Consider the following 144,179-nt stretch of genomic DNA (forward strand, 5'->3'; position numbering starts at 1 on the left):
TACAACTAGAAGTTCTTCTTAACCTTAATTATTAATTAAGGTATATATATATATATATATATATATATATATATATTTTAAAAGAGTAATTACTAATTAGCGTATAATTTAGTACTCCGTACTCCGTAGTAGTTTATTCTTAATCAACAAGTAATTCTTTGTGTCTTTGTGATCCTTCTTGATTGGAATGTGGGGGAAAGGATCTATTAAATTCAATAATTTAACTATATTGTCTTAGATGGATGAATCTATTGTTGAATTTCAATTGTATAAATAAAACGAGTTGATTGTATAAAGAAACTTAAGGCATAAAACTTAATGTAATTATATATAGTTAAGTTTAATTTATCTCATTTCATTCTCATAATCTAAATTTATTTCTTCATCTCAAAGTAAGATGAACTAATTAAATAGGATGATCTTCAATGTATAATTTAACAAAGAATTTTTGTTACTAGGAATCAAAGTATCATTTTTTAGATTGACAACTTTCAATCTTTCATATGAATCTTACCTAGTACTATCATAAAATATGGAATTATTCTATATTTACTCATACTAAATTAACTTTTAGAGACAAGAGGAGTACATTAAATAATTTTATTTTCAACTTAACCAAAACCAAAACCAAAACCAAAAATAAAAAAATATATAAATAAATTATGGTGATGAAACACATTCACATATGACTTTGTAAATTTTTATTCTCAAATTTAGGGATGTTTTAAGTTTGTAGACTTGAAAGTTTATGAAATTTAATTTAAATTCAGGGATGTTTAAAAATTTTAGACTTGTAAGTTTATCAATTTTAACTTTAATTTCCAACTTTAAGTCTTTAAGCATATAAATTCAAATCAAATTGAAAGTTCAATTTCTTATATTATAAGGTCAGAATCGACATAATTGATTCATTTTTTTTCAATTAAAACAAAAATAAAAAATTTCAACTTTGGTTTATTTTTAATAGTAGAATCCATAAATCTTATCTTTAAAATGATTAATTCCACCGCCCAATTTCATGCAAATAATAATTAACAATAATTAAATGTGCCGCGTTTAGAGCTAGTGCTTTAACCTACCCAACATCAACTGTACAACTTGCCTTTGATTCAGGGGAACACTCTACGAAAGCAGAATAACTAACAAAATAATTTTCCAAAATGAAAAACGAATAATTAATTAATAAACTAATTAATTAATTAATTAGTTAATTGATTAATCAAGCAGAAAGTAGTTATATCGCGTTGATTAAGATCTATGTTCATTATTCCCAAACAGCCGTGATTATTAAAGTACTGCCTTATGGACTAAAAGTATAACATTATGATTAAAAAAAACCATTTATTCAACAACCTAAAGCATATATGTTTGTACAGCTAGAAAATTCTGTTTATTGAGTAGTTCTTACCATTGCATAGGTAATCTTTTATAATCTTTAGCGACAAATTTTCATGTTAGACAGACTATAAACAACTGTAAGAATCGTACCTTATTATTTAGGGATCATGTACAAAAATTGATTTATGTCTTACAAGACATTAGCATGAGAAAATCTCTTATAAGTTACTCACTTTATTAAGGATTATCTCCGCCTTTAGAGCTCTCTAAACTCTAAATTATTCGTTTGATATGAATTTGTAGTCGCAAAGGATTATCATGGAACTACCATTAAGTTTACTCCTAAAACTGCATATGTTATAGTACACATGTTCATCAAAATACTTCTTCGCATGTGAGGAAATTTAGGGTCTGTTCACATTTAATGAACTGATTTGAACTGAACAAAACTGAACAAAATTGCACTGGACTGAATAATTTATGAGAGAAGGAAATTAGAAACCGAATTGAATTGAACTGAAATTAAGCTGAATGAACAGGCCCTAGTGAGACAACTAAGTAACACAGTACATACTCCTACTCCTCTAATTTTTAAAATTTATAACATTTTAAATAGAAGATAGAACATAAAACGAGCAAGTATTGAATCGACAATTACAAATATCCCGCCAAATACTACCATACGAATTACAAATTCAAATTTTACTATTAACGTGACTAATAATTTGGTGAATTTAATTGTTTTGATTCATAATCAAGGAATTATAAACTGGCCATAATGGAAGGTGTGATAGACAATTGAGGGACAAGGCCCAACTAAGAATACAACGGATATGGTAAAGGATGTGGGCTGGCAAAAAGTGCCAAGCGCGAAGCATCCTCTGCCAGGCTTGAATTTGTCCATTTAATGTACCAAATAAACAACAACAACAAAACAGCAAATGTGTGAGCAATATATTGTGTTACAACGGCAATCAACCCTCAGCTGTCTCACACCCCTACAAATCTAAAAGCCCCACCATTACTCCCGCCATCTCTTAAAGTTAGTCCTTTCCTTTTAGTACGTCCTTAAAAGATTGCTTATACCATCATACGGAATATTATTAGTTACGATCTTGCTAACGAGCGCCCCGGGGCGTTAGATAAGGATAATTTATATTGGTTGAAATGGTATTAAGTTAGGAATTCATGACAAAATCACGCATCGTTCGGTGTAATTAATGTTAATTTTACTCTAATATTTGCACTTTAATTCTCTTATCTAACGCCCCGGGGACGCTCATTAGCTTTTGCCTATTAATTAAGGGTACAATTTTTAGACCAGATAGGTATATGTATAGTATAAGTTTATGTGACAAGGGTCCGAATTTACTTTAACCATAAACCAATCTAATTAGTTGTAATTCATGTATTAAGTATTAGCCATAGAAAAATATACGATTTTAGAAGTTGAAATAGATTAGGTTAAGAATGACCCATATCATATTTTAGTGAACTAGCGATTAAACAGTAAGATTAAATGAAACTTGATTTTGTGATTTGTCAAAAAAATGAGTTAATAGACGGATAGAGTATAAAAATATTAATTCAAATTGTTATCTCTATTTTTTTTTTTCTTACATATTTATATGTAGTACTCAAAACATATTTTTTTTTTTTTTTTTTTTTGAAAAAAACTCAAAACATATATTTGGTAAACTTTTATTATTATTATTATTATTATTATTATTATTATTATTATTATTATTATTATTATTATTATTATTATTATTATTATTATTATTATTATTATTTTGGGTAGTATATATTTAAAGGCATATTTAAATGAATAAATAAAAATATTTCGAGTCATGTCTAAGATTAGTATTAATTAGATGATGAGACGTGAACGAAAGGTGGGGATAAGATGGGTATGGGTATCCATGTGGGTGGTAAGTGGGGCATGAATGGTTTTATACTTGCACTCGTTGGGCCAAAGATGAGGATGGGCTTTGGACCCATCTCAAGGATAATGATGAAAATATCAACTAAAGGTGAGGATGGGTAGGTCAACATCAGTGTTGCATCGCCTCATTGATATCCCTAAATAATTCCTTTTAATTGCATCGTCTAAGTGAGTTTCGTCCTTGACTTAATTAATTGGTTATGTAGTCCACGGTCTAGCTTGTGCCAACTTTGACTAATAATGAATCTCACTTTGGGCTTATTAGGGATCTGAGCACCCAAACATAAGTGATAAAATTACTAAAAGATTATTCAAAAGCTAAGTTGATAGTATACATTACACAACAATACATAAGAATTAAGGCAAGATGATAATTTGATCATATATTCTCAACTCTCTACTTTTTTTTTCAATTGTAAATAAATGAAATTACAGGCGAAAATTTGTTCACTACTTATCGTGCCTCCTCATTTAATGACGATGATAGCTTAACCTTAATATCAAAGAATCAAATTCGTGTGTCACAAGTCAAATATTTCATGCATGCTAACATCAATTGACTCACGATCTCTTAATAGTTAATATTCAAACAAGTCTAAAACTAAGCCAATACAAGATAAGCCATCAACCAACTAGTATGACCCACACAATACTACATAGTCTAGTGCATACTACAAAGTTTAATGCATTCTATTAAAGAATTGTGCAATGCGCTATTTATTTAGACTATATTTGGAGAAATACAGATTAAATTCTCACAATAAGAATCAAAGCGTTATGTTAACGTTCGCCCTATTTGGAGACATTTGGAGACAAATATGTCCTTTGACCTTTTATTTTTTTATTTTTTATGTTTCCATATGAATATGGGGCATCCAACCAATTGAATTACATAGTTTGACAACCACTAAACCTATTTTTTTCGCTCCATAAACCCTAATTCTCTCTCAAATAATCCTTCCAACACCCTATAATACCTTCACATACATTCAAAGCACCATCAAAACTCCGCCGTAAAACTCCCTCATTATTCATCAAAACCTTCAACCATTACTTTAGATCCACTAGATTGGATCCTTAAGGTGGTATTGGTAAAACCCAAGGGCCATGGTTCATTAATTTTAAATCATATCTTTCTTTTTTTTTTTTTTTTTTTTTAATTTTTAATTTTTTCTAAATCTTTTTTGAATTTTCTTTTGTCATACTTTGTGTGTATTTGTGATGTAGATCCATATTCTTGTATTTTTGTATTTATTATATACTGAGTGACATTATTGTACGTATTTTGTTATTTATAATGTTATTATGTCAATAATATTATTGAGTTTTTTTTTTTTTTTTTTTTGACCGGGAATATTATTGGTTTTTTTTTTTTTTCTCAATTAATGTTTTAATTATTTCCTAACATGTTAGGCCTAAATTTTGTTTATTTCTCTATTATTACTGTATTTATAATATTTTTCTCTTATTGTTTGTAACCACCAATTGTCATTGTTAATCAAGACCTATTAAATGCAATTGCACCTATAAAGATATTTGGACAATGGATAAGATTATTTTCAACCGTAATAATTTCAAGTGGTCACCAAAAATAATGTCTACCTCTTGTTTAATATCTCGTCATTGAGCAAAGCTTTGATTGATGAATAAATTATTAACTTCTTTCAAAATATAAATAATAAAAAATTATATAACTTATTCCAACCATACGTATGTAGCTCTTGCCTCTTGGATAATAATAAAAATATTTATTATGATTATAAGAGATTTCTTTTTTTTAATTTTTTTTTATCAAGATTATAAGATAACTTTGCAATTTTTATAACATGAATAAAGTTGAGATGAGTATTCATTTACACCTTGGTAAAAAAAAAGATGATCTTACATAAAAATTGATCAAACTAAACCAAGTATATGGTATTATATAGAGTGTTACATAATTTTGTGATTTGCAAATCATTCTTCACAAAATTATACTAAGTATTTACGATGTATTTGTCACAAAAAGTTGATTATTAATTAGATTTTTTAGGCCAACCCTTTAACTTCAGATCCTTTTATCAATCTAAGTCGTTTACAAGAACCAATAAACATTTCCCATGGAACATCTCCAACCAACATCCAATCTCCATCTTTGTCTTCATAAGTTGGTTCATCCTTTCCAGCTTTAAATTTGAACAACTCTTCTAAGGCCTTTAAGAGTTCCTTGTAATCGTTGTATTGTTTTAGATCAACCTTTCTTAGGTAAGGAGCTCCGTCCATGCTAACTTTTACGTACATTCTTGTGCCTTCTTCGTGTGATTTCGTAGCTTGAAGGCAATTTTTTCGGTATGATCTAATAGGAGGCCATCCGACTGCTTGAACCCTATATAAGTAGAAAAAAATCAATTAGTAACATGATAAATATATGTATAAAGGGAATTTCAGATAAAATCAGGTGAAGCGAATATGATTTAAATCAAAGTTTGATTAACTTACTTTCTTTGTGAGATTTGGTGGTCGTCATGGCAATCTTCAACACCAGAAGTAGATTCCTCACTAATTTTTGAAAATGATCTTTTCTTTTCAGATCCATTAGTTCCTGGTAAGCCTAATCTCAACTCGGTATCATTATGATAACTTGAGATTTCGTTGCTCTTTTCCATTGCTAGATTTAAGGCAAAAACTAAGGTGATAAGCACGGTTTTGAAAGCTTTGAACTAGTAATCAAAGGGAGAATTGAAGTTTTAATCTTGTGTAGGTTAGAAAGCAAATTATTTGTTGATGTATGTTTTGATGAGAAGATGCTTAAACTATGGGTTATATATATAGACATGGAATTATATAAAAGTGGGTCTACTTTGAGCACGTGTGGTGTACTTAGCAGTTTGATTAGAAGACAGGACTTATCAACTCATTAGTTACTTGTCGCTCAACTGCACATGCCCTTGTTTGATCCTTTTGGTCTGTTGAGAAACTTGGCTTTTAAGGCCATGATTCTAGGACAACGTTCTATTACTTTCTCTCAAAAAATTAGTGTTTGATTTTTATCAACGTTAGTTACTACAATACTACGTATAACGTAATAAAAATATTTTTACTATATTATGGTATGTTAATACCTTAAATTAATCAAAAAATTCAATTATTCAATTCTATTTTATTACCTCCTTATAATTTTTACATTATCTCTGATATTTTATCCACTTTATTACTACAAAATCTTAAATGGACCTGGTTCACACTAATTTTTTGTGGACCACTAACATTAGAGAAAGTATGGTTGTTTTATTAATAAAAAAAAGGGTCACTATAATTAAAAAAAGTCACTATATTGAAATAAAAATCATTTTGGTAATATATAGGCCTAAGTGGTTATTTTTTGTAATGAAATATTTTATATACTGATCAATATGAATAATAAAGGCCACTATGTTAAAATTAGGGTAATAGCATCGTATTTCAAGTTCAAAATATTATTAAACGTTGTAGTAGTTTTAATAAAGGTTATTAGGTTAAAAATAAGGTTACTATGTTAAAAATAATGGTCACTATGTTCAATATAAAGTCAGTTGCGTGTGTATAGACCTCGGGTCCACAATAATATTATTAGAAACAAAAATCTTAAACTGATGGTTGAGGCCCAGGAATATGTTATATACTCTATCACTCCCCCTCACACGAGAGTCCGTTTGGGCTAGAAGTGTGAATGCAGCATGGGCCCTCCTCATACCCAGCGCTTAATATTCTACTTGAAAGTGGGGGGTGGATGAGATTCGAACCCGTGACCTTTATGTCACGCTGGCTCTAATACCATGTTAGAGGACCAACTCAACCAAAAGCTTAAACTGATGGTTGAGGCCCAGGAATATGTTATATACTCTATCAAAATAGATCACTTTGTTGGTTACATTGCATCATATTATCAAGTGTGTTTTACATTAATGTATTACTAGATTAGTCTCGTCCGTGCGATGCACGTTCTTTGAAATATAGAGTATATATTTTATGTATTCTTACGTATCAAAAAAATTATTTAGACATAAACATTAGTTGTAAATGCTAATTTTATAAAATTAATTTTGAAGAAGAACAAACCAAATATGAAAATTTAAGCATATACATAAAATTTAGATTTTTAATATACGATTTTAATTAAGCAAATAAAAAATGATTTTAAACTTGTAATATATAAAGAAAAATAGAAAAAAATATATACATCAAAGTATTTGGTTCGATGAAGCATAAGGGAAAGATGTATTAGATACCAATAGTTGGTGATAGAAGAAAAATAAATAAATTAAAGAGAAAAGATAAATTGAGATGAGGAGAAATTAAATTTGAAATTTAAAACCAAAGAAAATATAATGACATCAAATTTTTATTTAGGCGGGAAAATTTTTCTTATAAAGCTGTCATGTGGACAATATGATGTCAGCGGTTGTTCCTTTAATTTATCTATGGATTAAGCTTTGAATCCTATAAGTTTATTAAAGATTTACAATATATTATGTTTAAACTTGGTTGTACCTAATAAATCATAATAATTTAACCTGTTTAATCCTAACACCTTTTTTTTTTTTTTTTTTTTTTTCTTCTGATCTGAACTTATTTTTTCTGATCTAAATTTATTAATTCAAACTATTTAATTCTAACACTTTTTTTTTTTAATTAACGTAACAGTAATGCACTCTTACTTTTTGTACCTCACAATATCTACACCTTTTCTATTGTTTTCTTTCTCTAACTTTGGCCTTGTTTGGCAAATGGCTGTTGGCGGTTGGCTGTTGGCTGGTTCACTTGGCTTGTTTGACCAGCTGGAATGTTTGACTGTTTATAATGGCTTTTGAAATTGGTTGTGTTAAGCTGGCTGTTTATAAAAGTGTTTGGTAAATTAATTGTTGGTTGTTGGCTGTTTATTAGATGATTTGTGGGCCAACAAGCCAAAAGCCAACAAAAAAGCTACTCAAAGCAGCTTTTTCATTTTGGCTTAAAAGCCAGCTTTTTCGGTGACTAAAAAGCCAATTACCAAACACATTTTTTGACTGTTTGACCACCTAAAAAAGCCGAAAGCCAAAAGCTAACCAAAAAGCCATTGAAAAGCCAATTACCAAATATGGCCTTTAGCTATGTTTTTTTTTCCCTTACACCCACTTGCATCCCACTCCTAGAAAGTAACAACAAATACCATACAAGTACGAATACGCAATGACTAATACCTTGAGATTGAAAACATTAGATTCTACTAAGAATCTAAGATGATATAGAAGTAAAACACTCCTAGAAAGTAACAACAAATACCATACAAGTACGAATACGCAATGACTAATACCTTGAGATTGAAAACATTAGATTCTACTAAGAATCTAAGATGATATAGAAGTAAAAGAATATTTGATGTAGCTTAAAGTTTGAACAACACCAATTTCCAAAGATTTAACTTTGTCACCCCTAGTAATTCTTATTACTATCTATTAAACCTTTGTCTCTTTGATTCTAATCAAGAACCATAATAACTTGTAACAAATGGTTGCGTATGCAATCAGCTTATAGAAAGTTAGCTAATGATGTCCCGAGTTGTTAGTTTGTGTACTTCTTACTTTAATTCAACAATTATGTTCGATTATTTGTATAATTAGTGTGTGCAGTGGTTTGGGCGTTGTCTAGGATGTCAATTTTTTTTTAATTTTTTTTTTAACATCATATGTATTTATATTAGAAAAACTTTTGTATACACCCGCCTTACACTAATATCTATTAGTGTACATATAAAGGTACCTTTTAGCTAATTTAGGATAACTTTTTGCCTTTTTTGGATAACTTTAAACATAATACAATTTTTATATAAATAGATAATAAGAAAAATTTTATAAAGGTAATTTAATTACATTCAATCACTAATAATTGAATTTTAATCATTTAAAATGTGATTCTTTACCAATAAAGCGTAGATAATTTTTATTTATATTGGGTTACTTGCTTTTATGCATATTGGGGTAACTTTTATTCATTTCAGGGGTAACTTTTGATCACTTTAGGCTATCTTTATAATGGATGTACAATAATTATTGTACACCCATTTTTTTAAAAAGTTTGTGTTTAAATTATAATATTGTGGAAAATAAATGAATTATATTACCTCTAATTTACTTAATAAATGAAAGGAATATAGGTAGCATAATTAATATTATGTAAAACTTGAAACATTAATAATACTCCCTCTGTTACATATTACTCGCAACAAAGAAATATTTTATGTCTCACAAATAATATCCCTTTGTTGCGAGTAACACGTAACTGGAGGAAGTAGTTGGTTGAAATGGTAAATGTATTACCTATATGTATTGGAGGTTATGGGTTCAAAGCATATTTTATTTTGATTTAAGTGTGTAAGCTTGTATGTACTACGTAGTTCAAAAGACCTAAATTAAGGGCTTTAAATATAAAGTTGATCATATCTATATACGTGTTCAATTAAATATGATCTTAATTATAATTATGGTCTAGCAAATAACTACGTAAAATATAACCCATTTTATAGTGTTATAAAAAAAACATACATCATATCATAGGTTATATAAAATTAAATAAAGTCATAATCATAATTATGAGATATATAATGACTTTTATTACTTTACCGACAATTCGAAAGCAAGAAATCTGAAATGCATGTAGTTGGATAAGGATAGTAGTTGTAACGTAGACGTGTAGGTCACACTAGCTCTAATTTTAGGGACAAGCTTAGGACATACGTTAATGCAAACCCTATTTTTTTAATAAATAAGAACCCTAATTTGGGTGGTTATGATTGAATTTAGAAAGTAATGTGGACCGTTGGATGAGAGTAGATGGTGGTGGTTGAGAGAACTATCCCACATGAAAATGCCCTGCACAATCTTGCAAACAACAGCTTGAAGATCTGGACCATTTAATTGACACCCATGACTTTGGGTCGGAGGACGCGGTCATGCGGATACATATATGATCGAATTAATTATTTGATATGTGGTGTGGATACAAATCAACATTCTTATTATTCTTGTCAAAATAATGAGTACATTATATGTATAATGTGTGTATATACTTTGGTATCTTGGGTGGATTTGCGATTTTCATTATACGGAGTGGTAATCTATATCAAATCGGGTGTATTGCGCGTGTATTTATGAGCGACGTTTAATCTCTGATTTATTTTTTAATTTGTATTCCATCTTGGGGGTGATATAATCACTAATTAGTTTGATGTATAACTAACGTGGTGCATGTTTTGGTTAGAAATGTCATATTTTATGTTTCTGTACGTGCTTTATGAAATAATCTGTAATTTTACTCTATATGGAACAGTTGACTATATATATCATATCAAATTTCAAAATCTAACCACTATAATAATATTGAATGATTAAGTGTAACTTGGTAAAAGAAATGCAATTAATAACGAAAAGTGAGAGATTAAGAGTTTGACACAAGAGATGACACATACATACATGAGTGTATATGAGATAATAGGTTGGGGGTGAATTCATTCATCACAAAAGAAACTAAAGAAACAAAACAAAAGAATACACTATACTATACACAAAGGTACACAAAAGTGATGAGGTGTGTTATTTGTTACTTGTATTTCACGTGACATGTGTATGGTAGCGTGTATCATGAATATCGCAGATTTAGATTTATCATATATATCTGCTGTAATAAAAAGAGTAGTGAGTAATTGAAATTGATGGCATACTAATTGACTATATTTAGAGCTATGATCAGATTGATCACAAATAAATTGAGTAGTGAGTAATTGAAATTGATAATAGAGTTATGATCATATACAAATAAACTTAGTTAATTTTACTAAATAATTATGCATAAGTATCAAATTTATTTTTAAAGGTTGTATCCATATTTTTTAGTCATGATATATCGTGACAAATAAACAAAATTTTATATAACATTAGTAGAGAAATAGAGAGGAAATACAGTCGTAGAAGACAGTAAATAAAAGTTATATTTTGTCCAAAATAATAATTGTCTTTAAAGCTAGGAAGTAATATACACTCTACAGACCAAAAGTAGTGATAAACAAGGGCATGTGCTGTTAAGAGACAACTAACTAATGACTTGCTAATTCTGTCTTCCAATCACAATGCCAACTACACCAAACGTGCTCTAACTATAACCACTTTTATACAATTCTATGTGTGTATATATAGCACATAGTTTTGTGCTTCATCTCATCATCAATACAACTTTAACTTTCATTTCATTATTTTTAAAGCATCTACAACTTGTTTCTAACGTGCACAAGATTATTGCAAGCTTCGATTACTGATTCAAAGACTCAAAGTTGTTAAAGGATCCAAATCGAGCTTTGTTTTTGCTTTCGTGGTCGTGTATCATTAACAATGGAAAAGAGCAACGATAATTTGGGTTTTCATGAAGACACCGAGTTGAGATTAGGGTTACCAGGAACTAATGGATCTAATAAGAAGAAAAGATCATTTTTGGAAACTAATGATGATGAGTCATCTACCACTTCGTGTGTTGAAGATTGCCATGATGACCACCCAACTCCACCACCAAAGTAAGTAGATTGATCGCATATATTTAGATTTAAATGTGTTTTTTATTCACTTGATTTTTCTTTTCACTATTTTATTTTTATTTCATGTAATTTTTTTCCATGATACTTATTGTATTTTGCAACTTCTTATCTATAGGGTACAAGCAATTGGATGGCCTCCGATCAGATCTTATAGAAAAAATAGCCTCCAAATCACAAAATCAAAAGAAGAATCCACAAGGATGTACGTCAAGGTTAGCATGGATGGAACTCCTTATCTAAGAAAGGTTGATCTAAAACAATACAAAGATTACAAGGAACTCTTAAAGGCACTAGAAGAGTTGTTCACCTTTAAAGCTGGAAAGGATGAACCAACTTATGAAGACAAAGATGGAGATTGGATGTTGGTTGGAGATGTTCCTTGGGAAATGTTTCTTGATTCTTGCAAACGGCTTAGGTTAATGAAAGGATCTGAAGCAAATTAAGGCTTGGCTTGCTTATAAGCTAGCTAGCTTGCATTGGTCTAAATTTGTCATTATATCATGGTACTATACAATGTACTCGGCCTAGTAGCCAGACTTGTTTTGGATCTATGATAGAAATTACACAATTGATCATATCATAAAATTTTTGAGAGACTGGTTGAAAATCACAAATTTATGTATATGATCTTAGTTTAGTTTATTTAGCCATAAATATTAGTTAGATCGATTTTTTTGATCAAGTTCGTTATAGTCTTATAGATATATATATATAATATATGTATAAACTCATCTCAAAAGTTTTATACCATGAAATTGATATTATTGCAGTGTATGTGTTTGTCGCATAATCATTATCCTTTGTTACAATATATCTTAGTATGAGTTTCAAGTTTTGAACGGATGATATTGTTCAAAAAGATCATTTATAGGCGCAAAATCAGATTTAATAAGACAAGCGAAGATGACAATAAATAATTACAAGTATGATAATTATACCGGCCTTTACCTTTTTTTTTTTTTTTTTTTTTTTTAAATTTTATTTAATAGATACAGCTTGTTAGGTTAAACATACATTAATTTTATTTTTATTTTCAAATAGAAACATACATTAATTTACAAATGCTTCAATCATATTGTTATAAGTTTAAATCGTAATCTCTCTTTAACTTTTACAATACTTTTTTTTGTAGTGCAAAATCTTACTTCATATGTGCTCCATAGTAAGTTACTAAGTTGTATATTAATTGACTAATTGTATCATTCGGCTCATAAACACTTCACAAGCATCACAAATTCGACTTTATGAATGAATTTTTGTAAAAATTACTTCATTTAAAAAATATATATATAAAAAAAAAGAGTCCCTACTATAGAGTACGTACTAAGAATCTAAAAATATGAAGTAAAACGTATGTCAAAGCCTACACGTAACATACCCATGCAATTTTAAGCAACATATTCACCATAAACTCTTAATTAAATTAGCTTCGTAGTATTTTCCAACCCATTAATTAATTTGGATGCATGTTTAGTGTTCTATACCATCATTCTTCCTCCATCAATGGCCTACGTGCCCTTCTTGTCATCGAGCTTCAACATCGGCGTAGCTAATAATCAGGTGGCCACTACGACGTATGTACCCGTAAGGCTATAAGCCAAGCAAGCATAGCTGGCCAAAGCACAACACAGTCTCAAGTTCCGTCCCTGTAATGTCTAAGAAAATGAAGCACCATGACAACGACTCTACGTACGTAATGGTATATGTCTACGTCTAACGTCTTTGTTACTTCTGCATTATTTTTGGACATTAATTTAACAAGTTAGCTTAGACATGTTCATCAAACCAAACATTTGAACAATGTTTAAGCTGTAGGAATGTACGGAGTAGCTTAGATTCCATTCAAAAAAAAAAAAAAAAAAAAAAAAGGAAGAAAAGTTGCTCTAATTTGGTTTTCATTCAATTTTAAAAATTATAAAGTTTGTTATTTATTTATTTATTTATGAGTTATTATTATAAATGAAACTACACCATGCATAAGTATAAGTGTAATGCATAAGCATGGGTCAGACACATGAGGGTTGGTTAATTAATAGGCACAACACAAACGTAGTGTAGGCAGCCAAGCTTATTGACGTAAGGCCAATAAGACACTAGAAGCACGTCGATGGACCATTGGCTGTGCTCAGTGTTTAATTTGGATGTTATTTTCAAAATGATGTCAGCAGCTTATGAGTTGTTTAGTTGACGATAAAAAGTGTGAATGTGAGAATTGTAAATTCATGGAAATTATGACTTCTCACAAAAATATGGGAAGTTAATTACCTTACTTCCCTTAGGTAAGACAAAGTTCCCATGATTTACAACTTCCTTCATCTCAACCAAACAAGTTTAATTTTAGATAATTCCTAGGAATTGGATGTAGGTATTTAATTAAGGGAATACCCAGTCAATCAGCCTGATCAACAAACATTGTAAATCAGGTGGTAATTGAGTAATTTTTTGCAACTTTTTTTTTAAAAAAATAAATAAATAAAACCCAGATTTTAGGATTTCAAATCCACTCAATAGTCAGTATCACGATCGCAAGTTCGTAACAACCACCACCGCTTGAAGTCCATCACGAGATTCACGACCACCACAATCCATCTTCCCATCGATCAACCATGGAGGCTTCCTCTTCTTGTTCATCCTTTCTCAACCGCAATGACCCAATGCCGCTTCGCGATAGTAATAAAACGACACCCTAGTAGCAAAGAGTGTAAATTTAGGGTCATACTAACCCTTTAGGGAAATCATCTTCCTCGTGGCGACATCTTTATCTCAACGACAATGGTATTGCTCATGGGGAGAAAGGAGGAGAACAATTTAAACAGTCATTGATGTAATGATGTGAAAAGAGAAGAAGATTTCAATTACTTATTTGTCCCCATTTTATTGCTGAAATTACCAATATACCCCCTGATTTACAAAGTTGGTAAATCAGCCTGATTGACTTGTATTTCCTCATTTAATTCCCATAAAATACAAATTCCCATAGGAAGTAAATTTCTATATCAAACAAGCAACACCTTATTTTTGACCAATTTATTAAAAATATAAAATCTATAAGGGCACCCAACGACCTCGCACTGCACGACACATGGTCAAGCAATATAAGTCCATTTTCATGCTCACTTGCCTTGTGCTTAAATCGTTTGTGCTTTGAATGAGCCAAGCTAAAGCCATGCTATATTGGGTTAGTACATGTCGATTTTTCATTGGAAAATTGTACCTAAATGGCTACTACAAACATAAATAAAAAAACTTGTTATATTATTTAAGTACGTTGTGTTATGAGTCTTATGACGTTTTAATGCACAATTAAATAGGGGGGTGTTAAATACCGCCAACATTATTTATCAAAACCGCCAACATTTGATGTAAAGAGACAATAGTACCCTTACTATTTCTTTTTTTTTTCCTCCCTTTGAGCACATCCACGACCAACATTACTGTCACCAACTACCCACACAACCACATTGGGCAGAGGTGAAGGACAACGGCAGCATAACAATGTAGGGAGACGACGGCGGTGGTTAAAGTTTTGTGACAGTGAATGGCTTGACGAGTACAAGACAGCGACGACCGCGAATACGATGGTGAATGTATTGACATGATGGTGGGAAAGGGGATACTTTTTTTTAATTATTCCGGCGTCATCAATCGACAGTCAAAACTGGTGGACCTCGCCGGTAACCGGCGTCCAAAACCGGTTACCGTGTAGGTTGACCGGTTTTGGCCTCCGGTTGACCACGGTTACCGGCGTCCAAAACTAGTCAACCGGTACGGTAACTGGTTTTGAACGCCGATTACCATGCCGTTTGATCGGTTTTGCGCGCCGGTTGTGTTGGTCGCCGGATTTTAAAAAAACACCACCTTCCTGCCGACAAAGGAAGGTGGTGGATCGTCGTTTTATTGACGGATGTTGACTGCTTCTGTTGGACAATATAAAAAATATAAGACAATACCTCTTTGTGGTTGTGGACCTTGATGGTGGGTGCTGGTGGTGGACTTGTGGTAGTGTGGGAGGTGGCGGTGGTGTGGGTTGTGGCATGCAATGGTGGTTGCTCTAATTTTGATGGTGGTTGATGGTTGAATTTGAGTGTTGAATCTTGATGGACTTAGGAGAGAGAGAGCCAAATTGGGATAATAAGGGTAATCTTGTCTCTTCATTACTTTTGTTGGCGGTTTGATAAAAAACGTTGGCGGTATTTAGCAATTCACTTAAATAGCTATACAATAAATTATTAGATCATACCATATCAAAATACACTTCTTGCCTTGTCAATCACTTAAATCACCAAGAGCTTGATTAAAATTACATGTACAATATTCTTGTAAAATCCTTCAAATTATTAGCGAGCCATATTTCATAATTTATTGTAGGGAAATCGAAAATAAAAAGGAACAAAAGTAATGTCTTTTTATTATAATTTTATTTTAATAAGAAAACCAAATGGACTTCTTTATACTAATCTGTGTATGAAGTAGTATAATACTTCGTACTATGTAGTTAATATCTGTTTTTTTTTTTTTTTGAAATAAACTTATTTTATCTAAAGAATATACCAAGTAAACATATTTTCAACTAGCTATGTAACACTTACATATGATCTAGATGTAAACTTCCTTTTTTTCTTATGATCTAGATTGTGTAATTATTGGTGTAAAAAACTTCCCTTTCTTATGATCTAGATTGTCTGATTGTGTAATTATTCTTGTAAAAAATTTCCTTAACAATTTGTCAATTTATACAACTATAGAAAAGTTATAAAAAAAATAAAATAAAATAATAATTCAACCTCTCAAACGGTCAGTCTAATTTCTCAGCCTCCTCTCTCTCTCTCTCCAATCCCCGCTACACGCTTCAGCCAATCTCAAGATCACAACGGCGGAGACTCAGACGCGAGAGAGAGAGGCGGAGAGAGAAACTCACCTTCGCGCTACTTCTCCACTTTCCATTTTTTCTCTCTCTTCAATTCTTCTTCATTTTCCCCAATTCAATTTCCCCAATTCTCAAACCCTAATTTACTCCTTCAATCCACTTCCCACGCTACTACGCTCTTCGTAATGCATAATTAGATTCATTCACTTGAATCCAAGGTTGTAGATTGTCAAATTGGGGGTAATAATGGCGGAATTAGGGCAACAAACGGTGGAGTTTTCGACACTGGTGAGCCGTGCGGCGGAAGATTCGTTTATTTCTCTTAAGGAATTGGTTGAGAAATCTAAGTCTTCTGATATGTCTGATTCTGAGAAGAAGATTAATCTTCTTAAGTTTATTGTTAAGACTCAGCAGCGTATGTTGCGGCTTAATGTTCTTGCTAAATGGTGTCAACAGGTTAGTTAGTTAGTTTGTTTGTTCTTCTTCTTCTTTTTTTTTTTACTCTTTTGTTGTTGATTATGATCAATTTGATTTCAAGATTGTGGAGTAGAGGTGAATTTCTGGGTTTTAGACTGTTGCTCGCGACTCGAATGTTAGTTTAATATTGGAAATGATATGGGATTGGATTGCAATGCGGCTGTAAACTATATTAGGATGAGTTAATTGTTGGGGAGTTGGATGTTAGTTTGATTTTGGATTTTAAGGTTGTAGAGTAGAGGTTAATTTTTGGGTTTTAGACTGTTGCTTGCGACTCAAATGTTAGTTGATTTTTGGGATTGATATGGGATTGGATTGCAATGCTGCTGTAATCTATATTAGGATGAGTTAATTGTTGGGGAGTTGGATGTTAGTTTGATTTTGGATTATAAGATTGTAGAGTAAAGGTGAATTTTTGGGTTGTAGTTTGATTTTGGAATTTAGTGATTTGAGAAAGTTCGGTATTTTTACGGACTTTGGTAGATGGGTAATGAATATGCGATTTATTTCCAATGTTTTTTCTAAATGTAATGTTGCATCTTAATGTTCTTGCTAAGTGGTTTTAAATGGTTAGTTTCTTATTTGTTGTTTGTTATGGTAAATATGATTTCAAGATTGTAGAGTAGAGATGGATTTTTGGGTTTTAGACTGTTGCTCGGGACTCGAATGTTAATTAAAGTTTTGGAATTGAAATATAATGCTGCTTTAATTTAGATTAGGGTGAATTTATTGTTGGGGAGTTGAATGAATCTTATTTTAAATTTGGAATTTAGTGATTTGAGAAGTTCGGTTTTTTTATGGAATTTAGCTATTATGAGGTTTATTTCCAAGGTTTTGAAAGTTCCCATTAATGTTTTTCTACATTGTTAGGTTGCTCCATAACGTTCTGGCTAAGTGGTGTCAGCAGGTTAGTTTATTAGTTTTTGGTTGTTGAGTATGATCAATTTGATTCCAAGATTGTGGAGTAGAGGCGACTTGTTGGGGTTTAGACTGTTGCTTGTGACTCGAATGTTAGTTGAATTTTGAAATTGTTATGGGATTGAGTTGCAATGCTGATTTAATCTATATTAGGGTGCTTAATTGTTGGGGAGTTGAATGTTAGAATGATTTCGAAATTTAGTGATTTGAGAAAGTTTGGTTCTTTTTCGGGTTTTGTAGATGGTTGGCAAATATGAGATTACTTTTCAAGGTCAAGGTGTCAAAAGTACCAATGTTTTCCTGCTGTGTATAGGCGTATATCACCCTCATCCTGTAACATACATGGATGAAATGATTTGAGAAAGCTTGGATCATTTTGGCTTGTTTGATGATTATTATCTAGGTTGCATTTGGTAATTTCGAATTGATTTTGATGTGCCGAACATAGTTTTAGAAAGTAAAATTGCAAGATTCAATTTTACGAATAAAATGTATCTTGAAAATTTGAAATTGAAGACCTGACCTTGAGAGTGTGGTACAATATCACATGTTTTCTGGAAGGATAGTACAATATTACATTGGAGGCAACATTTTGTTATCTTTTTTTAATATTGTTAATAATGAGCTTAGCTGAAGACAAGGGGAAAGGGGCTTAATATTGATGTAATGGGTAAGAGATCTGAAGTACTCCAGTGGGCAAAATCTCAACCTAATGGGAGTTTTTTTTTTTTTTTTTTTTTTTTTTTTTTTTTTTTTTTTTTTTTTTCTTTTCTTTTAATCATTTTTTAAATTTTTTTTATTAAAAAAACTTGAACAAGGTAGCTGAAGTTACCATGCTTTTATGAGGCCTATATAGAATCAAACTAGGATTTACCATGATCTAAAGCTGGAAAGAAACCTGAAATATGAGTTGCATTGATGTCTCAAGTAGCCATTCTCTTATAATCAGCACCTTCTTCTAAGATAGCAGAAGAATTTACGCCAAGTTGTAAAACAATTCTGGACTTAGCTCAGTCCTTATAGAAGCTTTTATGAAATTATGTAATGCCTATAGGTTTTATTAGGGTATTTTATAAAAGCCATTTTGGTTTTGAGTGGAATTGTGAATTCATGGCAACTGTTATTGGATGCCGTATTTTAATGATCTGAATCTTTCAAGCTCAGATCCAATTCAATATTTGAGTTTGAATGTCTACGTTTTTGTTTTCGTCTTTCTTATCATCGTTAAGATTTTAGAATATTAGTCACTTGTTTGTACCTCAAATTTAAACTAATGTCGCTTCCTTCTTTTTTTTTTAATAAAAATTTTACTTTTGACTTTCATACTCCCTTCATGTACATTTTTTTTAACCTTTCCATTAAGATAATTTTTTAATTTTTAATTTAATTTAATTTTATTTTTGTTTTGTTTTGTTTTTATTTATTTTATCTTCCTACTTTGCTCTATTCCTTTTATGGTACAGAAAATTTTCACCTTTATCATTCCTTTTCCCACTAAAACCATATAGTAATACCAATGTTTCTAAACAACTTTTTCTTTCATTACAAAATAAAACAACTCTCTCTCCTACCTAAAAAGTAAAAAAGGGACCCACTTTCCATGTACTACTTCATAATATAAACAGTAAGTAGTAAGTAGGAATATATGAAAAGTAAGTAGAAAGATAAAAAAAGAACAGTGGGAGTATGCTAATGCACAACTTTGACCAATAATGTTACTGTATTGTTGTAATTATATAATTATATTTTGTAACAAATCAAATTATTTTTTACATAGTAATAGTTGTTTATATACATATATTAGCAGAAAAATATAGTTAAAGCAAGAAATGTCATAGTGCAAAGGTCAATATGGAACTTTAAAAAAATGACAGTAAGAAATAAGACATATAAAAGCTCAGTTTTTATTACGGAGTATTAATTATATTTTCGGTTGCTTTACTTGCTTATTTTAATTTAATATCATCACTAACGTTCAATCCTGTTTGCTTCATTTTTTTAGGTTCCGTTGATACAATATTGTCAACAACTTGCATCCACTTTATCTAGCCATGATACATGTTTCTCACAGACAGCGGATTCACTATTTTTTATGCATGAAGGGCTCCAGCAAGCACGTGCACCTATATATGATGTGCCATCAGCAATTGAAGTCCTTCTTACTGGATCGTATGAGCGTTTGCCTAAATGTATAGAAGATGTGGGCATGCAAAGTTCCTTGAATGAGATCCAACAAAAGCCAGCTTTAAAAAAGCTAGACATTCTTGTGCGGTCGAAATTGGTTGAGACTTCACTTCCGAAGGAGATATCTGAGGTTAAAGTTTCAGACGGTACAGCACTTTTACGTGTAGATGGGGAATTTCAGGTGCTAGTTACTCTTGGTTACAGAGGTCACTTGAATTTATGGAGGATATTACATATGGAGCTTCTTGTTGGTGAGAGAAATGGGGCCATAAAGCTTGAAGAGTTGAGACGATTTGCTCTGGGGGATGATTTAGAGCGAAGAATGGCTGCAGCAGATGAACAACAAAATCCATTTATGATATTGTACTCAGTTCTGCATGAGTTTTGTGTGGCGCTGATCATGGATACTGTTATAAGACAGGTCCATGCTCTTCGTCAGGGAAGATGGAAAGATGCAATTAAGTTTGAACTTATCTCTGACGGTAGCACAACGCAAGGAGGGAGTGCTTCAGCCACACAAATAAGTCAGGATGGAGAATATGAGACATCTGGTCAACGCACTCCAGGGGTGAAGATTGTTTATTGGTTGGATTTAGATAAGAACTCTGGTACGTCTGATGGTGGAATATGCCCATTCATCAAGATTGAATCAGGTCCTGATCTGCAGATCAAATGTATACATAGTACATTTGTAATAGATCCATTAACAGGCAAGGAGGCCGAGTTTTATCTAGATCAGAGCTGCATTGACGTGGAACAGTTGTTGCTTAAAGCTATACGATGCAACAGATATACACGTTTACTTGAAATTAATAAAGAGCTTACTAAGAATGGTCAAATTTTTCGAGGCACTGGTGATGTTCTCCTACAGGGTATCATGGATGAAATTGGTGTGGACCATAAGAAGGTTAGTAAAACATGTTTTATGTCTTTACTGGGTGTGTTGGTAGTGTTTACATTGTATGATGTCAATACCTGTTCAATTGGAAGACCCTGTTCTTGATATCGGCTGAACTAAAATCATTTGTACTGAACTAAAAGTATTTTTTTTTTTTTTTTGAACTTGTATTATTTTAACAGATTAAAACTTATTGTTTTTAATTATATACTATGTTGTTCTTTGAAGTAACTGCTTTCTACTAATTTAAACTTATTTTTGCAAAATTTAACTTACTTTTCCACCAAACTTATATATGCTGATTTTTTTTATTTGTTTATTTTTAAAGTTGAGGAGAACAGGGCCCAATAGTGTCAGGTTGGGGTGGGTTTTAAGTTGGGCATAGGCGGATGTTTGATGATTCCAAAGGAAAAAAAACTTGGATGGTCAATCTTCATGTGCTGACCTAGGAAACTATTGGACCTTCTATAACCTTGGGTTTAAGCTCACTTGATGACTTTGCTGCAATATATTCAATGCAATATGAAATTATGGGGAAAAAAATCGTAACAATATTGTTTACATGAATTAGAGGTGGAAAATCTGACTACAACACTTATAGGTTGGCTTTTGATTCCTCTGGACAAGTTTTTTCAATGTAGAGAGGAGACAAGGAGAGTGATTGGAAAAACGATAATTGAGGGCTGTAGGTTCTATTCTTTTAACTGAAAATCTCAATTCTCCCAAGGCTGGGTCACTTGACCCTTCATCCTCCCAGTCTGTCACTCAGTTGCACAAATGTGCCATTGCCCATTGCAGAGGCCATTGTTGCAAAATTGCTTTGGATACAGCTTTCAAGCATATTTATTAACTTGTGTAGCTGACTTTAATGAAATGACTTGCTGGATTGATTGTGACCTGTTATTTTCCTGGACACTAGATTATTTGTTATTATTCTTGCTTGTAAATGAAGACTTTCAATAGTTAATTCTCTTTTGGTTTAATCTTTGTAAAACTTACATTCTTCAAAGATCCATTGTACAGGGTAATCTTGGGCTGAATCATGTCCTGAAATTGAGTTGAATCTATTATGAGGATAACTTCTTTTATGATATCCTGTACACTGAATGGTTTGTATCAATGTAAATGAGATTTTGCACTGACTTTTGTTTCTTCCCGTACTCTGAAAAAGAGTGTATTTGTTGTTGATTAATGGTGAAGCTTTTGTTATTGGTTTGTGCTTCCTATATAATGATTGTTTTCAACTTGAAGCTTTAGTGATCAATTATTTGAACCTTAGGCTCCTATGGAACTTGGAGCATGTTAAGTGTTGTATGTTCATACCTTGTCTCTTTGTGGTGCTTAGTATGGTAAGGGGGTATTTTGTAAGAGGTATTAATAGACAGAAAAATACTTTCTTTTTGAGTGTTTCTGTACATCTCATTTGATAGGTTCACCCCAATTCAGGGCTTCCTTATTTCTTTCATCCCTCCTAGGCTTTTTATTAATCTCTTAGGCTTTATAATTAAAGCTATACTAATCCATCAAGTGACGCTATGCTCCGTCACAATCAATCCTTTCCTGCCTCCATCTCTTGTCTGCTTCCACAAGGTCTCTACATATCACTACCATTGAGACCACCCTCATAGCCACCTGCTCATAAATTGCTGTCATCCATTCATCACTCTCTATATCCTTATACATACATCCTTACCAACCACCTCCCTTAAATTGGCCTTAAACAGGAATATCCTGGTCACCACAGCTATAGATTCACATACCTTTTGACTTCAAATTTCTTGTTAATGATGGGAAAGTATGACACTTTGTTAAGAGCTTTGATGGTCCAATCAGACCATGTAATGGTCAACTGCAGCCTATTGTAGGAGGGGAGGATGGCTTAATTTTAATCGCAAAGTGAGTGGTTTGTTGAGTGGTGGTGAGAGGAAAGTGAAGAAGAGGATGGTGGTCTAATTGCAAAGGACAATGCTGAGCATTGGTCATGGAGGAGAATGAGTACTTGGTTTTCGTTGGGAGGAGACAGAGGATGGGATAGCATGTCTATCTGTAGGAGGAGAAGGAAGGAGGCACTGAAAGGTTTGTAACATTTTTTGGGATGGGGAGAGGATTAGGGTTTTAAAGATTCTTTATACTTACTTAACATGATAGGAGGAAATGATTGTATTTCCCTTTTAAATATGGTGATTCAAGCTCTCTTTCTTGAATATTAATTGCTTTCCTTACAGACTTTTTTTTTTTTTTTGGTTGCCTAAGTACCTTTAAACACACCAAACTGACACTGATTTATTTTCTGCTTATGCTTTTTTTTTTTTGTTTTTTTTTTGGGTATTGGTATAATAGCTTTAGGGTCCTGTCTCAAGTATTTCTATTTTATTATGCTGTTTGGTGTAATACTTTGGGTTGTATGGTTTGAGTGGTTTCTTGTCCATTGTGGTCAACATGTTATGGTCACATACTTTACTTAGTGATTGATTATTGTTTTGTAGAAAGATGCAGCGTCTGTTGCTAGGGAATCTGATGGACAAGAAGTACTATATGTGCGTGCTTACGGTTCATCATTTTTTATTCTTGGAATAAACATAAGGTATTCTCCCTGTCTCTCCCTTTTATTAAGAGTACAAATTATGTTATTATAATGGATTTTCCGTTTTTTAGCTTCTAGTTTCCATCCTTTTAACCATGTTGGTGTTGCTTTATCTGGTAGATTAAACAAAATTGAACTCTTGCGACAGTTTGGTAAAAAAAAATGACTGCGGTCGCAATTTTTTTTTTTTATAAAAAAATCAATTTAGGCGACATTTGGATCAAAAAAATCTATTTATTTCCAGCAAACTCCGCAAAATGCCAAATTTAATTCATTTTTGTGTTTTTCTAATTTATTTTTCCCATTTTAAATTTTCCATTTATACATCATCCCTTTTTATTTCGCTAGATCTCTAATTACCCAATTTTTTTTCCGACCCCACTTTTTATTTCCTTAATAAGGGGTTTGAAAATAAAGTGGAAATTGATATTTAAACCCGTTTTTTCTCCAACTTTTTATTTCCCTGAAAAGGGTTGGAAATTAAGATGCAAAAGTAATTGGGAGAATTAACATAAAATTACGAAGACAAAATTAAATTAGATATTTATGAGTAGTTTGTTCGAAAGTTTTGAATTTGTAGTTTTGAAAAGGGTTTTAGGGTTCAATTATGGATGAAATTTCTGTGAATTTTTGAATTTTATTGTTCAGCCCACTTGGGAAGTAGGGATGTCGGACTTGTTGCAAGATGGTTGTTTTTTTTAGGTTGATTCAATTTATCTTAGAATACTACTTTTGTGTGATCCTTTTTTAAGTTGAAGTTTATTTATTTATTTATTTTAAATCTTCTAACTGCTTCTTTGAATGGTACCATTTTGTTACTTCTTGGTAGGAATGGACGTTATCAGCTACAGTCGTCCAGAAATATCATAACTCCGTCAGTATTGTCAGATTCCGAAGATTCTTTAAACCAGGGATCTCTCAGTGCTGCTGAAATTTTTATTAATTTGCGGAGCAAATCCATTCTTCACTTGTTTTCATCGATCGGCAAGTTCTTGGGCCTTGAGGTAAATTTTTTTTTTTTTAATTTTTTTTATGTGCAGTTAGATTTATGAATTGAGTGGACTATATCTTATGTAAGGATTTTTGCTGATATATATAATTGAGCTTTTTGTTCCTTAAAATTAAATCTTAAAATTGACTGTAAGATTATTTTCTTTTGGGGTGTGTGTGACAAGTGCTTGCTGACCTTATAATATACTCTCTCCGTCCCTAAAAGAATGACCCTTTTGGCCAAATTTTAATCCCAAAATATTTATCCCATTTCCATCAAAACACCCTCCAATTTACCATAATATTTGAGCAAAATTAGCTTCCCCATGTAAAATTTGTCTTTTCTTATTACGTTCTCTCTCATGTAATTTTACCTTTTCAATGTACTTTTATTAGTTTTCCCATACACTTGTACTTCCAACTTAAGTTTCTAAATACCCGTGAAAAATGCCCAAAAGGGTCATTCTTTTAGGGACGGAGGAAGGACTTATATTTCCTTATTACCAAAGGATACCTTGATTTATTCTCCAATCCAAATGGCAGTTTAAACCATTGTATATTGGATAGATGCTTCTGAGCTAGACCAGGGCATACGTAGCTAGAGGGCTCTAAGTCTTCCTGGAAATAGATTCAGTGAGTCTTATCAATAAATGGCCAACTTGTAAACCCTATGGCTCTCAGAATTAGGGGACAATTACCTCAATAAAAGAAGTGTTTTACCTGTATGAAATAAATATTTTCTTTTTTGGTTGTGATTTAAGTTTGGCAGAATCTTTAACCTAGAATTTTGAATGTGTTCTGATGTGCTAGATGAGAAGTTAAAAATTTAGTGATGTTGATTAAAGATCTTTATTGTTTTGGTTCTTCATATGCATGTTAGAAACGAGTTTGTATAGTACTATCTTTGCGTGCATTTGAAATTTTGTGGAAATCCCTTTTTGGGTATTAATAGTAGGGGTTATGCGAGTTTGTCTAAATCAAAAGTGGCTTTTGTCCATTTTGGACATAAGCCACCTTGGGTGGTACCAATAAGTATGCTGTTGGCACTAAAGTTGTCTTTATCAATTAGAAGATGATCTGAATTGGTACCATTAGACATTTGTCTTGGTAGTCATGTTTATCAACAACACACTATTTAGTACCAGTAAGGGTCACTTGTGTCCTTTTCGCCTTTTTGGTAATAAGTGACTTTTGATTTAGAATTCCATGGGGTTATGCAATCTTTGTTCTTCTGTAATTGTGGTGGATCTTTTTTTTTTTCTTCTTTTGAATTCATAGATTGCACCTTTTGCTGTTGCAGGTGTATGAAAATGGTTTTTGTTCGGTGAAGGTTCCAAAAGATATCTTAATTGGTGCAGGCTTTTTGTTGATGGGATTTCCTGACTGTGGCAGTTCATACTTTTTGCTTATTCAATTGGATAAGGATTTTAAAATTGTCTTTGAATTGGTTGGAACACAGCCAGAACAACCTGGTAAATCGAACAACCTTGTTGCTGGGCGTGTTAAAAGAATTGATGTAGGTCAGATGCAGATGCTTGAAGATGAATTGAATTTGAGCATTCTTGATTTAAGAAAAGTGGGAGCTGGAAGCCCCAATCAGCCTTCTAATTTTGGTCTGGTGTCTAATTATAGTCACGAGGGGTTGATGCCAGTTACTCTTTGTCCGCCGCCATCAAGTTTTTCCTCTATCGTCGATGAAATCTTTGAGCTTGAGAAAGGAACATCTGCTCCTCATTCTGTTTCTAATGTTTCCTCATCAATTAGTACATCTGCTGCTTCTCATTTGGGCTCTGTACCTATGAATCTCCACTCTTCTAGAGTTGGAATTGGTTCATCAACACAGGAGGAAAATGCCCAAATGTCACAGATCAATCCTGCTATCAAATTTTCACCCCACTATAGTGGTTCCTTATATTCAGCAGCCAATGTCAAAGGATTAAGTCAGTCAACTTCTGTTAGTTCACTAACTTTTGCTCAGCAGAGAAATCGTGCAACACAGAAACTCTCAGTTTCCAAGTCCGAGCAGGACCTTGCTTCTCTTAGGTCACCGCAATCAGTGGAAGTTAGTTCTTTTAGGTCAATGGATGAAGATCATTTGAGGTCTGTTAATGGAAAATCACAAGATGTAAACTCTAGTAGGTCATTGCGAATTTCGTCTCTACAATCCACTGGCGTCCGTGCATCAGCGTCTGATGCTAATGGAATTGCACTTAAATCCTGGGCTGCTACTCCCATATGTAAGATTATCTACCATTATCCTCCTGTTTGATTTTGTTTAGAGTTGTGTTATATCTTCTTTCTTTCATTTTTTTTTTTTGCTAGATTAATGTTAATACGTAGTTAGATCAACATGTACAGATGCAGGTTGCAGAACTGCTTCAGAACATGATAAGGATTCTAGAAAAAGGAAAGTTTCAGATATGCTGAATTCGTTACCATCACTTCGGGGTCTTGTTGATGGAGTTTCTAAGCGGAGAAAATTATTGAATGACCAGCATTCAGTTAACTCTGATATCCCATTGAATACAATTTGTAATCCTGAAGGATACACTTATGGTGATCTCTTAGCTGAAGCAAACAAGGGAAATGCACCTTCAGGTGTATATGTATCAGCACTGCTCCACGTGGTTAGGCATTGCTCTCTTTGTATCAAGCATGCCATGCTAACTAGTCAGATGGAGGCTCTAGACATTCCATATGTTGAAGAAATAGGTCTTAGAAATGCAACTGTAAACATTTGGTTTAAGCTACCATCTGCTAGGGGAGGTTCATGGCCACACATCTGCTTGCGTCTTGGAAAACCAGGAAGCTTGTGTTGGGATGTGAAGATTAATGATCAACATTTTCGAGACCTGTGGGAACTTCAGAAAGGAAGCAGTAATACACCGTGGGGAAATGGTGTTCGCATAGCTAATACATCTGATGTAGACTCTCATATCCGTTATGATTCTGAAGGAGTTGTTCTTATCTATCATTCTGTTGAAATGGATAGCATTAAGAAGCTTGTAGCAGACATTCATCGGCTCTCCAATGCAAGAATGTTTGCCCTTGGAATGAGAAAATTGCTAGGTGTGAAGACAGAAGAGAAGCTAGAGGAAGGTGCCAATTCTGATTGCAAATCAGTAGTTGGAGCTAAGGGTTCTATTGATGGAGTGGACAAGTTCTCTGAACAGATGAGGAGGGCATTCAGAATCGAAGCAGTTGGGCTCTTGAGTCTCTGGTTTAGTTTTGGTTCTGGGGTCCTGGCTCGTTTTGTTGTTGAGTGGGAATCTGGTACAGAAGGATGCACAATGCATGTTTCACCAGATCAGCTTTGGCCTCATACCAAGGTAGGAATATTTATTCATTGTGTTTGTGGTTTTTCTTCTTCTGCTCTGGCCTTTTGTCTTGACTAGTTGAAGTAACATTTTAAAATTATCAACTTCTCATTTTATTTCTAGGCTTAATCTGTTAAGATATATTCCTTTTTTTTTTTTTTCTGCATTGATTTTGTTGAAATTTCCTGAAGTTGTAAGTTATTTTTTTTGTTGTTTGGAAGTTTCTACATTTTGCTCTTGGGTGTTGAAGGGGATGATAATGAATTTAGACAATTTGCTATAACTGAGTTTTGACTAAAATTTATACAATTTGCTATAACTAAGTTTGACTTGGTGAAAACTTAGAAAACACCTTTAATTGACCTCATATAGTGTCATGAAGCTCTCTTAAACACTTTAAAGAATGAATTTTTAGAAAGTAGTAATATCATAATAGAATTTGCAGTTCAGACTATAGATTGTTGAAGTACTGTGATGCACGGGTACGGCAGTCTTCTGGCAGTTTTTAAATTTTACCATAAGATAGCTATAGATACAAATGTCCAAATTTATGTAATTGGTAAGTGTGAATTACCAAATGGTGCAGTTAAAGAATAATGGGAGGAAAAACTGTTTTTTTAGGAAGATCTTAATTTCCACTAAATTCCACCTGGAATGAAGTAGTGGGATTTATTTGATAAAAAAAGGGCTTTTAATTGCTATGAAGATTGGCATCTTCAAATTCAGATTTCATAAAATAAAGTTTACTGAATGAAAGTTGCATTACTTACATTATAAACATGGTCTGAACAGCTCTGGTTTAATGTATAAGAAGGATGGATTGAAGTTTGATGCGTTTTCTAGATGGTATATCCTCTACTTAAGGTAGATGTTATATTTGACGTAAGCTAGGAGAAATTTGGTAAAATATATTGCAAGAAATAATTTTATCGAGCTTTTACTTTAAAGTTACTCTCTCCATCTCCTTAATTTTTGCTTCACTTCCCTTTTTGGGGTGTCCCTTTTTTCTGCTCCGTACCATATATAGTTATAGGGACCACAATTTTCCTCTCCCGAACAATATTTTGGACCCACCATTATTCTCTCTCATCAAATTTTCTCAACCAAAAATTAATAATGTGAACATACACCTATGTGGAAAAAATTGGTGGACGGAGGGAGTATATTATAAACTTATACCTGTATGAGGTTGGATAAGCAGTGCGGTACACACATGGATTGGGGGACTGTATGGTGACAGTCTGAATTAATTGGTGTCAGCCTGGGGAAGAGATAGTGAATAATGGTGTGGTTCTTTTAATCAAATTCTTGTGGATAGTGTCTCTGGTGGCACACCTACAAGGAGTTATTTAAGTATATTTATTAGATTTTCTTGCATCTGAGTGAAAATCATTTAAGACTTTCATGTTATGAAGCATTTAAAATAATGTGTATGATTTGATTTATGCAGTTTCTTGAGGATTTTATAAATGGAGGTGAAGTAGCATCCTTGTTGGATTGCATTCGCCTCACTGCTGGACCTTTACATGCACTTGCTGCAGCAACAAGACCTGCTCGAGCTGGTCAAGCTGCCATTATTCAGGGAGTTGGCTCTACCGTGTCGGCTTCATCCAGACTAGGGACTTATGCTTCAGCTCTAGGAGCTCCTCCTAGTGGCCTGTCACCCAGTGTGGGTGGTCAAGGAATTGCCGGTTCTGCAGGAAATTCTGTTGCATCTGCAGCAGCAGCTGCTGCTGCTCTTGGAAATCATGCAGGTGTCATGTTGGCTGCTGCTGGCAGGGGTGGTTCAGGCATTGTTCCCAGCTCATTGTTGCCTATTGATGTTTCTGTTGTGCTACGGGGACCTTATTGGATAAGAATAATATACCGGAAACATTTTGCAGTTGATATGCGATGCTTTGCAGGAGACCAGGTTTGGCTTCAACCTGCCACTCCACCAAAGGGGGGCCCTTCTGTTGGAGGATCATTGCCCTGCCCTCAGTTCAGACCTTTCATCATGGAACATGTTGCTCAGGAATTGAATGGTTTGGAACCAAATTTTGTTGGTGGACAACAGACTGTTGGACTTTCAAATTCCAGCAATCTTACTTCAGGTTTAAGTCCGCCACTAACTTCTGTGAATGGAAGCAGAGTTAATCTACCAAGTACTTCTGGGCTTTCTAGGCCAGGAAACCAAGTTTCTGCTATGAATCGTGCTGGAAATCCTCTAACCGCACCATCAAACATGCCTGCAGCTGGTCCAGGATTGTCTTTACGGAGATATCCTGCTGCAGGTGGCGCTGCTCATGTTAGAGGAGAACTGAATACTGCTATTATTGGCTTAGGCGATGATGGTGGATATGGTGGTGGTTGGGTTCCACTTGTTGCTCTTAAAAAGGTTCTAAGAGGAATTTTGAAATACCTTGGGGTTTTGTGGCTCTTTGCACAGTTACCTGATCTTTTAAAGGAGATCCTTGGTTCAATATTAAAAGAAAATGAAGGGGCGTTGTTGAATTTGGATCAAGAGCAGCCAGCCTTGCGCTTTTTTGTGGGGTAAGATGTTCACAGTTTCTCTCTTATCCATACTTAATTAGTTTCTTCCTATGAAATTGTTGTACTCCCTTTGTTTTTAATTGATTGTGTGGATATATATGTTTGAAAACTAAAACTCAAGATTAATTTAACAAGATTCCACATGACTATGTTTTGAAGTATATCTACCTAGATTCCAAATAGGACAATCAATAAGAAACGGAGGGGAGTACTTGAATACATGTCGGCAAACTTTAACTGATAGTAGGTGCTATTGAAAATGAATTTAGAGATCAAATATAACATTTTTCCTCTTTATTCTTTAATTATATACTTGTATGTATTTAATCAAGGAATGTAAATAAGATGTTAGGAAGTTTTATGGATCCTTTCAGTAAATAATTTGTCTATTTAAAATAGGAAACAAAATTGGGGCCACGTTTAGTACTTCCCATAACAACATTTCAAAACATGTCACTATCTGATAGCTTTCAAACTATGTATTGCGTAGTAGTAATTCCCTTGTTTTGCATGTTCTTCATTTTTAGTGAATGTGGTTGAAGTTAAACCTTAACTATAATTAGTTGTTTAGGTATTAGGAAAAACATAATCTTGTGGGATAATATGAAATACTTTTTAATGTAAAGTTTCTAAATATCAAAATTTTATAGTTTTTACTAATATATGATTGAAGAATTTAATGGTCGAAGTTTGCATCGGAGACTGCAAATTGCTAAAGTGAAGAACGTTATGGATGGTATACGATTTAATCAATTTATGAAATGTATGGTAATAGGTATATATTTTCTAGGTATGTAGTATTTTTGTATGTCAGTATGTAGTGACAGCCCAAAATTGATTAAATTGCCTTGATATGACTTGTACTGTTGTCATCACCAAATCAAATGATAAAGAAAAGCTTTTTTTTTTCCCCATTTCTCTTCAGTATCTCATTATTTGCTTACTATAAATAAAATTGGTTTCCTTTTTGTTGGTGGATTTTTACCCTATCAGCCAAATTATACAATTTCCTTTTTCTCATCATATATTTCAAAGGAAAATAGGAAAACTAAAGTTGGAAATAGGTGGAGTGTATTGGTTATCATTGGTAACCTGACACTTGTTATTTTATTGTACTTTTGGCATAAGATACATGAAAATGTTCAACAACAAAAATTCTGATGAATACTACTTTGTATTTGGTTTGGAAAATTGGAAGAGTGTGTTTTAACTTTCCCTGGAATCTCTCTCTCTCTCTCTCTCTCTCTCTATACACACACACACACACACACACACACACACTCTAAAAGCTTACACAGTTCTTGGAAAAAATTAAGCCTTTTGAATTCTTGGATTTCGTCTTATTATGAATGTGCATGCAACAGGGGCTATGTGTTTGCTGTTAGTGTCCATAGAGTTCAGCTTCTTCTGCAAGTTTTGAGCGTGAAGCGCTTCTCTCATCAACAGCAGCAGCAGCAGAACTCGGCTTCTGCCCAAGAGGAGTTAACACAATCTGAAATTAGTGAGATATGTGACTACTTTAGCCGTCGTGTTGCATCAGAGCCATATGATGCGTCACGTGTAGCATCATTTATCACCCTTCTTACATTGCCAATCTCTGTTTTAAGAGAGTTTTTGAAACTTATTACATGGAAAAAAGTTATGTCCCAATCTCAAGGTGGAGATGTGGCACCTGCTCAAAAGCCTCGTATAGAATTGTGTCTTGAAAACCATGCTGGTTTGAATATGGATGGGATTTCGGGAAATTTATCTGCTACTAAAAGTAATATCCATTATGATCGGCCCAACAACTCAGTTGATTTTGCTCTAACTGTTGTTCTTGATCCAGCTCACATACCTCACATTAATGCTGCTGGTGGTGCTGCTTGGTTACCATATTGTGTGTCAGTGAGGTTAAGATACTCTTTTGGAGATAACACGGCTGTTTCCTTTCTTGGTATGGAAGGAAGCCATGGAGGTCGTGCCTGTTGGTTGAGAGTTGATGAATGGGAAAAATGTAAACAGAGAGTGGCTCGTGCCATAGAAGTTCCTGGATCTTCACCTGCAGATATTGCTCAAGGGAGGCTAAGGCTAGTTGCCGATAATGTCCAAAGGGCATTACATTTGTGTTTGCAGGGACTAAGGGATAGTGGTGCTGGAGTTCCTGGAACTTCTGGAGCCTCATGATTTCTAAATTTTTTTTCTTATCATGATAATTCTTGCATGCCTTTTTCTCTTTTATATTTTTATTTTTTTTTGGGAATCTATAGTTTTGGTTTAAGATATTAGACAGAGCAAAGGTTGGTGCACAACTTATGGTGTTTAACAAATCAAGCTAGCAGATTCTTTGATCCTCGGTCGAAGCAGAATTGATATGCTGGTGGCTGAGTTTCCTGGATCTGCTTGCAAAGTGTAGTTTATTACAATGCCTTGCTTCAGTAGCAGTTAACCTGAAGATGCATGAAGATCTATGATTTGTCATAGGATGTAATGATGTATCATAATTTTGAGATTACCATATGTAATCTGACAAAGCTTAAATTAGGAATTAGTTCATCTTGTACAGAATAGTCACAGGGCTAGAATTTATGTAAAGGAATAGTTGGAATTGCTTGGTGTATTTGTTATAAGTACATACCTAAATTTAATCTAATGGCCACAAATAGTGCTTACTTTGTGTGTTGGGTTGAATTGTGGCCTAAGCGTCCGCCTTCAGATTTTAGGTTCTCCAGTGGGAATATGGGTCTAAATTTCACCTCGTTATATTGTATTGTGATTGTCCCCCAAATACAAAGAAGTTAAATTAACCAACAGATCTGAAACGATGCAAGTATTGCAGACACAACATATCTTGAGGTTCCACGTGAACGGGTCTAAGGAATACATGTTTATGCACCAGCTCCAGTGACTATTAGCACCAGCTCCAGTGAGTATTAGCACCATCTAGCGCATGTGTGCATGTGGCTCATATGGACTAGAGTCTTAAGTTTGGTCACACAGATAAGTGAGCGCCCAATTTCATATCACTGGCCAACTTGGTTCGAGAACTCTTTCGGTTTTACAGCCTTAGGCTACATTTCTTGGCTGACTCCATCTTTAAGTCGATAAATTTTGTTATAGTTAGACTAGCGTGGATCAACTCAATTCTACTTGTTGCATGTTGGGCTAATGTGAATAGCTTGCTTCCGAGCGTTAAGGCTTAGGTTAGCGTCTATAATTAACATATGAAAATAGCGATAGGGTTTGTTTTTTTTGACAAGGAAAGGGCTTTTATTAATAAAATGTATTCATACGATATTTACAGATTCTTAAGAAATCAAGAATTCCAACACAAGTACATACTCCCTCCGTGTTTGAATAAATGAAATGTTCCCCTGTAGCAAAAATTATAACAATTGAATATTAATAAATTATTAATTGAGACAATTTTAACAAGTACTCACATTACTATATTTATTATTTTTAGGTATAAAGAACACCAGTGAAAGCCCCTACATAGATTCACAACTGAGAGCAATTCAAAGAAAAAGAGAATAAGAGATGGAGAGAAAAAAAAAAAAGAAAAGAGAAGGAAAGCCTAATTTTTTTTTTTTTTTTTTTTTTTTTTTTTTTGGAAAAAAACACCCTAGCAATGGAGTATAGTATAGGAAAACTTCATAATTGAAAAACCTTAGAGGGAACAAAGAAAAACCCACTCAAGGAGAAAATCTAGAGGGAATGTAATGTTAGCGATGACTTTTTGTTCACCATATAAGAGTTTGTTTTTTTTTTTTTTTTTTTTTTTTTTTTTTTTTTTTTTTTTTTGAGGAGATAAGAGTTGGTTCCTTTGAAAGTGTAATTCTTTTTTTTTTTTTTTTTTTTGTTTTTTTTGGGTGTTGTTGTCTTTGATGGTTGCACTTGCACATGGTTGTAAATTACGGAAATATTTCAATAAAAGAGTGAAACAAAGTAAGTAGGAAACCTATTTTAAAATATGAGATAATTTTAGTGGAACGGATGGAGCAGTCGAGACAATGACGCACCACTATGATATCAAAATTACTTTGACTTCAGTATTGGAGTCCAAGTCCACGCAAATTCTATGCTACTCTTGGAGTACCGTGTGCATGGTACTCCAGGTTTATAAAATTTATGTTATTTTAATATGAACTTCTTGTTATTTCAATTTATATACATGTTATTTTACAATAAGTCTATGTTATTTTATATTTACAAGTTGTTTTTTTTTCAACATTGATCCTTTCGCTGAACCTCTTATTATTTCAATTTATATATATGTTATTTTTTAAAATAGTACATGTTATTTTAATAGATGCATGTTTTTTTTTTTTTTTTTTTTTTTTTTACATGATGTTAAAGTAAATAAGTGAGTAACATATTATTTTAGCAAAAATAACACGAAGTTTTAAGCAAAATAACTCAAGTATATTGGGTATGAAGTAGTGGAGTACCGTGATCCAGGAGTATATAATACTAAACTAAACTTTTTGCAAGTCGGGTAAAAAGAAGTTATTTTAATTCCCAAACTTAATTTATGCCAAGCTAGTAGTAGTTGTTATTTTTTGATGTTCTGAATTGTTAAATTTATTATTTTTGTGAATGAGCCGTTAATAAAGTCCATACACCCTAAACTGCAACTTAAACTCATTATTATTCATTACACCAGTAAAGGAGGATGTATATTCACAGCTCATTTTTTGAACTCCTTTGATGATCAATGAGAATGAACATTTTTTTGTAACTTTCGGAACTCTTAACTCCTATAAATACATTTGTCATCAAGTCTGATGTAACTAAATATATTATTATCATCACTGTTAATTTGCTGATTTGCTCATCCTCTTGCTAATTGTATCCCTCAAAACTAAAGACTAACTCTTAAGACTGCGGCGAGTGTGAGTTTATGGCACACGATTGTGAATTTGACCTTAACTATTAAGCTTCAATGCTTCATAGTTTTGCAGTTTGTCTTCAAAGATGCGTAACTATGGAAGATGATCTATTCAACTGATGGCAAGCTAAAAAATATACTCGTCAACCATCTTCGCTTTAAAAATGATAAACTAAATGAAGAATCCCTTGATTATCTTCCAAAGAGGGAAATACTAGCTCATGGACATAGCTAACCTAAGTCTTCATCACAAATTCACAATCATCTATTTGTATCTGATTAGACTAATGTTCACTTACGCTTTGTTTGGATAGCAAAGAAGGAAGGAAAAGAAGGGGTGGGAAAATGGAGGAAGGGAAGGGAAAAGAAAGGGAGGGGGAGATGATCTCCATTTTCCCTCCAAATCTCTCCAATTTTGGAGAGATTATGGTTATTAAAGAGAGAGGAAAAATGAATCCCTCCCTCTCCTTCCCCTTCCTTCCCCCAATCTTTTACCCAAACAAGAGATTTTGTCCCCCTCCATTTCTCTTCTCTTCTTTTCCTTCCATTTCTTCCTATCCAAACAAAGTGTTAGTGATGCTAGGACATCTTTGAATTATTATGAAGTGTTGAAGGACGGTTAATGAATTGGACAAGCTCCCCTAGCCAACACAAATCGATTACGGGAACAAGGACAAAAATGGAGTTTGAGAAAATTGAAGGTTAGGAGCAAGTCATGAAGAAGTAAGCTAGCTAAAGCACCAGGAATCCTTGGACAATACATCGGGTACTCCTAGCTTAGAGCCTCTCATTAGACGCACGCAAGGAAAATCTTCAGAAGCCAAGAAGGTTGCAATGATAGCCAATTAAGCTCATGCATAATAGGCACTCTGCATTCATGTTCTCCAGCCAATGAATCAGGCGTCCAAGGCCAGAGGAAAATCGAAACTTGACTCTGCCTCGAGTCCAAAGCGCTAACATACACTGCATCAATCTCCTCACCAAACTTTAAACTACAAATTACTCCGCAGTGGCATAGGAATGGTGATACACTGATAGTGATACATAAAAAATCCTATATATCTTGAAGTCTAGAAGATCACCTAATAATTTATGAAGTACCAGCTAAACTAGTCATCATCCCAAAAATCTTGCAAATCCAGTAGTGACTCGTCATAATCTTCACGGAATTTATTGTGAAGAATTTATTATAGTACACATATTAACAATCATTGAATAGCTTTCTTTTTCTCTCAAAATCAATCAGGATTCAAGGATATAAGAAGAAAAATAAATTATATCACCAAATCGATCCAAAAGCTCCTCACTTTCCAAAAGAAAACAGCAGAACCAATTGCTCTTTTATTTTTTAATCTTGTAAATTAAAATTAAATAAATATCCTACAAAAAGAAGCTTCCAACATTGCTTTCTCAAACAACTAACCATTAATCAATTTATTTCAACGTCCAATACATTTCAATTCTACTTAAACATCATACTATAAATTATGCTACAAACATTTTCCAAAAGCTTGGGTCCCACATTTTTGTCCACTATACAGGAAAAACAAAAGAGCATTGGTCACAAATGTCTGGGTCATACCCCACTAATTCCCCCACCTTTGATTACTAGAAGATTAATAATTTTTTCAAATTTATATTTGACAAACTTTATACTTTATAGACTTGACCACCATAACATAGCATAGGAAAAACATGTTAGTGCCCACCATTTGCTTTTTCTCCTCCTAAACATTGCCAATCATCCTCTTCTTTGACAAAAACTGGGAAAATGACTTCATCTAAATTGTACCTCATCTTCATTTAGCAATGCCCTTGATATCCTTATCCTTAGAGGGTGTTAATCATGGAGGCGGGTTTGCCTCGGGCTTGATGATTGCTGGAGGATCAGGAGGTGGTGGTTGTGACCGAAAAATAGCAGATGCCAGTGATACAGGCATGATGCAGAGTGCCTTAGACTGAAGGAATTGCATAGCAGCTCCTATGTCTTGTTCCATTAGTTTAGCTACTTGCTGCTCTGTGCCATCACTTGACCACTTCTCCCATGCCGCCTGTGCCCCATCAACGCCTTCCCCCTATATATGATCATCATAGATTTGTTTCAGTTTATTGGAATGCATATAAAATCGAAACAAACACAAGTGTGCGCGACAATATTATGTTACCTCAGCGGATGATGGGGGTACATCAGCTACAAGTTGTGCCACAGCACCCGCTCCACCCAATCTGCTCATGCTTAACACCTGATTGATTTCAATTACACTGAAAAAATTTAGATAACTACATATTTGCAAGACAGACTCCCCACCCTGAAAGAAAATTAAAACAACATAAGGAAAGCATATGATCTATGTTGGTCTCAGAATCTTCATTTCATCCGAAGTACTCGTGTCAGCTCCTTACACTCCAACATGGATATGGTCGCTTGAATTTTAAACTAAAAGGGTTTATAGATTTCACAAGTAGCTTAGTATGACACTTGGACAAGTACTTGTATTCAACATGGGTATCCAATTCCGAGGAACAGAGCATATGATAAACATAAAAATAAAAGATCTTTGCTAATTGCCATTGTTCAAATAAAATGCTGGCATCTGGATTTTGAACAGTAGAAGAGTATAATATAAAGCTCGATGAAGTTTCCATTAATAGGGACACAACTTTTGAATAGATTAAAATATCCCTCAAATGTGGTGGAACCATGATGAATCCCAAAGAGGATACCTTGACTTGTAGCCTCAGAAATTTCACGTAATCAACGATTTCATCAAGCATAGCCGCCCTGTCTGTCTGTGCAAGCAATAATATAATATTAGAGCAATAATAGCATCATTTAACTGTTCTTTATTGATAAAGAAGCAGAGATAGCAGAAACTGACAAGCCAAATTAGTTGAGGACAAATAAAAGGTCCTGACCTTGTTGCAGCTAGGAACCAGTTCTTGCAAAGCCTTCATTCTTTCAGCTATTCTTTCCCTACGTAACTACACATGTAAACTTTGTCAAAAAAAAAAAAAAATACTACACATGTAAAGGACATAAATACTATTAGTTCAGCAGTTGTAAACTTGTAATCAGTTATGATCAGTTAATGTCAGTTACGAAGCAAAAATCAGTAAATGTTTTGAGTAGAGACTAGCAGCTAAAAGGTTTTAGTGATCTCATAATAGGAAATGCAAGCCTAGATTAGAGAAATGAGGCTTACCCGTTCAGCAATACTGTGGGGATCAGTGGCCTGACCACGCCTTGCTCGCACTCTAGGCCTGATTGCAGGTGGATGTGACATCGGTGGAGCTGGTCCTGGTGCTGTATGACCCTGGAAAGTCTGCATACCCAAACAGTAACCGAAATGAGTTTTATCATCTTGCAAGAGGCATATATAAGTAATGTTTTTTAAGAAGGGGAAAAAAAAATTATTTCACCTACAAGTTTTACAGTTAATATTCTGTATGCAGAAATTATCTACGGAAGGATGGACAAAAATAGCTAGCTTCTCAAAGGTTACCAAGTAATTATAGAGATATATGGGGGTTGTTTCAAACGCTTTCATTAATTGTTCCAAATATTCCAAATATATATGAACACGAATTAAAATGCAATTCCAAAGAAAAAACTTATCATGAAGCATACAAAATTATGTTAGCCAAATACAGGACCAACGAAGATGTTAGCTTTCAAATATTGCCTAAATTCATAATAAATATATTTCTAATACATTCAAGCTATAGAAAGAATTCCATATATTCAAATCCTAGAGGTCAAAGCATGGATTTTTCTTCATTCCTAACTAGCAAATTGAAAAAAAGGGTAGCAAGTTTCTAATCTAAAAAAATTGTATTACTAACAGCTTTACTTGTATTATTGTATATAATAGAATGGCACTTAACTTGATGTGATGTTTAAGTGGATAACATTAGTTTAGGTATTTATAAAATTTATGAAACAGACTTAGACAAAGAAAGAAAAAAGTTAAACTACTTACAACTCTAAGTAAAGCTCCATCTCAAAACACAAATTGCAAATATAAGCAATTCGGTAAGCAAGTTGGTTGGAAATGTTCTCCACCATTAACAATTCACCTAAACACAACAAATAAGAATAGGTCTCAACAGACCACTTTACCTAAGCGAACTTATTTCTAATGAAAGAATGGACAGTAAAAGAAATAAAGAAATCCTATACATATCTGAGTAGATTTTAGTCTGCTCATGCATTTGAAGTACTTTCTGGTATTATTACTGATGATTTTGGGTACAACCAGACTAAATATTTTGTCTATGAAAAAGCACACGAGTCAAAACAGAAGAATTTTTTCACTCAAGACACAAGTGTTGTTTTCACATAGATTTCACAATCCAGTCTTTCTAGATCATTGACAAGAAACGAGAAACCTTACTATTGGGCCAAATTAAGATATAAGAATATGCTTCTTTGATATTTTATTTCATGACTTCATGTACACACCCATTCGTTTTAACTTATGCCGCTAATCATGGATATAAAGTTAAGCATCTTGAAATTTCACATAAACAGTAAAAAATATGTCAAAAGAATAAGTATATAGATACATGAAACAACAATAAATGTATTCTCAAAAGGAATAAAGGGATCCTCCCAATTCAAATTTCTTTTTCTTAGCAACTTGTTATTTAATAGTGTGATTGATATCCAGGAAAAAGCATGAACTTTCTGTTGAAAAAGCCATGGCTGTGAATTTGATATTCTTCAGATATTCCCAGTTTTTTACTAACCCCAAAGCTTTCAATGTCAACTCTTAGGATACTACTAAACATAAATTAAAAATTATAAAAAAATAAAAAACAAAAATCCATCACGCGTGGGACCCACGCGCTCCTTTTGATGTTTGGCCAGCGCGTCAAAGGAGGGACAGTGGGATGAGTAGGATGCTTTTAAGTTTTACCCCCTTCTTAGGTGACATCATTAGCCCTGAAAAACTTTGGAAAGGACAATTGGGTCCCCACAATTTGTAAGGAAGTGTTCTGCACGTGTGAAGGCCCAACACCTATGTAGTGGTGCAAACATAGACCAATCCAACTCTCTCACTTCACACGTGCAACACAGTCTCACAAATCTCAACTATTTTCTTCATTATTATGCTAAAACATTTGAGTGTTTGATGATTTGATGTCTTAATCATCTCAGGTTTTATACTAGTGGCCTACTTGGCCATCTATCAAGATTTAGTGAACACTCAATCATAGTTTGTTTACCAATTGGATGAAATGCCCTATCCATAAATTAATATGCAGCCCATAAGTGGAAATCAAGTCTTAGATGAAATCGACTTGGCGTGGAATGGTAAAAGTATGTTACTCTCTAACAAAATTAATAAGTCGCCTCTAGAATTAAACAAAGATGCCCTTGTGGCTTTCACTACATTTTAATAACATTAAAGACGATTTTATACAAAATTTTGGCATAAAGAAAGAGTAAAGAGTGTTAGGAGATACTAATAGATATAGTAAGGCTATAATGTCAACAAAATAATGAAAAGCGAACAAAATTGACAAAATCATATAGCTTAAGAAAAACATACGTGTTGGAGTAAAGCTATAGGACTTGATATAAATGGGAAAGTAACAACTAACAAGGTGATAACTGACATTTAACCAATCTCTATAACTTCCATACATTTTCTAGACATAAAATGAAGAAGTATCTAGTTTGTTTATTTTAATTTGGTGTTAGTTATTACTTCTAAATGAAACTTCATAATGTGTAATTTTCATTCAACCCTTGGTATACCTACAAACAAAACATAGTTGAGCAATAGAAAGAAGAAGAAAATGAAGACATAAGGATGCTGGAAAATGTTACCTGATGAACTTGAATAGATGGAGGTGCAGGACGAAGTGACTGATGTTGCAGCTGACCAAATGCTGGAAACAAGTTTGATAAATGCATTGAGTCACTCTCCTATAACAAGCAAATCAAACATCCCGTCAAAACAATAATACGAAGTTATAATAATTAATTTCAACATCTTAAAATCTCCTTCAATCATCAAATAAAGCCTCCCTTACTTAGGCTCCGTTTGTTTTGACGTAAAAAATGGAAAATAATTTTCCTAAAGGTGGAAAATAGTTCTCCTAAGAGTGCAAAATGTTTTCCTTCGAAAAGAAGGTATGCCACGTTTTCCTCCCTACTCCTCACATCCCTTACCTCTCCTCTCATTCATCTTCTCTCTTCCACTCCTATTTTCATTTTCCTAATAAGGTACAAAGGAAAACTATTTTGACAATTGTGATTTCCCTTAATAATTATTTTCCATGGAGGATCATATTACCAAAATATTGTTTTCCGCTAAAACAAACATAGCCTTATTGATTTATTAGGAAGAAAAAGATGAGTTAAACATTGACCACTTACTATCAGCAAAAAGGAAAACTGACCCAAAAAAAGCATCACCTATTACTTTTTATTCACTTTGTGAAGTAAAAAGATAAAGAAGAAAAGAATACTTATAGTATCGTTGCGATTTCAGTTTTTACAAGATACCTTTGAATTATAGTTTAACTGGTAAAATATCCTTAGCCTTAACTCTTCCATTAGCCTCTAGTGCCTCTACCATCTGCTTTATGCTTGACACACTTAAAATTAAATTCTCTAAAAATAAACACGACATAAAGTTTTTACAAGATACCTTTGAATAATAGTTTAACTGGTAAAATATCCTTAGACTTAACTCTTCCATTGGCCTCTACAAACTGTTTTATGCTCGACACACTTAAAATTAATTCTCTAAAACAAAACATGACTTAAAAATAACAAGGGAATCTATTTTATCTATTGATACTATATAACTATGTAAGTAAAACATTAGTTTTGAAGGGTACGTTGTGAATATTTGAAATTCTAGGAGCACGTTGTGAAATACCTAAAGATAAAGGGATAATTACAAAAAATAATTCAAGAAAAAGGACATAGAAAGAGTACTGTTTAGATCATAATTGAAGAGTGAATATTGATGAAAAATTGATGTATTCCTGATTGTCTACTGTAAGTAGACATTACTGTACTGTATATGACAAAAAGTAGCACACAAAAGATACCCTGGGAAAAGAATGTAATTGTCAATGACCACTAACTATCCAACCAATGACAAAGTTTTATTACCTCCTTGACTAATTAATCTTCATCAAGTACAACTAGTGACCAAGTTGAGACTAATATTTCCTTATCTCCACTAATATAAAAATTAACCACTTTTAAACTTTTGTTACCATGAACCATTCATATCTCTTATCACTTTTGTGATGTACGAGTACAGTATATAAAGTTGCGAACCTTTGACCCCCTTCCTCAATTCCTCATTCGTATGTACATAACGAGGATTATAACATAGTTTGAACCAAATATACTTAAGGCTTGAACACCCAAATTAAAATCGAATGATGACAGTGGAATCATTAACCGAGGGTAGATAATTTCTTTGTCCAAAACTAACTATGTATGATTTAGGTGTTAGGAAACAAAGTTGGACCCCCCTTTAAGAGTTAAGACCACCCCTAATGCTAGCCATCCCTTCAGGCTTCAGTTCAATAACTTGTCAATTAAACAAATCAAATTCAAAGATCATACATTTTTTTTTTTTTTTTTTTTTTGAATAGTTCAAAGATCATACATTATTATATTGAAAAATTGTCCAACTTGGTTACTCTATAAGTTTAGGAAATGATTCTCAAGGACAGAATAATTCCCAACGCAAGCTGACAAAATTTACCCACCTTTTATCAGATCCTGAATTACACATGCAATAAATAAATCAATAGTTAGGATTAATTTAATTGACTCCATCTTATAGATAAAGGGTACATAAGTATATATGCGTCATTTAATAAGGTTAAGCGAGAGTATTTTGAATGTATATGGATATCAAATCTTAATTATTCTTAATGTCAATATGCTCTTTAAAAGCTTGTCAAAAAAAATGCTCTTTAAATTTTGAGGTAAAATAAGCTAGTAAAACAAGTTGTAGAATATATTTTGATAAACAAAAATAACCTGAAATTTTTATATACACTCGAGTGAACCGAAGTACCTAACTAACCCGGTTAATTTTTTACTCTTCATGTGTATAACAATCTCTCTTCAAAAGCAAAGTATTCATTAATGCATATGTCATACTTCCTCCGTTTTTATTTTATTGCACCATTTGGACTTTGACGCTATTCATTTAATGTTCTTTGACCATAATTTGTGATTTATCCATTAGGAAAAATATAGTCATGAGAAATCTAGTTAGATTCGTCTCGAAATCTTCTTTTCAAATATCATATTTTTATAATTTTTTTATAATTTTTACAAAAGTATAATAGAAGATATTAACGGCTAAAGTAATGCATTGGCAAGCGTGAAATGCCTTATAGTGCAATAAAAAAAGAACGGAGGAAATATGTCATATGTCATATGTGGAGACTCTAGACTTCAACATGGCAATTGTTTCCTGAACATTGTTTACTCCAAACTTAATTACAAAGATTAATATAAACCCTCCACCCTAAACTTTAAAAGTCATATTATCTAAACCAATAACAATTAAGTATAATACACTTACATGGACCATAGATATGATAATTTAACACTACATATCCTTTACGACCTTAGTATAACGTTAAAACCGGACTTAAACCATTACTACCAAGTCTACCATCGATCTACAATATAAGAGAAATTTTTTCTAGGCATCTTAAAATATAACTTTGTATACGTAGTATATTATATGAATACACCTCTATTTTGTTCGAACTTATTTTGTATTCCATACGAAATTATATTATCTTAACTTGAAGTACAAAATAAATTTACGCGAAATATAATTTTCTACTTCGTATCATCTAAACTTATTTTCTTAGTAGCAGAACTTGTGTTTTTGACCTTAATAACATATCTAAACTTATTTTAACTTCTACTAAAATTTAACATAAATTAGCTAATATTTTGCAAACAAGAAATTTATTTATACAAAAACAAATACGAGTACAAAATAACATTAGAAGACCCTCCTCGTAAAAGAAATAACCCGATAAAACGTAAATATATATTTTTTTATTAATTTCATTTAAGAACTTGGAACATTTTATACCTAGTACAAGTGTACAACATATACTTCGTATTGAATAATTTTCCACGGAAAAAGACAAATAAAAAATTAAAAATAAAATAAAAATAAAAACATGAACCAAATTCACACTAGAAAACAGAGAAGGAAAGAAAGAAAAACTTACGTTAATTCTAGAAGATGAAGAAGCATTACCACCATCACCGCCACCATGAGTGGAAGAACTACCATGATCCAAATTCAGGCCCAAAGGCAAGCCCAAGCCCATTCCACCTCTAAACCCACCAATACCAAGCCCAACATTCACACCTCCATGACCCGACCCGTCTCCTGGGCCCAAACCCAACAAAATTGACGACCCATCACCTCCACCCGACCCGCCACCTACAAACCCACCACCATCACTTCCACCACCCGTATTATAACCCGGAACTGATAATATTTGCTCAAAGAATTCATCTCCTAACCCTTCATGGTGATGATGATGTGGTTGATTATTCGCCATTTTTAGAGCTTTTAATTATTCACCCAGAAAAATTAAATTTCTGGGTATTTGTAATTTTGATGAAAATTTGATTTATATTAAGTAATTTGTTGAGTGGCAAAAACAGGGGGTTTTTGGTGGGGTTTAAATGTTGGAAATTTTGAATTTTTTTGATGATTTTATACAAGATTTTTGGTGGGTTTATGGTTTATGAAGAGAAAAAATAAATGCCCAAATGATGTAATTGATGAATGATAGATATAATGTAAAATATAGTGTGAAGAAGGAGAAAAAGTAGAGAGAAAAAGGGGGAGAATTATGGGAGTGTTTTCTGGATTATTTTTATTTATTTTTTGTTAAATAATTTTGTAGTTTATTAAAAAAAATGGTCTGACTTGTTCTAGTGAGTGGTATTTTTGGTGATTAGTAATATAATTAGTAGTACAAGTAGTGTAAAGTATGAGAGAGACCAAAAAGGAATAATACTAAAAAAGGATTAATTTTTAAAATTGAATTGAGTGTTTGTGTGTGTGGGTGGTTGAAGGAATTTTTAGGGGTACAAACAAACTGCCTCTTGGAAGGTGTGACACACTTCCCAATCATTCTTCCTTTGCTACCATATTTTTTGTAGTTAGCTAATGCTTAATTGCTTACACCTTATGTTAAGTTTAGTTATTGGGATTTGTTTGAGCTATTAAGTGAAGTTTAGTTGAGGAAGTACAAGATTGCATTGGAAAGGGAGGGGAGCTATTTCTCACAATAGTGTTACACATAGACACACTCCCATCATCGATTTAGATAGTGTGGGAATATCTTGTCTACAAGGAAAAGAAACTGCTTTAGGACGGGGTAATCATATATATAAATTAGATACATAGCGTTGTTTTGGGACATGCTCTGTTCAGCTTAATTTCAGTTCAGTTTAGTTCAGCTCAGCTCCAATCATTTCAGTTCCTAATTTCCTTCTCTCATAAATAATTCATTTCATTTCATTTCATTTCGATTTAGTTCAGTTCAGTAAATCGAAACAGGCCCCCAGCGGTAGTAAAAAAAATTAGTAAGGAACGTTTATAGATCAACTTAGAAAATTAAACCTAGATGTAAAAACTTTGTGCCAACAAATTAATTAATCAAACAATGGAAGGACTACAAATTGCCCTTGTTTGAATTTGGCCATGGTATGGTAGTACGGTTAATTTGGCCAGTATAGAGAGAAAGCAAAGCATGAAGTTGAATAATTGAGTGAGAGTGGAAAGAGAGTAATCAAAGTAGAGAGCTGAGTGAGAATGACAAGAGGAACATGAACAAGGTAGTAGCTAGACTTAATTGTTAATGGAGGTTAGACGATTAAAGAAAAAGGACTGAGAAGGTGGAAAATAGAAAAGTAAAGAAATGTTAAATCATCAAGAATATCAACTTTTTTTTTCTTCGGTTAATTAGGATGAACCTATACTATGTACAAGATATATCACGCACATGTCAAGGTAAACGGTGTTAGAACTTAAAAGTTATAGAAATTATGCAAACTTATCCTTCTTTTTTCGTAAATAAAACGAAGAGTACAAAAAAATCAAGTTGTAGGACTTGAGGGTTTGTTGTTGAAAGTTAGCAAAATGACAATTTTGTTATTGAACCCAAAGTCTCGGTAGTTTTTTTTTTTTTTGAAACCAAAGTCTCTCTTGGTCTTCAGTCAAAAAACGTCGATAGTGTAGATGAAAGCTCTTAGGCTTGTGGAGGGTCATGGCGATATGGCCTAATGATGTATCGCCAGTTAATATGACAATGAAAGGAGAAATACCGGAGGAATAGAGGAACAACGAACAGATCTACTGCAAATGATCTCTAGATTTATTAGAAGTTCAACTTTGTGGTGTTAGGTTTCAAAATTGAAAGAACGTGTATATTAACCTTAGTAAACACTACAAAGTAAATATTTTCTTACAAAAAAATCATTATAGATAATGAAAAGATGGTGTTTGAACAATATAAAAACATTCCCCAAACGACCAAACTTTAGTGGCAATAACAATACACATTAACATATGATGGGTTTATGCTAGCTACATCTATCAAATCCTCATCCAATGTTTAATGTATCAACTATCAAGTATTAGTTATTTACAAAGTTAGTTTATAAAAAATGATACGGATTACATATAATAATTGTGTAAAGAACAAACTCGTGCAAAACCATGAAACGTTTTTATTGATCATAGTAAAGCAATTATAAGTTTATAACTACTTGTAAAGTTTGTAGGCACGAAACTCACCTAAAAACGGAATTGTAAAGACAAAGGTTGAAGAAAAAACGGAGGAAAGTAGCCTCTTTCTAAGTTTCTTTTTCTCATTTAATTAAGAAGCATCATTTAAATTTGTGGTACCAATTAGTTGCATATTACTTTTCAAACTTTTTTTTCCCTATTTCATTGATTGTCAACATCATATCTTATACGTTCTCTACTTTCTCAATTCTATTTGTATTTCTAAACACGCAAATTACGGCCCTCACATATTTTTAACTAATTTTAATAATTTATAAAAATGGAGAAAAGTATGTGGTACCTCCCTTCAAATTTTTCTTTTTTTATATCACTACTTTAGAGTACCAAAAACCAAAAAGAGTATATACAATATAATAATATTTCCGCCAATAAAAAATATATATATATATAATAATATTTCCGGCTCACTTTTCTCTTAGAAAATACGAAATATTTGGATATAATACATTACCACAATAATACCACCCATCCAAAAAATCAAAGATTTCCCAGAAAATTATCACCTTTCAAAGTTTCGAGTTCAAAAACTTATTCAGTCTTATATAAAAATTGGGACGATGATACTAGAGACAGATTTGGATGGACAAAGTATTTACCGAAACAGCTTGTCTTCGGCCTCATTCTTCCACACCTACAACTTCCAGACTTGTGATACATGCATATATATATATGAACTAGTTTAGCACAGCTTTGCTGTCCATGATATACCATATACCGTCTTCTCTAGGAACTTTGTTATGGTATATTTGATTTGGATATAGCTCTAATTGCTAATTAGCTAACTTGCTCGTGAGATAAAGGGATCTCTTACACAAGTATTCGATTATACACATCATCTCGCTAACCATCACAAAAACAAGAAGAAAATGTATAAAAAAAAAAAAATTGGATTAAATGAAGTGGAAAAATACATAGATTAACTCACGAACTCTCTTTAGATGAAGAGACTACATTTTCTTTTCCTTCTGAACTTTCAGATGCTGATTTTGCCTCAATCACATTGTCAGAAGATTCGGCGTCTTCTGGATTCTTAAGTTCCTGTTCGAACTCCTTTGCTGCCTGCAGTGAAAAAAAGTGAAGCGTTCAGGAACTGCTAACATGCAAAATGAAAAATTATCAATCCTATCAATTAGGCAATTGTTGGAACAATAGTATATGAAACACCTCATGCACAAAAGGGTTAGGCATAAAAGAAAGGCAGGAAGCCTGAACTCTTATAGACTGATCCTATATCCAGTGGCTTTAGTTAGACTTGCAAGAAAAATTACAAGAAACCAACAAGGCAGACACGGATAAATCAGATTGATACACACTGAAGTGTAACTGCATAAACTACAAATGAGTGGTGAAACAAATCTGTATAGTATAGGGATTTAAAAAGAGGCTTGCAATATAAAATAATAAGCTTATATAGAAAGGGAATGATCTAACTAACACTCTGCAATCATTTCATATCCTTGTTCCCTATCCTCAAAAGTGTGGCACATAAACTTGAGAGAGAGAGAGAAAAAAAAGAGGAGAAATCAAAGGGTTTTGATTAGTATGATATCAGTACTCTATGCTTCCATACAAAAAATGAAAGCCTCCGGTCATGGAAAATAGGGATGGGGAGAGTTATAATTAAAGTGCATTCACAGATAAGTTGGCAAAACACATGATGTACTCTCCTGGAATAACAGTTGGAAGTAGATCTTAGCAGAGTTGGACAGTATCAGTGTGAAGAGTGAATCAAAGCGTATTATTCTGGATGACATGGATGTGAGAATCGAACTTTCAAAGTCCTATTGACTGACCATACCAGAATTGCCTCACAAAGGGATGCCATGATACAAGAGGTAGTATATCTCGGAAAGGTAACCACCAACATTGAGATAATATCTTCTCCAGACTACTTGATGACAGTAAAAATGTTGATTTTTTTTACTGATATAATCACTTTCCAAAAAATAGCTTTGTATGATGCAGATAATTTGATATTTGATACATTGGTCATGCAAAATTATTCAGTGTCAGCTTCTGTAAGCCAGCCAAAAAGAATCAACACATCAATCTCCATTTTAAGGTTCAGTGATAAAGACGTGCCTCTTACAAGGTATCCTAATGGGCACGCTTCAAGGTTAAAATTCTAACATAAGATGTGCAATAAAACATAGGGCTTAGCTCCTACACATTAATGTATTAATGTCCAAAAGAGGATAATTGCCCTAGAGCCATAGAGGAATGATTAATATCAATCTAGACCTTTGACTGACTTGCAGAGCCCTAAGGTCCTCTTTAGTTCACCTTATTTCCACTTATATCAGGAAAATTAAGTTCAATTCAGGATAAACCAGTTCTAATAAGGGTCAAAAAGGATTTACCCAAGTTCAACTTACAGCTTAAATAAATTTGGATAAGTTCAATTAAGCTTAGATGTGTTGAATATTAGCTGAACAGAAGGCACCCTAAGTGTCTAATTACTATAATTCTTCAATACTTCATACTAGTTAAAAATAGATAAACAATTTAAAAAATCCTCTAGATTTCATGTGATTTCTTACCCTTAAGAAATGAAGTTTCGTTTCTTAAGGTTATTAAGTAATGGGAGTAAAACTGTAAAATGCTCTGCTGAGAATATCACAAGTCTTCTATTGATATTACTTTTAACTTCAGAGCGAAAAACCTTTTTGCACCAGCTCTCCAACTGTATTTCAATATCAATATAGGGATGGCAACGGATCAAACAGGGACCGAATTTTACTAGATTATCCTTAATTATTTTAAGAGTTTGCAAGTGAGTGATTGTTGTATCTAATGTCCAAAAGAGGATAATGTCCTAGGCTTCTGACTACATGTGCACAACCTTAGTTTCTAGCTAATGTAATTCCACAATACTTGTATAAAAAAATAATCCAATTATAAAATCTTCTAGATTGATGTGCCCTCGATAAATGAAGTTGCAAGTCTTAAGATTGCTAAATGAATAGAGTCAAGTGCTCCACTTAGAATGTCATTATCTTCTATTCATTTTATTGTGATAGCTTGAGAGCATGAATTTTTTTTTCCTCCAGCTCTCCGTATCTACATTGGTATCAAACTCTTGGCTTATTTCCAATAAAATCCCAATTAAAAGATAAATTTCTTTTAGCAAATTAGAAGAAATTACCAAACAAATTTGTCGTACAGCACAAATCAATAAACAGAGCAACCCAATCGTCCCAATGTATTTTTACCAAACAAATTGACTCTAACACCTTCCTGACAAAGCGAGAGTAAAAGATTCTTACTCTACTCACTAGCAAGACACAAAATGCACACATGATGGGATAATGCCTTGCCTAAAACCCAATATTGAGTCTCTCACATGATGGGGGGATAACGCCTTGCTTGACAATGTATTTTTGCCTTGAATACAAACCTGGGTAGGTGCTCTCACTTGCTTCACTTTTGCCTTGAATATAACAGGTAGGAAGAAGGACCCCAAAGAATTAGCCTAACTATCTTTAGAGTTTACAACGAAATATAATCTAGGAATATGTTATGAACTAGCATAGCTGGAGCAGAATTTAAAGGAAGAAGAAATTATTTAGATTAAAAGATCTGAAATTAAAGTATATTGAAGATAAATGTCAAGTATTCAAAAGACTTGACTCTCTTATACCAAAGCTAACTAAGTAATTCTCAAAACTTCTCAATTTTTCTCGTGATCTATTATCTTCCTACTCTCCTCTATTAATTGACATCCTGATTCCTCTTCCCTCCTAAATATAGTTCTGCCTTTTTCCTTAAGCTTCCATGCAAATTGTTGTGCAACTATATTTATACGGTTATACCCTGCCTATTAAGCTTCCATGCAAATTGTTGAGCAACTATATTTATACGGTTATACCCTGCCTATGGCCAATTCATTACAAATGCTCAACAAATTAATAAGGTCTCTTGGCTCCTATTGATAAGTGTCCTCCTTAAAATGAGTATTAAAAATTTAAATATGAATAAATAACATTACCACTATTTCCAACTGGGAATATGACCAGCAACTGATAGCTAGTAGAGAGTGGAGAAAAGAAAACCAAAAGGCTGGTTCCCTGCCAAGAATCCTCCCAGTAAATAATATGCTCCACATTTATCCACCTATGATTTGAGCTTCCAAGAACTAGCATAAGGGGCAGGACTATGATAGCACAATCTAAGGGCCCGTTCTGATTTACTGAACTGAGGTGAGCTAATGAGTTGAACTGGATTAAATTGAATTGAACTTAGCTAAACTGAATTGTTTATGAGAGAAGGAAATTAGAAACCGAACTGGTTAGAGCTGAACTGAACTGAATAAGCCCTAAGGTCATACTCTCACAAAATCCCTTTTCATTTATGAACAAACTACCTACTTCCAATCTTGAATATTATAGACCTCATAACACAACCTACGATATTTTGGGCATGAGGGCTTCTTCTAGATATAGGTTTTACATGAGCCCCAGATTCGTGACAAAAAACAAGCTAAACGAATAATCGAGATCATATGTTTTGGTCGTATCTCATGAGCGACCAGCACATCTAATTTTCCCACATTTCACGATCACAGCTCATATCTATCTTGACGCACACTAGGCTAGTTCCTTGAATGATTGAACTCCAACTATACTGAATTTTTGTTCCCAATTTCTTGAATAATTCCCCATGAGATGTTAGCGCACCCCCACAATACTGAATCAATTCTAAAGACTACACTTCTATAATTAATATGTCGGGATCCAAAATATATCCTTATAGACATTAATTTCTATTCACTCATATGGCTAAGTAACCTAATATCCCTTATAGGCTTTATAACTATAACCACTTTAAATGCCCCCCTTGTTCTTGTACAAAGGAATTACAATGTTGAAAAGCTTTGTCAACCAAGTAATGCCATCTTTACCTAAACACCTTTATATTTCTATAGGTATCTCATTTGGTCCTAGCCATCCTACAAACATCCCAATTTATTTAACTCACCTTTTTAACTCCAAACCTCAAAGCATAAGGGTAACAATTGTAGTTTCATATTCATTGACCTCTTCCAAGTAATGTTTTTGTCCCTGGTCCATTGAAGTTGAACGGCTTATAAAAGCAAAATTTTCACCCATCTTTGGTGGTTAACCTCTATACCTCAGCCACAAGATTCTCATACTTCACCTTTGATGTATCTATGTTGGATCAAAGTTCCTAGGGTTTTTCACTCCCTTAACCTTTCCAACCCATATAAATTCTTTTATCATTCTTTGATGTCCAATCTTAGAAACTATCTCCTTTGCCTCCTTGCCCTTATTATAATTTTCTTACTTAGTAACCTTTTTCTGCTTTCGCAGCATTGCACACCAGAAAACAACAGATTTTTCCTATATCTCTCATCTCCATACTACCATGACTCCTTATAAGTTGCCGAATCTTATTTGACACTATAAACTAGGAAATCATCCAAAAAAAAAGTTTGAGAAAGGGAAAAGAGAAAACGTAGGGATAGTTCCCAATATGGGATCAATATACTTCTTAAGACACTAAATGGTAGTAAAACAAGGATAAACAATCTATATTTGGTTTTTACTGATGTGGAAAAAACATAAAACTAAGTCTAGATATATTATGTGGAGGTGTCTAAGGGCCAAGGGCATTCCAACTGCATATATTTGGATTATACATTGTAAAATAGAGCTTAGAATAGAATGGAGAATGTTATTTGGAGATCAAAGAAAACCACTATTAAGGACAATCTGTAGATAAAATCAGAGAGGGGCTGGGTAGTGTAGTAGTGCACTGGTGTATATTATATGCTAAAGACATAGCTTTGGCAAATGTGACAAAAAAAGGAGTCACCAAAATAATTTTCCAATGGCTGTGCCTAAACATCTACACTAGGCCCTTGTTCAGTGTGTTAAAAGTTATTTTCATTTCCTTCTTCATGATCCCTAAAGAATGCATTATACATGACAAAACCCCTTATTTTTAAATACGAAACAAGTTTCTCTACCTTTATGCCAACCTTCTCAACAAAAGTGTAGGCGTCATTTCAAAGGAAAAATAAACCCAACAGACTTTTTCTCACCAAAACAATTACACAGTGTTAGAATAAGTACAATAGCACATGGGGTAGATCCGTAGATCAGGGAAATCGTTATTTTAGGCAAGTAACGATGTTGCTTTCCTAATAGTAATTTACCGACCCTACTAGAACAATGGAGTTGCACAGTAGTTTTGTTGAGATACAATGAAGATCAATTAGTTTTGGTTTATTTAACAAGTGTTTGTGCTACTGAAAATCACTCACATCTCCAATAAGAATACTCAGAAGATATCTTAGAAGAGAAAACAAAAAGGATGGCACATTTTGATCATCCATCACATAAGAAAGTCAATCTCTATTAATAGAGAAAAGGAAATCAGAGAATATCTTAGAAGGGAACGCAAAAAGAATGACACAATTTGATCATCCATCACAAAGAAAGGCATTCTCTAATTATAGAGAAAAGGAGATACATGAACCCCAAGAAGCATGACTTATATTAAGCAACGGAAAAATCATGAACCAATGAGTTTGCCAACCACAAAAGAACAAGGAACTTTGGCATGAACAAACTTGCCACAGGTGAGCACAAGCACAATACGTCAATACATGCCTTCACATATTCTTACTTAGTTTCTATCATAATCAATTAACATTGTAACAGGACCATATTGTTTTAACTTTAGAACTCAAAAACAATTTATAATTGTGAACCCATAAGCACATACATTGTTACCTAATTCGCTAATCTCCCAACAATTCACAGCTTGAAACGTGCGAGTTGAATCAATTCACATACTCTCTCTAGGTAACATTACCACAGTTATAAGATAAACGTTTCAACACCAAATTCAAATACTCTCTCTATGGAATATGGATATTAATGGCTTAATGCCACATAACAAATTCCAAGTACCCTATCAAATATACCCTATCAAATATTAATATCTCTACTAATTCCAAATGGAAGGATCAAAAGGCTTTCTAAGATTCAAGATTGTTGCTCATTACAAGGTAGGGGATCTTCCAATCTGATTTGGCCAAGCCATATACTATCATAGATTCAGAGTAACAACATCACTATTATATAGTGTTAGTGGTTAGAACATGTTTTACCAATATCGAATGATCCTTACCAAGACGAGTCAATACATAAATTCACTCAGCTCATGGCCAGCCCTAAGCACCACTATCCTACCTCTACCCGACATTCCTATAGAACTTCATCATGTTCATTCCCAGTAGAGTCAACTTCGACTTTCGGTCACAATTCTCACAAAACACAATCAAAATCCAAACTTTCTGAGTTCGCGTATCCATCAACACACAACATTTTCCTCATACACCCTATTCATCAATCATTCTCAATCATCTAATTCATCAATTACCTTAAAGACACACATCAAAACAATAGAACACCATTTCAATCAACTACCTAGGTGATGAAACTTATACAAATATATCACAAAAATAAAAATACCATTTAATAGAATACCAAAAAGATTATAAATTGAAATGGGTTTGACAAACCTGTTGAAAACTTTTTATAGTTTTGCCAAAATTCCGTCCAATTTCCGGCAACTGTTTAGGACCAAACACAAGCGCCGCAACCCCGGCAATAACAGCAAGCTCCGGAACACCAAGCCCGAACAAAGAGTTGCAACAGAACCCTTTTCGGGTTCGGGTTGCGGGGCGGGTTCGGGCCCTCAAACCCAGGCCCGTTGTGTTGACCCGGAAGAAAGCGGTGGTAGAGCTTTGGTTGAGGAATAAGGAAGATTTTGAGGAAGAAAGAATGGTGGGTTTTTGAGGAGAGGAAAGAGAAAGTGAGGGTGAGAGTGTTAAGATCTCCATTTTTGCAAAGGTTTTTGGTGGGTTTTTTGGAATTTTGAGGTCAGGGTAAAATATGATTGTGTTGGATAAGAGGTGATGGAGTTTGATAATTCATTTTCCTTTGGAAGTTTTTGACTTGTTATCACAAAATATCCATGGGAAAATGATAGATTATTGATTATGAATTGATTATAGTATATGTTGGTTTTTTTTTTTTTTTTTTTAATCTCCTTATTTGATAAGGAAAATGACCTCTATCGAGTTAAAATCTCTCAAAATCTCACATGTATTCATTCCGAATTAGCAATCTATGTCTTTTGAAAATACAAGGAATGGTAAGGGAATCCTTACCCCAAAAGCGTAAACCTTCCCATTAGACCAAGTTTTGCTTGGTGTTTCATTTCGTATGTTTACATTTTTCTTAGATACTCGTATTGTATAGCTTAGATTAAGGAGTACTTCGTATTTTATATTTTTATATGATGATTAATTTAAACATATTAAAAATAAGGTGTTTGGTGATTCGGTTTGTAAATATTAAATACATAGTAATTATAGTGTAACTGTGTAAGGTATATGATTAGAATTATAATGAGTAAAATCCATATTTACGGTTTGTTTAAGCAAATTGCAATTTCTAATCCAAACATACCCATAAGGTATAATGGGGGAGCCCCAATAAACTAAGGGTCTGTTCTCATTGACTGAATTCAGTTGAACTGAATTTATAGAGCATAACTGAAATGAACTGAATATTTTATAAAAGAAGAAAATTAGGAGCTGAACTGAACTGAAAATAATCGTATGAGAACATGCCCTAAATTCGTTTATCAAGTGATAAAATTGTAAATAAATCAATAAAAATGTTCAAGCAACATGGAATTTTCGTGATTATATCATAACCGTGGACTCATATTTAATAAAAAGTTGTTGATATATTTACAATTTTGTTTTATGATAAACAAATCAAAGCGATAAACTTGTATACATTTTCTCAAGGTACAATATGGTGTTTAAAATCTAGGGGGTGGGTATAGCTCATACCAATCCTCATATATTAAATAAAATCAATAAATTCAATTTTAAATAACAACCCAACACAAATATTAAGAATCAAGTTCCAACACCATACAACACTCTAATCTTAATTTTGATTTCATACTCATATTACTCCATGAACAAAACTCCAAATATTATTCTGAAGTTGTGATGTTTGTCTAAGAAAAAAATTTGTCAAATTGAGGAGTTTTTTTTTTTATTATTACTAACAACACCTTAAGCAAACTTTCCATTTTTTCAGTAACTCGATGTGATTGATAACAAAATGACACTGTATTATTAGTAAATGTGATATTCCCTCGGTTTCATTTTAGTTGACACATTTTTTTAGCCACGTTTATCAATGCATAAATTAAATTATTAATAATTTTAATTACCAATAAGCAAAAATTATAAAAAGTTGATATTGTGAAAATATATATTGTGACGAATAACAAAATCTCAATTGACTATATTTTTCCTTACATATAAATCACAAAACATGATCAAAGGGATGTGTGTGAATAGTGCTAAAGTCAAAACGTGTCAACTAATAAAAAACGAAGGTAGTATAATACATGACAAAGTTAAATATTCCATGCCAATGCATTAGTTTGACTTTATTCTATATAATTAAATATTAATGAAAATTTTTAGAAAGTATATTATGAAATTTATATTAAAACCTACTCCGTATATAACAACATATTTTATAATAAAATGTATTTTTATTATGTTATACGGAGTAAAAAATTATGGTCGAACTTAATGCATTATTAGTAAAAAATAAAATAAAATTCTAATGTCTTATGTATTATGAGACGGAAAGGGTATTCATTTAGTTTTAAATGGTTTGTAAAAGGTTAACGTGGCTGAATTGATTTGAGTTAAACGGATTGGTAGGGTTCGTTTGGCATCGCTATGATTTTTTGTTTTTTGGTTTTTAAAAGTATATGATATATGTCACATAATGAATAAAATATTATTTAAACTTATTAAAATGATGATAATTTTGAAAATTGACAACAGAAAAGTGGAAACACCTTTTTTCTTGTTTCCTGTTTTTGGTTTTTAGTTTTAAAAAAAAACAGAAAACTAAAAACAAAAAATGATGTCAAACAAGCCCTAAATTGTTCAATTTTAAATAGTCTACGGGTACCCTTTTTTTTTCGAATTCGATTAGTTTTTAACAGTCTACGGGTATCACTTGCTTCTCTATCCAATTCCCGCCATTTAATAACCATTATAGAGCACGATGCTCCGTGCATCCGTTTTCTCTTTAAAAACGCGGAATGAACATTTCGTTGTTCAGTAAAGAACATACATTTGTTTTATAAAGAACATATAGCTATTTCATAAAGAACATCACATATAGCTGTATTGTAATGAACATATAGTTGTTTTATAAAGAACATATACCTATTTTGTAAAAAAAAAACATCCAACTTCATGTTCTTTATATGTATATCTAAAGAACATCCATAATATTAATTAAAAACATGATAATTAGAGGTGATCAACTTTGGCCCGACCCGACCCGGCCCGGCCCGATCCAGCCCGAAAATAGGGCAGGTTTAGACAAGCCTAAAAGTGCATTTTTAGTTAAAAGAAATCCAAACTCGGCCCGAAAAAAACCCGAAAAGCCCACTACATTTTCCCGGTTTGACACGAGATATTATGTTAAGGCCCAGCCCGACCCGAATTTTTTATCATCTCTAATGATAATATATTGTAATGAACATTATTTTTATTCAACCACCATAATCTAAAGACAAAATTCAAAGAATATTTCAAAATAAACAATTAACATATGTCACAAATAAAAGTACATTATTCTACAATCAAAGAACATGAAGATAAAGAACATTATTTAACTGCACATTATGTTCATTACAATTTTATAACATGTTCTTTGCACTTTAACTGAAGTTCTTTACATTTCTATACAATGTTCTTTACAATTCTATAATATGTTCTTTTCATTTAAACTAAATGTTCTTTATATTTCTATACAATGTTCTTTCCGCCTTTTTTTTTTTTTTTTTTGAAGAGATGCACCATGTGGATCGTGCATCTGCCTGCACGAACCATGCATTGAAAGTGGAAACACCTTTTTTCTTGTTTTCTGTTTTTGGTTTTTAGTTTAAAAAAAAAAACAGAAAACTAAAAACCAAAAATGATGTCAAACAAGCCCTAAATTGTTCAATTTTAAACAGTCTACCGGTACCCTTTTTTTTTTTTTTTTTTCCTTCGAATTCGATTAGTTTTTAACAGTCTACGGGTATCACTTGCTTCGCTATCCAATTCCCGCCATTTAACAACCATTACAGAGCTCACCACAAAGAAAAACCATGTCCTCAACTTCAAAATTGATCTACACTCTTCTTCATCGAAAACCAAAATCTTTCAATCAATTGAAACAAATTCATGCCAAACTCATTACAACTAACCTTAAATCTCCTTCAACATTAGCCAAACTTATTGAAAACCATTTTTTACTTTCTCCTAATCAAGCTCCAATCCATGCTCATCTCATTGTTAACCATAATCAAACAGATTACCAACTTTTTCTTCTTAATACTTTGATCAAATGCAGCTTACCCAGAGACTCAATTCATCTTTTTGCTAAATGGGTTTCTGTTTCTTCCATTGTTTTTGATGATTATACCTTCATTTTTGCTCTTGGCGCGTGTGCTCGATCGCCTTCTGTATCAGGTTTATATGAAGGAAAACAGATACATGCTCGCGCTATGAAACTCGGGTTTATGCCGGATCTTTTAGTTTCTACGACTGCATTGCATTTTTATGCGAACAATGGTGGTATCAGTTTTGCAAGGAAGGTGTTTGATGAAATGCCTGTGAGAAGTTCTGCTACTTGGAATGCGCTTATAACAGGGTATTCCTCACAGAAACAGAATTCCCATGAGAATTCAATTAAGGCTTTGGTGTCTTTTAAGGAGATGATGGTGGCGGGTGATTCGGATGTGAAGCCTAATGGCATGACTTTGGTTTGTGTGCTTTCCGCTGTTTCGCAGTTGGGTTCCCTAGAGAGCGGGTGTAGTGTTCATGGGTACATAGCGAAAACGATTGATGCCCCGGAAAATGATGTGTATGTTGGCACTAGTTTGGTTGGTATGTACTCTAAATGCGGGTGTCTTGGTATCGCGTCCAAAGTTTTTGCTATGATGAATGAGAGAAATGTACGTACTTGGACCGCGATGGTTACAGGACTAGCTTTCTATGGAAAAGGAAGAGAAGCAATAGAGCTATTAAATGAAATGAGGGAATGTGATGTAAGGCCAAACACTGTAACCTTCACAAGTATGTTGTCTGCTTGTTGTCATGCAGGACTTGTTGAAGAGGGCTTATATTTGTTTCACAACATGGAGAAGGAATTTGGTGTCGCGCCTCAGATTGAGCATTATGGGTGTGTAGTTGATCTTCTTGGAAAAGCAGGGCTCTTGAGAGAAGCTTATGATTTTATAGTTGGAATGCCTACTGAATCGAATTCAGTCTTGTGGAGGAGTTTGCTTGGTTCATGTAGGCTTCATGGGGATTTCGTGATGGGTGAGAGAGTGGGGAAGATACTACTTCAGCTCCAATCAGATTTACATTTAGGGAATGAAAGATCTACGAGTAAAGATTATATAGGTCTTTCGAATGTCTATGCACTGGCAGAAAGGTGGGAAGATGTAGGAACAATTAGAGAAGAGATGAGGATGAATGGTTTAGAAATCAAGCCTGGCCATAGTGCTGTCCACTGAATGATCTGGTTTAGCTCTTTGCGAATGAAATCTAATGAATACAACTAGTGCTGTCCACCAAGTAATCTGGTTTAGGTAGTGAATCTCTTTTTGTATGGAAACCGATGAATACACTAGTGTGGTTCACTGAGCTAAGTTGTTCACCTTCAAGTATGATAGACTCGTGAAGATAGCCTGAAATTATGCTTGATTACAGAAAAGTTGTACTATAGTGTATAACTCAGGAGTTTTTGCTGTTGTGGCTGAAAGTGTTTGTAAAGCTTGGCTATCTGCATGAGGATCTAATCTAAGGAGCTTAATATGGCAGGTTCGCTGCCTGCCGGTCACTCTACTGACAGCGAATTCGCAAGTGTGGAAATTGTATGAGAATGATTTACGGTTGCAATAGAGAGAGCAAGAGAGAATGTTGAAAGTAACAGCCAATATCTTACAAGAAAGTGCATATTATTTCATGAAAGTGGTAGAGAGTAGTATGTAAAAGCTTTAATATCATAAAAGAAAGTAATGACCAATACCTTACAAGAAAGTGCATATTATTTCATGGAAGACTTTCAGGGACATAGTGAGTAGTATGTAAAAGCTTTAATATCATAAAGAAAACAGAGATTATATTGCGGCATGTAATATGGAAAACTGTGCAAGTTATTTGAAACAAGAGAACAACTTCAATCTTCAATGCCTAATGGAGGCAACATAAAGCCCAAACCATATTGGTGAATGGTGTCTCAAGTTATAGTAACTTGTTCGATTTTACTAAGTGAACAAACTTACAAACACATGCAACTAATCGCACATCAAAAATGTTTTTAATACTCCGTACATGCAAGAATTTGTCAAGTATATGACCACTAAAAACTAGCATTCGGCAAATAACATTAATCTCCACTAAAATCTGTTCAACGTTGTTTTTTTTTTTTTTTTTTTTTTTTTTTTTTTTTTTTTTTTGTAACAATGACCATAATATCAACAGGGAATCAATCTACTTCTAAACTTCAGAACTTTTTGTTTTTGTTTTAATATTTTTCTGGGTAGATGAAATGGACCAGATTCATCACGGATCAACTAATATGCTCATATTAGCAAGCTAGGCCCTCAAGGGTGTTGCAGGGAGGGGGGAGAGATTAGCAGAAACGCTAATCCCTTTACTGTAGTTGGGAGGTTTTAAGGCCATCACAAGGTAGATCCTACCAGCTACAAGAAGCTATCAGTAATGCTAATCCATAAATGAAATAGATTAGACGGCAAGACAATACCGTAACTCATGCTATTTGGCAATTCAAAGGCAATACAATGCCTTATGGTCCAATATGCAATGACAGGAAAAAATTAACAATACTTTACATGACAATGGCAGATCAATAATGGATCTGAAGAATCTGCAGGACAATGGCTATTGCATGATTATTGCTCAGGACCACCATGTGGGCTACCTTGATCCATTCCCCCACGAATCCGTTTCTGGAGGTGCTCTAAGCTGGCAACTCTTTGCATGGAAGAAGTTCTTGCAATCTTGCTGCCACCCAATACTTGTGTTGCAGCATTTTGCAGCACATCATCAATAGAAGGAATGTCAGTGACACCATTGTCAGCTCTTGGATGAGATGCAGGATGAGGATTATCAACGGGCTGATAATAATGAGTTTGTTTAGGGTCATCTTGCACCGGCACAGCAGCATCAGCTGAGTCAGAAGGGCAAGGGCTCCCACCAAAGGGTCCCATTCCCATAGCAGTGATTTCAGACATAGCCTGCAGCAAGGGATTCATCCCTGTAACTCTTTTCACAGTCTCCTCTGCCATTTTTACCTGAAGAACAAACTTTTCCATTAACTAGGGGAAGCAGATTAAACAACTTTTAGTTCTAGGTTTTCAAAAAAAAATTTAATACGTGATACTCAAGTCAAGGAATACCTTTGCCCTTAAAGTCTCCACATCAGCTTTTAAAACTCTATTGTCCACAGCAGCATCATTGAATTTTTGGCTTATGTCAGTAAGACGCTTCAATAATGAAGAATTTTCACCTCTCAGCTGAGAAACCTATTGTGAAGTGTGAACAGAGGAATTATTGAAGATGATGAGTAAAATAGATAATTGTACAGATCAATATCAATACAAAAGTAGACCCAAAATACCTGTGTCTCAAGTTCAGTCAGATGTGCCTGCTTTCTCCTCCTTGAGCGTCTAGCTGACTCTCTATTCGAAAGCATTCTGATATACAGAACAGTCACATGTAAACATGAATGGAGAGAGAGTTGATACTTAACATAAAGAAATTAAATGAACAAAAAAAATAAGAAGAAGCATGAACCAAATAGCAACTCAAAGAGCCAGACACATTAGTGCAGGAAATACACAGTGGGATCCATACTTGGAGGTGCTCTTGTTTGAACATATTGAGAAGACCAAAAACACAAAAATTGAAAAATAGATACGTTGAGAAGACCAAATCACAAAAATTGAAAAATAGATATAAAATTTTTATTAGGTATTGTTCTACAGCATTTCATCACCTAGAAACATTATGGCCAAATTAGGACATTTTGATTAGATACTTCAAGTTATAGGGGGAAGTTTAGTTGATTCAAATTCAACAATTCATCACTACCCTATGCATTCACCTCCATCCACAACTGCAATAACCATAACTCATTCCTTATCCAGCCACCGTCACCAAAGCCAATAATCCTGCCCACCTCCCTCACAGATCAAGCACACTGCACACCCCATGCATCCATCTCCAGCCACAACCACTAATCATCATAACTCATTTCTTGTCCATCCACCATCATCATAGTCCCTAATCCCGTCCAACAGGGGTGAGCATATACTAAGGAAAGCCAAAATTGGAGCAAAAAAATTAAATAATAATTTGAGACAATATCATAAAAGAATAGACTTATTTTTTAAACAAGTTGGCAATAATTTATAAGAAGTCTAAAAAATGATCCAAAAGCCTGTAGCGGATCCAGTTGCGGTTGCATTTTGAGGAACCAAGTCCAGTTTCTACCACCCACCACCCTCACAAATCAAGCCCACCTACCACTTGCTCTCACTACTTCCACCACCAAAAGAACCCACAAGGCCACAACCAAGCACATCCCATCACTATTTCAAACGATCCCCACACAACTCACCACCTACCACCATAATATTTTCCTTGTCCAGCCATTGCCACCATCACCATACACCTCAACCAATCCCGCCCACCATTCTCATAAATCGAGCCCACCCAACACCGTCATACAACTACCAATTCCACCACCAAAAACACCCAAAACCAAGAACACCCCTGTGACCCACCACCATCTTGCTCACCATTCTACACCCCCACATAGAGAGAGAGAGAGAGAGAGAGAGAGAGAGAAGATCAACGCCACTCATTTTTCATTTAAAATTGAAAACTAATGCAAATCAAACAAAAAGGACATGAGAATTATTAGATCTGCAATAATTTGTTATTTGCAAAATTTAATTTAAAAAATAAAATCTTTGAATAGAATAAACCTCTTCATCCTCATCTCAAAGGTTTGCACGTCGCCGGGGTAGTATAATTGAGTTGTTGCTTGTCGGCAGTCTGTGAATTCTGAGTGTTTTGGAGGGGAGAGAGTGACTAGTGATAAATGGTGGAGGTGATTGTCACAGAAAAATCTTAGATTGTAATTAGATGTAAAATGTTTGTTGGAGATTCAAATATAAAAGAAAGTGAGTCAGCGAGGTGAGATTAATTGACTAATTAAGGTGAGTTAACGGGGCTTGAATTTAGATTGACTAGCTTATTATAAGGCAATAAAGTCATTTATGGGGGTGTAACATTCCCCATTAGGAGATGGTACGACGTATGACAATTTAAAAACAGCCTAAAAAGGAACTATTTAATATAGTCTCACTTGACTTTGCTATAAAAAGTGGTGTCTATGAATTAGATGTGTTAGTTAAAGTAAGCAAACAATTTGCTCTTCAGCAAATTTGGCTCCCTATAAGAAGAAATAGTAATTTTATAACATGTTGCTAATTGCAATCACAAATAAATTACTTTCTCATTATAACGTGCCAATAAGTTTCATGTGAAGTCTGACTTAGCAACACATCAACCAGATGACATCACAAGGAGCTTATGAAAGTGTTTTATAAAACAACTGACATCACATAAATTACTTTCTCGATATAGCTGGCATAAGCTTCACGTGAAGTCTTACATAGCAACACATCATTCAAATGAAATCATGAGGAGCTCACGGAAGCATTGCACTGAAATAAATGATATCATGCAAATTCAATTGCAATGAAGCCTTTAGATGACATGCTGAATTATGATAGAAAATTCATAATCAATCTAAAAGTATGCAAGAGAAGCCTATCCATGTAAACATTGAGTTGATAGAAGAGTGAGTTATGAAGTCTACAACATCAAGAATAGACTAAATGAAGGTTGGAGACAAACACCTCAGCAGGATTCATACCAGATATCTTATTATAATTTATATATTAGTAATCTATCAGATTATCTGAAGTATACAAGATCACTTTAGTTTCTTTATACTTTAATTGAGTTAAGTATAAAGATGGGGACTAAGTTTTTAGATTTTTCACTTATACCTCAATGTTTTTTTTTTCACCTTTTGGGACCTAGAGTTAACATTCCGGCCAACAAACTACACTTAAACCCACCGGAGTAAAAACATAGGTCCTTCCCATTAATTACTAGCCAAAATTCCAAAAAAACATAGGTCCTTACTCCTTAAAAATCTGAAATGGATAATAATAAATGAAGGGACTAAGCTTTTAACTAAGGGATTATGTTTTTTACGAGGCATGATACTCTCTACTCCTGACATGCTTAATTCTTTATTTATATCATTCGGCCTGCGTGTAGATTTCGTATACTTTTACCTACTAATTACTTACTTTCTATGTGTGACTTCAACATTAATATAATTTCAGACCTCGCTTAACTTGATATCAAATATATACATATCAAATACGGATTAGCATAAGCATAACCTATTATCAATAATCACCGGCTCTATAGATGGCGATCGATAGTCATGATATGTGACTAGTTAATTACCTATTTAAAAAATGATAACCTGAAGTATAAGTTGAAGTTTTCTTTTTCTATTATTACCAAGTTAAAAAGGGTTGCTCCCTAAAAAAAAAAAAAAATAAAAAAATAAAAAAATAAATAAATAAAATTGTCATCTTTAAATACGAAGCGTAAGTTGAAATAAGTTTTATTTAGTTATTTTTACGTATAATTACAAGTATATAAATTGAACTATACTTCATTTTTTTTGACAAGGGCCCTGTTTGGGAGAAAGCTGAAAGCTGAAAGGTGAATCTAATTGAGTTAGCTGATTTTGACTAGCTGATTTTATTAACTGATTTGACTAACTTATTGTATTAACTGATTATATAAAAGTGTTTGGTAAATAGTTGATAGCTTAAAGGTGATGGAGTATGTGAAATGACCAATAAGCTAATTGTGGGGTAGGTAGTTTAGATAGGATTTTAAATTAAATGAGGTTATAAGTGTCATTTCACAATAATTAATGAATAAGCTAATTGAAAAAGCTTCTAAAATGAGCTTTTTCAAAAAATAGCTTATTTAGTGGAATAAGCTCTTTCAATAAGCTTACTACCAAACACTTGTATTAGCTTGTTTGACTAGTCAATCAGTTAAAGTTAGTCAAATAAGCTAATATACCCCCAATAAGCTAACTACCAAACAGGGCCAAGGAAATCACTGTTTTAACAATATATTTACAAGTTTATTTTGGTTTATTATTGTGGGTTTAGTTAGCGTGATTGCAATTGATTATCGTTGATAATGTTTTCTAATTATTGTATATAATGAGTTAATGACAGTTGTGATGTACACCATCGATCCATACTAAGCGACTACCTATCTAATTGTTAATATGTGAATGTACATGCACTACAATCATGAACAACATCAAATTTTAGAAGAGAAAAAAAAATCTTTTAATAATCAGTGTTGAAGGTAAAGGAGAGAAAATATAAAAAGTAATAGCTTATTCTAAAATGAAATTAGAAAAACTTTAGCCTTGTAATTAACCACATGTGAAAGAGAGTAATAAATGAAGGGACTAAGTTTTTAACTAAGGGACTATGTTTTTTTTACTCACCTTTAGTTACTTTTGGCCGGAAATAGGACTATAGATCCCAAACGGTGAAAAAAAAAAAAAAAAAAAACTGAGGTCCCAAAAGGTGAAAAAATCAAAAACTTGGACCCCAATGTTATACTTAACTCCATCGCCTAGCATTTTTCTAAGTTAGGCTGTCTTAGTTCCAGTTAATTTAGAAAGCAACATATTTTCCACAAAAGATTTGTTAATTAGTGATCAAATGTAATGTTGTATACAATCCAAATAGAGTATTGGTCACACCAGCAAGAACTAACTAATAATAGGAGTGTCAAAAAAGAAAAGGTTGCCACTTTCCCCATCACCGAGCAATGGGATGGCAGAACAATAATATAAAGAGTATGCTCCAAAAAGTACCTACCTCCGAACACGCTTTACATCAGCAGGATCCATATTGTCAGTTTCACCTTCTAAATCATCATCATCTGACTGATCAGAATCATAGCTGGTGGTTTGGTTGGCCTGAACAACAGGTTTCTTGGGCAAGGTGGGAGGGGAGAGAATTCCAATAGGCTTTGAATCCTTATCTAGCGACCCTGTGAGGTAGTTATGTGAATAGTCAAAATCAGTAAAATAATTTTGGATCTCATCAAACAAACAAGCGTGTGTGTTAGTGTGTGGGTGTGTGTGTGTTGGGAGCATTGGCCAATCCAAAAATAATTATTTAGTAGGATCTCATAAGTTTTGAGTCTTGCCTAATCTACAACATAAATGATATACTGGGTAAATCTACCATATTAAGTTTTGATAACTAGGTTAATACAGCATGTTAATGAGCTTATGTTACTAACATTATGATTTATTATATTTAATTTTTAACATGAATATTAATTTTTTGGAATATTATAGATATAAGTTATATATTATAAGTGGCTATAAAAGGTTGTACAATGTAATTTTACGCAAAGGATTATCAATTGACATTAATTTTGGAAGTACTATCAAATTTTAAGATTGTACTTTAACCTTTTCACGTTGTTTGTGCACTTCATAAACACTTCAAACTCACGGCAAGGGGATCTATCCTACATATTATACGGAGGTTTCTTATTCTATGTTATGTAAGATTAAAAACCTAGTAACCACCCAAAGGACCAAGTACGTTGGTTTTAAATTTTACTGACAATAATTGTCGTGTGTTGCTTCTTTCATTGGTACTTTGTGCTATAGATCCAAACTGTAACTATTGGAATTTATCTTGGGCGATTGTTGTTACTGATCACTTTAAATCAGTGGGACTCTTAAGTGTTAAACTGACGCCATCCAAATTAAACTTTTGAGTGAAGTTGAACTTGCTATTATATAGGATTGCTTATTTGACTACTAAAACTCAGTCATTTGAGTTAAAGTTGACAATGTAAGATTTTGCCATCGAATCTTTTTATTGTCCAACCATAAAAAGGAAATGATAGATTTGAGATCCTTGATATTGATGATTACTTTACCCCATATTTTACGTTTTTCATACTCTATGATTATAGTAGAGATGCTTGAGTTCTCATTTGACTACTAAAACTCAGTCATTTGAGTTAAAGTTGACAATGAAAGATTTTGCCATCGAATCTTTTTATTGTCCAACCATAAAAAGGAAATGATAGATTTGAGATCCTTGATATTGATGATTACTTTACCCCATATTTTACGTTTTTCATACTCGATGATTATAGTAGAGATGCTTGAGTTCTCATTGTTCCCAAAATCTCCTAAAGATTAGAGAAATAATTTAAAGATCTGTTGGATGACAGAAGATACAATCAAATTTAAAGTTCAGTTGGGAACTTAAGCAAGCTTTTTTTTTTTTTTTTTTTTTTTTTTTTTTTTTTTTTTTTGGGGTCAAAATCCAATAAAGATGACTGTTTTTAACTTTTTATACCCATGAATAACCTAAGAATGGCTATTTGATAAACAAAAGTTCAACAAGAAGACATTAACAGTGAATCTATGTTTACTTTGGAAATCATATCAACGGGGAAAAAAATTGAAATCTATGGAAGAACCCTCCCCGGGGGGAGGGACTTATTTTTATCCCAAACCAAAATCCGACGTGGTACAAGAGCATGATTGTCTATTATGAAGATCGAATACCCAATATTGATGGAAATTGTTGCTTTCCTAAAAAAAATAAATGAGAAATCATTTTTGAACAATCTACATATTTTGAAGATGTAAAGATGAGATCTTTGATAGACCTTGCGACATAGAGATGGTAAGATGGAAAGAATGTCCTTTGTGAAAGATTCTATTACTCTTTTTGAGCCACAACGATATTATTTAACTAATTCATAGTTTTGGATTGGAGAAGAGTAATAATGATATTATTTTTTCGTCTTTTAATGATTCTATGGATGTTGTCAACTGTTTGAAAGTCAATGAAATTTGCTAAAACTTTGTGGCAGTCTTAGTCATCTAATATGGACGAAGGGAGTACAATCTAAGCTATACTATATCTAAAGTTAAGAAGACTTAAAAAAACAAAATTTTAAAAAAAAAAAACCAAACGAATATAAGTAATGATTAATTCCTGTGCACTATTACAACTTAGTATCAATCATCTGTTTATTCTCACCCAACAATTATATCACCAACTTCCCTTAAAATATTCAACAATTATGTCAAGTTAACATCTTAATCTCACATCACAATGACCCACAAAGGCTAGAAATAGGTTGAAACATGGTAATTACAGCCATGCTTACGTAAAAATTAGTTTGATACCGAAATTCAAGGAGACTAGATAGAGGCCCAAGTGACAGTAGCTCACTGGATTGTTCAAAGACTGAAATGGGATGGTATCACCGTATCAGAATAGGAAGCAGGTATTTTTCAATTAAGAATCCATCACTGGTCTACTGTTTGGTAATAACTTTATCACTAAGGATTGAAACCTAATACTTGATTGTCTTTGGTCACTTATAAAATTCGTAGACTTCATAAGACGAAAATTTTCAAAAGATTGGTATCCTCACAATGAAACATAAGCTAAAATTACTATTCCTAAACTTGATTTTTTGAATTTAAAAAATGTATGTGAGAAAAGGGTGAATAAAATTAGAGAGATGGAGCGAAAAGGAGGGTAGGCATAAGAAAAAAGCAAAAGTAAGAAATGTGATTGGAAAGGTATAAAAAGTTGTAAGATGGTAAAAGGAGTTCACCAAAATAGAATAAAAGTGCCTAAAAAGTCAAACAGGAGAGGTCCTTTACAAAATTTGTAAACCAAAACCAATATTTAACTCAACAAGTTGTTGTAAGTTTGAAAGACTTAGGGTCTGTTTATTTCATCTTATTTTAACTTATCTTATTTCAAAAAAAATAAGATCGGATAAGTTCAGACAAAAAGAATAAAAAAAAAAATTAATTAATTAATATAATAAAATAAGTTTAGGGGAAAAAAAGAAATGTTCACACAAAGTAAGTTCAAAAAAATTCAAATAAAAAAATTAGTTCAAACAAAATAGAATAAAATAAGCAAAGATAAAATAAAATAAGATATGAAAAAATAAATAAAATAAGTTCAGATAAAATAATTTCGGTCAAAATTAGATGAAACAAACAGAGCCTTAATTTTTAAGGTGATAACAATCAATAATCACAAAAGTGGAGACTGAAACAGACAATGATCAAAGAAGGATGTGGTCATGGAGTTAGTAGGGTAGCCGAAGAGGGTTGGTGAGAGGAAGGACCGCTCATATTGTATTGGGCTGCTAGTGGTACCCGTGAAATGGGAAGAGAAGGAGCAGTGTATAAAAAGGCACACTCAGGCACTAGGCAAAACGCCATTTTTGCTCTACGCGAGACGCATTCAAAGAGGCACACATAAGCAAATTTCTTTACAGTTTTATCTTCTGCACTTGGTGCACCTAGGTGCTGCAGGACCTTCACTGACTCATTACGCCTTTTTATACATCGGGAAGGAGAAAATGGAACCTCATACTGCAACTAACCAAACAACTGTATCTGATTTTTGGGTATCAACTCTATTCCTTCCATTTCTTGAACAAAACCAAGGAGCCCCTTATTTCAGGTCCACATCAGAACTTAGAATAATATGGTGTAGAATTCAGAAAGAAATTGTATACTACAACATTAACATTAATGCTTTAAAAAAAACGGCTTCCTGGGTATTGGTATAATTCCACTAAAAAGTGTCAAATTTAGCAGACTGACATAACATAGAACTCCTTCAACACAAAATAAAAATGAAGATATTCTGTGATGCATAAATTAAGAAAGTAAGGTTGCCTACATTCCAAGTCTTAAGAATCTGTAGACACAAACCTTTACATGGCGGAATGGAAGCTGGTCGTGAATCAGCTGAACCCTGTTTTACATTGTCTGCTGCAACGGCTGAATTCTGATTCATTACAAAGGGTGCCTGTTAAAAATAGATGAGGAGCAATCAGATGATAAAGTTACAACAAATGACCAAGGTGGAAGATGCCTGCTTACTAACACAGTGAAGAAGTAAAAAACAATAGAACAACAAATAAAAGCTATATCAGAATGTAGCACCAGTCCATAACCTTGTTATTTTAATGTTCAGGGGATTTCGAAGGGGTTCACGTTTCCATAGTCATCTGATGAACAATTTGGAACTACATTTCTTTTCTCTCAGATTATGCTGGTCCATAAAAGGGTGACATGTTCTAATTTATTAAAACAATACATATTCTATTCCCTTCTAACTCTCCTAAATCTCAATGACACTTAAAAGAGATAGAGAAAATGGTAATGCAACCACCTCAGACATGGTAATAAGGTGAGAGACCTTCGAGACATATATGCTAGCAAATAAAGTCTAATAGATCTTTCATGTGAAGCTTCTAAAGAGTCATGGACACTTAATTACGAAGCCGTTGCAAGTATAATGGTCAACGAAATATTCCAGTTACCAAAAAATTTCGTCTACTATGGCCTGGCACTCTGGCAGGTTCAAAATCATGCAAAGAGGCTATATTCATGGGCCCCATGCCACATAGAAGCTGCATTGTAATATGAAGAAAGCAAGTCATAGTCAAGATGCCTCATTTGCATAGGTAAAGAGCATAAGCCCAAAAAATACGCAAAGCAAATTTGCAATTATGAATATTTATCCAACTCAAACAAGCAAAACAATATATAACACATCACAGTCACAGCTGATACCGCCGCATTAAAGCCAATTCCTTCATATAAAATTTAAGTAATTACAAACCAGACTACGACAAAACTTGGTTACACTAGCCAGCTTATTCCTATATGATCAACTCATCTTCCAATTCATTTTTATTCGACCCATAATTTGCCATCCGCCAAACAACAAACTAGTGGCAATAAAGCATTACAAAACATTGATCAATTTTCACTAAAATGCTTTGAATGTGTGCCCAAAATTTCAAGAAATTGAAGCCATTCACCAAATCAGATAACAAACATTTTTTTATATATAAGCCCCAAATCAATAATATAGATAAACAATCCATCAAATCAGAGAGCACTAAACCTCAAAAATAAGCCCCAAAATCATGAAAAAGTGCCCAATCAACTCAAACAGCACTAACCCCCTTCAAAATCAAATCGATTGAAATGGATGAAATGAAACCAAACAATCAAATCAAAAAAACACTCAAACCCAAAAAAAAGAACAAAAATCTGAGCTCCTAAGCAATTCGTAGAGATTAAAAACGAAATCATTCAATCAAATTCAAAAAATCAAAAAGAAAAATCAAAGCTTTAACCAATTCCCAAATCAACAAAGAGCTGGAAATTCAAGAAAAACTACCCAATTCGAATTAATTCAAGGAAATTCAACAAGAAATCAACTAATAAAAAAAAATCAACAATTCCCAAAAAATAATAATAAAAAATTACCCCAGTCAAAGCGACAGCAGCACAAGCCAAATTGAGTTTATTCTTAAGAACAGCATGATAATCATCAGAATCAATAGGAACAACACTCGATCCTTGACGATTCAACGACGTCGTTCCATTCCCCAACGATTGCGCACCCAAATTATTGTATTTACTAGTAACATCGGCGGTTGTTGCGGCGGCGGCTGACGTGGCGGCGGTCCCAGAAGCAGCAGCAGAAATAGGGGGATCTTTGATCTCAACGGCGTCGTTTTCAGCCATTGATTTAGAAGAAGAAGAATCAGAAATAGGTGAAGTTTCTTGTAAGAATCTCTCGAAAGCCCACTCAGATGCGCTTCTGTTCATCTTTGATTCTCCGGCGGCGGGTGGCGGCGGTGGCGGCGGCGTCGGTGACCAGAATTGGTCGGAAATGTCTCCTACTGAGAAGACTCTGTCCATTTTTTTATTAATTTTTTTGGTTATTTTGGAGGAAAAGAGGGAAGAAATTGAATTTATTTAAATGGGGTTTTTTAATTTTATTTTTGTGTAAAGATTTGATTTTTATATGTGGATTGGTATTATCTGGATTGTGATGATGATGAGGGTATGATTTTTTTGGGTGCTTTTGATTTGATAAAGTTTTGAGTTTTTCTTGTGAAAGAGGGTGGGTTGTTGGTATATTTGGGAAAGCCAATGGGAGAATCGTCCAAGAATAAATCTCTTTTTATAATTTTATAACTATATGACTATATACTAAAAATTTATTTAAAATGTATATTTATGTGTGTATGTACAATTACTACAAGTTGCTATGGAGTACTTGCTTTGAGCGTCCTTTGCAACTTTTTTAAAATTCGGGCGAAATTAGGTTGACCTTCGAAAATATGTTATAGATGTGAGGGAGCGGGTAAATATTGTTACTTCCTCCGTTAACTATTATTTGCAACAAAAGGGGTGTTTGCGGACTCCTAGGCAAAATTTGTTTGTGAGAATAAAATGGAGGGAGAAAAAGTTGGGTGCATGTGATGAGGAGAGAGATAGAGAGAAATGATTACCTAAAAAGGAAAGAAAACATTTGTTGCACATAATAGTTAGCATCCATCTATAGTATATGTTGCAAATAACTGTTAACGGATGTAGTAGTTAAAAAGATAGAGGTTCTGAATGGATGAGTTATATCTTACGAAACAGCGGCGGAGCAACTATGGGACACATGGGGGAAAGTCCCCCATTTTCAAAAAAAAAAAAAAATAAAAAATAAAAAATTGTTAGCATAAAAAGATACCGTAAATAAGTTTATATACATTTCATAAATAACATGTACCTCAAAGTTAAAAGATGGTCTAGTGGTTGGTGTGCCTTGAATAAGACTTTCTTTTTTCTTCTTATTCCTAGATTCAATTCTTCACTCATACATTTTTTTACACTAGTTGCTGGAGCACCCGCAACGCGGGCACCCCCCCCCCCCCCCCCCCCCCTCCCCCCCAATTTTATAAAATTAAACGAAAAGTATAGACTACGAAATTTTGAGTAAAGCACAAATACGGTCCCTGAACTTTTGTATTTGTGCACTTTTAGTCCCTCAACTTTCATTTGTGCACTTTTGGTCCCTCAACCACCACTCTTGGTGTTTTTGACCAAAAAGTTGAGGGATCTTGCCTAGTCAGCAAAAGTTTAGGGACTATGACTTAATAATTTATTTTATTTCTTTTTTTTTTCAAATTTTTATTTAAAAATGAATCTATTTTCCCTAAATTTGCTTTTTTTGTTGGACCATAACTTATTATACTACGTTTGTTTTTTCTAAATTAAATGTCAAATAAAATAATAAAAACAAACATAAATTATCTGAATATGAGACCGTTAATTTGACGGAAAATCTAAAAGAATTCTCAACATCAAATTAACTTAATTTATGACGTTTTTACTTTGGGATTTACAAATATCATCTAATTTGCTTCGATTTTATGTAAATGATGAGATTTTCGGATAAATCTCCTTCACATTCAATCAATTTTAAAAATAAAGATGAATTCAAAAAATCATAACACAAATTTGACAAAGAAGATTTAGCAACAATGAAAATGAACTTCATACTCGTAAAGAGTAGGATCAAGTGTTGGATTATAGTATTATACGAGTATATATTTCATTAGATCATCCTTAATTAAATTAAACTAAAAAATTAATTAAAATTCGATTGTGGTCACCTTTCACCTCGCCGCAACCGCAGCTCCCACCACTGCGCCACCTTCAATTCCCACATCTCCATTCTCCACCGTACCACAACAGCCTCCACCGTCGCACACCCTAATTCGCGCAGTCGCATCTCCAACACTAGCCCACATTTCCAACACAAGCTAAGATAAATCAAAGCTTGGAATTAAAAAATGATTATTGTTGATGAGGTGCAAAGTAGGGGATTGTTTACCCCATTAGAGCAGCCAAACCGAAAGAGTAGAAGAGGAGGTTGACCACTCCTTTGTTTTTGTTTTTTTTTTTTTTTTTTTTTTTTAGTTTTCTTCATTTTTCTTTTTTAATTTTCGTTTTCCTATTTCTTTTTATTTCCTTTTTTCTTAATTCTTTCTTTATTTTTCCTTTTCCTATTTCTTTAAGAATTTTTTTTTTTTTTTTTTTTTAAAAAACCCAAGAAAATAAAGTAAAATAAAGTAAGGTCCCTAAACTATTTGATACCTAAAATAATAAAAAGATTCTTTTTAAATAAAAATTTGACAAAAAAATAGGGAAATTCTCTTTGGTAACACTATACTTTTAAATTTTCTCAATGGTAAATTGCGAAAAATTTTATTGTTCTTGGTGAACTCGAATTTTTTATATTTAGTCAACTATAACATTAATGATAAATTTTAACCAAATATTTAACCATACTTGGTTTTTTTTTATTCTTTTACCATTTATTTTAGATTTTTTTTTTAAAAGTCACCAATTCTCCAATAGGCAGCCACCTCTTCCCCGTCTCTACCCACGCCGGCGCTCAGCCCTTTCGTCGCCGGTGCGCCAACCTCCCCCTAATGCGTCTTTACTTCCCCTCTGAACCACCAACCCCTTCCCCGAACCAACTCCCTTTGCCTCGAAACTCCCTCCTCAAAAAATCCCCAAAATCTCAATCATTCATCCCCAAACGAAATCAGATAATTAAGGTATCGAGATGAAGGTCGAAATCATGGTTTCTTCTACGTTCGAAGCTTAAGGGTTTGATTTCGCTTGATTTTAGGGTTTGATTTTGCCCGATTTGATTTCGCTCTGTTTTAGGGTTGATTTTGCTCGGGTTTTCTATCTTCATTGTCGCCATTAAAGACACCTTTCATGGGTCAGGTCAAGATCCTTAAGGAGGCGAAGAATTGAAGGTGAGATTGTTGTTCGTTGCGTCGGATTTGGGGGGTTTTTGGCAGTGGAATTGAGGAGTTAGAGTTAGGGATAATTGAGAGGAAAGGTTATGGGTGGGTGGTCTGGGTGGTTTGGGCGTTTGGGGTTTTGGGTTGGTGGTGGTCTAGGTGGTGTTGGCGTTAGTGGTGGTCTGTATTGGTGGTGGTATGGGTTGGTGTTTGGTCTTAAGAGAGAGGAGATGTTTTTCTTTTTTAAAAATTATTTACTTATTAAAAATAAAAGGAATTAACCATGGTTAGTGAGTTTATATTAAAATAGTTATTCTCTTTGGTAATCAAAAATTTGAGTTTACCAAAGATAATAAGTTTTTTTTGTAATTTACCACTAAGAAAACCTAAAAATATATTGTTACCAAAGAGAATTTCCCAAACAAATAAAATAAAATAAAATAAATTATGAGTCATAGTCCCTAAACTTTTGCTGACTAGGATAGGTCCCTCAACTTTTTGGTCAGAAACACCAAGAGTGGTGGTTGAGGGACCAAAAATGCACAAATAAAAGTCGAGGGACTTAAAGTGCACAAATACAAAAACTTCAGGGACCGTATTTATGCTTTACTCACAAAATTTTTTTATTATCAAAAGAGCGGTATTAAATGTAGATGTAAGTTTAAATATGCTAGGTGAAAAACTTTTAAAATAATAATGTTGATGTGTTTAATATAGTGTGCATTTGCAGCTATCAATAGTTGGCAAAATTATTAACAGGTTAATTGAGCGTGGTTAAATCTCGTAATGACAATACGTAATACCTAATGTAACCATTTAATTAATTAAAGTGGAGGAAAGTTGTTTAAAAGATAATCTTTGTTTTAAACAAAATATAATACATGACTAATTTTTTATTTGGAGATATGATTGTTTTGATAATTGCGTTAATAAATTTGATATATAAAATGTGTACTCATTGATCCGTAAAACGTGAACTAATATAAAACATATTAGGGATATGGCTAAGTGACAAATCCAAAAATATTGAATAAATAATTACAATATTTAGTAGGTTATATTTGTTTAGAGTAAATTATCAACAAAAAAATGGAATAGTAAACAAAATTAATCAAGGTTTCTGGAATGGGGGTATTAAATACCGCTAACAAAAATAATCAAAATGATCGATATTTAGTGTGAATGGACAACCATGCCCTTAGTACTTCACTATTATATCCCTTCTTGCCATCAATCACAAACATCTTGACACCACCACTTGATATCAGTTATGTACAACAAGATTTCTGGAGAAACTTTAGCATCAATTAAGTGACGTATAGACGTGCCCCCATACCTGTGTTCAAATATCGGACAGATTTCCCGTGTCTTAAAATTTTGGAACTTGCTGGATCGAACACTTGGACATGTCCCTATGTCCGACATCCGTCCCCGAGTCCATGTTTTAGTTAGACGCTGAAGAGCTTCTCTGTCATTCCGAAGATCAATACCCTCATTCTTCTTCAAAGTTTCTTCTAGCCAATCTACCATTCTCTGCAGTAGCAATTACAAAAACTGTATCATTTCACTGCACATCAGTAAAGAACCGATTCAAGCCAACACATCATCAAGCACATCAATTCATTGTTCCTATCGCCTCCCAAATGAGTGTCACTGTAGGGAATATTTCAAGAATTACCCCAAACTTGAACCCCGCTGTGATCATACGCTAAAGTACGGTGGCGTCCAAAGGGAAGGAAGCTAGAGCAAAAGAGTCGCCAACAAGTTTTAGGAACTTGTAAACCGTTCACAGGGTGAAGGTTACACCCCTTAACAATCCAGGAGATCGTTAACTCCAATAGGTCTGGAACCATGACTGGTGTTCGGGGATGAAGGTACAAATCCAACCTAAAAGAGATTGAACCTGCCCTAATAATAGGCTTCTACTTTATTCTTTTAGTATTCATGTGCGCTTTCTGACTAGCATGCAATCAATAGATTTACCCTAAACCTGTTGAATCTATGTTAGTTGAATATTAATGCACAAATAAATCTATTATTGGCGATTACTTGAATTATAATCAAATTAACCCTAAACAAGATTATTAATTATCTTATTAAGCGTGATTACAAGTACAAATTCCCTTTAAACATGCATAAAAGGTGTGATAAAGCAATAACAATAATAATCATCAAGCAACATAATAATAACAATAATAATAATAAAAATAATCATCATAATAATAATTACAATAATTATAATCAATAATCATCATCATCATGTTAAAGCATAATAGCCATATCCTAGGCATGATACTAAACAATAAAAATCACAGCTTTAGCCCTAACGTAATACTAACATGAATATTAGGAAAGAAAGTAGGAAGCATCGCAGGAATCAAAATTGTCATATTTGATATTTATAAATTTTAGTTGTTACCCTAAACATGATACTAGGAAGATCAAAACACCCTAACATGACACTAGGAATCATAATAACAATCTAGACATGATTTATATATCATAATATCAACAAATCAATTAAAGCACTTACTTGGATGCCTCCTATCTCTTTCTAATAACAAAATACACACATTAGTAACTTCAAGGAAAATAATAAATCAAAACAATTAAATTAAATTATTGAAAGAGAGATTAAGAAAGTTTAGACTAGATTTGAGACCAAACCTTCAGAAATTAAAACCTTTCACGTCTAGGGCGAAGGCAACTTCGAATTTGGCTAGGTGTGTCTAAATCTTGTGAATGCGGAATTTCGTATGCAAAAAGGCTAGTTTAGAAAGAGAGAGAGAGTAATCAAGAGATTCTTGATGAGAATTGGTAGTTATTGATAGGAATTGATGATTGTTGATTGTTGATTGATGAAAATTGATAATTGAAAACGGAGGTTTAAGGACGCTATTTATAATGAAAATCAGCCGGATTTGATAAAAACGAATCAGAGTTTCAAAAAGAATAAAACACGACCGCGACGCCAAACACGCGTCAGTCGCCAGACGCTGCACTCTGTTGCCAGGCGATAGAGCTGTCGTATGGCACTGCAAATCAGTTGTCCACGCGTTTTCTTATTTTGATAAAATTTAAGCGTACGAGAGGGAAAAACTGTATTTTCCTTAAAAACACTTCTTTTATTCCGATTAAAACTCTAAAAAGTCAATTAAAGTCAATTTATCAATGCTAATTAAATTAGGATTCAAAAGAACCTTCTAGAAGATTCTAGAAGACTATAATCAACCCTAATCGCATTAGGAATGATAAATCATAATAGGCCCTCCTCTAGATCATTGGGCCGCATATAAAGATCAAACCGGACCCAGTTTAGTAATTTGGCCATAACTTCCTCATTATTCATCGGAATTGGGCTTATAATATATCGTTGGAAAGCTCTTTTCGAACCCAATCCATCTACACCATTATTGGACCCTTGTCATGGACCAAACAAACTGGATTGGCTGTTTTCATAAAATAGGTTTTCAAAAACAGAGAGAAAGAAAAGAAACAAAACTAACCGCAACACTAGACTTTCCACACTTTCACTTCATTCGATTATGATTCGATGTGAAAGATACTCATCACTGGGTTTGGTTTTGGGGAGACACAAATGGGTGTCTACAGTCACCTAATGTAGATAACACCTCAAAAACTCCGTCTCCAACCTCAAGAACTGCAAAAGGGAGAAAGAGTTGCAATGTAAGATAATCTTATGTACCCTGCATCAAAAAGTAGACTAATGCAGAATGCTGATAAATACATAGAATTTCTCACAATTGGAGTCTTTCTTTCTGAAGAACTCACCCGAAACATCAAAGGTAACACCTCTAATATCGAAAACCAAAATTGTCTCGTTATTCTTCTTCTCAAACCCATATGCTAATGAAGCAACAATAGGGAAGCATTCAATCTACCCCATTAAATAAATCTAACAATTTAGCATTCTCAAGAGTGTAAATTCACTTAAGGGAAGCATTTCATGATCAACTGATGCACATAATCTGAAACGGGATTTCATCTTTTTTTTTTTTTTTTTTTTCAGGTGGCTGGTTGGGTTGCATGAGAGCTATTCAATTAAGCATTCTGATCTAAAGAGTGTAAGCTTTGCAAATCTCTCCCCAGCCTCGACCATCATACTTCACCAGTGTCTTTCTTCTGCTAATTTGAATCATCATTATTATCACTAAGCTCAAATAAAGAACCTCATCACCTTGCTCAAGTATGGTTGAAATAATTTAATATAATAAAGCAACTTAAATCTATTAGGAAATTAAAGGGATACATCTAGCTCGAGTATATTTTTAATTAAGTATGAAAAAAGAGAAATTATACCTTGATAGAGCTCACTAAAGAGAGAATGGCTACCATAGCTCTTAACAGAGGTCATGTCTTCCTGTTTGCAGCTAAAGACTGCTGCTAGGGGATCCCAGTGTCATAATAGCAGATTCAATAATAATGGGTTCTTCTTGCATTATTTTTGATGTTGCATGTGTGATAGGTGGTTCATTCGTTCAGATTAATAGTCCTCCATGTTCTACTTCAAAAGACGCAGCTTGTCCGTCAAGTTAACAACCTGAAATGAATGACAACAAAGAAAAAAAACTGAATATAACTCATACTCTCACAGTACTAACTGCTAACTATCATATAACTAATGTCAAGATAAATTAGGGATAGCCGTTTATGATTTTTTTTTCTAGGATATTGTAAGACCAAGACCTGTAGGAGCGTATAGGAGGACAATATAGCAAATCTAATGCATACCATTCGAGCCAAGAATACATAGCAATAATACCCAATTGCAATATAACCCCAAGGCAAGAACTACAATTTGAACAGTCTTCGATCTTAATTAGTCCATGAGAAATAATTTTATAATTTTACTTTTAAAAAAGGAATGTGAATTTTTCGAAGATTTTCCATCTCAAACTAATTTATATAGCTTTCTGATTTTATTTAACATTCCCCAGATTCCTCCCTTCTCACTCTCCATTTACATGTTTCTCGGTATCTTGACAATTCTACTCTCGTGATCTGTAGTTAGCTCTAACAAGAAAAGCAATTAAGGTTTCTGGCAATTCATGATCCACTAACACTTCCATATGCATATACCAGGGGTTGACTGAGCATTTTTTAATATCAGAGGGTCATGCTTGAATATTATTAGATGTGAGATGAAGAGTGTTTCTGAATGAGGTTGTTATATCTTGAATTACCCGTGGGGTGCGACATATTTTCGTTATAATACTCAACTCATAAACAGATGGATGGCTGAGATGCTAGTCTTTGAGTCAGCTACTCGATAATTTGTTAGTATATTCCATAACAAATTTCTTTTCGGAAGCATGTTTTACTTCTTGGGGCCTATATCCAGAGAAACTTATCCTGCAGACCTACAAATAACTGAAGAATGTCACTCTCACAGCTCATATACCGGCAAATAGGGGTGAGCAAAAATTCCGGGTATCCGGAATTGAAATTGGAACCGGTTAGGAACCGGCGGGTCCGGAACGGGAATTGGACCCGGTGGTTCTAATTCCGGGTAATAAATTAAGGATCCGGTTATAACCAAATCCAATTCCAAATCTCAACTTTTTGGAAACGGAACCGGTTGGGTAGCCGGTTACCTAATATATGCTAAACTAAATAAATTTTAAATAATAAAAATATGTTGAATGTATCTAATTTGTAAATAAAAAAAAGTATTATTAATACTTAACATAAATACAAATAGCTTAATTCATATATAAATATAAGTATTAAATGCTAAAAATAAACCTAACTAAAATAAGAATTACAATTTGTATTATATTTTAACAATTACATACATAAGTGGGTACCCGAAACCGGAACCGGTACCCGGTGGTTCCAATACCAATTCCTAAATTTTAGGACCCGATTGAACCAATTCCAATTCCGGATGCGAAATTTAGGATCTGGTTCCAACCAATTCCAAGTCTGGGTCCTAAAATTTTGACCAGGTACCCGATTTGCTCACCCCAACCTGCAAAGCAATGTACAGAAGACCAAATGAACATTCGAACACTTGAATTTAAGAGAAACTCATAAGCTAGAAATCACTCATTTGGTGATATGAGATCTTATATTGCATTTATCAAACAACACATTATCTTAGTTGAATTATGAAAATACATAGTGAGATGAAAGGGAGCTATTGAAAAGTACAGAAATCTTGTTAGAACATACAAGTTTTGACAGGGATAAGAATGTTCTTTGAGTTGTATTCTTACTATAGATGATTCTATAGATGATGATCATTCTCTCTCTAATAATCTCTTTGGTTGTTTCAAGTATTTTTTCACCAACCAATTTCTTTATACATTGTATGACAACCATAATCATCATTTTCTTTTATCTTTATAATAATACAAACACGACTCATAATGTAATGAATTATAAAATCACTCGTGTAATCAATCAAAACTTCACCATTATAACTATTTTCCTATCTCCCTCTACCCCTTCCATTCTCTCATCCGATTCGTATGCCTTACTCCCACTTGGTCCCTACTCTTCACTCCCTTTCATTGTTCTATTTATGGTCTTGAAAATTTAGTTCGCCCCACTTGCTCCCTCACCCCTTCCTAAATCCTTATTTCTATCCCAGCTCTCATTTATCTTATTTGTTCATGCATAATTAAGAAAGTCTCTTTCTAATTGCTTATACTTTTATCATGTCATTTAAAGCTAAAAATTATTATATTCTATAATGGCCTCCTAACGGGAGATGTAATCTTCTAGCCTCTTATCTGCCTTGCATCATTGATCTTTGCCTATCATATTAACCTCGCCTAATCACCCTTTTCACCCCTTTTCCATATTCCCCTCTCGTTCCGTCATTTTATCCCTTTCTCTTCTCCATATTATTCTTTCCATACCTCCTTTTGTTAGTGGTTTTAACCTTTTTAGTACAGTAAACCTCATCCTACTTACCCCACCTTCTCAATCTCTCTCATCTTCACGTCATATTATCTCTCTGAATCCTCAACCCCCCCCTCTTTGCATTGCCTCAGTCCCTTTCTCTCCCTTGTCACTTCATGCTCCTCATTCTTCTCTCCTTATTTTTTATATGGTTTTGGAAATTTAAGTAAGCCTAGTTCTACTTTCTTCACCATATCTATCTCACTCATCTTCATCCTTTTTACCTCCCCCACCCCTTCACATTTCATAGAGAGGCTTTAATAAGAAGCTTATATACTACATACTTCCTCCGTTCTTTTAATATTGCACCACTTGCCTTTTAAGGAAGTTTCACAAATATTGCACCATTTCCATTTTAGGACAAATATTATCTCTGTTCACACGACAAATACCCAACATACCCTTACTTTTTGACCTTTATTATTTAGTTTATGTTTACATCACATGGACACTTTTGTATTTTCACATTTCTCTCTTCCTTTTCCCAGAACCAAAATTATTGTGCCCAACTTGTATGGTGCAATAATAAAAAAAAACAGAGGAAGTATATTTTATGGCGTACTATTAAATTTTGGCAAGGAAAAAAATTGTAATATATACAATATTTATAAATGCGTAGGTTAAATTTGAAGGAATGTAAATTGGATTAAATTTACCATAAGCTTTTAAACTGAGTGCCCTAAGCATCGAAATTAACACGCATTTTGGCTCTGTTCTTCACAAAGGAAGTGAAAGAATGTTTTTGGATTAACTAAAGCTTGATTTCACTTCCTTATTTCTATCTCTGCTTTCATTTATCTTAGTTTGTCTCCACATAAAATGCTACTAATCCAGAAAAATCCAAGTCGAAGCTTTATTTACCTAGTCAGGCATGTTCTAATAAAGTCGTCGAGGCATTTCGAATTGTTTGATGACACGTGAAAAGTCAGGGGGAGCTACCAGCCTTTTGCACTCCTAATAAACAGATCTTCAAAATCTCAACTAATAAACAGAGTTTCTCTGATTAACATAATTATACAGATCTTCAACAGCTTAAAGAACAATATGTAACAGAGGCAAACAAGTTTACCCGTCACTGAAAAGTTTAAGTGAGCCTGAGATCAAAATACGAGCATTGTTTCTTGCCTTACAAGAAAGATCAAATGAAAAACAACCATCAATATTCATGACAAATTTTCGAGCATGACCTTGCAGTAACTATCCTTTACTTATATACTTTATCTATTAAAAAAATCAGATAAAACAAAACAATACCGCACACTATTTTTAAAGGTGCTTAAAAAATAGAAATTAAGGAAAGAGGGAGGTTGTTGTTTATAGTTTGGTTTAATTGGAAATAGCTCCTTAGTTTGGTTAACTAATGATGAACTGTTGTAGACATTCAATAAATCAAAGACTAACTTAGGAGTTTTGCATTTGTTTTCAAGTTTAAACCAACATTTGCTATTTTGAAATAAAAGCAAAATAAAAATTTTACCACAGAAAAATTGTGGTCATCACTTCCTTTCTTTTTTTGCTCTACTATATTCCCTAACTTTTAAGTAACACATGGCCTCTACGCTCATTGCTCACATTAATTAAAACTGTAAGCTAGTTTTCTATTTTGTAAATATAACAAGACAAACAGATAGTCAACCAATTAGATTACCACAAGCAAAGACTTATTCGAGGACCAATAATAACTGCGACTACATAAAGTTGTTTAGCAGTTAAGTTTGCTTCAGTGCAGGTTGTGTTACCTGCAAATGGGGAAGAAAGAAAATAATAAGCAAATTAGCATCATACCAAAAAGCAATAACAAATCAACAGGGTCAAAATCAGAGGAAGGCAAACTAAAGGTAGCAATATATTGTTACTTATATTAGCAACCAAGAAGTAAATCTATATACAGAAGTACACTCAATACAATTTCAGTACATTTAAATATACTTAGTACATACCCATGAGGTCACAAATTGAACACCATTGCACACTTGCGCAAACTTCCAATAATCTCCCTTCAATGAATGCACCAGCTTGTTACTTTTATATATACTACCTCCCTATCATCAGTTACTTAGATAAACCCCAGTATACACTAAAGCAATTGTTCTATTATTGGCAATGTAGCACCCTTAGGGCTTTCAAATACACTCTTTCAGCCAACATTTTAGTACAGAGTGCCAATTCAATGTGCCGATTCCCAACAACTCTTGAACCAAGTAATCAAATTGATAGCTCGTGATCTACAATTTTACACAAATAGAGATAGAATCAAATGATACAGAGTACTAATTTTACATATAATAGCTAAAAGAAAAATGTACTAAACAAATCAAATATATGTTTCTTAATTTTAACTATTTCAATTGCATAATTAAAATATCCATATACACACAGTACACTCAACAAGAACAATATAAAGTGAACAAAACATTTCAACCATCAAAATAATCATTGAAATAGCAATTGTACCTGAGATAAAACTACTTGACCAAGAATTTCTCCATTGCCTCTCACCTGAAACCCCAACAATCAATTAAATTGGATCTCACCTTCGCAAACTTCTCCACCAGCTGCCCTTTCACTGAAGAACTAAGATGGCGACGCTCCAGAAACTTCACGGCTTCACCAGTTTACCATTACAATGTGCTCTATATTTTAGTAAGAAATCAAACAGTCCTTATCCTTTTATAAAGTATAAATCGTAACCTCCAAAAATCCAAATTTCCATTTTAAAACCCAAAAAATCCAAATTTATTTTTAAATACCCTAACATAAGAAATAGAACAGAAAAATCCAAATTTCACTAAGGGTCCTACCCCTCCAACCTTCTGCTACCCCTCTATCCTTCCTTGCCCTTCATTCTCTGCATGCAGTTGCAATTTTCTATCTCCATTCTCCATAGTAATAGTATTCACTTTAGTAATATAAGAAGAAATGAAGTTCTTAGACCCTTCCATTCTAATAGTAACCTATTTCTAAACAGAATATATCCTACCCATCCCTAAGCAATATTTTATATTCTACTACAATCAACAAAAAAAAAGCATAATATCTATAAATGCACCCATGGCATTATAATTGATTAAATTCTCAAGAATCATACTTCCAATTCACAAAATTTATCAATTATCCATGGACCAACCAAAATCAAATATGCTTCATAATCCAAATTCACCACTCAAAAGCCATAATTAACCAAACCCATACTTCCAATTCACCAGATTACTACTCTAAAGCAAAATTTAGTAAGCTTGTTACACCAAATTCACCATTAAAAAGCTAAAATTAATCAAACAAAAGATTTCAAATTCACCAGATTACTACTAATAAACCAAAAAAATTACCAAATTTATTAATCCAAATGAGTTTATTTATCACACAGAAACCAAATTTAATCCAAAATCACCAAATTACTGCTCATAATGCAAACTTTTATAAAGCTAATTACTCTTATTTTCACCATTTAATTACTGATAAACCAACACTTAATCAAATCCATTAATCCAAATTCATACTTTCCACCTCAAAATCAAAACATAATCTTCACCCATTATCAAAATCTCACCAATTGACACTCATAAACAAAAACTACACCAAACCCATTACTCCAACTTCACCAATTAATCAAACCCATTATAAAAAAATTCACCAAACTAAAACTCAAAACCAAAAACCAAATCAAACCCATAATTCAAAATCTACTAATCACCACTCAAAATCAAAACTTAAACAAAAAATCAAACAAAACAAAAAATTTCCAGCAAGATAAAAGTGAAATACCTGTAAAAGATTAGCAATGGTTTCAAACTTTCAACAGTAGTAGTCTTATTATCCCTACTTCATAACTCCTCACAATAAAATTTTCCTTATATAAGACAACCCATCTCCCGTCTTTCTTGTGCCTGAATTTGAATAAAACAATACACAATTGAAGAGTGAGTACTTGTTAATTAATGTAAAGAAAGAAATAGAGAGGAAGAGAGAGAATTAGTACCTATTTTGGAAGTGAAGAGCTTCTTCCCGACACCAAATTTGGGTTTTTTTTTAGCTTTTCCCATTAATTTGTAGTCAAATCTCGCCTCAATTGAAACATTTTCTTCTGAATGACTTCTTCTATGCCCCCATCCAAATCAACAGCAGCCTCCGCCGCTACGTTTTGGTCGGAGTTGGGATGAAAGAAGATCTAGAGATGTTGATGCTTTTCCGATTGAATTTTCAATAAGTTGAAGAATGGGTAAACCCTGGAAAATTGATGGGGAGAAGGAGAGTGAAATAGAGATGACGGGAATTCAGAGCAAAAGAGAAAATAACAGGAAAAAAATGAAAGGTAGTGAGGAAAAGTAGGAGAAAGAAAGGACATGGGTAGACATTAGGCCAGCAGCTCACACAACAACTTAATTTCGTGGCAAGGGGCAGTTTGGGCAGAGCATTGTAGATAAGCTACAATAGCACTTTCCACTTTTTAAAGGGTTTAGGATACTATTTTTTTACCCTCTTTTTGGACTTAATATTTATTTCATTTTATAGTTTATACAAAGTGATGCCATTTAACATCTTTTTCTTGTTTTTGGATTTTTTCCGTTTTTTTTATATACTACCTCCGTTTCATAAAATCAGCAACAATTTTCTAAAACGGAAACTACACATTATGTACAAAAATAAAACTTTCCTAATATAGTAAATTTTTTTGTGTGAATTTACCAACATACCCTTACTTAACTTAAATAAACCACCTATTAACTTAATAACCTAAATTAATCAGTCCATAATTAAACCCCAAACCCATATTCTCTCTCCTCCCTCACAGCCCACATCCACCACCATCACCACCAACTTTTCTTTCTCCTCCCTCTCAACCACCAACAACACTTTTCTCTCTCTTCTCTCACCACCAGCCCGCTGAGTTCATTGGCCGCCCTTCTCGTCATTATACTACCTCCCGTAGTCGTCGCTCCTCCTTGTGGGTAAGTTTTGGTGGCTGCGAGTTAGGTGGGGTTGGGGTTTTTTGTTGGTTAATGGGGGGTGTTAGGTAAGGAAAATTGATTTTGGAAGTTTGTTTAAAATTGGAAATTTTATAAATTTGGAAATCTAGTGGTTTGCAATGTTTCTACTGATGAACATTACTATGTTTGGAAGATTTAATTTTGGAAAGTCTAATTTTGGGAAGTGATGAATTTCGAGAAAGTCATATATTGACATTTTTAAATTAAAGTAAATATTCTTAAAGCATGTTTTCCTATGAAAATTTTGTAGTATGTACATACCTTGCACTTATATGTACTTATCTTTTTTGCTAATCCATTTTCCTCTTTGTTTTGGTTCGTCTTGTTTTCCATTATTGGTAAGATGGTTTGATTTCAAAAGTGGAGTTAATTGTGAGCATGCTTCAGTTGGGATTGTGCTCACATTGTTAGGAATTTTTTTATTCCATGAGTCATATACAAGTTTTTTTTTTATTTTTTTTATTTGTAATATTTTCAAACAATTTATTATGGTTATTATAATTATTAATAAAAGTCAGTTATTTTACGATGCCAAGTTGTGTAAAGCTTTACAATTTCACATAACGGTAATATGTCTAAGTCTATCTCTATGTTATTTGTATACGTATTATTATAGTATCTACGTGGAGGGAAATTTGAGAGTGTTACAAGGATAAGTGCTATACTTATCATCTTATGACTTATGTCTCTAATTAATGATGGTAACCCTATTATATATACTGTGTAGTTTTGTTTTTAGGTTTCTAAAGAAAGGATGTTGTGTAACAGTCGTTTGAGTACTCTATGGATGCAGTAGTGGATCGATCACTAGAATCCGTATTTCTTATAGATCAAGACGTTGTAGTGGATCAATCATTAAAATCATCACATTTGGTACATCAAGATGTTGTAGTGGATTAATCATTGGAATTCACACTCTTATAGTAGGTAGATTAGTCTTTGGAATCCGCTATTGTAGTAGATCAATGTAAATTGGAATAAGCTGTTTTTTGTTGTTACAAAGGTTAGTACCATTGTTATTGTCTTATTAATGTTGAATGATCTTATAGGGAAGCTTTGTTGAAAGTAGTGTTGATGTTGTTGATCATCCTGATTCTTTTAATTTGGTTCAGCAGCTGGGGATTCCGCTGTTTCTAGTCATTTAATAGTTTAAGAATTTCATTTAAAAAGGTCATATGCCCCAGTGATACGGTGTTAGGAGTAGAAATTTTGTTTTTCATTTGGTCCAAGAATGAACGATGCCTACCACCCTTTTCTGGTTTATGATACAATTAGGGGGGGGGGGGAAAGGGCAGTTATTTAGCATTCATATTTTGGGCCTAATTAATTAAAAAGAAAAAGGTTCACTAAGGACAATTAATTTATTTGCGCTTAAAGGGGTTTTAGGTTACCTTTTTTCTTTGTATTCATCAAAATTTCATTAAGCTTTGTTATTGTAGAAAAACACCACTTTTAAGGTAATTCTAAAGGCTAACCAATATGTACTTGGTAAATGCATTACAATGCATTTTGGTAAATTATAAAAATTTAAAATATGTATGCTTGTATTGTAATGAAACAAAAGACACTTTCAGCGGTATTTAAAAGAATTTTGATGGTATTGTATAAACTCCAAATGCCACGAACAAAGTGTGGTTCTCAATATTTTTTCCCTCTCACATGAATTTCAGTCTATCAAATTGACCAATCACAATCTAGTCTCATTAGCCTCAACTTTAACGTGCCCCCAACAGATTTGATGCCAACTTCATAATTATTGGGGCAAAAAAAAGTGAATTTGGTAAGAAATCATGGTTATTATAAGCGATCAGGATTATCTACCATATTAGTATGATTTCCTTCCAAATTAGCTACCATAAATCTTTAATGCATCAATATATTCCTATTTGAATAAATTCAAGTGTTCCTTCCTTGTTAAGGTTTTTCTTACTATTAAATGTAATTATTGGGGCAAAAAACGGTGAATTTGGTAAGAAATCATGGTTATTATATGTGATCACGATTATCTACCATATTAGTATGATTTCCTTCCAAATTAGCTACCATAAATCTTTAATGCATCAAGATATTCCTATTTGAATAAATTAAAATGTTCCTTCCTTGTTAAGGTTTTTCTTACTATTACATATATAAATACTACCAATTCATTGTATCATCACAAATACTTCTAATAAACAAAAATACAATAGATACCTCTCAAAAATTTTAAACTAATACATCCAAAAACAATGTTGAAATATTTACTAGTCCTAATATTATGTATGGGAGTCCTAGATTTATCAATTGTAAAGGGTTGGAGCATTACGCCTGCACAGTATTGGGTGGATATTGAAAACAGATTATCAAGTACGGATACTATTGGTATTCATTGTAAAAAACATGCTTTGAAACGTAGAGATCTTGGATATCATGAGATTCCTGCGTATGGTCATTTCAATTGGTCGTTCAATACCGCACGCGTGGGAACAATACGATATAGTTGTTACTTGGAATGGTTAAGGCAAGCCAGCTATATACAATTCGATGCATTTGTTGATGAATTTCCTTTTGTAGATTTAGGTTGCGGTGGGCGTCATTGTTTATGGAAAGCAAATGATAGTGGGATTTTCGTTTATAATCAGAAAAAAGATATTTATATTTTTAGTGATAATTGGAGGCCCAAAATTATTAAGTAAATTATGTAAGATCGTATCTTTCGATAATGATTTGTTGGTTTCACCAACATTAATAAAAATAAACTCTTTAACTAAGGGTTGGATAGTATATATTGCTATGATTTTTTAATATTTAGTTTTTTGTTTTTTTAAAATCATATGATACATATAATGAATTAAAAATTAGTCAAACTTATTAAAAACTCTATAATTTTGAAAACTAACAACAGAAAAGTGAAACCATTTTTTTCTTGTTTATAGTTTTTTGTTTTTGAAAACACAAAAAATTGAAAACAAAAAACAAAGCCAAACAAGCCCTAAACTTATTAGTATTTACATCTAGGGGTGTTAACGAGCCAAGCTAAGTCTGTGATGAGTCTATTTTATATATTTTTCCCTTGTCTCATGGTCATATTTATGCTTATTTGAGCTCTGAGGAGGTATTTTTATTATTAATATATGTTTTCTAGTATTTTTGTAGAGTTTGTATTATTTTGTACGAATTTGCAGATTTATGATAATTCCCGAGCTAATTGAGCCACTACAAAGATATCGGAGTTTGATCGTAGTTTATGACTGTATATTTGAAACCCAAGGTTGAGCTAATAATTAAATTTGGTTCGTGATTAATAGCTCGGTTACTTTCGGAGTACAATTTAATTGCAAGTCAAATACTTGGATATCAAGAAGAACGAAATTGGGCCCATTCATATAAAAGCACATGTTACATATTCAACATGTAAAGAAGCCCAATCCCTAAAGAAGTCAGTTGTTGGGCGTGGGAAATGGCGGGCCCGATCGGGCGGCCTAATTCCCGATTGGGTGAGCATGTTGCGTGATAGTTCTACCATTATTGGTTGGAGTTTTATTATTATTGGACTTTATTATAAAAGCCTACTAAAGTACTAAGTATGGACGCTAGTTGTACGCAACTTTTGGGTTGTGGATTAGATTTTCAATTAGGTTGGATTTTGTTTTTTCTTTCTTATAAAAGGAGGAGGAGTAGTTTATGCAGGTTGGTATTTTTTTTTTTTTTTTTTTTTGGAAAAAGAGGGGCAAGCCCCAAAAGAAACAAAACACACGACAAAGCATCAAAGAAAGAAAATAACACAAATTAAAGCAAACAAAATTAATAACTACCAGCTACATATCCTACTCCATAGCAAAAAGCAAAGAAAGCAAACAAAACAAAAATTTCCTTTAGTTGATTATTAATGCCATTGTAATGTTAATTTATAAGTTTTTTTTAAGTAGTTGTATATTTATTTATTTATTTCGAATTGTTTTGGGTAATTTTTTTTGTATTTTTTATGGTAAAATTATTATTATTATTATTATTATTATTATTATTATTATTATTTTTGCTAATTATAGTTTCTAATTTATTTATTTTTTTTGGTAAATTTTGTTCTTTTTGGTTAAACTCTGGTGGTGGTGGTGGTTTTGGTTTGGTGTGGGTGGGGTTTTGGTTGGGGTGGTTTCGGTTATGGGTTAGGGGTTTCGGTGGTGGATTTGGGTTGTGATGACGTGGGGTTTTGATAGTGATGGGGTGAATTTAGGCAGTGGTGGTGGGTGAATTGTGGTGTTGATGAGGTGAATTATGATGGTGGCTTAGGAGCAAAGGGGTACGGTTTAGGGGAGGGGCTGGTATTTTTTTAAGGATTTTTTAGAAAATAACACCATAAAATCACTGAATTTGGATTATAACACTACAGATTTTAAAACTTTTATTATAACACCACCAAAAAACCCAAATTTTGATTTCACCGCCACTTAACTATGTCGTCCAAAAAAACTGTTCAATGGGCCTCACGCTATACACGTGTTAGTCATCTATTGGATTAAAAAAAAGCCTAAAATACTAACCCAGCCACCAGCCCCACTACTGGGCACCGACGCCGATTCCCGCTGCCGTCAACCCTACCCACCATCACTGTCACCCCCAACCCAACCATCACCGTCAACCCTACTTAGCCATCACTGTCACCCCAACCCAGCCCCCGTCGTCGTCTCCCCCATAGAAACCGTTGTTGAACCGAAGAACCAAATCCCCTAACGAAACCGTCGCCAAATCGAAACCCCTACCAAACTAGCCCGGACAACAACACATTACCCCCACCACCGTCGCCGAACTCCTCTTCCCTACCCAAAAGGCCAAAACCATCGCCGAACCGCCGAAACCCCAACCCACACCATCCCCAAACCCACTAACTGCCCTACTCCTCTCACCATCACCCTCACCTAAATCCCAACCCCAAATCGAGGTTGAGGCTGGGTACGGTTGGGCTGGTTTTGATGGTCGACAGTGGTCGGCTGAGCTAGTTTTGTCGTTTGACGGTGGTTGGCTGGGAGGGTGACGACATTGGAAGCTGGGTTGGGGACTTGGGGTGATGACGGTGGGACCCACTAACCGAAGGTGGCTGGGTTTTCCTTATTAATTTTTTTTCCATTTTTTTAATCTTATAATAATTGATTAATTGACACATGTTCAATGTGGGACCCACTTACAATTTTTGGATGGCAAAGTTAAATGGTGGTGAAATTAAAATTTTGAATTTTTTAGTGGTGTTATAATAAAAGTTTTAAAATTTGTGGTATTATAATCAAAATTCAGTGATTTTTGTGGTGTTATTTTCTAAAAAATCCTTTTATATTATTGACTTTTCCAACGTAAATTTTCGACGACTTTTTCAAGCCAGAAAATCTTTTTCGATGCCTGAATTTAGTCGGAACATATCGTTTTTCCTACAAATTCTTTTACGACGACTTTTTCCGACGGACTTTTGTTGGGAACCCATTTTTCAACGGAAAACGGGATGTTTCTGACGGAAAATTTCCATGGAAAATAGCCTGTTTTCTATTAGTGTTATAGGCATTTATTGTCCCTCTATCCAGGGCGGGTTAAGTAGGACATAAACTTTGTATGATCTGATTTTTCCTCGAGTATAGTTTGGCTGGCTTTGGGGTGTGTGCACACTTAGGTGAGGAAAATTGGTTTGAGAAATTTGTCTAAAATTGGAAATTTTATAAATTTGGAAATCTATTGGTTTTCAAAGTTTCTATTGATGAACATTACTATGTTTGGAAGATTTAATTTTGAAAAGTCTAATTTTGGAAAGTGATGAATTTTGAGAAAGTCGTATATTGGCATGTTTAAATTAAAGTAAATAATTCGAAAACATGTTTTCCTATTAAAAGTATGTACATTCCTCGCACTTATATGTACTTAGCTTTTTTTCTAATCTATTTATTTTTTGTTTTGGTTAACCCTGTTTTCCATTATTGGTAAGAAGGTTTGATTTCAAGTGTGTTGTTAATTTTGTTCATGCTTCAGTTGGGATTATGCTCATCAGTGGCGGATCCAGGATTTTATAGGTGTTGGGTCACCGACTCACTGTCACTAATCGACCGCATACAAATCAATAATTAATGCATGTATATTCTAAAATTAAAGCTAATAAAAAAATAAATCACTCCAAAAGTATCAAATATCTTGTGGGAGAGGAGTAAGATTTGTGACGGATAATGACAAATCACCGATAAAATTACCAAAAAATATTTAGAACGATGAGCTTTAACAAGTTATCTAATAAGTAGTACGAAGGTAAGATATGAGGGATGAAGTTAATAAAAAAAAAATCAACAAGTTAACTAGTGAGAACTAAGAATATGTGTTCAAAACTGTGAGGCCTTAACCACTAGACAATTAAGCACTTATGGTTATTTAATGTAATGTTTAATATTTAAAACTCTGAATCTCTTTGTCAAAAAAAAAAAAAAAAAAGTGTATAAGGGTGGCTCCGCCACTGGCTCACATAGTTGGGAACTTATTATTTCATGAGTCATACAAGTTTTTTTTTTTTTGGAATATTAATTATTAATAAAAGTTAGTTATTTTTCGCTGTCATTTTAAGTTAAGATTTATGTAATGTGACAGTAAATACGTCCAAGTCTATCCTTATATTATTTGTATATGTATTATTATAGTATCTACATTGAGGGAGATTTGAGGGTGTTACAAGGATAACTGCTATACTTTTCATCTTTTGACTTATGTCTCCAATTAACGATAGTCACCCCACTTGCTCCCACATCATAACGTACAACATACTTTCTTTTTAATACCATTATATATATATTGCACATTTTGTTTTCACGTTGCTAAAGAAAGGATATTGTGTAACAGTCGTTGAATCACTAGGTGAAAAGAGTGCTTTGGCAGCGGTTCAAACCCGGTCTAAGGCACCGGTTTGAACCGCTGCCTATGTGGGGGGTGCCAAAACCCCCCCTTTTAGCACCGGTTCAAAACCGTGCCATATACCCAATTAGGCACCGGTTAACCGGTGCCTTTAACTGCTCTCCCGCCATTTTTTTTGGTGGTAGCTATTTTAGGCACCGGTTAACCGGTGCCTATTCACCAAATAATTTTTTTTTGTTTTTTTTATCCAATTTTTTGTGAAATAATATTTAAAAAAAAACCTGTTTCCAGCAATAATAATAACCTGTAATTCCAGCAATTATATTAAATAAAATAATTAATAATATTATTATAATAATAATAATATTATTAATTATTACAATAAGATACAAAAATAATATTAAAAACAAGAATTCAATTATATATATAGATATAAATATTCCCAAACGCAATACAATAAAAAAAAAAGTTGCTTACATATACAAATAATAGTAAGTAAATATATAATGAATAATAAGTTATATAGTTCAAAAGTTAACATAAATAATTTACAATTACAATGCCATTTACATGTTGAAGGTGATAAAAGACGCCAACATGTCACGAACTTCATTAAGCTCCTTGATTGTCAACGGACCATCCTTTTGGACCTTGCAAAACTTGAAATACAAAAACATTATGTTAAAATTAATTAATTAGGCAAAACAATATGTATTTTATCAAATATTACCTATATGACTTCTATGTATCCAATTTCCTACATTACTTATCAAATGAACTATTTCTTTCTCATAACATGTCAATGATGGGTAGTTGTATGTGTGTAAGCCCTAAAATTGTTTAGGAGAGCATTTTATTAAGGTTTATGACGCTTTTTACTCAAAATGGCCCGAATATGGCCTATATGACTTTACTTTGCCCATTTCCTACATTTCTTATTAAATGTACTTTATTTATCTCATAACATGTCAATATTATCTAGTTATAGGTGAATATAAGGAAAGAAATCACATCAAAAGAGCATATTAACACAAAATGGCCCTAATATGGCCCATATGACATCTATTCAGCCCATTTTCTACCTTTCTTGTCAAATGGCCTTTTTGTTTCTCATAACATGTCATTGTTGGGTAATATTAGGTGTCTAAGGCTAGAAATCACATCAATATAGCATTTCATTAAGTTTTAGGACTTACCTCATCAAGCTGTTGAGTGTCCGTACAATGAGTCACAATGTCAAGCATGAATCTCATCACATACAAAGCACAATCAAGTCCATTCTCTTGTTGTGCGCACTAGCATATGACAAACAAATCACATCAGTGAAACATGCAAAGGAAATGAGCAAATATTTACTAACATAGATTTTCAAGATAATCACAATATCATGTAAATTACCAACGGTGACATCCATGTTGGACCCTTTGGAGCACGACAATGTAGCTTCTTCATAACACTGTAGTAAAAAAAAGTACATTCAAATTTGATCAGCCATATGACTACTAAATTAGTTATTATTAGCAATAATCATCACTAGGTTGCTATATATATTTACTTTTGCAATATAGACTTCACGAGCCACTTCTCCAATGATCGAGCTGAATCAAGGTGATAAATTGTGTTATTGGAATTACAAATCACCATGAGGCTCCAATGCTCCCCACAAGCAAATTAATATTTAGGAGTCAACATATAATGAGGCCAAATCGATTGAATTTGACATGGTTAGACTTACTCTCTATAACATGGGGCGAATATGAACTTGTCTCCCGCACGCACTGATTCCCTGATACTCTGTTCAACATAGTACAACACATCATGAGGGTCTAGGCATTGATTCCCTGATACTCTGTTCAACATAGCACACACTTAAATAGAGCAGCTGAGACCAAAGTTTTTTCTGATTTTCCAAACACCGTTCGTATCCCTTTCACCCGAGCACTAATCTCAGCACCAGTCAATGGTCTAGGCGCAGTATCCTCTTCCACGGTTCCATAGAAAGCCTTTTTCTGCCTACGGTACGGGTGATCATGCCTAAGGAACCTTCGAGTCCGTAGGTAGACATCTTTGTGAGAATGAGTCAGGTATACGCTTGATGTGTCATCAATATATATGGGGCATGCTTTTTTCCCTTTGACCTTGTACCCACACAAGTTTCCATATGCAGGGAAGTCATTCATGGTCCACATAAGGGCTGCACACAATGTGAACATCTCGTTCTGATGAGCATCGAAAACGGAAACCCCTTCGTCCTACATCTTTCTCAATTCGTCAATAAGCGGCGCAAGGTAAACATCTATGTCGTTTCCAGGTTTCTTAGGACCAGTTATTAGCAATGAAAGCATTACATACTTACGTTTCATGCACAGCCAAGGAGGCAAATTATAAATCACTAAAAGTACCGACCATGTGCTGTGTTGGGTACTAAGAGTGCCAAATGGATTCATCCCGTCCGTGCACAACCCTAGAATTAAATTTCTGACTTCATAACCAAATTCCTCAAACTTCAAATCAATGTTCTTCCACTGGGGAGAGTCAGCTGGATGCTTCAGCATTCTGTTTTTCTTTCTTCCCTCTGCCACCTCAAGTTTTTAGCGTCATTTGGTATTGAGAATAGACGCTTAAACCTTGGAATAATGGGAAGATACCACAACACCTTAGCAGGAGATCCCTCCGTGCTAGGATTGCAACTCATCCGCTTGTACCGCGACCGCTTGCATCGTGGACACTCCTGTAGTTGTTCATACTCATTTCGATACAGAATACAGTTATTAGGACATGCATGTATCTTTTTATACTCCAAACCAAAGGGACACATGAGCTTCTTTGCGTAATAGTAAGACTTAAGAATTTCATTCCGTAATAGTAAGACTTAAGAATTTCATTCCCATCAGGCAACATATCACTTAATGCGGTCAACAAAGAAGTAAAATTGATGTCCGTCCACCCATGCTTCGACTTAATGTTGAAAAGTGTTAGCACGGCCGATAGTTTGGAGTATTTTTTGCACCCGGGATACAAAGGCTTTTTGGAAGCCTCCGATAATAACTCAAACACTTCACCTTCAACACCATGCATTATCTCATCCACTTGTTCATCCTCGACCTCATCCGCCTGATCATCATCGGCTCCATCCTCACCATTATCAACAATATAGTCATCATTCTCATATTCCTCGTCCACATGAATCTCATTGCTTCTAACACGCACATCATTCCGATCAAGATCCCCACTGTACTCTCCACTTTCTCCGTGCCAAATCCACACATGATATAATTGCCTAAACCCACGACATAATACATGATCTCTAATGATTTCAACACTATCGACCACATTCACATTATTACAATCAACACAAGGACAATAAAGGCCTTTGCCACCCAGTTTGCGTTGATAAGCTAAAGCCCTCTCGCAAAACTCTTGAACCCCATTCCAAAATTCCAACGTATCGCGTCTACCATACATCCAACCACGATCCTTCTCAATTTAGTAAATTGTCTCTAAACATATATAGAAACATATAATTTATAATGTGTAAGTGCTACATATTTTATGTAAATCAAATTCAAGTACAAAACGTGAATATACCATTCATTTAGTGAAAAAATGCATGTTTCCAAAGGGTCCTTATCACTCCAACCTAACCCATCCTTGAATGTCTACTCTCACTAGTGAATGTATGTCAACTTTCCAATTTTAAGGAAAATCCGGCAGCATTTCCGCCTAGTTCTCCAAGTACACGATGTAGATAATTAATTACCCACATATGTACCCAGAGAACATAGTGAGGAAATGGTAAGCCAAGATGTTCCTTAAAATCGAAAAGAAAACATACATTCACCACCTAAGTGAGAGTACACATTCAAGAACAGTCCCAACCGGGAACTATTCAAGACTTTCTCCTAATGAGAAAGCCTTGAACGGGTATCTAGGCATATGATGATGCAAGTATTCTATATATTGTTGTATTTATTTGCAATTAAACAATACACAAGTTGCAATTTCATGAATAAACTTTTATTAAATGGATAAATAGAAAGAAATATAGCTAAGTAAAGTTTATAAGTCATACCAATATAGCAACTACCCACTTGAGCTCAATATGTAGTCCTCAAGCTAATTAAACTCGTGCTTCAATTCACAAATCTATTAAAAAAAACAATAAACAAAAATTAGGTTAAATATAAGGTATGTACTATTTCTTTCTCATAACATGTCAATTCACTAATTTATTTATAAGCTAAAACACATCATTCATTGAACTAACAATTGCTAAACAATGTATTCACTACTTTAATTCATCTAATTTATTCAAAATTGATAAACTAACAAGGTTACTAATCTCTAATTTTTTCAAAATTACCCATCAAAACAACTTAAAAGTAACCATTCACCCATTCCAAAATTCATTTACTTTAGTAACAAGCAAGGTTACTAATCTCAAATTTATTCAAATATACCCATCAAAACAACTTAATATTAACCATTTAAACGTTCCAAAATTCAACTAAATTAATAACAAAATTCATTAATCTCTAACTTATTCAAAATAATCCATCAAAACAACTTCAAATTAACCAAGTAACATACCAAATTTCACCTATTTAAGTACCAAGGTTAATATATATTCTATAATTATTTCAAAATTATCCACCAAAACACATTAAATTAACCATTAAAACATAATAAAATCAAACTAATTGAGAAAAATCACTAATATTTTCACAAATTCCCAATAAAACAACCTAAAATTGAGAAAAATTAGAGAATAATTATATTCAAACCTAAATTTTAATTTGCAAACAATGATTCAACCTGCAAAACACAATAATATAAGTACAAAATTAGAAAATAATTGTGAAATAAAAAAAAAGGAAAAACCTTGAAATAGTGAGGAAATTACCTCGGTGGTGGAGGAGGGCAGTGGCGGATCCAGGATTTGGGGACAGGGGTAGCGCAACGTATACTAAGTTAAAAATGAGTCAAGACAAATTAATCAATACAAAAACAAAGGGGGTTTTTCATAATTTGGTGGGTTTTGATGGTTGGAAGGATGATTATCAGGTGGTTCTCTTTGTGTTCTTTTTGAAAAAAAACTAGAAATACTTCTTTCTTGGGATCTTTTCATTGAATTAGATTTCTGAAATCTGTAGCATTATTATGTTTTATCAGACCATATATCATTATTATCATATTTGCAAGTTCAATACTTCAATCATCATTACACACAGCTTCAATTGAATTAAAAAAAAATAGAACTTTAACTAGGCAGTAAGTGAGTAAGGCAGTAGGAAATTAGCAAATTTAATTCATCTACATAACAATTAACAACTTCAATTCATAAATCAGCAGGTTAAATTCATCAACAATTCAACATAGCAAATTTGGTCAATTCAATTATTATATAAACAGGCAAACAACAACATTATACTTCATTACTTCAAATCTTCAATTCAATTAATAAATTCAATTATTCAATATTTCAATTCATAATTTAATTCATAATTTCATACTCAAAATCTCAAATTCTAACAAAAAAAAAAACAGAACCTTATTGAAAGTTTGAAACAAAGGAGAAAGGAAAGAAGGGGACCTACGGTCTACGGACCTTAATTGGAGGCTTTGGAGCCTTGGAGGAGTTGGAGCCTTGCTGCCTTGGAGGCCGAGAACACTGAACACCGTCACTCCGTCAGGTCGCCGACTTTTCGCCGAGAAGAACTTGGGTCGTGAATCGGTGAGGTGTGAGACCGTAACTGAGCAAAAAGAGGAACTTCAAGTCTTCAAGCTTCAACAAAGCAAAAAGGAGAATAGCAGTGACTACTGACTAGCCGTCGCGGCGTCGCCGGTCGCCGGATCTGGAGACTGGAGGTCTGGAGTACCGAGGAAGGAGAAGGGGCGAAGACAGAGAAAGAGGCGAAGAGGGGTTAGGGTTGTATTTTGCGAATAGAAGCAGATTACCGTTGATTTTTTTTTCAGGGGTAGCACGAATGAATGAAAGGTGGTGGGAAAATGGAGAGCTTAGGGCTCGAATGAATGAATGAATCAGTGAAGAAAGAGAGAAGGAAGAAGAAAGAAAGTTTAAGTCTGATCGCGGTTTTTTTTTTAAATAAGGCACCGATTCAATTGAACCGGTGCCCTTTTTTTGGCACCGGTTTGGGCTGAACCGATGCCTTTTCTATTTGTGTAAAATTGCGCCCAATTTTGGGCTGGTTTAGGACACCGGTTTGGCCTGAACCGGTGCCTTTATGGGGGTGCCTTATTGTATTTTTCTACTAGTGAATACTATATGGATGCAGTGTTGGATCAATAACTAAAATTCGTACTTCTGATAGTTCAAGATGTTGTAGTGGAACAATCATTGAAATCCGCACAATTGGAACAGCAAGATGTTGTAGTGGATTAATTATTGGAATCTGAAATTCTAGTACGTAGTTTAGTCTTTGGAATCCGTTATTTTAGTGGATCAATGTAAGTTGGAATCAGCTATTTTTGGTTGTTTTAGAGGTTGGTACCACTATTATTGTCTTATTGATGTTGAATGGCCTTAAAGGGAAGCTTTGTTGAAAGTTGTGTTGATGTTGTTGATCCTCCTAATCATGTTGGTTCAGCAGCCGGGGATTTCGCCGCTTCTGGTCAATTAATAGTTTAAGAATTTGATTTGAAAAGGTCATAGGTCCCGCTAATACGGTATTAGGAGCAGAAATTTTGTTTTTCATTCTATCCAGGAATGCAGGATGCCTACCACCTTTTTAAGGTCGATACAACTGGGGTGGGGGGGGGGGAGGACAGTTCTTTAGATTCATATTTTGGGCCTAATTAAAAAGAAAAAGGTTCACTAAGGACAATTAATTTATTTGCGCTTGAAGGGCTTTTAGATAACCTTTTTTCTTTGTATTCATCAGAATTTCATAAAGCTTTGTTATTGTATAAAAACTCCACTTTTAAGGTAATTATAAAAGGCTAACCTTTAGGTACTTGGTAAATGCCTTACAATGCATTTTGGTAAATTATAAAAAATTTAAAATGATACTATGTATGTCTGTATTGTAATGAAACAAAGACACTTTCAGCAGTATTTAAAAGAATTTTAATGGTATTGTATAAACTCCAAATTCCACAAACAAAGTGTGGTTCTCAATATTTTTTCTCTCTCACATGAATTTCAGTCTAACAAATTGACCAATCAAATTCTAGTCTCATCAGCCTCAACTTTAACGTGCCCCCAATAAATTTAATGCCAACTACTATAATTATTGCAGCAAAAAAGGTGAATTTGGTAACTCATGGTTATTATATGTGATCACGATTATCTACCATATTTTTATGATTTCCTTCCAAATTAGCTACCATAAATCAATAATAATGCATCAATATATTCCTATTTGAATAAATTTAAGTGTTCATTCTTTGTTAAGGTTTTTCTTACTATTACATATATAAATACTACCAATTCATTGTATCATCACAAATACTTCTAATAAACAGAAATACAACTGATACCTCTCAAAAATTTTAAATTAATACATCCAAAAACAATGTTGAAATAATTACTAGTCCTAATATTGTGTATTGGTGTAGGGAATATATCAAGCATCCCACACTTGAGCCCCACTGTGATCATACACTTAGCGTGGTGGCATCCAAAGGGATAGAAGCTAGAGTAAAAGAGTAGCCAACAAGTTTTAGAAACTTGTAAACCGTTCACAGGATGAAGGTTACACTACCCCTTCACGATCCATGAGATCGCTAACTCTATAGTGGTCTGGAACCATGACTGGATATTCGGGGATGAAGGTACAAATTCAACCTAAAAGAGATTGAGTCTGCCCTAAAAATAGGCCTTTACTTTATTCTCCTCATATTCATGTGCGCTTTCTGACTAACATACAATCAATAGGTTAACCCTAAACCTGTTTAATCTATGTTTGTTGAATATTAATGCACAAACAAATCTATTATTGGCGATTACTTGAATTATAATCATATTAGCCTAAATAAAATTATTAATTATCTTATTAAGCGTGATTACAAGTACAAATTCCCTTTAAACTTGCAAGAGAGGGCGTGATCAAGCAATAATATAAATATCAAGCAACAATAAGTAATCATCATCATAATATTCAATAAAGCATGATAATATTAGCAAGATCCTAGGCATGATATTAACAAGATTGATAACAAATCCTAGCATGTCACTAAACATTAAAAATCAAATCTTTAGCCCTAACATGATAATAACATGAGGCCCTAACATGATGATAACATGATATTAGAAATAGGAGGCATCCTAAACATGATACTAGAAAGCAATAAATAACATCCTAACATGATACTAGGAATTAAAATAATCTAAGCATGCTTTCTATATCAAAAGAATAATTAAATTACTTACTTCGATGCCTCTTATCTCTTTCTATCAAAACAATACACACGTTAGTAACTTCAAGGAAAATATTAAACAGTAAATCTAATCAAAGAATTGAAATAAGATTTGGGACCAAACCCTCAGAAATTATCAACCTTTCACGTCTAGGGCAAAGGCAACTTCGAGCTTGTCTAGGTGTGTCTAGAACTTTTGAATGCGGTATTTTGTAAAAAGGAAGGCTTAGAGAAATAGAGAGAGAGGAGAATAAGCTACTGCTTAAGAGAATTAAGGATGATTATTGATGAATGTTGATGATTGAAAACGAGGAAATACGACCCTATTTATAGAGAAAATAGTCCGTAAACGTAGAAAAGAATTAGAATTAGAATCAGAATAAAACTGGCTCATGTAGCGAACGACGGGATCCAACGCGAAACGACAAAGATCACGCATGGCGACATGCTCTGTCGTTTGGCAACAGGTTTGTCGTTTGGCGCTGTCTAAAAGATAAAACACGCTTTTATACGAAATCCTTTTCATAATATAATTAAGCAATTAAACTCCGTGTTTATCAATTTTAAATTAGATTTTATCATAATAAAACACTTGTTTTATTTCAAATCAAATTCATTATTCTCTAAAAGATAATTATCAATCCTAACTTTATTAGAATTCAAAATATCCTTCTAAATTATTCTAGAAGATTAGAATCAATCCTAATAATTTTAGGAATAATAATTAATCGGCCCTCCACTAGATCATTGGGCCATAAAACCATTTTTAATCCAATTTAGTATTTTGGCCATGACTTCCTCATTATTCATCGGAATTGGGCTTATAATATATCATTGGAAAGCTCTTTGAGAGCCCAACCCAACCACACTGTTATTGGACCCTTGTCATGGACCAAGCTAAATTTTACTAGCTATTTTCATAAATAGAGTACATTTTTTAAAACAAAAGGAAAGATTTTTATTAAAACGACCGCACCACATGACTTTTCACACTTTCACTTCGTTCAATAATCAAGTGACGTGAAAAGTATTCATCAATGGGTTTGGTTTTTGGGGAGACACATTTGGGTGTCTACAATGGGAGTCTTAGATCTATCAATTGTAAAGAGTTAGAGCATTAAGCCCGCACAGTATTGGGTGGATGTTGAAAATAGATTATCAAGTACGGATATTGTTGGTATTCATTGTAAAAAAAACATGCTTTGAGGCGTAGAGATCTTGGATATCATGAGATTCCTATGTATGGTCATTTCATTTGGTTGTTCAATACCTGATCTTGTGGGAACAATACGATATAGTTGTTACTTGGAATGGTTAAGGCAACCCAGCTATATACAATTTGATTCATTTATTGATGAATTTCCTTTTGTAGATTTAGGTTGCGGTGATCATCAGTGTTTATGGAAAGCAAATGATAGTGGAATTTACGTTTATAATTAGAAAAAAAAAATTTATAGGTTTAGTGACAATTGGAGGCCCAAAATTATTAAGTAAATTATGTAATAAGATCGTTTAAATTTCGATTATGATTTGTTGGTATCCCCAACATTAGTAAAAAAAACTCTTTAACTAAGGGTTCGATGGTATGCATTGCTACAATTTTTTATTTTTTGATTTTTTTTTAAAATGATATGATGAATATAATAAATAAAAAATTAGTCAAAAACTTATTAAAACTTAATAATTTTGAAAACTGACAACTGAAAAGTGGAAACACTTTTTTTTCTTGTTTTCAGTTATTGGTTTATTGTTTCTAAAAACACAAAAAATTATAAACAAAAAAAAAAGCCTAACAAGCCCTAAACTTATTACATCTAGGGGTATTAACGAGCCAAGCTAAGGCTGTGATGAGTCTATTTTATATATATATTTTTCCCCGCCCCATGGTCATATTTATGCTTATTTGAGCTTTGAGGAGGTATTTTTATTACTAATATACATTTTCTAGCGTTTTTGTAGAGTTGGAATTATTTTATGAATTTGCAGATTTATGATAATTCCTAAGCTAATTGAGCCACTACAAAGATATCGGAGTTTGATCGTATTTCATGACTGTATATTTGAAACCCAAGGTTGAGCTTATTCAATTTGGTTCGTGATTAAGAGCTCGGTTACTTTTGGAGTACAATTTACTTGCAAGTCAAATACTTGGATATCAAGAAGAAGGAAATCGGGCCAATTCATATAAAATCACAAGTTACATATTCAACATATAAAGAAACTCAATCCCTAAAGAAGTCGGTTGTTGGGCATGTGAAACGGTGGGCCCGATCAGGCGACCCAATTTCCAATCGGGTGAGTGTAGACACCCATTTGTGTCTCTCCAAAACCAAACCCAGTGATGAGTACCTTTCACGTCGAATCATAATCGAATGAAGTGAAAGTGTGGAAATTCTAGTGTTGCGGATAGTTTTTTTTTTTTTCTTTCTCTCTATTTTTGAAAACCTATTTTAAGAAAACAGTCAATCCAGTTTGGTTTGGTCCATAGCAAGGGTCCAATAATGGTGTAGTTGGATGGGGCTTGAAAAGAGCTTTCCAACGATATATTATAAGCCCAATTCCGATGAATAATGAGGAAGTTATGGCCAAATTACTAAACTGGACCCGGTTTGATCTTTATATGCGGCCCAATGATCTAGAGGAGGGCCTAATATTAATTTATCATTCCTAATGCAATTAGAATTGATTTTAGTCTTCTAGATTCTTCTAGAAGGTTCTTTTCATTCCTAATTTAATTAGCATTGATAAATTGACTTTAGTTGACTTTTTAGAGTTTTAATCAGAATAAAAGAAGTGTTTTTAAAGAAAATACGATTTTGCCCTTCTATACGGCTAAATTTTATCAAAATTAAGAAAACGCGTGAAACTAATTATTAGCGCCTGACAACAAGCATCAGCGCCGGGCGCTAGCTTTCAGCGCCTGGTGCTAATGTCCAGCGTCTGGCGCTAATGTCTGGCGTCTGGCGCCAATGCTGTTTTATTCTCGTTGAAACTCTGATTCGTTTTTATCATATCCGGCTGATTTTCTCTATAAATAGCCTCCTAAAACCTCCGTTTTCAATCATCAATTCTCATCAATTTCCATCAATTCTATAATTCTCTCTTTCACCAACTCTCATCAAGAATTATTGATACTCTCTCTCTTTTTTAAACTAGCCTTTTGCATACAAAATTCCGCATTCACAAGACCAAGAAACACCTAGCCAAGTTCGAAGTTGCCTTCGCCCTAGACGTGAAAGGTTTTAATTTATGAGGGTTTGGTCCCAAATCTAGTCTAAACTTTCTAGCTTAATTCTTTTTTTCAATTATTTAATTTAATTGTTTGATTTATATTTTCCTTGAAGTTACTAACGTGTGTATTTTGTTATTCGAAAGAGGTACAAGGCATCCAAGTAAGTGCTTTGATTGATTTTATTGATATTATGGTTCTTAGAAATCATGTCTAGGTTGTTATTATGATTACTAGTGTCATGTTAGGGTGTTTTGATCTTCCAAGTATCATGTTTAGGGTAACAACTATAATTTCTAATATCAAATATGACAATTGTGATTCCTGCGATGCTTCCTATTCTCTTCCTAATATTTATGCTAGGGCTAAATATTTGATCTTTATTGTTTAGTGACATGCTAGGGTTTGTTATTAATCTTGTTAGTATCATGCCTAGGATCTTGCTATTATTATGCTTTAACATGATTATGATTTATGATTATAATTTTATTATGATGATAATCATGTTGCTTGATACTTATTATTATTTATTGCTTGATCACACCTTATATGCATGTTTAAAGGGAATTTTTGCTTGTAATCATGCTTAGTAAGATAATTAATAATCTTGTTTAGAGTTAATTTGATTATAACTCAAGTGATCGCCAATAATAGATTTATTTGTGCATTAATATTCAACCAATATAGATAAACAGGTTTAGGGTTAATCCTATTGATTGTATGTTAGTCAGAAAGCGCACATGAGTACAATCAGAATAAAGTAGAGACCTATTATTAGGGCAGGTTCAGTCTCTTTTAGGTTGGATTTGTACCTTCATCCCCGAACTACCAGTCATGGTTCTAGACCTATTGGAGTTGACGATCTCCTGGATCGTTAAGGGGTGTAACCTTCACCTCGTGAACGGTTTACAAGTTCCTAAAACTTGTTGGCGACTCTTTTGCTCTAGCTTCCTTCCCTTTGGACGCCACCATGCTTAAGTGTATGATCACAGTGGGGTTCAAGTTTGGGGTAATGCTTGAAATATTCCCTACAGTGAGCATGTTGTGTGATAGTGTTACCTTTATTGGTTGGAGTTTTATACTTTTATTATTATTAGACTTTGTTATAAAGCCCACTAAATATAGACGCCAATTGTACGCATTTTTTGGGTAGTGGATTAGATTTTCAGTTAGATTGACTTTTGTTTTCCTTTCTTATAAAAGGAGTAGTAATAGTAGTAGTTTATGAGGTTGGTAGTATTTTTTTTTTAAGAGAGAGGCAAGCCTCTAAAGAAAGAAAACACATGACAAAGCAACAAAGAAGGAAAATAACCGAAAGCAATAAACAAAGAAAGCAAACAAAATTAAAATCTAGCAGCTAAACGTCCTACTAACATGCAAACCACCATTTCTGAATCGAGAATCTTGTGCTCTCCTTGTCAATTAGTGGCCCTTCGTAGAAATGCAAGTAGTTCAGCGCTTGTGTAAGAACAAATGCCATAATTCATCGCAAACACTTCAAAGAGCTCACCACCACAGTCACGAATTAATCTTCCAGTTCCAACTCTACCTGGATTACCCTTAGACGCACCATCAGTATTTAACCGCACCCACCCTGCACTAGGATATCTCCAACAAATGAGTACTTGTTGTTTACTCTTATGCTGACTTTCTCCATGAAATTATTCCTTTCCATTGCTTGCCTTATAATACCAATTCTAGTAAAGATAAAGGTTGCTTGGCTGATTGGAATATTCGGTTCTCTCTCAAAGCATCTATTATTCCTCCACTTCCACAACCACCAACAAGTGACTTCAAAGGCACGAGGCCACTCACTTCCAAGAGGGGCAGTTTGCTCATTAATATTATCAAGAATCCAATCTCTAAACGAGACTCCATTTGCGATTCTATGAGCACCAACTCCTATCTTTTACTTTAAACTTTGAGCAACAGGGCATAACCAAACCACATGCTCAGCAGTTTCCTCGATTTCACCACAAACTTGACATCTTATATCTTCAATTATCTTGCGCACAAATCTGTTGCCAATAGTCATAATCCTTTCTTAAATGGATAGCCACAAAATTAAGCGAATTCTTTGCGGCACTAGGCATCTCCATATCAACTTCCATCCTTTAATCACTCGAATGTCAGTTGGTTACCCCCCCCCCCCCTTTATTATCTCAATAGCTGATTTTAAAGAGACTCCACCATGTGGATTTCCATTCCAATATATGGAATCTACAGCCTCCTCATCATGAATCACCTCATGAGCTGTAATCTCGGCTAAGATATTGATGAGTGACATTTATGTCACTCCTAAGGAGTAGTTTTAGAGTCTTTTCCGTGTTTATTTTCCCTTATTTTCCTTTTATTCTCTTGTTTTCTCTTTAATTAAGTTTCTAGTTTATTTTGGTAATTTTGGAGTGTTTTAGTTTATTTTCTTTATTTTATTAGTTTTAGTCTATTTTCGTATTTTACTTTACTTTATTTGCTTGTATAGTTTTTGTTTTATTTTTATTAGTTTAGTTTTATGTCTCTTATTTTCTATTTCATTTTATTTATTTCTATTTTATTTATTTTATTCTATTTGTCGTGGTTTTGTTTTATTTCGTCCTTTGTTTATTTTCATTTTATTTTATTTTATCTTTGTCCCGATTCTCCCTTGTTTTTATTTGGTTGTGTAGGATCGTGCTCGGAGGTCGGAGGCTCGGGTCAAAGGTGTCAATCCAAGAAGCTTTCAAGCCCCAAAGCTGCTTCCCAATCTTAACCATCACCACACCCCCTTATCCTCCACCACAAAGCACCTCTATGGCTCCATCTCCCCTGCTCCCTCACGCACACAACAGCCCACCGTTCCCACAAACCAACAACAACCATACCTCCATCCTGCAACCCCGCAAACACCACACACAACAGCAGCCACCCTCACACCACCGCACAACTGCCGCAACAGCCCCTGCTCCAATTCGCAACCCCCTGCTCTCACCACTTCACACGACCACAACCAAACACCACACACACAAGCACCAATTCACTCACCTGCTGCCACCCTCACACCACTGCACAGCTGCCGCAACAGCCCCTGCTCCAATTCGCAACCCCCTACTCTCACCACCTCACACGACCACAACCAAACACCACACACAACCAGCGCTCACCCTTCACCAATAACCCCTCACAATCAGCCGCACTCGCAACATTCAACAGCAGCAGCACTTTGTGCCACATCAAACCACCAACTAAGCAACCAATCGACCCAAAAATCAGAGCAATTCACAAATTAATCAAGTTCGAGCAAATCAATGAGGGTTCGGCCGAACGTCGAGTCAGAGACTTTGGGGGTTTTGTTATTCAAAGAGGAGTGGTCGAACATACCCATGGTTCGACCTAACCAACCCCGTAGTTCGGTCGAACCAACCATCGGTTCAATCGAACCAATCCACGAGCTTCACACGTGGTTATTAATGAAGATCAACCGGTCTAATAACGATGATGATGATGCAATTGGTGATGATAGCCATTGATTTGGAGCATTGATTATGATCGATGGTGGTGATTCAATGATGATTATTGATGAACGGTGGTGATGATGAAGATGCGCTTCAATGGAGTTAGCTTCATTTTGGAAGAAGGAGAATTCACTACAAGAAAAAGGGTAATTAGCGACGGCCAAAGTAGTTGCAAATCCGTCGCAAAAATGGATTTGCGACGGATTTGCAACTACTTTGGTTCGTTGCCAAAGACCTCGTCGCAAATCCATTTTTGCGACTAATTTTTGGACAGTCGCAAATTTAGCGACGGATTTGCAACGCCTTTGCAACTACCATTTAGCGACTAACTTTCAAATTTTAGCAACTAAATTATTGTCTGTCGTAAAATATTTGCGACGGATTAGCAACTACTTAGACCAATGTTGTAAGACTACTTTTGCGACGGATTAGCGACTACAAGACCAAACTTTTGCGACTACGATACTAAACTTTTGCGACTACGTAGACTAGTTTAATTGCGATGGATTTGCGACTACTGAGACTAATGTTTTTTGCGACGGATTAGCAACTACTTACGAAACAAATTTTTGCAACTACAAACTAATTATTTGTGACAGATTAGCGACTACTGAGACTAATGATTTTGCAACTAACCAATCAGTCTCTAAACCAAATTTGTAGTCGCTAAATATTTGCGACTGACGATTAATATTTGAGACCATAATTTAGCGACAACCAATATCATTCACAAAAAAAAGGTACCCACGCATAAATTCAAATAACCAAAATGTTAATTTTATTCAAATATCCAAAACATCAATCAATTTTGTATCAATGTATTAAAAAACAATATTTAACTCATTAGACTAATTGTTCCAAAAGTCACCTCCCATATAAAAAAAAGCTACTTCAAACAAGAATTAATGACAATGTAAAAGACCAGTTGTTCATAAAATTACCACCAAGAAAATAAAAATCACTTAGTTGTCTCACGAGAGCGGGTGACTACAGGCGTAGGAGGCTTATAAGGACGGTAAACTTGTTTTACAAGTGATGCCATTTCCTGCAATGTTTTTTGCATAGCTAATTTTTCCTTCTTCCATGTAGCTTTTTCGATCTCATGATTTTCGACGAATTCCTTAGCACATTTTAAGCTCTCTGCCGCTATTTTTTGGCTTTCTTCTACCTTGTTATGGTTTTTTCCGCCATCTTCTTTAGTTCGTCAACTTGAGAACTTAATTGAGAAATCATGGAAGGAGTGGAAGATGATGCAGTAAATTGAAAAGTAGGATCACTCTTGTAATACATTTGTGAAGCACTCCCTAAACCGTAGACTTTTCCTTTCTTTTGCCCACCTACAACCTCCAAATAGACTTTGTCGGGGTTTATCTCAATTCCTTTGTTCTTATATTCCTCAAGTTTTTCCATATATTCTCCCTGCATTAAGATATGTATTAGTAACTATGATTTCAAATGTTAATACTTAAAAAGACTAAAAACATCAAAAAAAAAAAAAGAAGTTAAAATAAAAAATGCAAGACTTATAGCAAAATAATTTATGTAAGCAGTTATTAGTAAAAATTTCGGCAGAGTCTCCTTTGTAAATTGAAGAATCCCCTCCTATAGGGTATGGCTTCAAAATAAACCTGTCTCAATTCACATTGTGCCATACCACATTAATCATATGATTAATGCCGGCAAATCATTCTCATCCTCCAACTCAATCACACAAACAAATAAACAATCTATAATATCTCCAAACATTAATTACCATATATATATTTTTTTTAATCTTAGCAAAATATAGAAGTATACTCATACCATGACTTTTTGAGACTTGTCACCCATCAATTCAACTTCATCATTGGCCACACAAACAGAATGAGTGCTCTCATAAACTTCAGCACCAGTTGGTAAAATTCCATCCTTTTTCTTTGCCTTGTATTAGAAGAAGTTGTTAGCACTAAAAAAAATACAAAAAAAATTTCTACTTGCTTCAATCTTATATAAAATCATAAGTTTGCTGCTAAAATCATACACTTACCATTTTTTTAACCACTTGAGGAGTAGATATGCTACCTTGGCGATGGCCAAGGTCAAACTTCTCTAATGTTTGGCCAGATAACCGATTATCTCTTGCTTGGTTAGAACGTTTCAGAAAATCAGGATGCTTACGCTTATTTATGAATTCAGCTCGAACACTGTCAGTCATGAAACTAACTTCCTTATGGAGAGGCATTTTGTAAACTTGGTTCAATGTGCCCCTAAGTCGGTCCCCAGCTTTTTTTGTCAAATTCTCTCCTAGCCTTAGCATCGAACTCAGTTCTCCAAGTATATGTACGCTGCACATAATTAACATGTAAAGCTTATAATTTTAACTCAAAATAGCATATTATACATAAATAGCATATTATACATAAATAATTAACATACAGAGTTATATGCATTAATTTAACAGTTGTCTGCTACCTATATGGTTTAAAAAATTCGTTACTGTTTTTATGAAGCTTTGTGCTTAGTATTTTTTATATGTAAATAATATGTGGTAATGATTATGCAACACTCAACTTAGATCAATGCAAGAATAAAATAGAAAAGCAATAAAGAACATAACATTGAGGGAAATAGGTAGGAGAAAGAAACAGCAGCAGGTTCAGAACAGCAACAACAACAAGCCGTGGCTAAGGCAAGGTCAGGTAGAGGACCGTTGAAACAGGGCAGACAAGGCAGCTTTGGTCATTTGTTTGCACTATGCTAAAAGAGGAAGAGAACAAGAGTAGTCTCTGGTGGGATTAGAAGTGTTGCTGCTGTGGGTCATGGCTGTTGGAGGTGCCCTGCTACTGGCACTGTGCGCATCAACACTGATGCAGCGGTGTTGGAAGGGTGGGGTGTAAGCTTGGGGGCTGTGATTAGGGACTCTAATGGCATCATTATGGCTGTGATGGTTCGTAGTATGAGTGCTCAGGTCCGTGTGGCTATGACAGAGGCTTTGAAAGCACGAATGGGGGTGGTTTTGGCTATGATAGAGTGCCGAAGTGATTTGGGATGCAACAGCGTTTGAAACGAGGTTGGAGAAAGCACTTGAAAAAGAAGGCAGTGGTGAACTTTCTAATTTGTGAAAAGGAAAAAGAAGGCAGTGCCGAAGTAATTTCCCCAGCTTTTCTTTGGATTCAAATGACCAAATCTGAAATACCCTATGCTTAAAATAAATCCCAGAGTTTGAAATAAAATGAAATAAATTTTACAAAAGAAATAAATCAAACTAAGCATTCAAACATAAACTAAGCTAAAATTACCAACATTGTATTGTTGTAATGTTTGCAATACATTGTATTGTATCTCCAAACTGGGGAATCCTAGAATAAATATTTCCCCAGTTTGAAATAAATCCCAGGGTAAAAATTTTAGATTCTCTTCTATATAGTGTAATAAACTGAAGTTCTGGGCAAAAATAAGAGGGAGATGAACTTGATTGATTATCTGAGAATTACCGAAGATATAATTGATATTAAGCTTTTGAGAGTATCCCTCTCAGGTACAAATTGAAACTAAAATGAAACTTGATAAAATTCTTCATCATTTATGTCTTCCTAATTCCTCTGATTATAGTTTAACTGATCTTCCTCTTCTTGCTGCTAAAGCTACTTTTAATAGAATTGTAATGCAATTCCTAATTTGTCCATCCCCGAACCAGCTATCCCCAATGCATTACACATAGCAAACATGTCGTAAAACTGCAGAATTCAATATTCTAGAGACGTGTTCTAGGATAAACCAGATTAAATTTGCAATTGGCGGTCAAACAAAATCAATTCAATCTTCGCAATAAACCAGATTAAATTCAATTCAATCAATTCACAACTCATTTAATTCGCAATTCAATCAATTAGAAATATAAAATCAGTTTGCAATTTGCAAACGAAACTAGACTAAAATAAATAAAAAAAAAATTGGAAAAATACTCAATGATAACCCTAAATCGCAATTAGCAAATTGCAATATGAGAATTATTGAATGGACACTAGGAAAAGGAAGCATGCGTAACTAACCGGGGAGGAGATGGATGGCGCAACGGTGACAGATGAAGACGACGACGGTTTGATCTGAAGTTCTGAATTGAACTGTTCTGGCCTTCGTTTTCTGTTTTTTTTTTTTGGTGAGGATGAAGAGTATCGAGTAGCACTGTTCGTGAATAAGGAGTGATATAATTTTTATTTGTTTTAGGAAGGAGTGATATATTTGTTTATTGTGTTTTTTGGCGGCAACAACTTATTATACTACTTTTACTAAGGGTTTTTATATTTTCGTACCAAAAAAAAAAAAACTTATTATATATTAACTTATTAAGGGTTTTAATTCCTTTTTAATAAATTTTAAAAACAATAGTAGCAACTACCATGTTAGTTGCAATATTAGTCGCTAATTTTTTTAAAAAAATTGTTTCAAATTTGTTAGCCTTAGCAACTGCAATTTAGTCGCAAAAAGTTGTAAGAATTTCGCAGATTAGCGACTGCATAGCAACTATTATAAAATATGTTGCAAAATTTGCGACTACTCACTTTTTGCAGTCGCAAAAATAATTTTTGCAACTAATTATTATGGTAGTCGCAAATATTAGTTGCTAATTAGCGACCGCATAGCAACTACTGCAAAATCAGTTGCAAAATTTGCGACTGCTCGTCTTTTTCAGTCACAAAAATAATTTTTGCGACTGATTATTATGGTAGTCGCAAAAATCAGTTGCTAATTCATCTTTTTCTTGTAGTGATTGGGGGTCTGACTTGTTTTTTTTGTTATTTTTCCTTTTTGTTTTATTTTTATTTCTTTTCCTTTCCTTTTCTGATTTCTTTTCTCTTTTATTTTCTTTTTATTTCCTTCTTTTTTCTATTTTTCCTAGTTTTATTAAGTTAGTATAAATACCCATTTTTGGGGGTAATAAAGAGGACATTAAATAACTATCTATTCTACTCTCTAATGAGTTTTAGGTTAGGTTAGGATTAGTCTTCATTGGTAGAGAGAGAAAGTGTGGTTTTCTTCATTAATGAACTTGGATCTTGAAGAAGGAGCTTGTTCAATCCTTTGTAGACCTTCATCTTCAATTAATGAGCAATCTCTTACTCTTTCTCTTTACCTTTGTTTTTTTTTTTTTTTTGTTTATTTTCTTTTATTTTTCTTCTTTGCTTATTAATCATGTTGATGCTTATTGATTTGATGATTGATATTGTTTTCAACATGATTTGTGAGTAGTCACCTAGCCAAGGGTGTGGGGATGGTGTAGTTGCTAATTGTTCATGCTTATAATGTTGGGGTTATGTTAATGGTGATTAAAGTCTTTGCATGCTTGATATTCTTTGGTCTTTCTTGCAAGTGCACATTGTTAGTTGATCAAAGATGAGTCTTTACTAACAAGTAACGGAAGTTGACTTAGTTGAGATTCATTACTATCGATTGTTATTTAATAGTACCTCCTAGTATATGGTTCTAATGTGGAAACATAGAGGCTATGTTAGGAGAAGCCAATTGACCCCGGAAGGCGGCTAGATTGGACCCTTTACTTCGATATTCATGCATGTTTAGTTTACCATTGATATGCTACTTTGTTATTGTATGGTCAAGCGTCAACTTCACCTACCCATTTCCCTTGGTGCCTTAATGTTTTATTTCTTGTTTTAGCATATTTAGACTTTAGTTTATTTATCTCCTATTCCGGACTAGCTTAATTGTCGATAACATTTGGTGGTGTTTATCCGTTCTCTGTGGTTCGACCCCTATGCTTGCCTTATACTCGTATTAGGTTTGTTTAGGTTGTATAAATTGTATTTGATCTAGGGATAGACAATTGACGACGCGTTTATTCCCTTGTCAGATATTAGTAGGAAGAAAATTAGAATACAACTCAAATCTCCATCTAGTTTCCTTGTTCCACATCTCATGGACTGTCATGTCTTGAATTTCCAAAGGAGGTTCCTCCATGACATAGGATAACAGTGGTTCCTTTGTTTCCCATCTATGATACCAAAAGAAAGTTCTTTGCCCATTTCCGACTTCCATATTCACTCCCTTTCTAACCACATCTACACTGCTCATAATCCCTCTCCAAGTGCTTGAAGCTCCAGTCTTATCTTGAAACATATCTAAGTCACACCTATTATCACAGTATTTTGCTCTTAGAATTCTCGACTAAAGGGCTTAAATTTCTTCTAATAAACACCAACCCAGCTTTGCTAGGAAGGCTTTATTCAAATTGCGCATCGAATTGAAACCCAACCCTCCATCTTATTTCAGCTTGGTGATGTTGTCCCAAGAGACCATATGAATTTTGTGTTTACCTTCACTTTATCCCCATAAAAATCTTCTCGATTTACGGTTTATCTCATCATAAGTAGTTCTTGGTAGCTTGGCTGACTTCATAGTGTAGTATGGAATCGTACTCAAAGTAGATAGAATGAGCGTTGCACTTCTTGCCATAGAGAAAGCCTTATCCTTCCACCTTGATACTTTTCCATTAATCTTATCTATGATGTATTGATACTTTCTCTTTGAGGTACGACACTTCACAATAGGAAATCCCAAATATTTTCCAAAGTATTCAATCGCCTCCAAATGTAAACACTCACAAATTTCATCTATAGTATCAAAATTGGTATTTTTTGAGAAAAATATATACCCGAGACTTCTCAACATTCACCTTACTACACGAAGCTTCACAAAATAAGTCAAGACAATGCTGCATAACTCTAGCTTGTTCCACTGACGCCTCACAAAAAAGAATCAAGTAATGCGTAAAAGCTAGGTTAGCCACGAGGGGACCATTTCTACTAGCATGTATAGGCTTCCAACTTCCCAATTGGACTTCTCTGTCAATTAAGTGAGTCAATCTCTCCATACAAATAACATAAATGTAAGGTGAGAGGGGGTCCCCTTGTCGAATGCCTCTAGTCAAACTAATAAAAGCTTCCATTGGTTCTCCATTCCACAAAATTTGTAATTTTGTCGAGTTAATACATTGCATAACTATCTCCACCATATGTTAAGGAAATTGAAGTTTCATAAGGGACTCACTAATGAAACTCCATAGAAGCCTATCATATGCTTTCTCAAAGTCGATTTTCACCACCACGTAAATTCGACCTTCTTTATGTCACATAGTATGAAGCATTTCTTGAACAATTACCACATTATCTATGATTTTCCTTTTGTGAACAAAACTGCATTGAGTTGTAGAAATAAGGGTTGGTAAAATTGGTTTTAGGCAATTTACAATTGTAGGGAATAATTTCAAGCCTTTAAAATCCCACTAGCTTGAACCCCACTGTGATCATACACTAAAGTACGGTGGCGTCCAAAAGGAAAGAAGATAGAGCAAAAGAGACGCCAACAAGTTTTTAAGGAACTTGTAAACCGTTCACGAGGTGAAGGTTACACCCCTTAACGATCCAAGAGATCGTCAACTCCATAAGGTCATGAACCAAATAAGGGTTCGGGGATGATGGTACAAATCCAACCTAAAAGAGATTGAACCTGCCCTAATAATAGGCCTCTACTTTATTCTGCTCGTATTCATGTGCGCTTTTTGATTAACATACAATCAATAGGATTAACCCTAAACCTGTTTAATCTATGTTGGTTGAATATTAATGCACAAACAAACTATTATTGACGATCACTTGAATTATAATCACAATTAACCTTAAACAAGATTATTAATTATCTTATTAAGCGTGGTTACAAGTACCAAATTCCCTTTAAACATGCAATAAAGGTGTGATCAAGCAATAAAGAATAAATATAATATGTATCAAGCAACATAATAATAATCATGAATAATAATTATAATAATCATAAAATAATAATCATAAATAATAACAATATTCATGTTAAAGCATAATAAAAATAGCAAGATCCTAGGCATGATACTAACAAGATTAATAACAAACCCTAGCATGTCACTAAACAATAAAAATCAAATCTTTAGCCCTAACATGATACTAACATGAATAAATATTAGGAAGAATATAGGAAGCATCGTACTTTTAATCATACTTGATATTAAAGTTACCCTAGACATAATACTAGGAATTTATTGTTGTCACCCTAAACATCAAATTAAGGAAAACATCCTAACATGATACTAGGAATCAAAATAACAATCTAAACATGATTTCTACATCATAATATCAATTAAACCATTAAAGTACTTACTTGGATGCCTCGTACCTCTTTCTAATAACAAAATACACACGTTAGTAACTTCAAGGAAAATAATAATCAAACAATTAAATTAAATAATTGAAAGAGAGATTTGGGACCAAACCCTCAAAAATTAAAACCTTTCACGTCTAGGGCGAAGGTAACTTCGAATATGGCTAGGTGTTTCTAGATCTAATGAATGCGGAATTTTGTATTTGAGAAAAGGCTAGTTTAGAAAAAGAGAGAGAGAGAATAATCAAGAAAATCTTGATGAGAGTTGGTGATTGAAAAAGGGGAGATATGACCTCTATTTATAGGAAAAAAGAGGGTCGAAGAATTAAGAAAAGAATCCAAATTCGAATCGAAATAAAACTCGTAGACAGCAGTTTTTGCGGATTTTGTTTTTATCATATCTTTTGATCCGAGAATTGGAATAAGATGAATAGATGTCGTTGGAAAGATCTTGAAGTCTACTTTCTAACCCAATTAGAATCAGATTAAAATATGTCGTAGAATAAAAGATATGAATGAAATAGTGAGACGGTGTCAGTTTTGGATATAGTTTGATATCTTATTCATATCTTTTTCGTTATAGCTCGGATTTAATATTATAATATATCATTGGAAAGATAATTTCAAGATCTATCCAACCATATAAAATTTGGATAAAAATATGAGGCACAAAAATAATATCTGATTGTCTTTGAACATGTTTAAATCCGAATAGAATTAAGACTTTAAAAAAGGAAAGTTTTATAAAAAAGGAAAGTTTATATTTAAATCAAATTCCTTAATCTTATCTTTTCAAAAAAGGATAATTAAGATTTTTTAGAAACGTATAGAAGATTATAATCAATCCTAATTAGTTTAGGAATAGGATTAAACCTTTGGACCCTCCTCATGATCATTGGGTCGTAGGCAAAACCCGGTTTGGGCCCAGTTTAGTATTTTGGCCATAACTTCCTCATTATCCATCGGAATTAGGCTTATAATATATCGTTGGAAAGGTCTTTGCAAGCCCTATCCAACTACACCATTATTGGACCCTTATCATGGACCAAACTAAACTGGAATGGACGTTTTCATAAAATAGAGTGGGTTTTCGAAAACAGAAAGAAAGAATTTTAACAAAAACTAACCGCAACACTAGACTTTTCACACTTTCACCTCATTCGATTATGGTTCGACGTGAAAGGTATTCATCACTGGGTTTGGTTTTGGGGAGACACAAATGGGTGTCTACAACAATTACCTTAGTTGCTAATTTATATAGGATGTTACAAAGACCGGTAGGATAAAATTGATTGACCTTTCAGGGACATCAATCTTTGGAATAAGCACTCCATAATAGTTTTGTTCTATTTCATTCATCATTAGTTTTAGTTTTAGATAATTTTAGCCTTTTGTTCTTTTATTAATTTGTTTAATTTTTCATTAAAACTCCATAATATTCTTTGAGATTACATCAGTTGGATTTCGTAACTTTATAGTTTTCATTCTTTAGTTTTATTAATGCTTTTGTTTTATTGGTTTAATTTAATTTATGGCTTTCTTATTAGTTTTATTATTGCTGCTTTAATCATGCTTAGTTTAATTACTTTAATTAGTTTAATTTCGTTATAAACGATTAGTTTAATTCTAGGGTTCTCGGGGGGCCCATAATTAATATGAAGGGATGATTTATTTTGGTTCATTACTGATCACTAGTAGAAAATAGCAATTTGGCACCGGTTCAAAACCGGCTTATCCCACATATTTTGAACCGGTGGGTATTTGAGGGATGCCAAAAGTGGTAATTTTTGCCACCGGTTCAAAACCGGTGGGAAAAAGCAAAATAGCACTGGTTAACCGGTGCCCATATTTGGGCATTATTTTTTTTTTTTTGCTTTTTTCACTTGATTTTTTCTCCACCAGACCCACCACCAAACCCACCCACCAGACCCACCTGCACCGAACTCACCTACCAGACCCACCATTTTAACACTCCAACAAGACCCATCACCTTAACCCACTAGACCCACCAACTTAACCCACATGTACCGCAACCACCTACCAGACCCACCACCCTAACCCACCTAACCCGAACCCGCCCACCAGACCCACCACCTTAACCCACCTAACCCGAACCCATCCACCAGACCCACAACCTTAACTAGCCTAACCCTAACCCACCCAACTACCTCATACCTATCATCTAAACCCACCTAATCCAAACCCACCCACCTTAAACCACCCACCTTACCCAAAAATCACGCCGAAAATTTCAACAAAAATAATAACAAAAAAACCCAGAAAATTAAATTCGTGGACAAATTAACCAAAACCCGTATTCTTTGAATTATTCAACAAATCAAGAAAATTATACGAAAAAAGAAAAAGAGAAATTGCAGGAACAACAATAAAAACCTAAAAAATTAAATTCCACCAAAAATCTTAAAAAACAAAATAAAAGTAAGATAAAAGAGAACTTACCTCAAATTCCACCAAAAATCCCCGAAATTTGCTTGAATTTGGGTTATGAAGGTCAAATTCGACCATGAAAACTCTAAATTTAGAGTTTTCATGGTCGAATTTGACCTGAAAACCTTTGGTTAGTGGTGTTGTTGCGGCGATGGTTAGTGGCGGCGGAGGTGGTGGTCGAAAGAGGGGAAAGAAGAGGAGAGAAGGAGAAGATGAACGAGAAGAGAACGAGCTGAGATGAAAAACGAGTGGGGAGAGACAGAAGAGAGGAGGAGGGAGGGGACGAGATCAGAGAATAAGAGAGGAGAGAGAAGATGAAGAGGCTAGGGTTTGGGAGATAAAAGGTGGTTTATATATGAAAAAGAAAATTGACCGATTTTTTTTTAAGAATTCCCACCGGTTTGGTTTGAACCGATGCCATTTATATTATTCGTAAATCCCGCCCATTTTTTCCCCAACGGTTTTAAAAAACCGTTGGCCTTCACTCGGTGCCAAATTGATATTTTCTACTAGTGGATGTTGCATGATAATTTCTTAATGAATTGTTTTAATTCTTTACAATTAGATTATGAATCAAGCAGAATTTTGAAAGGTTGATTTGATTGTAAAAGTATAGCAATATTAAATTGATGAATCGAGCATATGTTAATTTGATAGTTAAGGCTATTTTCAATAGGAACTTAAATCTAGTAAACTGAGAGAGCATATTATATCTATGTTGATTAATAAATTGCAAGAGCACTTTAATCATGTTATGTTTGAAATGTTAATTGTTGATTGTTATGTCTTATCCCGGAATATTAATAATTGGTGAACTTATGAACCTAGGATTTTTATTACTGATTCCTCCTTTTTTAAAAATAAAAAAGGGGTAAGATACAGGTAGATATTAGGATTGTCTTCTCGTAATACCATGCCCTAATCTATCTAAAAGATAAAAAAATAAGAAAACTTGTTATCCAAAAAAGGATCAATAACCTGATGGGTCGGGGTAGGGTAACCAAGGGAAGCAACATCGTCCGCAACTCAATTGCCTTCACGAAAAACATGATGAGACTGAAAGGCTTCGAAGGACTCCAGAATAGTCTTAACATCATCCATCAACATCTAGAGCTTCCAAGGACAAGTGAAAGAACCCTATAAAATATTAATGACGGTTAGTGTAGACATCAAAATTGTCTCCCCAGAAACAAACCAAATGATGAACAACCTTTAACCGTCATTATTGTTCGGGTCAAGTATTTATTCTTTGGAGTGCTTAAATCCATATTCAACCCAACATATTTCATAAACCAACAAAATTCTTAGCCTAATTCCCCAAACCATAACTTATTTTCCTTTTTTCGTGTCCACATCACGAAACCGAGCTAAACTGATTTTTTTTCCCTATAATTTTGATCCAAATATTATTTGGTTGGATAGGCTTTGAAATTATCTTTGCAACGTTATATCATAAGACCAATTCCGATTTAAAACGAAGAAGATATGAGCAAAACACTAAAACTCGGCCTAAAACCGACACCCTTGCACTATAACGGCCATATATTAAAATATTATAAATTATCTTGACCTTATTTAAATTGGGTTAGAAAGTAGACTAGATATATTTTCCAACAATATATTATATGCCTTATTCCGAGTTACGGATCAAAAGTTATCAAATTTTTAAAAACGCGTAAAACTGGAATTTACCGCTTCATGGCAAAATTGTCATGCCGCGGCAGTTGTAACGTGTCACGAAACTTTAATTTTTACCGTGAAACGGTAATTTTTAGGTTTAGATTTTTTGAGGTACTTTAATTCTAGGGTTCCTCCTCACCCCTCTTATTTTCGCTATATATAAATACGAGGCTGATTTCATAGTTTCGGGGCACCAAATAATTCTATCTTCTCTCTTATACACCACCACATATTCTAATCTCTCTCTCTCTCTCTCTCTCTCTCTCTCTCTCTCTCTCTCTTAAACCTGTTCTCCTAATTACACCACTCCTTCCCTAAGCACTTCTAGGAGACCATACAACACTCGAAGTTCCATACTTAAACCAAGGCGTGAAAGGTAGAACCGATTGAGGGTTTGAATTAATTTCAATTTGATTTATATATTTATTGAAGTTATTAACAATTTATTCATGATGTAGCAATTTAAAACGTGAGAAATTTATTTACTTAATTACTCTTATTTTTATTCTTATTGCTAGTATCATGATTAGAGTTATTATTATGATTTGATTTAACTAATGTTATTGTAGTAAAATTGTTTCCAATGTTAATGTGGACTTTATTATTGTTTTAATCATTATATTTCATGTTTAAAGGGAATATGTAATTTAATATAACGCCTAATAAGATAATTTGGACGACTAGTTTAGGTTCCTTTTTAATCTTGTTGTTTAATCAAGTGATCACAATATTTTAGAATTATGTGTTGTATTAATATTTAACCAATTTAGCCTAATAATATTTTGGAGCAAATTGAATCTTTTTTTTCATGCCTTTGAGATAATAGGAAATACTTTTCACAATAAAATCGAGTAGAGGCCAATACAGGCGAATGTGACTCCATGACTCAATTCGTACCATCATCCCCTGTTCGGGTGCTTTTGTGTCCTTTGGGAGAGTTACAACTCAAAGTCTAGGTCCAAAGAATCCGCCTGTACCTACAAAACAATGGATCTCCGAATGTTTAGATGTCCGCCTCCGAAAGTTAAGTTAGTACGGATTCGGGGTAAAACCTGAGAAAAGTAAATATCTTCTCGGATTCCAAAATCAGGTGTTCTCTGTTTTCGAGAGTGATAAATGATGTAATGATTAAGACGTGCCCCAAAATATGGGTGGAATCCCCCTATTTATAGGGTCCTAGAAAAGTGTGCCCTACCCTAGGGTTTGATGATTTAGGGATTTAGGCTGCACCGTTTTGCGACTACCTTGAGAATTGGGCCTTGAAGGCCGCCAATTGTTGGGGGGATATCTACTTGACACGTGTCTACCTCTGAGAGGTCCATTTGGAGGCCTTCTCAGGTGACACGAGGCAAGCTCACATTGTGCCACGTGGTGGGGTAGAAATACCCAAATCATCCCCAATCCTCCTTTCGTGGTTTCAAACCATATGGAGTTAGTAATCTCATGGATTATGAATGGGTGTGACCTTCACAGGTCAATCGTTGTTTCCTATCGTTGTCCCTTAATCACGGTAGCCTTAAATAATTCGTGAATGGTTTACAAGTTCCTTAAAAACTTGTTGGCGGCTCCCTACTTTATTTGTCCCTGATTGTTGTCCCTAATCGTATTACATCGTCAGTCCCACTTCCTATGATTGCCAAGCATTTTCACCACATGCTTACGTAGGCGCGTTGTGAACTACGCCCACGATTAGATTATTACCTTCAATAAAACTATTAGATATATTATGATCCCGAGCTAGAAGAAGATCGTTACGAAGGGCTATAACTTCAGCAATAAAGGCTGAGCATGATCCTAAATTATAAATTTGGCTAGCAATATGGTTGCCAAAATGGTCCCTAAAAACAACTCCAGCAGTAGCGAAGTTTTGAATAGTTGAACCATCAAAATTAAGCTTACGATAATATACGGGAGAGGGAGACCAAGAAGTAACAGGACTAGGAGGAGGGGGAGGTGGAGAGTCGGAGGTGGCAAGGAACTCGGAGAATGATAAATAGCATCTAGAAAAGAACGAAAGAGTTGATTCCTTCCTTAGATTAATTCATTCAAACCTTATTTGTTTGATAATTTAGATTATAATAATTAATTAGGAATAGAAGAACGTTGTTTCCTTGTGGATTCGAATCCTACTTCCCTATCTATTTTAGTTAGTGGTTTTAGGAATTAATTTTGAATAGGTGATACGAATTTAGCCTGCCAGTCTGCTCATGAACTACCCGACACTCAACTTGGTTAAAGATCGGTATAGGCTCGGCTAAGGTGGGTTCAACTCAAACTCAGGTCCGGCTGAAGATATTAACGAGCCAAGCCTAAGCTATCTTTGATTGGTTTGGTTTGAAATCTCGTGAACAAGCTCAGATTTTTTTGTATATTAATAATTTTTTTGTAAATAAATCGATTAGTAACATAAACTTTGTTTCACAATTTGGACTTAGGAGTTAAATTTAATATTTAAAGCTCTAGTTTACGTTCTCGCTGAGTGTTTGAGCTTTCATTCATGGTTTTTGTTGTTGTTAATGTAAAAGATGAATCAACAAAAGAAAGAGAAAGATAATAGTAACCCACATTCAAAGATAGGAGCAAGTGATAGAATATAAGTGTTATAAAAACCATTTGGGCCTTGCTGATTTTAAGCTTTTGTCAAGCCTTAAACGGTTGTCAAGCCTTTAGGCGAACTCACCTTTTGGAGTTTTGAGCTCCAGACGAGCCCAATTTTTCCAAGATCAACGAGCTTCAAGCTCAAGCTAAGTTTACAAAGGTTCGGTCTTTGATCGGTTGTTAACACCCCTAATTACATCATATGATTTACATTTTTTTTTCAAACTCTTATCTTTAATTTCTATTAGCTTGCTTCCTTATAACTACTAGTCAATTGTATATGTCATATAAAAATATATAAGACAAATACACTTTAATAATCCCAACTTTGTCCAATTTACTTTGAATATCTCAACTATCGATTATTTTGCAATAATAACAACTTTCACCTCCATTTTCTTCTAGCGATCCCAAAAACTGGTTACCTGCTGAAAAAGTTTTGATTTTTTTTAATAATGGAAAATTTCATGACTCGCATTGTGTTCAAAAAAATAAAAACCAAAAAAAAAAATAACAACATCTACCCTTTCTACCCAGATTAGACCATTAAAAAATCTTCCTCCTTCCCAAGCGCCATCCTCTCCTCCCTAAAACCACCGATAATCACCCCCTCCCTCCTCTGCCTTGATCCATAATCGAACCTTATAGCCACCCCAACAGCCACCCCTTACCGCAACCTTGCGGCCCCTCTAAACCACTTTTCCTCACCCTCTTCCTCACCTCCCTCCTCTTCCTCTCTCAAATCTGCTCCCTAACCACCGTCACCACCACCACCAACACCAACTTCGACGACCTCAAAAAAGATCTCATCTTCCTTGACGCCGACGACGACATTGACAGCATCGCCTCCCCACACAAACCCAACGATCACGAACACGAACACCCCCAAAACTAAACAAGGGGGTAGGGTGGTTTTAAGGGCAAGGGTTTGGAGTTTTGGCTAGCTTCGGTGGTAAGGATGGCAATGGGGTCGTTTTTTATTGGATGGTCGAGAAGGAGATGGTTTGGGGCCCGGGAGTGTGGTTGTGCGGTAGAGGGTAAGAGGTGGCGGTTAGGGATAGATGACTAGCTGAGTTTAATTTTTTTTAAAAAAAAGTTATTTTTTTTTTTAAAAAAAATTTGGAATAAAAGGTTGTTGACTTTTGTTGACTGATTTGGGATTGCTAAAAGAAAATATAGGTGAAAGTTGGGATTATTGCAAAATAATTAGTAGTTTGGATTATCAAGACAAATTGGACAAAGTCGGGATTAATAAAGTGTATTTTTCCAAATCGGTCACTAAACAATAAAGATCTTTATTGTTTTGATATATATATTTGGAAAAATACACTTTTTAGTGACATGCTAGAATTTGTTATTAATCTTGTTAGTATCATGCTTAGGATCTTGCTAATAATATTATGCTTTGAGGATATTATGATGATGATGATGATTTGTTGTATCAATGTGTTGCTTGATATATATATATATATATATATATATATATATATATATATATATATATATATATATATATATATATATATATATATATATATATATATATATATATATATATATATATATATATATATATATTGCTTGGTCACGCTCTCTCTTGTATGTTTAAAGGGAATTTGTACTTGTAATCACACTTAATAAGATAATTTTAAAAATTTATTTAGGCTAATATGATTATAATTTAAGTGATCGCTAATAATAGATTTGGTTGTGCATTAATATTCAACAAACATAGGTTTAATGGGTTTAGGATTAATATATTGATTGTGTGTTAGTTAGAAAGCGCACATGAATATGAGAAGAATAAAGTAGAGGCCTATTTTTTTGGCAAGTTCAATCTCTTTTAGGTTGGAATTATACCTTCATCCCCGAACATCCAGTCATGGTTCCAAACCACCATGGAGTTAGCGATCTCATGGATCGTGAAGGGGTGTAACCTTCACCCTCTAAACGGTTTACAAGTTCCTAAAACTTATTGGCGACTTTTTTACTCTAGCTTCCTTCCTTTTGGATGCCACCATACTTAATTGCATGATCACAGTGGGGCTCAAGTGTGGGATGCTTGAATTATTCCCTAGAGCTATTGTAGGGAATAATTTCAAGCGTTAACCCCCTAGCTTGAACCCCACTGTGATTATACACTAAAGTACGGTGGCGTCCAAAAGGGAAGAAGATAGAGCAAAAGAGTCGCCAACAAGTTTTTTTAGGAACTTGTAAACCGTTCACGAGGGTGAAGGTTACACCCCTTAACGATCCAAGAGATCGTCAACTCCATAAGGTCTAGAACCAAATAAGGGTTTGGGGATGATGATACAAATCCAACCTAAAAGAGATTGAACCTGCCCTAACAATAGGCCTCTACTTTATTCTGATCGTATTCATGTACGCTTTTCAATTAACATGCAATCAATAAGATTAACCCTAAACCTGTTTATCAATGTTGGTTGAATATTAATGCACAAATATACTATTATTGGCGATCACTTGAAATTATAATCAAATTAACCCTAAACAAGATTATTAATTATCTTATTAAGCGTGATTACAAGTATTAATTCCCTTTAAACATGCATAAAAGGTGTGGTCAAGCAATAACAATATATAATATCAAGCAACATAATAATCATAATAATAAATATCATGACAATAAAATTATAATCATCATCAAAATAATAATAATCATAATAATAATAATAATAATCATAATCATCATAAATCATAACAATTATAATCATAATCATGTTCATGTTAATATTAAAGCATAATAAAAATAGCAAGATCCTAGGCATGATACTAACAAGATTAATAACAAACCCTAGCATGTCACTAAGCAATAAAGATCAAATCTTTAACCTTAACATGAAACTAACAATCATAAATATTAGGAAGAACGTAGGAAGCATCATAACAATCATATTTAATATTAAAATTACCCTAGACATGATACTAGGAATATCATAATAACAATGTAAACATGATTTCTACATCATAATATCAATAAAAATCAATTAAAGTACTTACTTTGATGCCTCGTACCTCTTTCTAATAACAAAATACACACGTTAGTAACTTCAAGGAAAATAATAAACAAACAATTAAATTAAATAATTGAAAGAGAGATTTGGGACCAAACCCTCAGAAATTAAACCTTTCACGTATAGGGCGAAGGCAACTTCGAATATGGCTAGGTGTTTCTAGATCTTGTGAATGCGGAATTTTGTATGTAAAAGAATAGTTTAGAGAAAGAGAAAGATGAAATAATCAAGAAAACTTGATGAGAATTGGTGAATGATTAAGAGAGAATTAGAGAATTAATGATTGCGAATGAAAACTGATTGTAGGTGAATAATCGTGAGAATTGGTGAATGAAAACGGAGTTTTTAATACGTTATTTATAGAGAATTCATCCAAAAAGATAAAATATCAAAACAGAGCATTTGGCGCACGCAAAACGAGATTGGCGCACCTAAAACAGAGCTGGCGCAAGCGCCAGGCGCCAATGGCTAGCACCAGGCCTGGTTCCAGGCGCCAATGCCTGGAGTCAGGCGCCAGGCCTGTTTTTGACGCGTTTTTGAAAATCAGATAAGTTTGCCGTACTGGAGGATAAAATCGTATCTTTTCCTTGAAAATGCTCTTTAATTTTAATTAAAACTCTGAAAAGTCAACAAAAAGTCAATTTATCAATGTTAATTGAATTAGGAATGAAAAGAACCTTCTAGAAGAATCTAGAAGACTAAAACCATTCCTAATTACATTAGGAATGATAAATCATATTAGGCCCTCCCCTAGATCATTGGGCCGTACATAAGGCTCAAACCGGGCCCAGTTTAGTAAATTGGCCATAAATTCCTCGATAGTCATCGGAATTGGGCTTATAATATATCGTTGGAAAGATCTTGTCAAGCCCCATCCAACTACACTATTATTGGACCCATATCATGGACTAACCAAACTGGATTGGCTGTTTTCTTAAAATAAGTTTTCAAAAACAGAGAGAAGAGAAAAGAAATTAAAACTTATCCGCAACACTAAACTTTCCACACTTTCGCTTCATTCGATTATGATTCGACGTGAAAGGTACTCATCACCGGGTTTGGTTTTGGGGAGACACATTTTGGTATCTACAGCTATATAAAATTTATAGCATCTATTGATGAACCAACTTTCGTAAATAGAGGTTGTGGTGCTCGTCATTGTTTATGGAAAGCAAATGATAGTGGAATTTATTTGTATAATCCGAAGGAAAAAAATTATGTGTTTAGTGACATTTGGAGGCCCAAAACTATTAAATAAACTATGTAAGATCGTAGAACTTTCGATTATTAGTAAAAAAAAAACTCTTTAACATATGATATATGTCATATAAATATAAGAAAATTTTGCCAACAACTACCATTTAAATGACTACTTTTGAGAACAATTACCATTTAAAATTTTCTTTTAAAAAAACTACCACAAAGTCAACAAAACTTTGAGTAGCACTACCATTTTCCGGTTAAGAGAGCCTAATTTATAAAATTTCAATCAATTGTGGTATAGAAAACAAGAGATTTCAAAAATCAAACATAATTATAGGTCAATTATCTTTAATTTTGCATTATGGCTAATTTAATTTCTCAATTAAATCTTAAAATAAGAGTTTATGGTCAAAAAAATGAATTAAGGGCTTAACAAAATTGGGGGATTTGGGGCAATTGAAGTGTAGTATCCAATTTAAGGTTAATGTAGAGCAATATTGTCATTTAATTGGGGTTTTATAGAGGGCAATTTTATAAAATATGCCCCCAAACGGAGATCGATGTGGTAGTGCTACTCAAATTTTTTGTGTTTTGTGGTAGTTTTTTTTAAAAAATAAAATAATAATTAATAGTAGTTGTACTAAAAAAAATGGTCATTTAAATGGTAATTGTTGGCAAAATTTTACTATAAATATATAATGAATCAAAAATTAACCAAACTTGTTAAAATCTTGATAATTTTGAAAACTAATAGCAATTAAGTGGAAACAACATTTTCGTGTTTTCTTTTTTTGGTTTAATGCTTTAAAAAACATAAAATTGAAGATAAAAAAAAAAGGCACACAAGCTCTAAACTTATAACATTTAGAGGTGTTCACGAGCTGAGTCTGCTCATGAACTACTCGATACACGGCTCGGTCAAAGCTCGGTATAGGCTCGGCTTGGGTGGGTTCGACACGAACTCGGGTTCGGTTGGAGATATTTACGAGCCAAGCCTGAGCTATCTTTGATCGGTTTGGCTCAAAAGCTCGTGAATAAGCTCGAATTTCGTTTGTACATTAGTAACTTTTTTTTTTGTAATAAATCGATCAGTAACTTTAGGACTTAGGAGTTAAATTTAATATTCAAAGCTCTAGTTTACGTTCTCGGTAAGTGATGACTGTATTCTACTCATTTATGACATGGCATTTGATTTACAGTAATATCTTGTTTTCTATTTTTTTTTTAATTCGAATGAAGATGCATTACATCCAAAGAAGAAAAGGAAACAAAACAGAAAAATAAACCACACGCACATAAGCCTAAAAGAAATAAACTGAACTATCTACGGAGGGATTAGACGTGGCAAGGCCACACCTCGAACCTCCTCTAAAATAAGACTAAGTTCCGCCGAAACATTATTATTGAAATATTCTAATTGAGAGTCCTGAATGGCTCCGTGGTTGGCCAACCAATCCGCCGCTCTATTGCCTTCTCGGAAAATGTATATCACCTTAACTTGCCATCTATCATCATTAAGTAGCTCAAGACATTGCCTAATGTCGTGGATATTTTCACCATAGGCTACTTGCTGAGTATGTAACGCATGAACACAGGCTTGATTGTCGAGTTGGACTTCGTGCTTGTCGATTTGTAGGTTCCTTGCTATCTCCAATCCCCTTACAAGAGCTAAAATTTCTGCTCGAAAGAAAGTGTTATACCCTAAGTTTGTAGCGAATGAAGCTATCTGATTTCCTGCATAGTCCCGAATAATGCCACCCCCTCCAGCTGGCCCAGGGCACCCCTAAGCAGCCCCGTCACAATTTAGAACATACCATCCATATGGGGGGCATGCCAAGTGATGTTTTCCAGAACTTTGTAGTGTTGTTTCTTCTCAGTGTCCTCTAAAGCATCCCATATAGCTCGATGTGCTTCATCATATCTTACTTGGAGAAATGCTCCAATGTCCATGGGTAACTCATCCCTTCTATGGTACACCCAACAATTCCCCCATTTCCAAATCCACCAAATTGCTATGCCAAAAAAGGTTGACCATGAATCTTGCCCTTCCAGCCCATCATTTCTAGCATTTTCCGTGATCCAATCTTTAAGACCCCCCTAATAAAATTTGTGCATAATAGATTCATCTACGACTTTTTGCCACACCAATTTTGCAGCAGAGCAATCCTGAATGATGTCCAATGTACTCTCTTCCGCAGCTCCACAGATGTAACACTTGGGATTATCCGTCATACGCCTCTTAAACTGTTCCCAAATTCATACTTTCATTTTTGTATCACTGTATGATACGGGCTCTTTTGGTCACATAATTAGATTTAAGTGATGTGTTTCATATTTAGGACTTAGGAGTTAAATTTAATATTTAAAGCTCTAGTTTACATTCGCCTTGAGTGCTCACCATATTCTACTCATTTATGACATGAAAATTGATTTATAGCATTATCTTGTTTTCTTATAGCAAGAATCTTTAAACCTTTCCCAAATTCATAATTTCATTTTTGTATCACTTTACAATACGGGCTCTTTTGGTCACGTAATTAGATTTAAGGGTCTATTCACATTTACTGAACTGAGCTAAACTGAACTGAATTGATTGAAAATTAACTGAACTAAATTGAATTGAACTTAATAGAGCTAAAATGAATATTTTATGATAGAAGGAAATTAGGAGCTAAACTAAACTTAACTAAACTGAACTGAAATTAAGCTGAAGTGAACAAACCGTAAGATATATCTTGAATAACGTAAAAATTCTAATGGAGTAATCCTTAACAATAATGTTTGGGTAACAATAGTAAAAAGAAAGGGAAGGGAAGGAGAAAGAGGGAGGGAAAATGTGATCTTTTATTTTCCTTCCAAAATCTCTCCAACTTAATGGAGGGGGATTTGGTTTATTAAAAGGGGAAGGAAATTAGATCTTTACAACTACCTCCCTTTTCCCTCCATGTATTAGGTATCCAAACAAAGGATGATGCATCCTTCCCTTTCTTTTATCCCCCTTTTGGACAAGATAAGAATCTTAATAAGCCTTCATTGCAATAAATCTTTAGTTATTCAATGTTAAAGTTAGGTATGGCTCCTGTAGACACCCATTTGTGTCTCCCCAAAACCAAACCCGGTGATGAGTACCTTTCACGTCGAATCGTAATCGAATAAGGTGAAAGTGTGGAAAATCTAGTGATGATGATGTTTTTATTAAAATTTCTCGTCTCTCTGTTTTTGAAACCCTATTTTAAGAAAACATCCAATCCAGTTTGGTTGGTCCATGATATGGGTCCATTAATAGTATAGTTGGATGGGGTTTGAAAAGAGCTTTCCAACGATATATTATAAGCCCAATTCCGATGAATATTGAGGAAGTTATGGCCAAATTACTAAACTGGGTCCGGTTTGAACCTTATATGCGGCCCAATGATCTAGAGGAGGGCCTAATATGGATTTATCATTCCTAATGCAATTAGGAATGACTTTAGTCTTCTAGATTCTTCTAGAAGGTTCTTTTCATTCCTAATTCAATTAGCATTGATAAATTGACTTTTGTTGACTTTTTAGAGTTTTAATCAGAATAAAAGAGTGTTTTTAAGAAAAATACGATTTTACCCTCTATACAGCCAAATTTTATCTGGTTTTGGAAAACGCGTAAAAAATATGATTAGCGCCTAACGCCAGTCATTAGTGTCTGGCGCTAAGCCTGGCGCCTGGCGCTAATGTTTAGCGTCTGGCGCTAGTTTCATTTTTTCACGTCGAAACTCTGGTTTGTTTTTCTATCTTTTTGGCTGATTTTCTCTATAAAAAGCCTCCTAAAAACTCCGTTTTCAATCATCTACAATCATCAATTTTCAATAATTCTCTAATTTTCTCCTCTTTCGAAGCTAAAGCTTTCTTTCTCTCTCTTTTCTAAACCAACCTTTTTCATACAAAATTCCGCATTCACAAGATCTAGAAACACCTAGCATAATTCAAAGTTTCCTTCGCCCTAGACGTGAAAGGTTTGATATTTCTGAGGGTTTGGTCCCAAATCTCTCTTTCAATTATTTAATTTAATTGTTTTATTATTTTCCTTGAAGTTACCAACGCGTGTATTTTGTTATTAAAAAAAGATACGAGGCATCCAAGTAAGTACTTTAACTGATTTATTGTTGTTATTATATAGAAATCATGTCTAGGTTGTTATTATGATTCCTAGTATCATGTTAGGATGTTTTTCTTAATTTGATGTTTAGAATGCCAACAATAAGTTCTTAGTATCATGTTTAGGGTAAAGAACATAATGTCAATTATGATTTCTATGATGCTTTTATATTCTTACCTAATATTCATGTTAGTATCATGTTAGGGCTAAAGCTTTGATCTTTATTGCTTAGTGACATGCTAGCGTTTGTTATTAATCTTGTTAGTATCATGCCTAGGATCTTGCTATTATTATTATGCTTTATTATTAACATGATTATTTTCATGATTATAATTATTATAATTATTATGATTTATTATGTTGCTTGATATTATATTTATTGTTATTGCTTGATCACGCCTTTTATGCATGTTTAAAGGGAATTGGTACTTGTAATCACGCTTAATAAGATAATTAATAATCTTGTTTAGGGTTAATATGATTATAATTCAAGTGATCGCCAATAATAGATTTATTTGTGCATTAATATTCAACCAACATAGATAAACATGTTTAGGGTTAACCTATTGATTGCATGTTAGTCAGAAAGCGCACATGAATACGATCAGAATAAAGTAGAGGCCTATTATTAGGGCAGGTTCAATCTCTTTTAGGTTGGATTTGTACCTTCATCCCCGAACTTCCAGTCATGGTTCCAGACCTATTGGAGTTGACGATCTCCTGGATCATATCGTTAAGGGGTGTAACCTTCACCTCGTGAACGGTTTACAAGTTCCTAAAACTTGTTGGCGACTCTTTTGCTCTATCTTCCTTCCCTTTAGACGCCACCGTACTTTAGTGTATGATCACACTGGGGTTCAAGCTAGGGATAACGCTTGAAATATTCCCTACAGCTCCCTCTTCTTAACAAAAAAAAAAAAAAAAAAAAAAAAAAGAAAGGTTAGGTATTGCTAGACCAAGACCTGGCAAAATTGGTCATTCGAGTCGGGTTTAGGTCGGGTCACTTTTGGGTTGGGTCATTTATGGTCAGTGAACATTCGGGTCGGTATGGGGCGTTTCGGGTCAGGTATCGGGTCGAGTTTGGGTCAGGTCATTTTTTGGTTGGGTATGTTCGGGTCGGGTCAAGTATGTTCGGGTCATATAAGGGTCAGGTCGAAATCTGGTCGGGTCATGTTCGAGTTGTTTCATTTGTGAATCAAGCTCAACTCAATAATTTTATACGGTGTATATATTTTGTTATTGCTATGATCCCTCCGTTTTTAAATACTTGCGCCACTTTTCTTTTTCGTTCGTTTTTAAATGCTCCATTTCCTTATTTGAAAAGCTATCACAATATTTAATTAATTTATTTCACCAAGTGGACCCAACAGTATTAATTTCATATTATCTCTCCTTCCACTCTCTCCATTACTTTTGGTTTTTTTACAATTTTTTTGTTTTTCCACCAACCCCATACCTCCATATTTTATTACTATTTTCTCCAATTTCTCCTAAAACTCCGCGCATGGATAAATGGAGCAAGTATTTTAAAACGGAGGGAGTAATAAAAACTATCAATTCAGTTTATGATCTTAGCTGCGGTTGAAAATGAACAATTTGAGTAATTTTTGGTACAAGACATTTTAACCTCAATTATAAGGTAATTTTTTTTTGAGACATTACGAGCATCGGGTCTGTTCGAGTCAATTTCGATTATCGGGTCTATTTAGGTCAATTTCGGGTCGGGTCAGTTTGGGTGTTGAGTTAGGATTGGGTCAACTCCATTTTCGGGTCGGGTCGGGTCAATTTCGAATTTTGGGTCATTTTCAAATCAATTTTTTGGGTCAATTTTGGGTCATGGGTCGAGTCATTCGGGTCGGGTCATCAGGTCTGGGTCAAGATTGCCGGATCTAGGTATGGCTTGGGTTTGCATACGTGTTGCATAGCATAAAAATGGCTTGACCCAACACAAACTCGCCACAAGCTTGACATAGCATGAGTCTGCCCATGAGTTGTTCTTCTGCATGAATATCTTCTATAAAAAGTTGGCACAAGCCCAACACGAGCATAATAGGCTAACAAACATGCTAACCTACTTCACAAAATATATAAAAATTACTAAGAGGGTCCATGATGTGTCTATTTTATATAGTATTTTACCCCGTCCCTTGGTCATAATTAGTAGTGTTTTTGGCTCTTTAGAGCCACTTTTATTACTAATTGGTGTTTTCCAGTGTTTTCGTAGATTTGGTTGACTTTTGCAGGGATTTACACTTTTGGAGTATTTTCCCGAGATATTTTGGAGCAATCACGAGCATTGGAGAAGCACGACCAGATTTTATAGCCCAGGGCCGGTTAGAGCCATCGAACCGGTGATTAAGGGCTCGGTATAGGTGATATCGGGGCATTTGGACCGAGTATTCAAGACCCAAAGAGGAAACCCAGATTGGCCCGAAGAATTGGAGCCCAATCGAAGTCCAAATAGTGGCCTAAATGAGCCGCCCGGCCAAAAAGGCTGGCGCCCGGAGGCGCGCCCGGCCGGGCGGGAGAAGATTGGTCTGGCGCCCGGTGACGCGCCCAGCCGGGCGCGAGATTTGTATTTGAGTCAAAAAGGCGCGCCCGATCGGGCGGTGCCTCGCCCGATCGGGCGCGTGTATTTTTAGGAGACGATTAGTGTCGTTTTAATTTGTTTTAGTTTAGGATTTTTGTACGGAGTATAAATACTCCTCCGTAATACGATTTTAGTACCTTTCCTCTATCCTTCTCTCTTAGACTTTCTCTCTCTACTTAGTTTTCTCTCTCTAAACCTTTGTTCTTAATTCTTTCATTAATTCCAGATTTATTTTGGTAACGATTTCTCTTCCCTTAATTTTAGTTGTTTATTTTATTCCTTTCATCATGATTTATTCTATTACCTCGATTAGTTTAGTTTTTAATATGTGTGAGTAGTTTAATTTCTAGGGTTTATGGGGATCTAATAAATAATATGAAGGGGTAAATTATTGTTGTCGATTATCAATGCCAGATTAATTTCCTATTGATTGATTTAATGCTCTGTGACTAGATTAGGCCTATCTTTTATGCATGAGTTTGACAATATTGATTCAAGATGCGAGAGATGAGAATTGATGTTTAGGTCTAGTTTCAATAGGCAAGTTAATTTATAAATGGTTAAGTCGAGATTCGAGAGATGAGATTTAATACCGGTAAATTAATTATGTGATTGTAATACGTAGCGAAAGCCCTTTACAATCTGGTTAATTGATGCATTGATGATTGACTATTATTGGTTATTGGTATTGCATGATAATTTCTTATTGAATTGTTTTAATGTTTTACAATTGCGGCTTGTAAAAGTATAGCAATATTAAATTGATGAATCGAGCAGATGTTAATTTGATATTAAAGGCTATTTTCAATAGGAAATTAGATCAAGTAAATTGCGAGAGCCTGTTAGATCTATGTTGATTAATAAATTGCGAGAGCCTGTTAATCATGTTATTTATGCAATGTCAATGATTGATTACTATGTTTTACCCTGGAGTATTATTTATTGGTGAACCTATGCCCTAGATCCTTTTATATATTGTTTTCTCCCTATTCCTATTCTTTGTAGTTTAGTTTCATACTCAATTATAAATATTGGTTACTTAGATAATTTAGATTATAATAATTAATTAGGAGTAAAAAGACTTGTTTCCCTGTGGAGATCGACCCTACTTCCCTATCTACTTTAGTTAGAGGACTTAGGAATTATTTTTGATTAGGGGATACGACTGGAAAAGCTAAATTGTGGTTTAATGGCTTAAATAGAACTACACTTGGTATAACTGACTGGGAAACTCTTGTTTTGAATTTCTATAACAAGTATTATCCTGCATAGAGAACAGCAGTACTACGGAGTGCGATTCAGAACTTTGCCCAAGAAGCCGATGAGTCTTTATATGAGGCTAGGGAGAGGTTCAAGGACCTACAAAGAGAATGCCCTCACCATAATTTAGCGCAATGGCAGTTAATCCAAGCCTTTTATAACGGCATTGGAAATTCTTCTAGAATAATTTTAGACTCTGCAGCTAGTGGGAGATTTATGAATCTTAATGTTGATGATGCAGGTCAGGTTATTGAAGATATGGCGATACACAATTCCCAATATGGGAATCCCAGAGGCTTTGCTAACAAGGGGAAACATAGTGTCGACTCTGTATCCTTTTTGCAAGCTCAACTGACCTCTATTTGCCAAAAATTAGATAATCTGAGTATTGCTAATGTAGCTAATGTTTCTGCGATTAATAATAATTCTAATGAGGCTTTCTGTGAAAATTGTGGTATTTTAGGTCATTGGGAGCAGGATTGCAGGAGTTCCGTAGAGCAAGTTAATGCCTTCCAAGCTTATAGGCAGAATAACCCATACTCCAACACTTACAATCCTGGGTATCAGAATCATCCATACCTTTCCTACCGGAGCACTAATGTTCAAAATCCACCACCACAAGAACCACAGGTGCCACAACAACAGCAGCAGAAATATTATCACCCCAATGCTAGCCAGAAGAATCAACCACAACAACCCCCCTCATCTTCCGACCCTTCTTTGGGGGAAATTAGAGCAATGTTGGTCAATATGTAAAAGCACATGGAGAGCAGGGATGCGACAATTGATCAAATTCTAGCGCATAATAAAATTGTAGATAATCAAATTGCGCAACTCTCCGCTACTCTACAAGCACGCCAACAGGGAGCCCTGTCGGCACAGCCGACTAGGCCTACGGATCAAGCATTTGCAATTACTCTACGGAGTGGTTCAAACTATGAAGGGCCCTCTATGCCCAGAGTCGATGAACCTGTTTTATTAAATAATGCTAATCTTGATTCCATTAAACCAAACAATGTAGTTGATAGCCCTGCAGGGCTAAAGGATAATACTAACATATCTAATTCTACATTGCAGGGTAAAACTCCAGAGAAGGTGGCTACTCCAGACAAAGATAAGAATGCTCCAAAGCCAATCATCAAACTTCCTTTCCCTAATCGTCAAGTGAAGACAAACTTGGATAAGCAGTTTGGTAAGTTCCTGGAGGTGGTTAAAGATTTGAAGGTAACAGTTCCCTTTACTGAATTAATCACACAAATCCCCTCATATGCAAAATTTATGAAAGAAATTTTGACGAGAAAAAGTTCTATTAGTGAGGTAGAGACAGTAGCTTTCACTGCAGAGTGTAGTGTCGTACTTCAAAATAAGTCTCCACCTAAATTAAAGGATCCGGGTAGTTTTTTTATCCCTTGTCATATTGGCAATCTACTGATTGATAATGCATTATGTGATTTGGGTGCTAGTGTTAGCGTCATGCCATTATCTGTGTGTTCTAAGTTGAATATGGGTAAGTTAAAAGCTACCAATATAACTCTGCAAATGACCGACCGTTCTTTCAAATACCCCCTATGTAATTTAGAGGATGTCCCCGTTAGAGTAGGTAAATTTTATATACCTGTAGATTTTGTTGTTCTTGATATGGATGAGGATATGCAAACCCCAATTATTTTGGGTAGACCATTCCTTAACACTGCAGGAGCAGTCATAGATGTAAGAAGTGGTAAGCTAACACTATCAGTAGGGGACGATAAAGTGGTTTTTAATCTGAATAATGCCCCCAAAAGCTCCATGACTGAGGAGAAATGTTTCAGTGTTAATGTGGTTGTAGATTATTCTAACAAGCCCCAAGCTCTTGAAAAATATCCCTTGGAGGCGGTATCTTGTGTTGCATCCTTTTCAGATGAGATAGACAAATGGCAGAAGGAAGTCGATGCAATAGAAAGAGCACTCTACAATGTTGGTCTTGGTTTCGAGGATGAACAGGTGGAACCGATCGAGCATGTTGTGCGAACTGAGCCTACGATATGTGTTCCGCCAGATCGAGTTGCAGGTGTTGAACGCAATGACAATTTGAAGCAACATTCGATTGAAAAAGGGTTTTTAGTGCGGAGCATTGACGAACCCCCAGTCCAAGTCAAGGAGGATCCACCCGATGAGGTGACTTGGCGTCCCACAGGTTATGTTAGGAAGCCGCATCGCAGCCTAAACATCGCTAGACCGGGTGAGAAACCACCCGATCAAGCGTTAGGCCAAGGGTCCTAGAAATTGTACTTGGTAAGAAGGTCGTGCGGGACCTAGATAAACCAGCGCTTTGCGGGAGGCAACCCGTATTTTTAATGCTTTTTAGTCTAGTTTTTCCTTTTTCTTTTTCTTACGAGAGGAGAGATGAGGGAATTTAATGAGTTTTATGAGTGTGTGCACAGGTTTGAAGGAAAAGAGTTAGCCAATTTTTAGAGAAAAGAAGACAATCAACAATATCCGATTTAGTCTCGGGCCCGACCAGGCGAAGCTCGCCCGATCGGGCGCGAGAGTAAGGGTCTGAAAATAAGTAATTTCGCCCGACCGGGCGCGAATTTCGTCGTATATGGACTAATTTGTCCGCCCGATCGGGCAAGCCTCGCCCGACCGGGCGCGAGAAGGGAAGAATTTTGGCCTAAACTTCGCCCGATCGGGCGACTGGCGCCCGACCAGGCGCGAGAGTAAGGCGGAAAATAATAGTCAGATCGCCCGACCGGGCGAGCGGCGCCCGACCGGGCGCGAGAGGTAACATAATTAAAGAACATCAGATCGCCCGACCGGTCGCGAGCTTCAACATTCAGCCCAAATTAGATCGCCCGGCCGGGCGAGCTGGGACCCGACCGGGCGCGAGACCAGCCGCTCGTCTTCTTTTCCCTTTTCTTCTTTCTTTCTTCATTTCTTCTTTCCTCCATTACTTTCTCTCTCTAAAAACTCAAATTTTCTCTAACTTCTCTCTAAGATTTCTCCTCCATTACCAATCCAAATTCAAAACTTTTTATATATTTGTGATCCTCTCTTCATCCTCTTCACTCTCATACAAAAAAAAAATTCAGTTTTAAATTCAGAAAATTTTCGACCCATTTCTTCCACATGGCTTCAAAGAGGGCAATATCCATTTTTGGTAGGAGCTCCAGCTCGAGGGAGGAGTACGACCCAGACTTGCAGCTCCCATATTGGCCGACGATCCGGATCGTGAGCCGAGAACAAAAAGAACGATTGGAGCATTTGGTCGGTCGTGAGGTAATCCCTTCTCGGTGGTTACACCGCCCTACCCTAGAATCATATGGTTTGTTTGATTATGTTAAACGATTTTTGAATGATATTGGCATGAGAAAATTTGTTGACATGCATTATCCTACATACCGAGAAATTACATGTGAATTTCTGTCCACTTTTCATGTTGTTAGTAGTAGGAATGGGCCGAATTTATTTTTCAGGTTAAATAATAGAAATATTAGTTTAACTTTTGTTGAATTTTGTAAAATTTTTGAATTAAATTCTGAATTATCTCACCAGTGGCATGCAGATTATAAAATGGGTGATTTATATTATGCTTTGACTGGTTTACCTGCCCCCGACCCCCAACATGCTAGTACCAAACCCATTCACCACCCTGTCCCGAAAATCTGGCAAAGATTTGCGGGATTGTGTTTTTTGGGTAGGGCCGAGCCTCATAACGCTCAAACCAACGAACTAGCTATAATAGGACACTATGTATACGGGTTTGGGAAATTGAACATATGCAGGTTTATAGTTCACCACCTGAGTCGGCATGCCACAGCCAGCACCACTTCCAAGTCCCCTATCCGTTTAGGTGGCCTTATCACTCGAATAGCGGTGAAAAAGGCCGGTTTTGTAGTAGACGGACCCCACCAGCTGACCAACTGCGGACCAGATACCTACATGACTGCTAGGTATTTTGAGGATGTGGGGTGGGTTAGGCCGGATAGCGAGCAGACACCCTTTTGGTGTATTCGGACTGGGAACGAGCAACCTTTGCCCATTTTTCCCCTTCCCAGTCCAGACTTGACCGCCTTTCCCCCAGGGCAACTTTCTTACACCTATGATGCTTTAGTTGCCAACGCTAGGGGGCAGGCACCACCACCACTAGTTCCACCACCCCAGCCTCAGCCCGAGGTGGCTTTTTCGCCACCTCGTATGTCCCATTCCGTCCCTCACGTTGACTCTGACCCAGTTTGGGATTTTCAGAGCATAAGTCAGGCCCTAGGACGTATTGAGCATTCACAAACTGACCATAGGAGGATGGTAGGCTCTATTGACCAGAGGTTAGGGTACCTAGAGAGGAACCAGGGTAGAGCTCTCTACCCTATGTACGATGATTATGCTCGTCGAGGCAACATTCCCGACGATGCTATTCACCCTGACTGGTTTCAGCCTCCACCCCAGGGATACGATAGGGATCCCACTGCCCGTGGTATTTACACGGACTATTCTTCCTTTTTCGGGTACGGGCAGGACATTCCTTTCGGGGGACCGGCGGGGGGGAGTTTTCACGCTGATTATTTTGGTGGTAGCTCTTCTGGTGCAGGTGGTGCAGGTGGTGAAGGTGGCAGTGGAGGTGCGGGCTTCGGCTCGATGAACGAGGATGATGAGGACTAGCTATGCTGGGCTAGTTTTCGAGCCAATGAGGACATTGTCTGATTCTGGCTTGGGGGAGATTTTGGTTTGGTATTTTTTCTTTTTCTCTTTTCTTTTATTTTTGGTGTGTTTTCTTAGGTTAGTTTTCTTGCTTTCTAGGCTAGTTTTATTGCTTTCTTATATATAAAAAATACAAAAAAATTGAAAATTAAAAAAATCCAAAAATACGTTCCAATGAATTATAAATTATGCTTCCCTGTGCCCCTTACTTGAGAAAATTGTTTTGATTCTTGGTATTTGATGATAGGCATTGTGGATTAGTTGATCATGATTTGATGTTTGATTGCCTTGAACCCTTAACATGCGTCAATTTTGTCCAACTACTTGTGAATATAGTGCTTGACTAGTTGATTTGGTAAGGAATGTGTGATAGTTCCATAGTTCCTGGTATGTCAATGAATTTGAGTATTGGTTTGCAACTATAAGTAATGTTTATATGATTCATTATTATGCACATTGTGGAGGACGAAGGCATTTGTTCTTTTAGGTAGCCTCCAGATATTGTAGATACATTTGTTTCCTTCTTGCTACCCATGTTGCTGCCTTGACCTTTTGTTGTTTATTAGCTACATTACAAGCCTATTTTGCCCCATTGGTTACTAGTCCCAAGCTTGGCTTGGGGGAGCTATTAGTGAGTGAGGTGAGTGAGTTTGTAGTGTGCTTATTATTTGCACAATTTGGGTGGGTTTTTGAGAAGTTGTTTTGTTGTTATTCATGTTTATTTTTGATGAGTTTGAGAGCTATATTTTCTTGAAAAAAATAAAGCATGATACTATGAAGAAAAAAAAGAGAAGTTCAAAGAAAAAAATGTGAAAAAATAAGTGAACTTCGAAAGAAAAAAAATGTTCAAATGTTCTAGTTGGAGGGTGATCAAAAGAAAAAAATAATTTTGAGCCTCAATGAAAAATTCAAGTTGAAAAATAAAGTTTGTTTATTCACTCTACTTCTTCATTATTATATCTTATGAGTGAAATTGTAAGAGTTGGGTTTATTTATTATGATTGGAGTATATTTGGTTGGTGTCTGAGTTGGTTATGTTGTTGGAGATGTATGATCACTATTTATTTTGATCATGGGTGTTATTAGGATATAGCTCCTTTAATTTAAGCATAGCTTTTCTCTCACTTAATTCCAAATTTATCCTACCTTTACCCTAGCCTTACATTACAAGCTTTAAAGACCTTCCGACCTTTGTGCATAGAATTGTATGAATGTGAAAGTGTTGTTTATCAATGCAAGTTATGATTTGACATATTTCGAGTCGACTAGTAGGATTGAGCGTTCATTGTTTTATACACACGAGAGTGTGAGTTGGGAGGGCATTGTTCACATAAAGGGGTTGGATGGAGAGCGATCGAGTACATCTTTTACTCACCACATAAATGAGAGTTGAGTGTGTGAGCACTAGTCTTGAATTCTATATGCTCTTGTGGTTTGCTCTGTTTGACAATTGTCAGGGAAGATTGGTAATTAGAGGGATTTGATTGGTTAATTCTGAAGCATGTTTATTTGATTTACCCTGGATCGTTTGTGCTTGATTTTTACTTATTGGGGTGAAGCATATTTATTGATTCATTGATGAGATCTTTACTTAGGGACAAGCAAAGGTTTGGCTTGGGGGAGTTTGATGTGTCTATTTTATATAGTATTTTACCCCGTCCCTTGGTCATAATTAGTAGTGTTTTTGGCTCTTTAGAGCCACTTTTATTACTAACTGGTGTTTTCCAGTGTTTTCGTAGATTTGGTTGACTTTTGCAGGGATTTACACTTTTGGAGTATTTTCCCGAGATATTTTGGAGCAATCACGAGCATTGGAGAAGCACGACCAGATGTTATAGCCCAGGGCCGGTTAGAGCCATCGAACCGGTGATTAAGGGCTCGGTATAGGTGATACCGGGGCATTTGGACCGAGTATTCAAGACCCAAAGAGGAAAACCAGATTGGCCCGAAGAATTGGAGCCCAATCGAAGTCCAAATAGTGGCCCAAATGAGCCGCCCGGCCAAAAAGGCTGGCGCCCGGAGGCGCGCCCGGCCGGGCGGGAGAAGATTGGTCTGGCGCCCGGTGACGCGCCCGGCCGGGTGCGAGATTTGTATTTGAGTCAAAAAGGCGCGCCCGATCGGGCGGTGCCTCGCCTGATCGGGCGCGTGTATTTTTAGGAGACGATTAGCGTCGTTTTAATTTGTTTTAGTTTAGGATTTTTGTACGGAGTATAAATACTCCTCCGTAATACGATTTTAGTACCTTTTCTCTATCCTTCTCTCTTAGACTTTCTCTCTCTACTTAGTTTTCTCTCTCTTAATCTCTCTCTAAACCTTTGTTCTTAATTCTTTCATTAATTTCAGATTTATTTTGGTAACGATTTCTCTTCCCTTAATTTTAGTTGTTTATTTTATTCCTTTCATCATGATTTATTCTATTACCTCGATTAGTTTAGTTTTTAATATGTGTGAGTAGTTTAATTTCTAGGGTTTATGGGGATCTAATAAATAATATGAAGGGGTAAATTATTGTTGTCGATTATCAATGCTAGATTAATTTCCTATTGATTGATTTAATGCTCTGTGACTAGATTAGGCCTATCTTTTATGCATGAGTTTGACAATATTGATTCAAGATGCGAGAGATGAGAATTGATGTTTAGGTCTAGTTTCAATAGGCAAGTTAATTTATAAATGGTTAAGTCGAGATTCGAGAGATGAGATTTAATACCGGTAAATTAATTATGTGATTGTAATACGTAGCGAAAGCCCTTTACAATCTGGTTAATTGATGCATTGATGATTGACTATTATTGGTTATTGGTATTGCATGATAATTTCTTATTGAATTGTTTTAATGTTTTACAATTGCGGCTTGTAAAAGTATAGCAATATTAAATTGATGAATCGAGCAGATGTTAATTTGATATTAAAGGCTATTTTCAATAGGAAATTAGATCAAGTAAATTGCGAGAGCCTGTTAGATCTATGTTGATTAATAAATTGCGAGAGCCTGTTAATCATGTTATTTATGCAATGTCAATGATTGATTACTATGTTTTACCCTGGAGTATTATTTATTGGTGAACCTATGCCCTAGATCCTTTTATATATTGTTTTCTCCCTATTCCTATTCTTTGTAGTTTAGTTTCATACTCAATTATAAATATTGGTTACTTAGAT

At 34.3% G+C, this 144,179-nt stretch overlaps 9 protein-coding genes and 1 non-coding gene across 10 annotated transcripts; 3 read left to right on the forward strand and 7 right to left on the reverse strand.

The window, feature by feature from the left end:
• Window positions 1–5,098: 5,098 nt before the first annotated feature.
• On the reverse strand, window positions 5,099–6,067 carry LOC145626678 (auxin-responsive protein IAA4-like). The gene is made up of 2 exons (XM_081679144.1): window positions 5,762–6,067; window positions 5,099–5,648 (listed from the first exon to the last, which is right to left on the reverse strand). The coding sequence occupies exons 1-2, from the start codon at window positions 5,926–5,928 to the stop codon at window positions 5,312–5,314; spliced, it is 504 nt and encodes a 167-aa protein (XP_081535270.1). The 5' UTR covers window positions 5,929–6,067; the 3' UTR covers window positions 5,099–5,311.
• Window positions 6,068–11,475: 5,408 nt separating this feature from the next.
• On the forward strand, window positions 11,476–12,625 carry LOC145626679 (auxin-induced protein 22D-like). Its single transcript, XM_081679145.1, has 2 exons — window positions 11,476–11,840; window positions 11,977–12,625. The coding sequence occupies exons 1-2, from the start codon at window positions 11,662–11,664 to the stop codon at window positions 12,302–12,304; spliced, it is 507 nt and encodes a 168-aa protein (XP_081535271.1). The 5' UTR covers window positions 11,476–11,661; the 3' UTR covers window positions 12,305–12,625.
• Window positions 12,626–16,742: 4,117 nt separating this feature from the next.
• Window positions 16,743–33,279, forward strand: LOC145628911 (mediator of RNA polymerase II transcription subunit 14-like). Its single transcript, XM_081681341.1, has 8 exons — window positions 16,743–17,184; window positions 20,126–21,214; window positions 23,692–23,789; window positions 24,619–24,793; window positions 26,080–27,016; window positions 27,138–28,108; window positions 29,547–30,628; window positions 31,993–33,279. The coding sequence occupies exons 1-8, from the start codon at window positions 16,975–16,977 to the stop codon at window positions 32,792–32,794; spliced, it is 5,364 nt and encodes a 1,787-aa protein (XP_081537467.1). The 5' UTR covers window positions 16,743–16,974; the 3' UTR covers window positions 32,795–33,279.
• A 3,586-nt stretch (window positions 33,280–36,865) lies between these two features.
• On the reverse strand, window positions 36,866–45,458 carry LOC145626680 (transcription factor bHLH7-like). Its single transcript, XM_081679146.1, has 7 exons — window positions 44,745–45,458; window positions 41,335–41,433; window positions 38,702–38,821; window positions 38,415–38,480; window positions 38,223–38,288; window positions 37,664–37,741; window positions 36,866–37,573 (listed from the first exon to the last, which is right to left on the reverse strand). Exons 1-7 carry the CDS (start codon window positions 45,081–45,083, stop codon window positions 37,343–37,345), a joined length of 999 nt encoding a protein of 332 aa, XP_081535272.1. The 5' UTR covers window positions 45,084–45,458; the 3' UTR covers window positions 36,866–37,342.
• Window positions 45,459–48,060: 2,602 nt separating this feature from the next.
• LOC145626681 (sec-independent protein translocase protein TATA, chloroplastic-like) lies at window positions 48,061–55,336 on the reverse strand. The gene is made up of 2 exons (XM_081679147.1): window positions 54,897–55,336; window positions 48,061–48,403 (listed from the first exon to the last, which is right to left on the reverse strand). The coding sequence occupies exons 1-2, from the start codon at window positions 55,215–55,217 to the stop codon at window positions 48,266–48,268; spliced, it is 459 nt and encodes a 152-aa protein (XP_081535273.1). The 5' UTR covers window positions 55,218–55,336; the 3' UTR covers window positions 48,061–48,265.
• Window positions 55,337–58,498: 3,162 nt separating this feature from the next.
• LOC145628912 (pentatricopeptide repeat-containing protein At3g18970-like) lies at window positions 58,499–60,347 on the forward strand. The gene has a single exon (XM_081681342.1). It carries the CDS (start codon window positions 58,586–58,588, stop codon window positions 59,996–59,998), a length of 1,413 nt encoding a protein of 470 aa, XP_081537468.1. The 5' UTR covers window positions 58,499–58,585; the 3' UTR covers window positions 59,999–60,347.
• Window positions 60,348–61,200: 853 nt separating this feature from the next.
• Window positions 61,201–72,716, reverse strand: LOC145628913 (light-inducible protein CPRF2-like). Its single transcript, XM_081681343.1, has 6 exons — window positions 72,007–72,716; window positions 70,435–70,531; window positions 66,521–66,695; window positions 62,128–62,203; window positions 61,907–62,032; window positions 61,201–61,801 (listed from the first exon to the last, which is right to left on the reverse strand). Exons 1-6 carry the CDS (start codon window positions 72,442–72,444, stop codon window positions 61,400–61,402), a joined length of 1,314 nt encoding a protein of 437 aa, XP_081537469.1. The 5' UTR covers window positions 72,445–72,716; the 3' UTR covers window positions 61,201–61,399.
• Window positions 72,717–110,086: 37,370 nt separating this feature from the next.
• On the reverse strand, window positions 110,087–111,480 carry LOC145626682 (uncharacterized). Its single transcript, XM_081679148.1, has 3 exons — window positions 111,237–111,480; window positions 111,014–111,130; window positions 110,087–110,629 (listed from the first exon to the last, which is right to left on the reverse strand). Exons 1-3 carry the CDS (start codon window positions 111,429–111,431, stop codon window positions 110,375–110,377), a joined length of 567 nt encoding a protein of 188 aa, XP_081535274.1. The 5' UTR covers window positions 111,432–111,480; the 3' UTR covers window positions 110,087–110,374.
• Window positions 111,481–115,054: 3,574 nt separating this feature from the next.
• Window positions 115,055–116,219, reverse strand: LOC145627650 (uncharacterized). Its single transcript, XM_081680013.1, has 3 exons — window positions 115,860–116,219; window positions 115,599–115,744; window positions 115,055–115,337 (listed from the first exon to the last, which is right to left on the reverse strand). Exons 1-3 carry the CDS (start codon window positions 116,217–116,219, stop codon window positions 115,055–115,057), a joined length of 789 nt encoding a protein of 262 aa, XP_081536139.1.
• Window positions 116,220–136,361: 20,142 nt separating this feature from the next.
• Window positions 136,362–136,468, reverse strand: LOC145629786 (small nucleolar RNA R71). The gene has a single exon (XR_014111927.1). It is a non-coding gene; the product is annotated as a small nucleolar RNA R71 (small nucleolar RNA).
• Between the last annotated feature and the right edge of the window lie 7,711 nt (window positions 136,469–144,179).

This window comes from Chenopodium album, chromosome 4, assembly GCF_948465745.1.
Source record: "Chenopodium album chromosome 4, dcCheAlbu1.1, whole genome shotgun sequence".
In the NCBI taxonomy this organism is placed as follows: Eukaryota; Viridiplantae; Streptophyta; class Magnoliopsida; order Caryophyllales; family Amaranthaceae; genus Chenopodium; species Chenopodium album.

Coding starts and splice junctions, on each gene's coding strand:
- LOC145626678 (XM_081679144.1), bottom strand. CDS start 5,928: ATGGAAAAGAGCAACGAAATCTCAAGTTATCATAATGATACCGAGTTG. Junction 5,649..5,761: donor CACCAAATCTCACAAAGAAA/GTAAGTTAATCA, acceptor CTACTTATATAG/GGTTCAAGCAGTCGGATGGC.
- LOC145626679 (XM_081679145.1), top strand. CDS start 11,662: ATGGAAAAGAGCAACGATAATTTGGGTTTTCATGAAGACACCGAGTTG. Junction 11,841..11,976: donor CACCCAACTCCACCACCAAA/GTAAGTAGATTG, acceptor TCTTATCTATAG/GGTACAAGCAATTGGATGGC.
- LOC145628911 (XM_081681341.1), top strand. CDS start 16,975: ATGGCGGAATTAGGGCAACAAACGGTGGAGTTTTCGACACTGGTGAGC. Junction 17,185..20,125: donor TTGCTAAATGGTGTCAACAG/GTTAGTTAGTTA, acceptor TCATTTTTTTAG/GTTCCGTTGATACAATATTG. Junction 24,794..26,079: donor GCAAGTTCTTGGGCCTTGAG/GTAAATTTTTTT, acceptor TTGCTGTTGCAG/GTGTATGAAAATGGTTTTTG.
- LOC145626680 (XM_081679146.1), bottom strand. CDS start 45,083: ATGGCGAATAATCAACCACATCATCATCACCATGAAGGGTTAGGAGAT. Junction 41,434..44,744: donor CTTCATCTTCTAGAATTAAC/GTAAGTTTTTCT, acceptor TGCTTGTTATAG/GAGAGTGACTCAATGCATTT. Junction 38,289..38,414: donor TGGTTCCTAGCTGCAACAAG/GTCAGGACCTTT, acceptor TTGCTTGCACAG/ACAGACAGGGCGGCTATGCT.
- LOC145626681 (XM_081679147.1), bottom strand. CDS start 55,217: ATGGAGATCTTAACACTCTCACCCTCACTTTCTCTTTCCTCTCCTCAA. Junction 48,404..54,896: donor CTATAAAAAGTTTTCAACAG/GTTTGTCAAACC, acceptor TTTTCACTGCAG/GCAGCAAAGGAGTTCGAACA.
- LOC145628912 (XM_081681342.1), top strand. CDS start 58,586: ATGTCCTCAACTTCAAAATTGATCTACACTCTTCTTCATCGAAAACCA.
- LOC145628913 (XM_081681343.1), bottom strand. CDS start 72,444: ATGGACAGAGTCTTCTCAGTAGGAGACATTTCCGACCAATTCTGGTCA. Junction 70,532..72,006: donor CTGCTGTCGCTTTGACTGGG/GTAATTTTTTAT, acceptor TATTTTTAACAG/GCACCCTTTGTAATGAATCA. Junction 61,802..61,906: donor TGGAGACTTTAAGGGCAAAG/GTATTCCTTGAC, acceptor TTTGTTCTTCAG/GTAAAAATGGCAGAGGAGAC.
- LOC145626682 (XM_081679148.1), bottom strand. CDS start 111,431: ATGCCTCTCCATAAGGAAGTTAGTTTCATGACTGACAGTGTTCGAGCT. Junction 111,131..111,236: donor CTCAAGTGGTTAAAAAAATG/GTAAGTGTATGA, acceptor TTCTAATACAAG/GCAAAGAAAAAGGATGGAAT. Junction 110,630..111,013: donor ACAAGTCTCAAAAAGTCATG/GTATGAGTATAC, acceptor ATCTTAATGCAG/GGAGAATATATGGAAAAACT.
- LOC145627650 (XM_081680013.1), bottom strand. CDS start 116,219: ATGGTGGAGATAGTTATGCAATGTATTAACTCGACAAAATTACAAATT. Junction 115,745..115,859: donor TGAATGTTGAGAAGTCTCGG/GTATATATTTTT, acceptor CCTATTGTGAAG/TGTCGTACCTCAAAGAGAAA. Junction 115,338..115,598: donor ATTCCATACTACACTATGAA/GTCAGCCAAGCT, acceptor CTGTGATAATAG/GTGTGACTTAGATATGTTTC.